Source organism: Lactuca virosa, chromosome 4 (genome assembly GCF_052849685.1).
Source record: "Lactuca virosa cultivar CGN04683 chromosome 4, Lactuca_virosa_CGN04683_v6, whole genome shotgun sequence".
Taxonomy (NCBI): Eukaryota; Viridiplantae; Streptophyta; class Magnoliopsida; order Asterales; family Asteraceae; genus Lactuca; species Lactuca virosa.
In genome coordinates, this window is record NC_136429.1 from 300,289,767 (window position 1) to 300,433,945 (window position 144,179).

The 144,179-nt window shown below is 37.8% G+C and overlaps 2 protein-coding genes across 2 annotated transcripts in view; both read right to left on the bottom strand.

The window, feature by feature from the left end:
- Positions 1-6,118: 6,118 nt before the first annotated feature.
- On the bottom strand, positions 6,119-95,862 carry LOC145106013 (demethylepipodophyllotoxin synthase-like). Its single transcript, XM_079043063.1, has 4 exons — positions 95,516-95,862; positions 7,765-8,166; positions 6,931-7,405; positions 6,119-6,816 (listed from the first exon to the last, which is right to left on the bottom strand). The coding sequence occupies exons 1-4, from the start codon at positions 95,860-95,862 to the stop codon at positions 6,184-6,186; spliced, it is 1,857 nt and encodes a 618-aa protein (XP_078899189.1). The 3' UTR covers positions 6,119-6,183.
- A 46,637-nt stretch (positions 95,863-142,499) lies between these two features.
- Positions 142,500-144,179, bottom strand: part of LOC145108431 (cytochrome P450 CYP82D47-like) — a 1,964-nt gene continuing 284 nt past the window's right edge. Inside the window, exons 1-2 of the mRNA XM_079045453.1 lie at positions 143,471-144,179; positions 142,500-143,356 (exon numbers count right to left, since the gene is read on the bottom strand). The exon at positions 143,471-144,179 is cut by the window's right edge and continues 284 nt beyond it. Coding sequence (XP_078901579.1) covers positions 142,724-143,356; positions 143,471-144,179 — 1,342 coding nt within the window. The 3' untranslated portion in view covers positions 142,500-142,723. The remainder of the gene's footprint in view (positions 143,357-143,470) is intronic.

Consider the following 144,179-nt stretch of genomic DNA (forward strand, 5'->3'; position numbering starts at 1 on the left):
TTATTTTATTTACTCATCGATTTTGGAACCAAATAAAAATGAGAATGTATTTTTTTAGCATCAATTGTACGTGATTTTCTATCCACCGTAACAATTTTGGAAGTGAGACAAAATCATAAATCATTTTTTTACGTGATTTTCTATCCACCGTAGCAATTTTGGAAGTGAATGTTACTTAGAAATAATCTTGTAAACGTGTTGGGATCTTCGGAATCCTCTTGCGCCATCTTCGTGGATTAGCTTGGGTTGGGCTCTACTCTATTAGGCTTATGGTGTTGGGCTCATAGGATGCATCAAATTCCCCCTCTTTAGCACCTAGCTCGTCCTCGAGCTCTAGTTCAGCACTTTGTTGGTACCAGAACTCAGGAAGTGGTGTGGGTTGTGGATTACCAAAGGCTTAACGAAGCAATAAGACATGGAAGACCGGATGAATCTGGGTACCCGATGGGAGTTCCACTCTGTGCGCAACTATGCCTATGTTCTTGAGTATCTTCAATGGAACATTGAAGCATTTGGTTAGCTTTTTTGAGGTGTGAAATTGGACTGAGTGTTGTTCATAATCTTTGAGCCTTAAGTAGACCATGTCACCAATGTTGAATTGTTTTGTCTGTGCGATGGGCGTTAGCAAGTGTGGTCATCCTTTGCTGTGATTTTCAAAGATTAGTCTACAACAGGGAGCGAAGGTGGTTATGTTATGTTAAGGTTATATGAATGGTGTTATTTGTAGCAGTTCCCGGGGTATATCGATGCCAATCAGGGATTGGGCGGCCGTATAACTTGGAATGGTGACATTTGGATGGCTGAGTGGTGTGAGGTACTATAACAGTACTCCGCAAGGTATAAATACTTGTGCCAAGCGCGAGGTTCCTCATTTGTAAATGATCGTAAATAGTTTTGGAGGTAGTGGTTGACAACTTCTGTCTGACCATTGGATTACGGGTGGTAGGCGGTGGAATAGTTGAGACGAGTGCCTAGTTGCTTGAAAAGTTCCCGCCAGAATTTGCTGAAGAATATTGGGTCTCTGTTCGAAATGATGGTCTTTGGAATCCCGTGCAACCTGTAAATCTGTTGAATAAATTTGTTGAAGAAAGGTTGTTGCAAGAGTCTGCGTTGTGAATGTAGAGGGCATGCTCACGAAATGTGCAAACTTAGAGAAGCGATCTACTATGACTTAGATAAATGTTTTGCATGTTTTTCCTTCTGACAAGGGAAGGTGAGTTATAAAATCCATGAAGAGGTCGCACCAAACATGTGTTGGTATTGGAACTGGTTGTAGCAACCCATAAGGTTTGTGTGTTGGGTATTTTGTTTCCTGGCAAACTTCGCACTCATGAATGAACAAACAGACTGCTACTTTGAGTTTACGCCAGCTAAAGGCGGCTGCCAGACGTTGAGTCGTGGTGAGGACTCTAGAATGTCATCCAAGTGTTGTTACGTGATATTCTGTAAGTAAATGGTGTCAGATTTGTTCATGGTCAGGTACGAAGAGTCAGTGGTGGTGATACAAGAGCCCATTGCGCATGTGAAATCAGTTGTCTTTTTATGTCTCTAGAAGTCGCTTGGTGAGTTGTAGACTTGATGGTGTTTGATAATAGGCTTATAATTCAGTCCACCAAGTTGGTTTTGTGGACGAAATTGCAAGGAGTTAAGCCTCTTCAATTCGACTAAGTGCGTCTGCGACCTTGTTCTCTTTTCCTAGCTTATAGAAAATTTCAAAGTCGAATCCAATTAGTTTTGTGACCCATTTATACTACTCTGGAGTTTCTACTACATGTGTTAACAAATGTTTGAGACTTTTTTCATCCGTAAAGATACAAAACTTTCGTCCCAATAAGTATTGTCGTCATTGTTTTTACAGATTCTGTAATTACGTACAAGTGGCGAACATATGCTGAGGCTGACTGCATATGAGGGCATCATTTCCTGCTGTAGAAGGAATTAGGCTGGTCATTTTGAGAAAGGAATGCTCCTATGACTAAGTTTGAAGCATCGTGGTGATGTCAAATGGTTTGTTTAAATCCATGAGGGTTAAGCTGATTCTCGTATCTATGGTTTTTTTTAGGTTATCAAATGCCGCTTGTGCTTCTAGTGTCCATAAAAACTGCTTGAGTTTCAATAGATCGGTAAGGGGGCAGCAATGGTGGGATAGTGTCGGACAAAACAGTGGTAGTAGTCTGTGAGGCCCAGAAAGCCTCTTAAGGTTGTGAACGACGATGGGGCTGGCCAGGCTTGGATTGCTTGAATTTGGTCTGGGCCGGCAGCGACTCCAAATGTTGAGATAATGTGACCCAAATAGTCAATTTTGGTGACACCAAATTGACATTTACAATACTTAGCGTGTAATTCTTGGTGGGCTAAGGGTTCCAAGACTTTTTGCATGTGAATGTAATGTTGTTGCAAGGAAGTGATGTATACGGGGATATCATCAAAGAAAACCAAGACATACCGTTGGAGCATTGCATCTAAAAGGTAGTTCATTGTTGCTTGGAATGTGGATGGCGCGTTTGATAGCCCGAAGGGCATAACCAATAATTCATAATGGCCATCTACCATCCAGAATGTTGTTTTGTGAATGTCGTTTGTTGCTACTCGTATTTGGTGATAGTCGGCCCTTAGGTCAATATTCGAGAAAACAGAGGCACCATAGAGTTCATCAAGGAGTTCGTCGATAGTCGGAATGGGGAAACGATCCTTGATTGTAATAGTGTTGAGAGCTCGGTAATCAACGCAAAATCGCCATGTGCCATCTGTTTTTTTACGAGGAGTACTGGTGATGAGTAGGGACTTTGGCTTAGTTGACTTACCCCGTCAGCAAGCATATCAGTGATTATCTTGTTCATAATCTGTTTTTGGTAGTGTGGGTAGTGGTATGGCTTTATGTTAATTGGAGGAGTTGTTGGGTGTGTGGGAATGCGATGGTCTTGCGACCGAAATGGGGGTAATTGGTGGGTATGTCGAAAATAGGGCTGTGGTATTGGACAAGGTGGTGTATAGTGGGGTCGGGGTGGTGGGGTAGTGTGTCTAGAGCTGGAGGTGTATTGGTCTCGAGTTGGAAGTACAGTGCGTGGAGGGATGCAACGCTGTCGGTGTGGATTAGGTTTTGGAGTTGTGGGCTAGAGACAAAGTTGGAGTTGGTTTCGCCTCCTAGGGTGATGGCCTTTGGGCCGACATTAGATGTTATTTGAGGAGTGCAAAATATGCCAAGATATGCCCCAAGGTTCAGAGCCAGGCCACCCGTAATATTAGGTATGCGCCTTCAACTAGTAATACAAACAAAGGGATCATGAAGGTACTGAGGTCGAGATGGATGCACAGGTTACGGCAGACTCCATTACAACGGATACTAGTGTCGTTTCCTACCATTACAGGGTATTATGGTATTGGGTTTTCGTTTAATTTGAAGAACGACCCAACTTTTGGTTTTATTATATTGTGAGTGCTACCATAATCTACTAAAACAGAACAGGGTGACTTCATATGTACCCAGTGGTTCGCAATGCTTGTGGGGATGCCAATCCAAAGAATGCCGCCGTCGAGAGCACGAATATTTGTGGGTCTGTAGTTGGTGTGTCCTATATTGTAAGGTCGTCGGTGGCATGTTGGTCGTCGTTGTACACAATTAAAGTAAATTGTAGTGGGTTGCACTTGTGACCAGGGGTGTACTTTTCTGGACATCTGAAACATAATCCTTCTGATCGGCGTTTTTGTAATGCTTCGGGGGTCAATCGTGTAAGGGGTAAGGTTTTATTGGTGGTTAGGGGTTTTGGAAGGACACCGGTGGATATGGTGGTGTTACTTTAAGGCGGGACTGGTTTTATGTAGGTGGTCACTTGTGGTATTGTCGGGTTGGTGATAGTGTAAGAGCGGGAATATGCTGCCACTGTTGAGGATTCCTTAGAGGAAACAGTTGAGGAGTACCTCATTATCCAATCCGTTGACACAATTAATGATTTGTTCGAATTCTGCCACATATGTTGCCACTGTTGTTGTTTGTTGGAGTTTAAAAAGAGTCGCTTCATGATTCTTGTAACCATTGACACAACTAGTAACCTCTTTGGCTGGTAGTGGAAGAGGTTACTAGTTGGGTGATGTTATCAACCATGTTGGCCATGGAATTTTCTAAAGAGGGAGGTTTGGTGTCAGCTGTGAAAGCGGATGAAGTGGAATCTGGTTTCGTAGGCATGGTGAGAATGAGAAATGAAAGCACCAAAAATGATACAACCCGTTGAGTGGGTGAATCTCTAAGGAGGAAGAAGGATTGATAAGAACACCAATTTGAAGCAATTATCTGAATATTTCATTCACCAGTCAAAAACAATATATAGATCCTAGGAATTAACTAATCCCTAAACAATAGGAACATGCTTACTTTTTATGGATGGAATTAAGATGTAGTAAAGCTATTTATTTATGAAAATTAAGGAACATGCATGCTAAAAAACATAAACGTGGATCCTAGTGGAACCACTAACTTCCTTATTCAGTCAAAGAAAGAAGAAGCCTTCTCCTAAAAAGATGCAACAAATATGAACGTTACTTAGGGGCTGTTTGGTAGCCTCTTAATTGAGAAATTAAGAGACAAACTCTTAATTTTTCAGATTCAGCATGTTTGATAGCATCTTAATAAAAACCTCTTAATTAATCAATAGGCTCTTAAAAATTCAGACTTGGAACCATGTCTGAAATAAAAAAAGACACACGTATCCCTCTTCTATTCTTTATACTCCACGACACTACTGCCCTTTCTTCCTCCCACTTCGATCTTCAACGCTCCCTCTGCCTCTCTCTATCAGCGACACCACTGCTGCCAGCCTCTCCAGCGACACTGCCACTGCCAGCCCCGCCATCGACACCGCCGCTACTACCCTAGCCACCGTCGCCTCCCTGTCTCTCCGACCTGGTGCTTCAACATCTTCGCGTCGCTTCCTATCCTAATAATACTCATACCTTCTGTTATACATCCATCTACCCTTCTACCACCGATCGGTTCCCTGTTGTCATCGTTCTCATCATTCTTGATTTTGGATTTTGGATTTTGGATTTGTAGGTTTTTATTTTCGATTTTCTTTCATTAAATAGCCCAAATAACCTGATGTAGGATTGGATTCAGATTAGCTCATTTTTGGTTTATGATTTGGTCATTGCTCATGTGATTTGTAGGTTTTGTGTATGGATTAGAGGTGGATGTTTTTTGTTTCTTATTTGGTTATTGCACTGTAATCAACTAATGATGTAGATTGATAGAAAATTGGCTGAAGCATGAACAAAGTGTTGTTGTTGTATTCTCATGGATATGTTTCAATTACCTTGAATTCTACACTTCCCATTCCTCCTCTTAATAAGAAAATGGACTCCTTTCCTTACAGGTCAATTACATTAATTTTGTGATTTTTGTGAAGTAAAGGTATGTTAGATTTTCTGATTTTGGTGAAGTAATGTAGGTTTAATTCTATGATTGTTAAGATTAAATTGAAATTAGAATGCTAGAATTGGTTATGGTTTTCCAAGTACAATGTTTTAATAAGAAAAATGTAAATGTAAATGTTGAAAAACCCTAATTTAAGTTCCAAATTCAGAGAATGCAGCTTCACATCCAGCTTAGTTGAACATCCATTCTTTCAAAAATTGAAAATTTCAAATTCGGTTAGAAGCTTAAGCAGAAGTGAACCTAACCTTGAGCCGGTAGGGCAACAAAATCATCATCATTCATTGTTAATAGAGTTTCTGATGTATTTTTAAAATTTGATTGACTTAGGTCTTTGTACTCCTGAACATCCACAATTTCCTTATTAGTTGTTAAACATATTTTCTAATACACCTTACGGTTGTTTCAATAAGGAAAACACTTCAATATTCTTCCATTATCTACCGGGGTGTCATTATTCATCATAATCATCCATTCATTTAATCTAATTGACAAATATTTTTTGTAACACTATCTTATCGGTACACAACATATATATAAACGAGATGAGTAGAATGCAACCACATGACTTCATTACATAATAATTATCAAGCTTTATTAACTATATAAGTAATAGGAGTATTCTAAAAGCATACTGAAGATCGATCATGTTCCACATTTGCTGTCCAAATTGGGTTATTTTGCTTGCCCCATCATAATTGATGGCTTTATAGAGAATGATAATGGAGTGGGTTTGTAGGCGCTTTGAAATTGGTATATCATGGACCAATATCATACATATTAGAGGATAAACGAGGGCCGAAAAGGACGTCAAGTGGTGTTGCTTTGCCGTTAGTCATACCCATGCTTTCAGTCATATCAACAGGTTCGTTTGATGGTTTCTTGAGCACAAACTGTTGTATCAAACTAGCTAGCGTTAAACCCAAAGCCTGAAGGGCAAATAAAACACTAGGGCACATTCTTCTACCACTACCAAACGGAAGCAATTCATAATGGTTTCCCTTGACATCAATATCCTTGTGACTGGTCAAGAATCTATCAGGCTTGAATTCGTTGGGATCTAACCAGATATTTGGGTCACGTTGCAACTTCCAAAGATTTACCACTAGCCGAGTTCCTTTTGGAATGTTGTAGCCACCCACAATGCAGTTCTCCACTGACTCGTGAGGAACAGAGAGAGGTCCAGCAGGGTATAATCGCAAAGTTTCTTTGATGATGGCATCGACGTAGACTAAGTTCTTCAGGTCTGACTCCTCCACCAATCTGTCCCTTCCAACATGCTCATCAATTTCATCTTGGGCAGTTTCTAACGCTTTTGGGTTGTTGAGCAACAATGCTAAAGCCCACGTTAATGTCATCGATGTCGTGTCTACGCCTGCTACCAGGACTTGCTGTGAACAGGAATTTACACCAATTAAACACTCTTGGATTAGGTTATATAGTTAAAAGACTGAAGAAATATTTAATGTAATCACGAAACAATGAGATAAAAAGGTTGAGTGTACTAGACTTGTCGCTTTGATAACTGTATCATGGTCAAAACCGAGGAAGTCCTCTTTAGAAGCACCTCGAAGAATGGAAATTAGCACATGCATAAAGTCTTGGTTCGCTTCATGTTGCTGTATAGACTTACTCTCCTGTTTGTGCTCCTTTAACCATCGATCAAAGATATTGTCCAAATCCATCCCAGTATTCTTCATCATGTTTTTGTATCCACCCACATCCAACCACTTGAGATAAGGTATAAAATCAACAACCAAAAATGCCCCAAACAACTCAAAGTATTTCCTTGCAACAGCCTGAAATCGAACCCCTTCTTCATCATTTGGTGAAAACCTCTTTCCTGAAACAATCCTAACCATAATGTTTAAAACCAAGTTCCCAAACCATTGACTCATCTCCACCTTTACCATCTGTGACTCTGAACTTTCAGTAAGTTTATTCGCTACCCACCCATCATATAACTCTTTAACGGATGCTCTTGTTAGGAATCGGACCGGGTACACGCAACGGAAACACACTGTCACACACTCTCAAATGAAACGAGAAAATAAAGCAAGAAGAACACAAGAATATTATGTGGTTCGGATTCAGTACAAATCCTACATCCACGGGCCGCAACTAGAGATTTTATTATTGCTAGAAGATTACAGTACAAGTTGGTACATCTTCAAATGAATGATGAATGTTCTATTTATAGGCAAAGAGCCGATGCTTAAGGAAATAAAGAATGGATGCATTCCTTTGCTTTTCCTCCAAATGAGGTGTTCCACATTCCTTTGTCTGCCACTTGCTTTTCCCTTTTTATTGCTTTGTGAGTTGGAAAAGACACCAACTACCCAACAGCTCTAACTTCTGAAGCTGGAGTATGTCCAAGCATCTCAACTCTTCGTTGAGAAAGAACATCCAACACGACCATCTTGCGTACTTTTCGCCAATAGTCCCCATATGGAGCCAGGCCAAACACCGCATAATTATAGGCCATGATTTTTGATGCCTCCGTTTTCGGTCGACTTGCAAAAGCCTTGTCGTTGGTAGTAAAGCAGTCCTTAGCAATCTCTGCATCACTTACCACCAAAGCTTGATGAACACCAAGCTTAATGGTGAAAATAGGGCCATGTTTTTCTGCCATGTCACCTAAAACCTTGTGAGGTAGATCAGGCCCACCTAAAAGGTATAAGTGTCCGATTATCGGCCATGCCCCTTTTGCTTGTGGTGGTTTTTGGTTCTTTAACCTCTTTCTGTGGAGGATATGAAGTAATAAACGGTGTAAAGACCCAGCCCGACTGAGAGCGAAAATTATCCCTGTCTATCAGAAACCTAGCGTCGCTATACCCCACCACTCTCAAGTCATCACTCCAAACGAGGGTAAGGACCCAGTCCTTAGTCCTCCGCAGGTACTTGAGAATGTTCTTTACCGCAGTCCAGTGAGCCTTGCTCGGATTCCCCTGATATCTGTTGACCATGCTCAAAGCAAAAGCCACATCAGGACGAGTACAAGTCATAGCATACATGATCGAGCCAACAACGGAAGCATATAGTATTCGAATTATCTTAGCTATCTCAGCCTCTGTACTCGGACTCTGAGCTTTACTCAGTTTGGCATTGCTCAGGATCGGTAAGTCACCTTTCTTGGAATCTTGCATGCTGAATCTTTTCAGCACCTTATCCAAGTAGGTACTCTGACTAAGTCCAATTAGTCTCTTACTCCTATCTCTCAATATCCTTATCCCAAGAACATAGGCAGCTTCTCCGAGGTCCTTCATAGCGAAACACTTCCCAAGTCAGGACTTAACCTCCTGCAAGGTTGGGATGTCAATTCCTATGAATAGTATGTCATCCACATACAATACCAAAAAGCTAACTATGCTCCCACTAGCTTTGACATATACACAAGAATCATCCTTGCTTCTCGAGAAGCCAAACTCTTTGGCTTTCTCATCGAAACAAAGATTCCATCTACGAGATGCTTGTTTCGATCCATAAATGGATTTCTCAAGGTTACACACTCTATTATGGTACTTTGCATCGACAAAACCCTCTGCCTGACTCATGTAAACATCCTCAGCCAACTTTCCATTAAGGAAAGCAGTTTTGACATCCATTTTCCATATTTCATAATAATGAAATGCAGCAATGGCTAGCATAACCCTAATAGACTTAATCTTCGCCACTGGTGAGAAGGTCTCATCATAGTCAACTCCAGGAGTTTGAGTAAAGCCCTTTGCAACCAGCCGCGCCTTATAAGTGTGTACTTTCCCATCCATGTCGGTCTTCTTCTTGAAGATCCATTTGCCCCCGACTGTCTTACGACCCGATACATTGTCAACCAAGTTCCAAACTTGTTTATCATACATGGACTGAATTTTGCTGTCCATAGCCTCTTTCCATTTAGCAGACTCGGGGCCTGCCATGGCTTCCTTGTAGTTGTTAGGTTCATCCAAATTTATCAGTGTGCTATCATTGATAAATGTATCACCCTCATATGTTATATGAAAACCATATAACACAGGTGGAACACTAACTCTACTGGAACGCCTCAGAGCTACAGACTCGTCAATCGGCTCAACAGGAGTTTCCTCCTCAGGTTGATCGCTAGTGTTTGAGGTTCCTTGACCGCTTGACTCTTGAAGTTCTTCAAGGTGAATTTGCCTCCCACTATCTCCTTGGCCTATGATCTATCTCTCTCGTGAAAGACACCTCTCCTTGCAATGAAGACAACATTGTCACTCGGTCTGTAGAAGAGATAACCAAAGGATTTATGCACGTAGCCGATGAAAATACACCGCTCACTCTGATGTTCGAGCTTGTCGTGAGTCTCGCTCCTCACGAAAGCCTCTCAACCCCAAACCTTGATGTGGTCTAATGTGGGATCCTTCCTAGTCCACATCTCGTGAGGTGTTTTGGCAACCTTCTTGGTAGGGACTAGATTCAGGATATGGGCGGTAGTCTCTAAGGCATACCCCCAGAATGAGATTGGTAATGAAGCTCGACTCATCATGGAACGAACCATGTACAACAAGGTTCGATTGCGCCTCTTAGCCACACCATTAGGCTGTGGTGTCCTAGGTGGCGTCAACTGTGAAACAATTCCACATTCCTTAAGATAGTCAAGGAACTCGATACTAAGATACTCACCAGCTCGATCGGATCGGAGCATCTTTATCTTCCTGCCCAATTGATTCTCCACTTCCTGTTTAAACTCTTTGAATTTCTCAAAGGTTTTTGACTTATCCTTGATTAAGTTGACTTATGCTTGATTAAGTAGACATAGCCATATCTACCGTAATCATCAGTAAAAGTCACATAGAAGCTGTTAGCATCCCTTGTGGCGGTTCTGAAGGGCCCACACACATCAGTGTGTGTGAGATCCAACAAACCCTCACCCCTCTCACAAGTACCAGTGAAGGGTGATTTAGTCATCTTTCCATGTAAGCAATATTCGCAAGTGTGATCCGACCTTAAGTCAAATGGCTCCAAAACTCCAGCCTTTTGGAGTTGGCGTATGCACTTCTTGCTGACATGTCCAAGACGACAATGCCACAAGCATGCTTTATCCAATTCATTGGAAGAATCGATATGCAACACATCATATCCTAAGTTGTCTACAACATTCACAGTTTCATATACACCATTACAAGGTAATGCTTTAAAATAAAAAACATCATTATAATAAGCATTTATTGCACCAATTTCATTATCAAACGAAAATGTGAAACCTTGTTTGTACAAACCATGAAAGGAAATAATATTTCTTGCCATATCAGACGAGTAGAAACAATTATTCAAATCTATTCCTAATCCACTACTAATGAATATAGAGTAAACTCCAATCTTGGTGATAGGTGAAACCTTCCTATTCCTCGTGATCAAGTTTATCTTCCCGTGCTCCACATCCTTACTTCCTTTTAGGCCCTGCACATCAGAACAAATGTGAAATCCACAACCTGTGTCAAGAACCCAAGAGTTAGAATGTGATGAGTGTTTAGATAGAATAGTAAAAATACATGCATGGGTGGGTTTAGCCTTCCCATCCTTAACATATTTCAAGTATTTGGGGCAACTTTGCTTTCAGTGCCCTTTTTCATGACAGTAGAAATACTCTGCTTCTTTAGGAATGGAAATGGGAGCAGCAGAACCAGCCTTGGTCCCACTTGAAGAGGATCCATCAAGAGACTTTCCCTTGCTGCTCTTTGAGGGAGCCTTCCTCTTCTTCCCTTTCCCTTGTCTGATTTCCAGAACAGGGGTGGTGGTAGGATTAGTAACAACCGATTTACCTTTGACACCACTTTCGGCAGTCCTCAAAAGCCCTTGAAGTTTGCTAAGTGTGACCTCCTCCTTGTTCATATGATAGGTCGTACGGAACTGATCATAACATGGAGGTAAGGAGAGTAAAATGATATCTATAGCCAACTCCTCAGGGAAGTTCACATTCAACTTTAGCAATCGTTCCACAAACCTTTGCATTTTCTGCAAGTGGCTTGTGATGGGTTCACCATCCTTCATCCTAGTTGTTATCATGGAAGAGATGGTTTCATACCTCTCTTGACGAGCACTCTGATGGTATCTTTCCACCAGGTCCTGGTGCATCTCAAAATGGTAGAAGTTCTTATAGGACTTTTGGAGTTCAGCTGACATAGTGGCAAGCATGATACAAGCTACCTTGGTGGCATCCTTCTCATGTGCCCTAAACTTAGAAATCTCCTCAGGAGTAGCAGAAGACTCATTGATTTCCTTTAGCTTATTTTCTAGGACATATTCCTTGTCCTTATAGCGAGTGACCATCCTGATGTTCCTTATCCAGTCATTGAAGTTGGAACCATCAATGATGACTCTCCCACAAAGGTTCATGAGAGAAAAAGAGCCGGTAGGGTTTGAGCCAGAAGCCGTGTTGGAAGACATCTGAAAAGAAAGAAAGACAAGTGTAGATTAGATAAAGAGTCCTTAATAAAACACCCAAATGAAATATTAAGTCTAGGACCCAACACAATATCTTACAAATTGGAAGAGGGATGTCGTAATTCAACTTGCAAAATATTTGAAGGTAGGTAAATGAAGATTTACCAATTTTCACCATGAAAAACGAAATTGTTATTAAGTTTTAATTGAATTGAAACTCCTAGATCCTTTGAGATTCATTGAACAATTCAATGGCATGTTTAAATCTCGGTTATGCCCTTCAGGTTTGTGACTGGGATACCGAGGATCACAAACAAGGTGTGAATAACCATGCAAAATGTGCTTGGTACTCTCGACTTTATCACCCAATCAATGTGCCGGTTAACCACACACGCTCCATTGATCTTATAATAAACATCGAAACACCCTTTTCCATCCGTACTAGTCCAAGTTAATGTGCCGGTTAACCACACATGCTCCATCAACGACTTGGTAAGGTACAAAGTGCAATTTTCATGGATTAGCATCAATTTCACATTTTCCTAAAGTAACTAAGATTGGGAATTTAATAAAACATTTAGTTACTTTATTATCATTATACTTAATGAGAATTATAGTCGTATCCTACCCGTTTGGCTAACAACCCTCCACCAGTCAAGGAAGCGGTGGGTGAGAGTGGACACCCATTAAACTACCATTTTATAGGCAGTAACCTTATACCCCCCTTATAGACCGACTTTGTGAATGAGGCCTAGTAACGGTAAGACTGACTTGATCTTATAATAATATATATATATATATATATATATATATATATATATATATATATATATATTATTAACTTATAATAATATAAAGTATAGGGGTTGAATTTGAAACATTTAAAATTCTAGGGTTTGGAATTAAAGTATTCTAAAGTGACTTTACAAATTCCAAAACTCGAGGGCAAATTTTGAAACTTGTCAAACCTTTTCAAGTTCATAACCTATGAGTTTTAATGCCTCTTAATGAAGTGACTTTTCATTTTCCATAACTTGAGGACAAGTTATGGAGCACATCAAAGGCCATTAAGATCATCAATTAAACTAACAAGCTTTTCAAGTAATGTCCATGATCTAAATTAAACCCATATCAACAAGACAATTCAAATCAAACAAATTTAATGTAATTAGCCTAACCATAAACTAATACAAAACATGAAACAATGACAATTATCTTTTAAATTGGATTAGCTTGATCATTACCACATCAAAAACAGGTTTATAATTTAAAAAATAGTTTTGGGTAATGATCCTAGTCCAATTCCAGTCTTAAAACTCGAAAATCTGCATTTTGGAGCACCAACTCGTCGAGTGCATGAACTGACTCGGCGAGTTGGTTCGTTTTTAAGGGTGACTCGTTGAGCCTGTCTGTGGACTCGGCGATTCCACTGTCCAGAAAGCAGAAAAACAATTTTTGAAGCAATTGAAACCAAGTAGCATCAAGTATAATTAAAAACAAGCCTAGTCTCTGATACCACTGATGAGTTTTTAGCATTCTAACACTCCTAAGGTGTGCATGCAACCCTAGAAACCTTGGATCTATGTTTTCTCTATTATACATGTAAACTTTCATTTTTCCAAGGTTTCATCCTAACTAGCATACCATGAAGTATATGTAATACAAAATCTAGTAGAATGACATATCTTTTCTTGTAGCTTGATTCCTTAAGCCTTTAAAAGTCTAGCACCCCAAGTGTGATGCCTCAAATGCTTCACACAACACCACCAACAATTGGAATAACTTGAGAGAAGTATAGTTGCACTTAAAAATCGGCTAGCCCTCTTTCCTTTCACTTAAGTCTGATTTTGGTAGCTATGGGGTCCTTTATATAGTGTGACACAACTAGGGTTACACCATGCAAAACCTAATGTGCATGACTTTCCACATTCCTCATACTCCGTGGGTTTTAACCTTCATCGAGTATCCATGCGTCACTACATGGGTTTAGCCCAACATAATGGATTATGGATCATAAGCCCACTATGTAAGAATGAATGATTTACACAATCAATCCCCATTTATTTAATTAGTCTCTTATGATCACAAAATTAATTCCAAACTAATTCTTGATCAATACTAATTAAATAATATGATTTCATATTAATATATTAGAACTAATAATATATTAATATATCATAAATATCCTCTTCTCAAAAGTCGATCCCTCGGATTATTCTGGTGTTATGCAACCCAAATGGACCATGCTACTCTCTGGTCAATTACATACCAATTATAGTTATGAGCTTAGACACTAAATCCAACAGTAACATGCCGTGAGGACGCTGATGCTCCGCCTTGACCTGACGACAGGTCAAGAACCTCTCGTCTACCCAAGCCACATCCCTCTTCATAAAGCGTCACAAATAATCCCTCTTCAAATCCAAATACATCTTGGTGGCTCCCGGGTGGATCAAGAATCTCGATCGATGAGCCTCCTCCATCAGAATACGTCGAGCTCCGCCTGTATAAGGCACCCAAATCCGCCCTAGAAAAGTCATAAGGCCCCGACCATTAGTATCAAACTCAGAATCGTACCCAATCACTAGCTCTCTCTTACGGTTCTCTGGTCTCATGTCCTCCACCTGGGCCTCTCCAATGGTATCTAGGACTGGAGTCATCACCGTCATCCTCATGCACACATCTCGGATTGGAGTACTCGCTGCTGTGCTACTCAGAGCATCGACTACCACATTAGCCTTGCCACGGTGATACAATATCTCACAATAATAGTTTTTCACCACATCCAACAACCTCCTCTTTCTCATATTCAGATTGGGCTGATCCATAATGTATTTCAGGCTGTTATGGTTCGTATATATGGTACGCTGGACACCATAGAGATAGTGGCGCCAGATCTTGAGGGCGGACACCACCGACCCTAACTCTAAATCGTGGGTGGGATACCTCTTCTCATGAGGCTTCAACTGCCTTGATGCATACGCTATCACATGTCCCCTCTGTTGGATTAATGTCTAAGTCCATAACTATATTTGGTATGTACTTGACCCGACCCGGCATGGTCGATTTGGGTTGCACTTCACCGGCACAATTTATATGGATAGTCTTTTGAGAATAGTATATTTATGATTTATATTAATATATTATAAGTTCTAATATATTAATATGGAATCAGATTATTTAATTAGTATTGATCAATAATTAATTTAGAATTAATTAAGTGATAAAAAAGAACTAATTAAATATGGACTCTTATATATATGGAATGGGCCAAGTTCATTTAGGTTGGGCTAAGCTTTCATGGATGGTCCATGGAGCTTTTTGTTGGATTAGTGTCTAAGTCCATAACTATTTTGGTATGTACTTGACCCGATGGTGCATGGTCCTTTTGGGTTGCCTTCACCAAAGCAACTTGATAGGATGAATTATGGAGAGAAAGGATTAATTATGATTTATTAATATATTATGAGAATAATATATTAAAGGAGAAATCATATTATTTAATTAATATTAGTCAAGAATTAATTGATAATTAATTTTGTGGCTAAAAGAGATTAATTAAACTTAAGGGACTGGAACTGTAATTATAAGATAATTGCATTTGGGCTATGGATCACCTTGGAATAATAGGTTGGACGAATTCTATGGGGAAACCCATTAGAAATCGCCCAAGGGATACTCTAAAAGGGTCCATGGGCTGCTTAGGTCTTAAGCAGTCAGATTAGGGTTTCCTAGTTGAAAACCCTAATAGCCTACATGTATATATAGTACCCTTAAGCCCCAAAAACGTGGCTAAGAGTTCCACTAGGGTTTTTGGACGTTTTGGGCAGCCTCCTCTCTCTTCATTCTTCATCCTCTTGCACTTGGTGTTTGTGAGCCAGTAGAGGAGTGACACTTGTGACTCTAAGCTTTCTAAAGCCATTACAAGGAGGATTTGAGATTGTTATTGCTATATAACAATTAAGGTATGATCTAAACCCTAATTCATATGTTAATATTGATTATCACATGCTAGATCTAGGGTTTATAGTCTTGGATGAATGCATGTACAATAGAGAAACCTAGATCCAAGCATTAGGGTTTGTATGAGCACATAGGATGTTCTTATGGCTTAAACCCATCCGTGGTATCAGAGCCTTGATTGGTTTCTATTGTATTGATGCCTTGGTTATTTGTTCAAGCTTCAAAATCGATTTTTTGGCTCCCTGACTGATGAACTCGGCGAGTTCCAATGTGGACTCGGCGAGTTGCTCCAACTCGGCGAGTCCATAGAGGAACTCGGCGAGTTCGAGCGTCAGTAAGAGCAGATTTCGGGATTTCTTGCTATTTTGCTTGAGGATACTTGCCTTAATTGTTTTGGGTCTTTAATATTCGAATTTTATCTTATATTTGAGAATATCCTTGATTAAACAAAAGATAATTACCAATTGATTAGATAATAACTTCCTTATATGATTAAAGATTAATTATTTGTATTAATTGGGTAACTTATCTTGCAAGAATTTGAAATTAGGTCAAATTTAGATAATCATTAAATTAATTGTTTAATTTAAATTATTTGCTATTTGATCCTTGTGTTTTTGAAATGTTTCAAATACTTGCCCTCAAGTTTTGGAATTTAAATTTTGATTAAAAGGTTTGATTTGAAATATTTAAATTCTAAACCCTAATGTTTTGAAATGTTTCAAAACTTGCCCTCAAGTTTTGGAATTTAAAAGTTGATTAAAAGTTTAATTCAGAAATGTTAGATTCTAAAACCCTAGTATTGTTTTTGAAAAGTTCAAATCACACCCTTATGGTTTTATTAAATTAATTAAGTGTATAATTAAAAGATAGTTAATAAATCCATAGTGATATGGTTTACATTTAATTAAATTAAAAGTATGTTTTATTAAATTAGACCACCTAGTATTTTAAAAGTGTAAAATACACCCTATACTATATATAACATTAAAAGTCTAGTATTATATATATGTATGAGTAAACAGTCAGTCTTACCGTTAGTAGGCCTCATTCACGAAGCTAATCTATAAGGGGTGTTTAAGGAAATTGCCTATAAAATGGCGATTGAATGGGTATCCACTCTTACCCACCGCACTCTTGACTAGTGGAGGGTCGTTAGCCGAACGGGTAGGATAGGGCAAACCCTTTCCATTAAAACTATAATGAAGTATTAAGTAACTAAGTGCTTATACAAAATTCCCAATCTTAGTTACTTTAGACAAAAGTGAATTGATGCAATTCCATGAAATTACACTTTGTGCCCTTGCGAAGACATTAGTGGAGCGTGCGTGGCTAACCGGCACACTAAATGGTACTAAGCAAAGGTAGAAAAGGGTGACTCATTGTTTGTCATAGTTCGGTGGAGCGTGTGTGGTTAACCGGCACATCGAATAGGTGACTGTAACATTGGGGGCACCATGTAAGTTTGCATGGTTATTCACACCCTGTTTTGTGATCCTCGACATCCCAATCACAAATCGAGGGGCATATCGAGATTTAAACATGCCATTGAAATGTTCAATGAATCTCAAAAGATCTAGGAATTTTCAATAGATTTAAAACTTAAATTTCTTTTTCGTTTTTCATGGTGGAAATTAGTGAATCGTCATTCACTTACCTTCAAACGTTCTGCAATTTGGGTTACGGCATCCCTCTCCCAAGTTGTAGAGTATTGTGTTGGGTCCTAGCCTTAATATCTCATTTGCGTGATTTATTAAGGACTCAATCAATCAACTAACTTGAATTTTTCTCCCGTTTTGTAGATGTCAAAGTATGACAACTATGGTCTTCCCAAATCCCGTGGAACAAGCTTTTCACATGAAGATGATATTCCACGATTCGATAGAGGAACACGAGATCATGCTTCACTTCCTCCACCTCCTCCTATTGTTCTCCCTAACCCACAAGTTCAAAAGGTTGAAAAGTTAAAACTCACTCAAGCCCTTTTGGCAAGTAAACATGAAGAAGGAAAGTCAGTGTGTGCACACGTCCTAGAGATGAAGTCGCACATTGATAAGTTAAGAATGTTGGGGTCTATTGTCTGTGAGGAGCTGGCTGTTGACTGGGTTCTTCAGTCACTTCCTGACTCATATAGTGAGTTCGTAAGAGAGTACTATATGATGAACCACGACGTAACCCTCATCGATCTCACCTATATGCTTATTGCTGCTGAATCAGCAATGATTTGGCGCACTGGACAAGCAAAGTTGATTGGTGGATCTGCCTTCCAGACCTCTATGGATATAGACAATGGCAACGAAAGGCATGCCATGATCGAAAAGTTTGATCATAAGAGAAAGGTAAAGTCAGAAGTAGTTCCGTGTGTTGTTCCAAAAGAGTCAATTTGCTTTTATTGCCAAGAGAAGGGGCATTGGAGACGAAGCTGCCCTATTTACCTAAGAGATCTAAGAGATGGGAGAGTCAAAACATATGGCTCTACTTTAGGTAAAATCCATTAACTAACTCTTTTAAGTTCTTATTCTAGATTCTTAATACATAATGTGATAAGATTACATTTCGATGTCTTGTAGGATCGAAGAAAAGAGAGGAATCTTAAGGGAAGAAGTGAGCGGAATCTAATCGTGAAGAAATGGATTTCGATCGCATTACTTGAAGATTAGAATCTTAAGCTACTACTTGGAGTTAGAATAGATTGCTTAGGAATATTTAACAACATAGTTTTTCAGTTGAATTGCATTGTAAGGACAAGTTTTTCCGCAATAATATAAATTTTGATTTTATATTATTTATTTATCCTTGCAATGGCGTGTATGAAAAATTGATGTAAGTTTCTATTATTAGCAATAATGGATTTGATTCTTAATTATGTTATTTGTGGAAAGGTCAAGAATTTACCAAATAGGGAAAGTTTCTCATCGCCCAAGTTTCAATTGGACAGAAACTTGGAATCATACAACTTGGTTGCATAATGAATGAGAAATTTCATATTTGGAAATTAGACTAATTCATTGACAAAGTGTCAAGTGAAGGACTAGGAGATCGAGTACACAAGGTTGTGTGTTGATCAAGTCCACCACAAGAGTAACAAAGATATTCGTCATGATTTACTAAGGTTAAGTAAATATGATTATACTTATGAGATTAAGTGTAATTCTCAATTGATTGAAAGAGTTTCAATAAATAGCAGAACGAATAAGAAGAATCTAGTAGGCAGAAAGATAAAAGTTTCTCTATTCTAAGAAGAAGGGAGAGTACCTTTTTATTATGTTTTATGATAGGTCTTAATGATTAAGAACCATATCTCAATTGATCCTCTAAGTGAGTCTTAGTGCAATTGAATGTCTGAGAAGAGGAATCAAGAATTGAAGAAATGGTTAAATCAAGAAGTCAATCATACTTCGTTCCAAAACCGAGTCTTAGAGTTAAGATTGTGAATTGAGTGACAAGTCTTAAGAAGGTTTATAACATTCATCAAATGTGAAATTTGAAAAGGTTTTCTTATTCTTGCACAATTGGAAAGTTGTGATGTCTTGGATAAGACAAAGACCAACTAGGGCCAATTTATGAAGTGTTTTGTCTTGATAAAAACTACACTAACTCTTGAATATTTGTTTGTCGAGAAATGTTTATTGACAAAAGAATCTTATATGTCAAGGAGTCAGTGGGAGTCTTAATGGTCTTGAAAAGTTTCAAGAACTAATCGAGAATAAACCTTATCGATCATCACTAGCACACGACTTGAGGTTTACAACCTATCGTGTAGACATTATTTTTTTTTCTGTGCCATTCCAATTAAGTTAATTATGCATGTGAGTTTTATGAATAATGAGTAATCAGTATGGTGATAAATAAAAGTGTTTATTTATATTCATAGGGTTTGATACCATATTTGATTCATTTATTCTTGTGTTTCACTTTGCATGTTTTGACTTCCAGAATAACTAAGTCGCTCTTCCTGAATGATTAAGTTATTCAAACCATCCACAGTCGGTCATATGTTGGAAGTAGATATGAATCAAGACTGTCATGGGTTGGTTTGTAGAGGTCCAAGTTGGTGTACAAAGTGGTGCTACAACACTCATGAGTGCTCATAAGTTCTGAGTATTGAATTCAACCCGCGCTCATTTGAATCACTTCATGGATTTTATCACGAGTGATCATGAGACGATAATATCTTATATTCTTCAAACCTAGAGATATGAGTTGTTACTATGAGTTGGTTATACATTGATTGCACGAAAAAGCATTTGGTAACTCGATGTTATAAAACGTGCCTTTGTGTATGATTCAACAAGTAGTAAAACAAGCCATATGAGTCGAAGTTTATCCATTCCTTTTACCTTCGAGATAAAAACGATATCTGTGGGCCCCTCGATGATTTAGTGATGACACATGTGAGTGCTTGGCCAAGCCAGGACTGATTTGATTTGTTCAATCAGTCAGTCATCATAAATCGAAAATCGGGAAACAACAAATGGACAGAAAGAATGATTATAATCCATGTCTCAGTCCATATGATATCTAGAATGGAGGAATATATGATCCCTTATCTAATGGACAAGTCATTGACAAGGTCAAAGTTCGACAGCGGCTTTAAGAGCTACGATTGCCAGTTAGGTTTTGAAGTCATACTCAATAATAATTTTAGACTTATCCAAGTGGGAGACTGTTGGATTAATGTCTAAGTCCATAACTATATTTGGTATGTACTTGAAACGACCCGGCATGGTCCATTTGGGTTGCACTTCACCGGCACAATTTATATGGATAGTCTTTTGAGAATAGTATATTTATGATTTATATTAATATATTATAAGTTCTAATATATTAATATGGAATCATATTATTTAATTAGTTTTGATCAAGAATTAACTTAGAATTAATTAAGTGATCAAAAAGAACTAATTAAATATGGACTCTTATATATATGGAATGGGCCAAGTTCATTTAGGTTGGGCTAAGCTTTCATGGATGGTCCATGGAGCTTTTAACCCATGGATCCTATGTAAATGAAAGGTCATGGGTATTAGGGTTTACATGGATGTAACCCTAATCCTCCATAATATATAAAAGGGGTCCTTGGCTCACAAAATTGGCACAAGTGTGTGAAAATAAGAGTGGGCCGATTTTAGTGTGCATACATATTCTCTCAAGTTCTTCCAAGGTGTTTTGGTGATTTGTGATTCCATTTGAGGCTTCTACACTATTGGGGCTAAGCTCTTAAAGCTTGAAGACATCAAGCTACATCAAAAGGTATGTCATCTAACTAGAACTTTGTAGTATAGGTGCTTCATAATATGCTAGTTAGGATGAAACCTTGGAATAGTTAATATTTGCATGTATAATAGAGAAAACATAGATCCAAGGTTTATAGGGTTACATGTAAACCATAGGAGTGTTAGAATGCTCAAAACCCAACACCCTCTGCATCAACATGGCTCCCATCCTTCATATAGATGCATCACAGTAAAATACGAAGTCCTCCACTTCCTCGGGAAGGGCAAATACTAGAGCATCGCACAATCTCTGGCGAAGAGTCTAGAATGAGGCTTGCTGCTCGGGCCCCCAGGCAAAAGTTGTTGGATTAATGTCTAAGTCCATAACTATATTTGGTATGTACTTGACCCGACCCGGCATGGTCCATTTGGGTTGCACTTCACCGGCACAATTTATATGGATAGTCTTTTGAGAATAGTATATTTATGATTTATATTAATATATTATAAGTTCTAATATATTAATATGAAATCATATTATTTAATTAGTATTGATCAAGAATTAATTTAGAATTTTATTAAGTGATAAAAAAGAACTAATTAAATATGGACTCTTATATATATGGAATGGGCCAAGTTCATTTAGGTTGGGCTAAGCTTTCATGGATGGTCCATGGAGCTTTTAACCCATGGATCCTATGTAAATGAAAGGTCATGGGTATTAGGGTTTACATGGATGTAACCCTAATCCTCCATAATATATAAAGGGGTCCTTGGCTCACAAAATTGGAACAAGTGTGTGAAAATAAGAGTGGACCGATTTTAGTGTGCATACATATTCTCTCAAGTTCTTCCAAGGTGTTTTGGTGATTTGTGATTCCATTTGAGGCTTCCACACTATTGGGGCTAAGCTCTTAAAGCTTGAAGATATCAAGCTACATCAAAAGGTGTGTCATCTAACTAGAACTTTGTAGTATAGGTGCTTCATAATATGCTAGTTAGGATGAAACCTTGGAATAGTTAATACTTGCATGTATAATAGAGAAAACATAGATCCAAGGTTTATAGGGTTGCATGTACACCATAGGAGTGTTAGAATGCTCAAAACCCAACAGTGGTATCAGAGCCAAGTTGTTTTCTGTTATATTGATGCAAATGTTTTATTTTCAAGTTGGAAAAAAAAGGAAAAAAAACATGACGTTTGTCAGATTTTAAGATAATTACTTGTTTTGTGAAAAACGAATTATTTGTAAAAATTGAATCATTTGTTATATGAGTTGAATTAGGTCAAATTTAGTAAAAGATAAAATGATATGATTATTTTATTAGTTTTAAAAGTTTGATCAAAATGTTTTAAGGAGTTACATATTTTGTCATAAAATTATGGAGCTCAAAAGTTTTTTTTTAAAGTTGTGATCTTAAGGGTTTTTGAAACTTCCATAAGTTATGGATATGAAAGTTTTTTTTTTTTTTAAAAAAAATTTGATTCAATGTTTTTATGGAGTTAAAAAATTTGGTGTTAATGTTTTAAAGAATTCCATAACCTGTTCTTAAGTTATGGAACATGGAAAGTTTCATCATAAAACACCATTAATTCCATAAGTTATGGAATCCAAAGGTTTTCAAGAATTACAAAACTTGCCTCAAGTTTTGGAATTTGAGAAAAGTTTTTTATGAAAAAAAAAGAATTGAATTCTAAAACTCTTGGGTTCATAACTTAAACAAATAATTAAATGGTTTTAATTTTGAGTTTAATAATTGGAATTATGATGTTTTGTTGAATAATTCAAATTAACTCTTATGGACTTTATTAATAGTTAATTAAAGCGTTTAATTAAAAGAGTATTATTAATCCATAAATATATGGTTTGAGTTTAATTAAATTAAAAGTCTAGTTTAATTAATAGATTAAACCACCAAGTATTTTAAATGTCTAAAATACACCCTTATACTATTATAATATTAAAAGTTTAATATATTATATGTATAAGAGCAAGTCGTCTTACCATTAGTAGGCCTCATTCACGAAGCCGGTCTATAAGGGGGGTATAAGGTTATTGCCTATAAAATGGTAGTTTAATGGGTGTCCACTCTCACTCACCGCTTCCTTGACCGGTGGAGGGTCGTTAGCCGAACAGGTAGGACAAGGACTATAATTCTCCCTTCATTAAAAGTATTAATGATAAATACTAAGTAACTAAACCTTTTATTAATTCCCAATCTTAGTTACTTAGGAAAATGTGAATAAGGTGCTAATCCATGAAATTACACTTTGCACTTTGTTTAAACCGTTAGTGGAGCGTGTGTGGTTAACCGGCACACTAACCTGGATTTAACAAAGTAGGCAAAGGGTAACTTAATATTTATCATAGTATCGGTGGAGCTCGTGTGGTTAACCGGCACATCGATTGTAGAGGAGGGTACCAATTATATTTGCATGGTTACTTCACACCTTGTTTTATGATCCTCGGCATCCCAGTCACAAAACCTGAAGGGAACACTCGAGATTGAAACATGTCATTGAAAAGTTCAATGAATCTCATAAGATCTAGGAGTTTCAAATCCAAGTAAAAAAACCTAATTAAATTATTTCGTTTTTCATGGTGGAAATTGGTAAATCGTCATTTACCTACCTTCAACTATTTTATTACTCGGATTACGGCATCCCTCTTCCAGTTATAAATAGGTTGTTGGATCCTAGCCTTAATATTTCATATTGGGTGTTATATTAAGGACTTTAAATCAACTATCTTGAATATCTCCCAAAAGATGTCGAGTTCAGACATCTATGATCTTCCCAAATCTCTTGGAACTTTACTTCCTCCACCTCCTCCAATTATTCTCCCTAACCCACAATTTCAAGGTCACTCAAGCCCTAATGGCAAGCAAGGTCTATGTGTGATCACATCTTAGAGATGAAGTCACATATTGACAAGCCGGGAGAGTTGGGTTTCAAAGTCTTGAGAAAGTTGGACGTTCAATCACTTTCTAAGTCACATAGTGAGTTCCTTTGGGACTACTATGATACAGACTATGACATGAACCTTATTGATCATATCTATTTGCTTGGTGCTGCTGAATCAACAATGATTTGGAACGATAGTGAAGCTAATTTGATTATAAGATCAACTTCCCAAAAACTTTATGGACAGTGACAATGGTGACACTGGAAATCCAAAAAAAGCATTCACTTCCCAATGGAAATGGATTGGCCATAGTCAACCCGGTTGACCAATGGTAAAGAGAAAGGCTAAGTCTGAGATAGTCCCATTACCAAAGGGTCCATATGTTTATTTGACAAAGGAAGGGGCATTGATTGCAAAGCTGCCAAATTTACCTAAGGATGTTAAAGTCAATAAGTTTGACTCTACATCAGGTAGAGCCCATTATATAACTCTGTTAAGTTCTATTCTGAGATCCTCATTACATGATGTGACTGGATCACATGTTGATGTTTTAGGAATCAAAGAATAGAGAGAAATCTTAAAGGAAGTATATGCTGATTCTGATCGCGAAGGTGGATTTCGATCGCATCAGAATTTTGAGGAGTTGCTTAAGAAGTTATGATATATTGCTAAGGAATAGATAACAACAATTTTCCATGTGGATTGTAAGGATAAGTTTTTCCGCAAAGTTTTAAAATAAAAGAAAATTGTTTAATTTTGTTTATTTGAAGTATCCTTACAATGTCATTTGTGGAAGATTGTTGCTTATATGATTCCACTGACAGCAATATTGGAAAATGGATTTGATTCTTTCATTTGTGGTAGTGTCTAAATTTACCAAATCAGGAAAGTTCCTCATCACCCAAGTTTCAATTGGACCGAAACTTGGAATCATGCAAGTTGAATAGTATGATGAATGAGAACTTTCAAGCATTGGAAAATCAAGACTAATTACTTGTTCACATGGATGTGTGAGTCAAGTGAAGGACTAAAGGGATCGAGTACACATTCATGTGCACTGTTCATGTCCACCACAAAGCTCGTTAACACTATTTGATTTACTAAAGTTTAGTAAATATGGTTATACTTTCAAGTTTCAGTATAATTCTGAAACATTGGAAAAGTCTCAATGTATGGCAGAACGAATGGGAAGAATCAAATTAGGCAGAAAGATAAAAGTTTCTCAATTCTGAAAAGATGGGAGAGTACTTTAGTATCATGTTTGTGATCATCTTAATGATTTAGAAATCATATCACAATTAGTCCTCTAAAGGTCTTCTTAGTGCATTCTTATGACTAAGAAGAGGAGTCATGAATTGTTGAAATGGTTAGATCAGGAAGATGAGTCATACTTCGTTCCAAAACAATTCTTAGAGTCATACTCCAAGATTGTAACTTGAGTGACATATCTTAAAGAAAGGTTTAAAACACTTGTCAAATGTAAGAGTAAAAGTGTCCTACTCTTGTACATTTGAAATTGGTAAGTTGTGATGTTTTGGATAAAACAAAGACCAACTAAGGCCAATTGTGTGAAGTGTTTGTCTTGATAAAGAATCCGCACTATCTCTTGAATTTTTGGCAAGATAGTCTTATATGTCAAGAGGATAGTGGGAGTCTTAAAGATCCTAAAAAGAATTTCAAGAACTAATCAAGAATAAAACCTGAGGTTCTTCACTAGCACACGACTTGAGGTTTATAACCTATCGTGTTGACATATTCTGTGCCCATTCCAGTTAAAGTTGGCTTTGCATAGGAGTTCTGAAAGTTCTCAATTGGTTGCATAACAACTTGGAAGCAATGGCAGGCCCTGTACTGCCAGGTGGCAAGAAGTTAAGATTGCATAAGTTCAGTCCATATGAGTTTGGATTTGTCATTATCCTTGTCTTGTGACTATGGTTTTGACGATTCACATGGATAAGAACACATAAACCATAAAATCTAAGGGTCATAAGGTTTCTCACCGATTCATGAAAATGATGGTGAGGAAACACTTCCACCAAGTAGATTTGAGGCAAATGGCAAAAGGTCTAAACAATTGAGACTATGATTACGACATCCCTTTTCATAGTTCTGAAATTGTTTAGACACACATGCATGCTATCTAAGGAAAGGTGTATGATTTTGATAATGTTTTATCAAAGCATCTCGTATCAGAAATCTGAACTTTGGTAAGAAAGTCAATAAAGTATTGATTTCTAGAGGTCCAGCTGATTTCTAAGTACATGTCAAAGCTAGTGGGAGCATAAGTGTTATGCTAATAATCATCATGTAAGTGGGAGCATGATAATTATTGTTAGTGTTGCAAGTTAGCAATGTTAATTATAGAAAACAAAAGTTTCAATTCGTGAGGCTGCAGGGATTGAAAAAGTTGTTTTGCTATAATTAAGGGAGAGGATATACTTCATTTCAGTTCTAAAGGCTTAGATTGAGACCATAATCATCTTTAGTCAAGAATATATATATGAATTTCATGTTGGATTGGTTCAACTTAAGGAAATTCTATATATTGCGTTCTCAAAATTCGATTATGATTACGACATCCCTCTTCATAGTCAAATTTTGAAAACATGGCAAATAAAAATATTGTAGCAAAAGACTGGTCTAGAATCATGTCTTTATGTGAGACATCATGAATCGTGTACCATTTGCTTTGGGTACAGGATCGATCTCATGTGCTATAATATGTGACAACCCGAAATTTTCATTTGTATAATTTGCACAGTCAAACACTTCAAATATTAGATAAAAACATTTCAGTACATTTTTGGCCGGATTTAAGCCCATTTGGTGTTTTAATTTATTTTTCGTCAAACGATTTAATAAAAGCAAGTGACGTAATTAGTGGCGTGTAATAAACCGGACAACCCGACACCTTAGCTAGGTGTTCACGGCCAAACATGGGGTCTTTGGGCCGTAAACACCCTTCTCTCCAAGAACTCATGCATATAGCATGAGTTTACCCCTTGTCCTCACTTTTTACCACCTTCCACTCAAGAACACAAGTTTTTCTCTCAAGTATCATCATCTTCTTCTTCCAAATCCGCCCAAAAATGTAAGTTTTCTTCCTAGATCCTTTTAAACAACACTTAATCTAGTGTTTCTTCACCTTCTCATCCAAAGGATTCCGATTTTTACATAGATCTTCAAAGAATCTTCAAATCTTCAAGAACACCGAGAATACATTTGCGTTTTTGGGTCCTAAAACACCTCTACAAGCTTCCTATTAGTAAGTATACTTCATCTCACTAGTTATTGGCTTAGTATTCATGGATTAAGCACCCAAAAACCCCAAGAACATGGGTTTACGGTTTTGGAACAATCCAAAACCGTAAACACCCCAAAGAAGGGTTTTGAAGCCCCAAACTCCTTCCAATGCTTGAGTAATGAACTAAGGACTTACAAGCATGAACTAGGAACCCAAAAAACGTGTAAGGATGAGACAAACATGAGTTTACGGTTTGGGAAGGCCTCCCAAAACCGTAAACACCTTCTAAGAATGTTTAAGTGCCTTAAAAACCTTCCTATGCTTGTGTAAGTGACTAGAATCTTGCATGCATAGCCTAGAACCACTAATACACAAGAGAAATGAACCAACATGAGTTTACGACCGTAAACTCATGTGTTTACGGTCGTAAACTCCCAAGGGAGTGGTCCAAGGACCGTAAACTCCAAGAAGTGTCCATCTCTAGCCCCAATCACTTCCTATGCCATGGATTCGAGTCTAGCATAATTCCTTGAGTAGTTTAAGACCTTTGAACACCCAATGGCACCATTACCATGAGTTTACGGCCGTAAACACATGGGGACAATGGTCCAGAAACCGTAGACACACTTAAGTGTAACCAATTGAAGTGTAAACTCCATAGTGAGGCCATACACTCCTTAGATGCAATCTTTAGCACTCCTTGCACTTGAAACAAAGTGTCTTCATACATTAGAGTGTCTTTACTTACCTAATTAGTGATTAAATAACTAATTAGATACATTTATGTAGCACTACATGTTACATAGGATCCGTGTGTGTGTTCAAGTCCTCACTTGACACCTAGCATCCTACCCGACACTTCCATCCACTTCACTCATTGCAGGTGAGTTCATACCCCTTAATTAACCTTTTAAATGTTTTTAAATGCTTTTATGGGGGGGAATACAAGTTGAATCAAATAAGTTATAGTATCAATCACATGTGATTTATAACTTGCAACCAAAAAGGATTTTCTATATTTGCAACTGCTTTGTCAACCAAACTGTTTCAAATGATTATCAAATTCATTTGTATGTTAAATTGTTATAAAACTATTTCCAAACTCTTTTAAACTCTTTTTATTCTCAAAAAATGTCTACACTAATATATTTATATAAGTAAGATTTGAAGGACTTAGGACTAATATCTCATCTTATTTCCTGTTCTTGTTTGATTGTGGGCTTAGGGTATTTTGTTATTAGTCTGACTTTCGTTGAATTCTTAAGTTATATATCTTATATATTTGTGTCAGATATAAAAAGTTTTCATATCAGTTTCAATACCTTTGTGTATCAAAGCCATGCAACCAACCTTACTATTTAACTATAATATGTATAGTTAAGGATTACTACTCGTGTAAACTATTACAATGGTACCTACCAGAGTCCGAACAGTTATGAGTCAATACATGTTAAACACTATAAAAAGAGAATACTATATACTATACAAGAGAACACTCTATACACTATACCAGAAAGTACATTATACATTATACAAAGAGAACATACTACAACAGAATGTGACATACTATCTATCGATACGACACTTCACTGTGCTATCACCGTGTAACCAGAGTCTCCTGGAGGGAGAGCGGGCATTATGTGTATAGATCTATACGGGACAGACACTCCCACATCCCGACTGCTAGCTACAGTCCGAGCCGACTAGGCCCAGGGGTGACAAAATGTCACATTTCTACAGATGACTCGGAGGGTCATCAGGGATTTGATCGTCAATCAGCATGGTTACATACAAGTTCACATTTCGACCTTTAATTAATACATTAAGAATTAAAGGCAAAACAGACTCCCCGAGGTGTATTGTACATTTAATACTACCTGGAGTCTGCATTTTCATTTCATTAGCTGGCAGTGATACTGCTGGGGTAAAACACTATTTTCCCAATTACGTTACATGAATGAAGTCTAAAACTATATTTTCCTACTAATAGTTGCTCTGGGAAAACTTTTACATTTTCAAAGGATCAAACATACATACAACCGGGTCTTGGTAGAAGACCACTTTTACTGGAAAACATAGGGTTTCCCTAGGGAGCATACTATTTTCCAACATTGAGATCAATTATTATACTACATGGTTGTAATCATTTTTATACAAGCAATGACACTAAATACTCATGAACTCACCAGCTTTATGCTGATACTCGCTTTCAAAATAACTTGTATTCTCAGGTTATCAGTAGACAGGTACAGATGCAACTTTTGAGAAGATGGAGCACATACAAGACTCCTCTTTATTTTGATTATACTTTTGGTGTCTAACAAACTGTATAGAACACACTTGTATTATAATTATTATATTAATGCAATGGATGTTGTTGCTGGTCTTTACTATTATACATCGTTATGATACTGTACATGACGTCCTCCACCCCAGAACGTATTCCGCCGTTCTCGGTTTTGGGGTGGGACAGATTGGTATCAGAGCCAGGTTTATAGTGAATCAAGTATATCAACCCATAAAAGATATACGAACTATAAACACATCCGGATTAAAACACTCTGAGCAAGAATATATACTATTAAATAAGAAAATATTTAACTAAGTATATATATACATCCATTCACACTAAGGGTCAGTATCATACTAGAACAAAACAAAAGTATTAAGATTGTTGAACAACACAATTAGGCTTAGAGACATATATTCAAATCTGGGAGGATGTAGCCTGATCAACTACATTTACCTAGGAGTGACTAGCCGGTGCCTAAGAGTGGTTGTGGTGTTGCAACAAGTCTAAAAACTTACCAACACTACTACAAGAACATTTGAACAAGAATACTATAGGAGTATTCTGCATTTCCTGTAATTTACATATGTGAGAACTAAAAAGGTCGTTACTAGTAGGGCAATAGTTGCTAAGTGGATACACTACAGTTACGTGTGACTAAGACGCTATAGACTTAGAATCTGTGATCTTTGCTTTACTTCTTGTTCCTTGTTTGGTTGTGGATTTAGAGTTAGGGTCACTTATTCGAAGGTCTATCCTGTCTCGATTACATGTAATTGGTATGCATTATGCAAGTATTGGGTCGACTAATAACGATCATCTTATAAGTATCTTAGGATTAGTACGTCTACTAACTATCTTCTCTCCATTCTCGCATAAATACAATGGCTGATTCAAGGGTAACCCAGAGAGGGGTGCCCGTCGCCAGCAGAAGATTATCTACTCATCCTCTCTCTTCCTAAGAAGAATAACCTTCCTCTTCAATACCTCTGTCTCACCTGTCTGTAAAACATTCTCGACTTTGAAAGTACTATAACTAGCCCTCTAAACTGTCAACATTCTCCTGATGGTTTGATGTAAGACCAATTGTTAGGTCGTTTTTCCTGAACTCATTTTACATCAGTAATACCAGTAATATTGGCAGTTGTCTAATCTATTTGGAAGTTCATGCTCTTGTGTTTTCTTACTCTATTGATATGCATCCATCTAATTGTTGGACTATGGCGATTTATTCCATGAGACACTCTCATCATACTTACAATTGATTCTCACTGTTGTCATCATCTTTAAAAACTTTTCAGTAAAAGATGCCTCCTCGCAAGCGTCCTACCAGACGCATGCCTGTGGATCAAACACCACCACCACCTCCCCCACCGCAGTTCGACCCGGTGATGTTTCAAGCAGCTGTGACTGCAGCTGTGACCGCCGCGCTGGCGCAAGTCAACTCTGGTGGTGTTAATGGAACGGGAACTGGCACAAACTCCAGCCATGGTGAAATCCACCCACGTGCACGAGAGTGCACCTATAAGGATTTCATCAGCTGCAAACCTACTTACTTCAATGGAACCGGAGGGATCCTTGCACTGGCCTAATGGATTGAGAGAACCGAAGCGATCTTCGAAATGTGCTCATGCCCCGAAGGAAGCAAGATAAAATTTGCTGCTTGCACCTTCACCCAAAGGGCCTTGACGTGGTGGAATGGCCATGTCAAATCACTCTCCTTGGTCGCAGCCAACGCCATGGGCTCGGACACACTGAAGGACCTCATGACGAGGGAGTACTGCCCGAGTGGCGAAATTCAGAAACTTGAGCAGGAACTCTGGAACCTCAAAATGCAGGGTTCTGACATCGTAGCCTATACGGCCAGGTTCTGCGACTGGGTTGCTCTGTGCCCAAACATGGTGCCCACCGAAAGCAAGAAAATCGAACGATACATCTGGGGATTAGTACCCCCATATCGAGGGAATGTTCTAGCATCACAACCTGCGACCTTTGACAGTGCCAAGGAATTGGCCCAGAGGTTGATTGATCATGAAGTCCCTTACACTCCATCAACAACCACTACAACTACCTCTGCACCAACCCACACATACAACAACAAAAGGAAGCGTGGGGACCGAAGGAAGGGCAAATCAAACCAATCCTTTTCCAATAACCAACAATCAGTGGCTGTCCATGCTGTCACTACTCCTGCTGCCCCTGTACCTGCCAAAACTTATGCAGGAAGCTTACCCAAGTGCAATAAGTGCTCTTTCCATCATAACGGCCCCTTCCGTGAAATGCACGACACTAACTGTGACCGGAAGGGCCATACCGCCCGGTTTTGCAGAGCACCTCCCAAACCCATTTCCCAAATCCCCAGTTCGGGAGCAAGGCAAGCCTGCTATGGCTGTGGCGAAGTCGGACATTTCAAAAGAAACTGTCCAAAGGCTGGAAACACGGGAGGAGCGGGTAGACTACTTGCTATTGGCCATAATGAGGCTGTAGCAGACACCACCGTAGTCACGGGTACGTTCCTTCTCGATAACTCTTATTCTTGTATCCTATTCGATAGTGGGGTAGAAAGAAGTTTCGTAAATCAAAACTTTAAACACTTACTCAAACAAACACCGCGATCACTGAAAGAAACATTCGTCGTAGAAATGGCTAAAGGCAAGACGGAAAGTTCTAACGAAATCTACATAGGTTGTACCCTCACGCTAGATAATCATTCGTTTCCTATCGACCTCATACCAGTAGCAATCAAGAGCTTCGATGTCATCATAGGCATCGACTGGATGAGTCTCCATCGTACCGACATCTTGTGCTTCGACAAGGCCATCCGTCTGAATCTACCCAACAACGAAACCTTGATGATCTACGGAGACAAACCCAGTACGAGCCTTCATATCATCTCGAGCATTCAAGCCCAGAAGTACCTGTGTAAGGAATATCGTGCATTCTTGGCACATGTTGTAGATACGAACCAGAAAACGAAGGACCTGAAGGATCTTCCCGTAGTACGCGATTTCCCCGACGTCTTCCCTGAAGAACTACCGGGTTTACCTCCACAACGTCAAGTCGAGTTCCGAATCGACTTAATCCCAGGAGCGACCCCCGTAGCCAAGGCGCCCTACCGTTTAGCGCCTGCTGAGATGCAAGAACTGTCCGGTCAACTTAATGAACTGCTCAGCAAGGGCTTTATAAGACCAAGCTTCTCACCCTGGGGAGCACCAGTCTTGTTCGTAAAGAAGAAAGACGGATCGTTCCGCATATGCATCGACTACAGAGAACTCAACAAGCTGACGATCAAGAATCGTTACCCTCTTCCTCGTATAGACGATTTATTTGACCAATTGCAAGGGGCGAGTTACTTTTCCAAGATTGATCTAAGGTCCGGGTATCACCAGTTACGAGTGCTAGAGGAGGATGTCCCAAAGACAGCCTTCTGAACTCGCTACGGACACTACGAGTTTGTAGTGATGCCGTTCGGACTAACCAATGCGCCCGCAGTCTTCATGGACTTGATGAATAGAGTATGTCGTCCTTACTTGGATCAGTTCGTCATCGTCTTCATTGATGATATACTTATCTACTCTAGAAGTAAGGAAGAGCATAGCGATCATCTGCGACAGGTCCTGGAAACCCTACGATCGGAGAAGCTTTACGCAAAGTTCTCTAAGTGTGAATTTTGGATCCGAAGAGTCGAATTCTTAGGACACGTGGGTAGCGAAGAAGGAATCCACGTGGACCCATCCAAGATTAAAGCTATTGAGAACTGGTCAACACCGAAGACGCCTACAGAAATTCGCCAATTTCTAGGCCTCGCTGGCTACTACCGAAGGTTCATTCAAAATTTCTCTCGGATTGCGAAGCCTCTTACGACATTGACCCAGAAAGGCGTGGCCTTTGACTGGGTAGAGAAACAAGAGAAGGCATTCCAAACCCTAAAACGAGCCTTGTGCACCGCACCGATACTGTCCCTCCCCGAAGGGATAGAAGACTTCGTAGTATATTGCGATGCATCCAATCAGGGGCTCGGCTGTGTTCTGATGCAACGAGGTAAAGTCATCACCTACGCCTCAAGACAGCTGAAGACACACGAGGTCAACTACACCACGCATGACCTTGAACTAGGAGCGGTTGTGTTCGCCCTAAAGATCTGGAGACACTATCTGTATGGTACGAAGAGCATCATCTATACCGACCACAAAAGCCTCCAACACATCTTCAACCAGAAAGAACTCAACATGAGACAACGACGGTGGATCGAGCTACTTAATGACTACGAATGTGAAATTCGTTATCATCCGGGTAAAGCCAACGTAGTAGCAGACGCTCTAAGTCAGAAAGATTATTCTGGTCTAAGAGTCAAGTCATTAACAATGAATATCCATTCGCGTCTCTCCGCACAAATAAAGGAGGCTCAGTTCGAAGCCTTGAAACCTGAAAATATAGCAGGAGAATCCCTGCGAGGAATGGATAAGAACCTACAGGTCAAGGGTAACGGAACCTTATATCTCATGGACCGGATATGGACCCCGAGACACGGTGGCTTCAGAGACTTGTTCATGAAGGAGGTGCACAACACTCGATATTCCGTCCACCCGGGTTCAGATAAAATGTATCTGGATCTCAAGAAATTATACTGGTGGCCTAATATGAAAGCGGAGATCGCTACCTTCGTAAGTAAATGCCTTACTTGCGCCAAGGTCAAGGTCGAATACCAGAAACCATCAGGTCTACTCCAACAGCCGGAGATACCTGAATGGAAGTGGGAGCGGATCACTATGAACTTCATAACCAAGCTACCCAAGACAACGGGTGGGCTTGACACCATATGGGTCATCGTCGATAGATTGACCAAGTCCGCACACTTCCTACCCATCAAAGAAACTGACAAGATGGAGAAACTCACAAGAACATACATCAGGGAGATCGTACGACTTCATGGTGTTCCTATATCTATTATCTCTGATAGGGATAGCAAATTCACTTCGAGGTTCTGGCAGTCCCTACAAAGCTCCCTGGGAACGAGGCTGGACATGAGTACAACCTACCATCCTCAGACTGACGGACAAAGTGAGAGAACCATCCAAACTCTGGAAGATATGCTGCGAGCCTGTGTGATCGAATTTGGTAAGGCTTGGGATACCCACTTACCCCTCGTCGAATTTTCCTACAACAACAGTTATCACACGAGCATCAAAGCTGCTCCATTCGAAGCCCTCTACGGCCGAAAGTGCAGGTCCCCTCTGTGCTGGGCTGAGGTGGGTGACACTCAATTAGCTAAAGGACGAGTTCCTGAAAGCACTCTCACAGGTCCAGAGATCATTCGGGAAACAACGGAGAAGATCGTTCAGATCCGTGAACGATTGAAAGCCTCCAGAGACCGACAGAAAAGCTACGCAGACAAACGAAGAAAACCTTTGGAGTTCCAGGTGGGAGACCGAGTCCTGTTGAAAGTCTCACCCTGGAAGGGCTTAATACGCTTCGGAAAGCGTGGAAAGCTAAATCCGAGATACATAGGGCCTTTTGAGATTCTCACTAGAATCGGCCCCGTAGCGTACAGACTCAATCTACCCCGCGAACTTAGTAACGTACATCCAACCTTCCACGTCTTGAACTTGAAAAAGTGTCTATCCGACGAGACTCTTGTAATCCCACTCGACGAGATCGAGATCAACGAAAGCCTCAACTACGTGGAAGAACCCGTGGAAATTATGGACCGAGAGGTCAAACGAACGAAACAAAGCCGCATCCTAATTGTGAAGGTTCGCTGGAACGCTAAGCGAGGACCGGAGTTCACTTGGGAGCGCGAGGATCAAATGAGACTTAAATATCCTCATCTTTTTACTTAGTTATTGTATAATAACTTAGTTGCTTGAACTCTAATCTCGGGACGAAATTCCCTCTAACGGGGGGATGATGTGACAACCCGAAATTTTCATTTGTATAATTTCCACTGTCAAACACTTCAAATATTAGATAAAAACATTTCAGTACATTTTTGGCCGGATTTAAGCCCATTTGGTGTTTTAATTTATTTTTCGTCAAACGATTTAATAAAAGCAAGTGACGTAATTAGTGGAGTGTAATAAACCGGACAACCCGACACCTTAGCTAGGTGTTCACAGCCAAACATGGGGTGTTTGGGCCGTAAACACCCTTCTCTCCAAGAACTCATGCATATAGCATGAGTTTACCCCTTGTCCTCACTTTTTACCACCTTCCACTCAAGAACACAAGTTTTTCTCTCAAGTATCATCATCTTCTTCTTCCAAATCCGCCCAAAAATGTAAGTTTTCTTCCTAGATCCTTTTAAACAACACTTAATCTAGTGTTTCTTCACCTTCTCATCCAAAGGATTCCGATTTTTACATAGATCTTCAAAGAATCTTCAAATCTTCAAGAACACCAAGAACACATTTGTGTTTTTGGGTCCTAAAACACCTCTACAAGCTTCCTATAAGTAAGTATACTTCATCTCACTAGTTATTGGCTTAGTATTCATGGATTAAACACCCAAAAACCCCAAGAACATGGGTTTACGGTTTTGGAACAATCCAAAACCGTAAACACCCCAAAGAAGGGTTTTGAAACCCCAAACTCCTTCCAATGCTTGAGTAATGAACTAAGGACTTACATGCATGAACTAGGAACCCCAAAAACGTGTAAGGATGAGACAAACATGAGTTTACGGTTTGGGAAGGCCTCCCAAAACTGTAAACACCTTCTAAGAATGTTTAAGTGCCTTATAAACCTTCTTATGCTTGTGTAAGTGACTAGAATCTTGCATGCATAGCCTAGAACCACCAAAACACAAGAGAAATGAACCAACATGAGTTTACGACCGTAAACTCATGTGTTTACGGCCGTAAACTCCCAAGGGAGTGGTCCAAGGACCATAAACTCCAAGAAGTGTCCATCTCTAGCCCCAATCACTTCCTATGCCATGGATTCGAGTCTAGCATAATTCCTTGAGTAGTTTAAGACCTTTGAACACCCAATGGCACCATTACCATGAGTTTACGGCCGGAAACTCATGGGGACAATGGTCCAGAAACCGTAAACACACTTAAGTGTAACCAATTGAAGTGTAAACTCCATAGTGAGGCCATACACTCCTTAGATGCAACCTTTAGCACTCCTTGCACTTGAAACAAAGTGTCTTCATACATTAGAGTGTCTTTACTTACCTAATTAGTGATTAAATAACTAATAAGATACATTTATGTATCATTACATGTTACATAGGATCCGTGTGTGTGTTCAAGTCCTCACTTGACACCTAGCATCCTACCCGACACTTCCATCCACTTCACTCATTGCAGGTGAGTTCATACCCCTTAATTAACCTTTTAAATGTTTTTAAATGCTTTTATGGGGGGGGGGAATACAAGTTGAATCAAATAAGTTATAGTATCAATCACATGTGATTTATAACTTGCAACCAAAAAGGATTTTCTATATTTGCAACTGCTTTGTCAACCAAACTGTTTCAAATGATTATCAATTTCATTTGTATGTTAAATTGTTATAAAACTATTTCCAAACTCTTTTAAACTCTTTTTATTCTCAAACAATGTCTACACTAATATATTTATATAAGTAAGATTTGAAGGACTTAGGACTAACAGGTCATCTTATTTCCTGTTCTTGTTTGATTGTGGGCTTAGGGTATTTTGTTATTAGTCCGACTCTCGTTGAATTCTTAAGTTATATATCTTATATATTTGTGTCAGATATAAAAGTTTTCATATCAGTTTCAATACCTTTGTGTATCAAAGGCATGCAACCAACCTTACTATTTAACTATAATAGGTATAGTTAAGGATTACTACTCGTGTAAACTATTACAATGGTACCTACCAGAGTCCGAATAGTTATGAGTCAATACATGTTAAACACTATAAAAAGAGAATACTATATACTATACAAGAGAACACCCTATACACTATACCAGAAAGTACATTATACATTATACAAAGAGAACATACTACAACAGAATGTGACATACTATCTATCGATACGACACTTCACTATGCTATCACCGTGTAACCAGAGTCTCCTGGAGGGAGAGCGGGCATTATGTGTATAGATCTATACGGGACAGACACTCCCACATCCCGACTGCTAGCTACAGTCGGAGCCGACTAGGCCCAGGGGTGACAAAATGTCACATTTCTACAGATGACTTGGAGGGTCATCAGGGATTCGATCGTCAATCAGCATGGTTACATACAAGTTCACATTTCGACCTTTAATTAATACATTAAGAATTAAAGGCAAAACAGACTCCCCGAGGTGTATTGTACATTTAATACTACCTGGAGTCTGCATTTTCATTTCATTAGCTGGCAGTGATACTGCTGGGGTAAAACACTATTTTCCCAATTACTTTACATGAATGAAGTCTAAAACTATATTTTCCTACTAATAGTTTCTCTGGGAAAACTTTTACATTTTCAAAGGATCAAACATACATACAACCGGGTCTTGGTAGAAGACCACTTTTACTGGAAAACATAGGGTTTTCCTAGGGAGCATACTATTTTCCAACATTGAGATCAATTATTATACTACATGGTTGTAATCATTTTTATACAAGCAATGACACTAAATACTCATGACCTCACCAGCTTTATGCTGATACTCGCTTTCAAAATAACTTGTATTCTCAGGTCATCAGTAGACTGGTACAGATGCAGCTTTTGAGAAGATGGAGCACATACAAGACTCCTCTTTATTTTGATTATACTTTTGGTGTCTAACAAACTGTACAGAACACGCTTGTATTACAATTATTATATTAATGCAATGGATGTTGTTGCTTGTCTTTACTATTATACATCGTTATCATACTGTACATGACGTCCTCCACCCCAGAACGTATTCTGCCGTTCTCGGTTTTGGGGTGTGACATAATATTTATCATTTCTAAATTTTTCCAAATGCCCAGAGGCATTAAGAAGGGAAAAGGTCTAGAATTGGATATGACTAAAATGATTAAGCAATTGTCGAGGACAATCTGAGGTTTACCAAAGATTAGTTGCTCAGGGACAGTTGGAAGTATAGTGCTAATTTTGGAAGGACCATATTGACATATTCTGAAAAGAGGCATCTCTTATTCAGAAGTGATAGTCAAAATTAGAATATGGAGTTGTCTCCATAGGTGGAAGTTATCTGTGTAAGATTAGAAAACTTAATGCAAGAAGCATGTCCAAAGCAATGTACTTTGAATATGAGACTTAGTTCCCATGGAGTTGATCTCCATTGGAATACCTTATAATGACTGTTGACAAGTCTTTGTGACTTTGTACATATTCATTACAGGAGGGTCAGTGCATATAAGTTTAAAATCTAAACAGATTTCGATAAATGATAGGAATTTGAAATTCTCACATTTTTTGATAAGGATTTGGGAGTGTGAAATTAGAATCATTGAAATTATGTTCAATTGGTTTATTTCACAAAGTAAGGATCATAGACAAACATAGAGTGCGTACTTGGTGTATGGCAAAGCTATTGTTTAAGAAAAACATAGTGTACATGCTTGGAGCATTGGACAACTAGTGTTTTTAATTCAAGTATAAAGTTGATAAAACCGAAACAATAAATAATGAGTAATCAGTATGGTGATAAATAAAAGTGTTTATTTATATTCATAGGGTTTGATACCATATTTGATTCATTTATTCTTGTATTTCACTTTGCATGTTTTGACTTCCAGAATAACTAAGTCGCTCTTCCTGAATGATTAAGTTATTCAAACCATCCACAGTCGGTCATATGTTGGAAGTAGATATGAATCAAGACTGTCATGGGTTGGTTTGTAGAGGTCCAAGTTGGTGGACAAAGTGGTGCTACAACACTCATGAGTGCTCATAAGTTCTGAGTATTGGATTCAACCCACGCTCATTTGAATCACTTCATGGATTTTATCACGAGTGATCATGAGACGATAATATCTTATATTCTTAAAACCTAGAGATATGAGTTGTTACTATGAGTTGGTTATACATTGATTGCACGAAAACGCATTAGTAACTCGATGTTATAAAACGTGCCTTTGTGTATGATTCAACAAGTAGTAGAACAAGCCATATGAGTCAAAGTTTATCCATTCCTTTTACCTTCGGTATAAAAGCGATATCTGTGGCCCCCTCGATGATTTAGCGATGACACATGTGAGTGCTTGGCCAAGCCAGGACTGATTTGATTTGTTCAATCAGTCGGTCATCATAAATCGAAAATCGGGAAACAACAAATGGACAGAGAGAATGATTATAATCCATGTCTCAGTCCATATGATATCTAGAATGGAGGAATATATGATCCCTTATCTAATGGACAAGTCATTGACAAGGTCAGAGTTCGACAGCGGCTTTAAGAGCTACGATTGCCAGTTAGGTTTTGAAGTCATACTCAGTAATAGTTTTAGACTTATCCAAGTGGGAGACTGTTGGATTAATGTCTAAGTCCATAACTATATTTGGTATGTACTTGACCCAACCCGGCATGGTCCATTTGGATTGCACTTCACCGACACAATTTATATGGATAGTCTTTTGAGAATAGTATATTTATGATTTATATTAATATATTATAAGTTCTAATATATTAATATGGAATCATATTATTTAATTAGTATTGATCAAGAATTAATTTAGAATTAATTAAGTGATCAAAAAGAACTAATTAAATATGGACTCTTATATATATGGATTGGGCCAAGTTCATTTAGGTTGGCCTAAGCTTTCATGGATGGCCCGTGGAGCTTTTAAGCCATGGATCCTATGTAAATTAAAGGTCATGGGTATTAGGGTTTACATGGATGTAACCCTAATCCTCCATAATATATAAAGGGGTCCTTGGCTCACAAAATTGGAACAAGTGTGTGAAAATAAGAGTGGGCCGATTTTAGTGTGCATACATATTCTCTCAAGTTCTTCCAAGGTGTTTTGGTGATTTGTGATTCCATTTGAGGCTTCCACACTATTGGGGCTAAGCTCTTAAAGCTTGAAGACATCAAGCTACATCAGAAGGTATGTCATCTAACTAGAACTTTGTAGTATAGGTGCTTCATAATATGCTAGTTAGGATGAAACCTTGGAATAGTTAATATTTGTACGTATAATAGAGAAAACATAGCTCCAAGGTTTATAGGGTTGCATGTACACCATAGGAGTGTTAGAATGCTCAAAACCCAACAAAAGTAACACCCTTCCGGGTCAATTTGGTAAGTGGAACAACAATCTTGGAGAAATATCTGATAAATCTCCGGTAGTAGCCGACCAAAGGCAGAAAACTCCTGATCTCGGACGGGGATCTCGGCACCTCCCATCGCATAACTGCATCAATCTTGGTTGGGTCGACCAAAATCCCATTCTGATTAACGAGGTGACCCAGGAACTGGACCTCTCGTAACAAGAAATCACACTCAGAGAATTTGGCGTAAAGCCTCTCCGTCCTCAAGACTCTAAGAATCTCCCGAAGATGCTCCTCGTGCTGCTCTCTGGACCTCGAGTATACCAGAATATCATCGATGAACACGATCACTGACCGTTCCAACATGGGCCTGCACACCCGGTTCATGAGATCCATGAACGTGGCAGGTGCGTTGGTGAGTCCGAAAGGCATCACCACAAACTCGTAGTGCCCATAACGATTCGTAAAGGCCGTCTTCTTGATATCCTACTCGTAAACTCTCATCTGATGATATCCAGATTTCAAGTCAATCTTGGAAAACCAAGATGTCCCCTGTAACTGATCGAATAAAAAGTCAATCCTCGGTAATGGATAACGGTTCTTGACCATCAGCTTGTTCAACTCCCAGTAATCGACGCACATCCGGTGTCAACCATCCTTTTTCTTGACAAAAAGGATCGGCGCTCCCCATGGTGAGCTACTCGGTCTGATAAAACCCTTCCCTAGCAGCTCTAGGAGCTGTGAGGATAACTCTTGCATCTCAGGCGGCGCAAGGCGATAAGGTGCCTTGGCAATAGGTGCCGTACCCGGGACCAAATCAATCCGGAACTCCACTTGCCTCTCGGGAGGCACAACCGGAAATTCCTCGTGGAAAATGTCCGAAAACTCGCACACTATTAGAACCTCGGAGATAAAACTTGGCCTCTCTGTAGCAAACCATGTATCCATCACGTACGACAGAAAGCCCATACAACCCTGTTGTAGACTCTGTCTCGCCTTGGCAACAGAGTAGAAAGCTGATCCAGATCTGGTACCCTCGCGATACACAGTAAGCACTCCCCCACTAGGGTCGCGTATGGTCACCACCACACGCTCACGGTCGATCACAACTCCAAACCGACTCAACCAATCCATGCCCACTATGACACAGACATCACCCATCGCTATCGGCACCAGATCTATCGGGAAATAAACACCAAAAATCTCTAGTACACATCCTCGGAATACATCAGTGGCAAAAATCGCATGCTCGTCAGCTATAGAAACCCTTAGAGGTCGACTAAAGGCCTCTCATCTGATACTGATGTGATGACTAAAAGCTAAAGACACAAAGGATCGAATCGCACCCGAGTCAAATAACAACAAAGCAGGTACAAAACTCACAAGAAAAGTACCTATATGCAACACAGTATAAGCATAGAAAAATATCAAAATAATAGGAATAAGAAAATACGTGTCAGCTGAAAAGCTCTCCCACGAGCTCTCGGTGTCTCGACCTTCGCTGGTCGACTATCAGTAGCTCGTAAAGTAGTAGGAGTGGAACCCTGGGCTAATCCCTAAATGAGCTGAGGGCACTCGGCCTTCCGATGGTCGGTCTGGTTGGAGTGAAAGCAAACTGCAAACCCCTTGGGGCAATCCTTCGCCATGTGCCCCTCTTTGCCACATTTGTAGCAAACCCCTACCCGACATGATCCCTCGTGAATCTTTTCACACTTGACACAAGTGCGGCCCTTCTGGCCCCCAGTTCTCGTATCAGCGGGCTTTGCCCGCTTCGTCGCAGACTGTGACTATATCGGTCTCCTGTCTCTACCCCATGACTCCTGCTCCTCTCTAGTTTGCAACTCTAGCTCAATCTCCCTCTTCCCGACATTGGTCTGAAGCTCAGCCAATGTCCGGTATGACGAGTTCTCCATGAAATCCCATATATCCCTCCTCAATATGCTCAGATATCGGCTCACACGTGCATGCTTAATAGAGACGTGCTTGGGGCAAAACAACGCCTTCTCATGGAACATCCTCAGGACGTCAGTCACAGTTTCTGTCTTCTGCTTGAGAGACAGAAACTCCTAGGCTAACCGTTCCCTCTCCACCAGGGAACATACACGTCTCAGAACAACTGTGTAAATCTCTCCCGTTTCACTACAGCATGATCTGCAGGAGTAAAGTTGGCTGTCACGAACTTCCATCAGTCCTTCGCTCCCAAGTGAAGTTGGTTCAGTACAAACCAAACTCTTAGGTGCTCGGGGCATGAACACGTGTAAAAACACCTCTCAATGTCGGAGATCCATCTCATAGCAGCAATTGGATCATGTGTCCCATCAAACTCTGGTGGCTTTATGTTGCTGAACTCCCGAAACAACAACGAGTCACATCCCTATGGCCTAGCAGCAGCTATGACTGCGGTGGCTGCAGCAGCAGCAACCTCAGTAACAGCAGCATAGCGCTCATCGAAAGTCTTGATCAACTTGGTCTTAATAGACCCAAACATCTCCGGTATAGCCTCCCTGCGAATGTCCTCGTCACTGGTCCCACTACTCCCGGGGTTGTGGCGTGTAACCACCATGATGTCTCTGAAACACAACACGAAAATCATAAGAGACTAACTCAAGCACACACACACATTCGATTACCCAACTCTAATTTTTTCTTAGCATCCTAAGGATTCTTATTTGGGTCGCATACGGTTCGGTGTTTTCTGTAGTACGGGCCCAATACTACCTTCCACACCAACCCGTAGTCACCCCAAATCCTTCTCCTAGGATCCTAATTCGCAAGTACTCTATCTCCTGTGAGTAGCAAACTACTCTCTCAATAGGCTCCTCACATGCTCTTCTATGTATCTCTCATACATTACTCAAAACCCTCTCTAAAGATTTCTGCTAAGTTTCTCCCTACTCAGTACACATACAGAGCAAATAGCAGATAAGATCAATCAATAGCATAACCTAGGCTAAGGCATCATGAATCAGGAAACTGTAGCCCTAATTTCTGAAGTACCTAGCCTATACTCTAGCATGCAACGCTAAGATCTCATATAAACAAATAATGGTATTTTGGGAAATCACCGTTCAGGATTTTCCTGATTGTACACACTCCTCCGTCTCGTTTTCTCTTTAAAATCTCTTACTCATTTTAGAAAAATCAGTTCTCTTAAGAAAAATTTTCTCAAATCCTCAGTTTGAGTCCGGACGTACTCGAGAGTACCTCAAACCAAAGCTCTGATACCAACTTGTAACACCGTAAATTTTCAAACAAATTTTTCATTTTAAAATCATATAAATCTCATCACCACATTTCACAAAATCCCCAAAATGTCAAATTATCAAAAACCCATATTCATAATTGTTTTAATAAAATCCAGGATCCTCAAAAACATAACTCCATCTCGTGTGTACACTCAAGCCGACGCCTTCCCGTAATCTTGAGAAGTACCTGAAACACATAACACATAACATGGTAAGCACGAAGCTTAGTGAGTTCCCCAAAATACCACACACATCTCATTAGCCTCTTATGGCTCTGTATCGAATAACACTTTCCGGTCAATGTGTCTCAGTGGAACCCTCTGGTCCCACAACTCGGGTGGACCATCCCATCCTAACTCAGTAAAGCTCAGAATAATACACACCACAAATCTCAAAGACATAATGCATGATATCACAATACTCAATAATAGCATACAAGACCCTCCGCTCAAACAAATTACCACTCAAGGTAAGTGTTGGGTTATGAGCATTCTAACACTTCCTAAGTGTACATGCAACCCTATTAAACCTTGGATCTATGTTTGTCTAAGATACATGCAAAATATTATTTTCCAAGGTTTATAACCTATCTAGCATGGCATGGGGTACTTTAAACCACAAAAGAACTAGATGAATTACATACCTTTTGTTGATTGTTGATTCCTTGGAGTTTGAGAGCCAAGCACCAATAATGTGAATGCCTCAAATGGAAATCACAAATCACCCAAACTTGGAAAATATATGAGAGAGTATTCTAACTCTTGGTTTTGGCCACCACACTTACACACACACTAGTGTCTTTTTCATGCAACATAAGCTTGTTTATATAGTGTACATAGTTAGGGTGAAACCCTAATAACCCATGTCTTTTCCTCTTCCAAGGATCCATGGGTAAAAGCTCCATGGATCATCCATGGACTTCCATATAAGCTTAGCCCATTCCAAATGAGTGTTAGCCCACACCATATAAATATAATAGCCCATGATTTAATTAATCTTCCTTTTAATCACTAAATTAATTCATAATTAATTCAAGATTAAAACTAATTAAGTAACATGACTTTATATTAATATATTATAACTTATAATATATTAATAAATCGTAAGTATACAACTCTCATAAAATTATCCATAACAAGTTCGGGTGAAGTGCAACCCAAATGGACCATGCCGGGTCGGGTCAAGTATATACCAAATAAGTTATGGACTTAGACACCTTATCCAACAGACTCCCACTTGGATAAGTCTAATAACTGTATTTGCCTATATTACTTCAGGAACCAACCGGCAATCGTAGCTCTCGAAAACTCTTGTGAACTATGAAGCGCCATTTTAGATAAGTGATCATATAATCCTCTGCTCTCATGATATCAGCCGGACAAATACATGGAACAATGTCTTACTTATTGTCTAGCAGTTGTTTCTCGATTTCCGATTTGTTTGACAAAGAACTTAACTGAACACATCAATTTAGTTCTGACCGGGCCCGGTACATGGGTCAACACAAAATCATCGAGGGGCCCTGATATCGCTTCTATTTCTAGAAGGAACAGATAAACTTCGACTCATATGCTTGTTCTACTACTTATTGAATTGCACACAAAGGCACGTTTTATAACATCAAGTTACTGATGCGTTTACGTGCAATCAATGCACAACCAACTCATAGGTAACAACTCATATCTCTAGGTTTCAAGACTTATATGATATTACCGTCTCACGATCACTCGAGATAAATTCCATGAAGTGATACAAGTGAGTGTGGGTTTATTCCAATACTCATAACTTATGAGCACACATGAACGTTGTAGCAACCATTGCTATGTCTAAACACCTTTAGGCATCTACAAACCCAATTCATGACAATCTTGATTCATACCTACTTCCGACGTATGACCGATTGTGGAGGTTTGAATAAATTGATTATTCTGGAAGTCAAAACATGCAAAACTGAAACAATAGTAAATAATTGACAATGATAGTAACACTTTACTCATAAATAAATCACACATTTTATTCATCATCAAACGTCGATTACATTTTACAAGTTTCAGAAAAGGCTATCTAATCTGTAAAACTAATATCGTCCCTCAGCCCGATACGCCTCGCATGCTGCAAATGCTTAACCCTCGTCAGTCCCTTCGTAAGGGGATCCGCAGGGTTCTCATCTGACGATACCCTCTTTGCCACGAGGAGTCCCTCTTCTATCTTGTGTCTTATGAAGTGATATTTTTTGTCAATGTGTCGGGATCTGCCTTATAAGTGTGCACCTTCCCATCCATGTCGGTCTTCTTCTTGAAGATCCATTTGCACCCGACTGTCTTACGGCCTGGTACATTGTCAACCAAGTTCCAAACCTGATTGTCATACATGGACTGTATCTCGCTGTCCATAGCCTCCTTCCATTTAGCAGACTCTGGGCCTGCCATGGCTTCCTTAACACTGTTAGGTTCATCCAGATTTACCAGTGTACTGTCACAGATAAATGTATCACCTTCCGTAGTAATATGAAATCCATAATAAAACTCAGGTGTGTTCCTAACCCTTGTGGAACGCCTCGGAAGTACAGACTCGTCAGCTGGATCAACAGGAATTTCCTCCTCAAGTTGATTGCTAGTGTTTGAGGTTCCTTCACCAATTGAGTCTTGAATTTCTTCAAGGTCAATTTGCCTCCCACTGTCTCCTTGGCTTATAAATTTTCTCTCTCGAAAGACCCCTCTCCTAGCCACAAAGACCACATTCTCACTGGGTCTGTAGAAGAGGTAACCAAAGGATTTTTGTGGGTAGCCGATGAAAATACACCTTTCACTTCGAGGTTCGAGCTTGTCATGAGTTTCGCGCCTCACGAAAGCCTCGCAACCCCAAATCTTGATATGGTCTAGATTGGGAACTTTCCCAGTCCACATTTCATGAGGTGTTTTGGCAACCTTCTTTGTAGGGACTAGATTAAGGATGTGGGCGGCAGTCTCTAAGGCATACCCCCAAAAAGAGATTAGTAGCGAAGCTCGACTCATCATAGAGCGAACCATGTCCAACAAAGTTCGATTGCGCCTCTCAGCTACACCATTCAGCTGTGGTGTCCTGGGAGGTGTCAATTGTGAGACAATCCTACACTCCTTAATATAGTCGAGGAACTCAGTACTAAGATACTCACCACCTCGATCGGATCGAAGCATCTTAATGTTCCTGCCCAATTGATTTTCTACTTCCTGTTTAAACTCTTTAAACCTTTCAAAAGTTTCTGACTTATGTTTGATTAAGTAGACATAACCATATCTACTAAAATCATCAATAAAAGTCACATAATAGCGATTAGCGTCCCTTGTGGCGGTTTTGAATGGTCCACATACATCAGTATGTATAAGGTCCAACAAACCCTCACCCCTTGCACAAGTACCAATGAAGGGTGATTTTGTCATTTTTCCAAGTAGACAAGACTCACAACTATCATCCGACTTGAGGTCGAACGACTCCAAGACTCCATCCTTTTGGAGCTGGCCTATGCGTTTCTTGCTTACATGTCCAAGACGACAATGCCACAAAGATGCTTTATCCAAGCTAGTAGAAGAATCAATACACAATACACTATTCCCTAAATTATCTACAACCAATACAGCTTCATACACACCATTACAAGGTAATGCTTTAAAATAAAGAATATTATTTAAGAAAGCATTAATACTACCAACTTCATTATCAAAAGAAAAGGTAAAACCTTGTTTGTACAAAGCATGAAAGGAAATAATATTCCTCGCCATTTCAGACGAGTACACACATTTATTCAAATCTAACTTTAACCCACTATCTAGCAACAAAGTATAAACTCCAATCTTGGTAACAGGTGCATCCTTCTTGTTCCCCATGATTAAGTTTATCTTTATGTGCTCCACATCCTCACTTCTTCTTAGGCCCTGCAAGTCACAACAGATGTGAATACCACAACCTGTATCAAGAACCCAAGAATTAGAATATGGTGAGTTATTAGACAATATAGTGTAAATACCTGCATGGGATGGTTTCACTTTCCCATCCTTGACATCTTGCAAGTACTTTGGGCAGTTTCGCTTCTAGTGCCCCTTATTTTGACAGTAGAAGCATTCAGCATCCTTAGGGATGGCAGAAGGAGTGATAGAACCACCTTTGGTTCCAGATGAGGAGCCTTCAAGGGACTTTCCCTTGGTACCCTTCGAAGGGTGCTTCCTCTTTTTCCCTTTGCCTTGCCCGATAGCCAAAACAGGGGTAGTAGTAGGAGTAGGAGTAGCAACCGACTTACTCTTAAGACCACTTTCGGCAGTCTTCAGAAGTCCTTGAAGCTTACTGAGTGTGACTTCCTCCTTGTTCATGTGGTATGTCATACGAAATTGATCATAACACGAGGGCAAGGAGTGCAAAATGATATCAATTGCCAACTCCTCAGGGAAGTTCACATTCAGTTTCATTAGACGGTCCACATACCTTTACATTTTCTACATGTGGTTCGTGATTGGTTCGCTATCCTTCATACGAGTAGTGATCATGGAGGAGATTATTTCATACCGCTCTTGACGAGCACTCTGATGGTACCTTTCCATCAGATCCTGATGCATCTCAAAAGGGTAATAGTCCTCATAGGACTTTTGGAGTTCAGCTGTCATGGTGGCCATCATGATGCATGCCACCTTGGTGGCATCTCTTTCATGTGCCTGATACTCAGCGACCTCCTCAGGAGTAGCAGTGGACTCATCAAGCTCCTTTAGCTCTTTATCGAGGACATATTCCTTGTCCTCGTAACGAGTAACCATCCTGATGTTCCGGATCCAATCCATGAAGTTGGAACCATCAAAGATGACCCTCCCACAGAGGTTCATGAGGGAAAAGGAGCTAGTAGGGTTATAGCCTGAAGCATTGTTGTTGGAAGACATCTGAAAAGAAGAAAAGAAGTTTAGATTAGATATATCGAATCCTTAATAATACACCCAAATGTAATATTAAGGCTAGGATCCAACACAATATATTATAACTTAGAAGAGGGATGTCGTAATCTAAGCTATAACATATTTGAAGGTAGGTGAATGACGATTCACCAATTTCCACCATGAAAACGAAATGAATTATTAGGTTTAATTGGTTTTGAAATTCCTAGATTCCTTTGAGATTCATTGAACTTTTCAATGGCATGTTTCAATCTCGATTGTGCAAGTTAGTGTGCCGGTTAACCCCACACGCTCCACCAACGACTTGGTAAGGTACAAAGTGTGAATTTCATGGGTTAGCACCATATTCACATTTTCCTAAAGTAACTAAGATTGGGAATTTATAAAAGGTTTAGTTACTTTATAATATTCATCATACTTTTAATGAGAATTTATAAGTCCTTGTCCTACCCGTTCGGCTAACGACCCTCCACCAGTCAAGCAAGCGGTGGGTGAGAGTGGACACCCATTAAGTTGCCATTTTATAGGCAACAACCTTATACCCATCTTATAGACTGGCTTCGTGAATGAGGCGTACTAGCGGTATGACGACTTTGATCTTATACATATATATAATAATTAAGCATTAATGTTATAAATAGTATAAGGGTTGAATTTTAACTTTTAAAACTCTAAGGGTTTGGAATTAAAGTATATTAAAGTGTGTGTAACTTTACAAATTCCAAAACTTGAGGACAAGTTTTGAAACTATTCAAAACTTTTCATTTCATAACTTATGAATTAAAGGTTCATAAAATGAAGACTCTTCATTTCCATGTAACTTATGTGTTTTAAGTGTGTGTTTAAAAGAAGTGACCTTTGGATATCCATAACTTGAGGACAAATTATGGACTCCATTAAAACACATAAATGATCAAGAATTAATCCTAAACAATTCAGCAAATAATTCCTATCATCTTCTAAATTCATAAGAACATGAACATGATCATCAAAGTTTCAAGAATTATATGAACACATACAAAGCATGAAATTTTCATATAAGCTATTGTAAATGGATTAGAACAACCATTACACCAACTAAAACAAGTTTTAAAACACCAAAACAGTTTAGGGTAATGTTTCTAGTCCATTTCCAGCAGCAAAAGTCGAAAATCTGCATTCTGAGGCTCCTACTCGCCGAGTGCACGAACCTACTCGCCGAGTAGGTTGAGTTTACACATGAACTCGGCGAGTCCCCCCATGGACTCGGCGAGTTCATCAGGCAGACAGCAAAAAACTCGACTTTTTTTCACTATTTTGCATCAAGTATCAAACAAACAAGCCTAGGCTCTGATACCACTGTTGGGTTATGAGCATTCTAACACTTCCTAAGTGTACATGCAACCCTATTAAACCTTGGATCTATGTTTGTCTAAGATACATGCAAAATATTATTTTCCAAGGTTTATAACCTATCTAGCATGGCATGGGGTACTTTAAACCACAAAAGAACTAGATGAATTACATACCTTTTGTTGATTGTTGATTCCTTGGAGTTTGAGAGCCAAGCACCAATAATGTGAATGCCTCAAATGGAAATCACAAATCACCCAAACTTGGAAAATATATGAGAGAGTATTCTAACTCTTGGTTTTGGCCACCACACTTACACACACACTAGTGTCTTTTTCATGCAACATAAGCTTGTTTATATAGTGTACATAGTTAGGGTGAAACCCTAATAACCCATGTCTTTTCCTCTTCCAAGGATCCATGGGTAAAAGCTCCATGGATCATCCATGGACTTCCATATAAGCTTAGCCCATTCCAAATGAGTGTTAGCCCACACCATATAAATATAATAGCCCATGATTTAATTAGTCTTCCTTTTAATCACTAAATTAATTCATAATTAATTCAAGATTAAAACTAATTAAGTAACATGACTTTATATTAATATATTATAACTTATAATATATTAATAAATCGTAAGTATACAACTCTCATAAAATTATCCATAACAAGTTCGGGTGAAGTGCAACCCAAATGGACCATGCCGGGTCGGGTCAAGTATATACCAAATAAGTTATGGACTTAGACACCTTATCCAACAGTAAGTATAGTGATAGCTAACCTCGTAAGTAAGCAAAGAAAGCGTGTACCCCTCGAACGGTCTAATTCCTGCCTACATGTCATAAGCATCTCTAAATAACACTTAAATCACAACTCTAAATAAACTGAGCTATTCTCTCTCTAACTCTTAGGATGGGTAAAAGATCATTTTACCCCTCCATGGTCACCATAATCCCTGTCTTGACCAAACCCTAAAGTCAACATAAGTCAACAGGCCATGTTGACCAGACTCGTCGAGTGCATCTATGTGACTCGTCAAGTTCCCTCGTTCCTTCAGCAATGTCACGAAAATCCAACTTAGCTCGTCAAGTTTTCTCATCAACTCGTCGAGTTACTCATGTCCAGACTCGACGGGGAAAACCCTAGCCGACTTGTCGAGTCCCTTCAGACCATTTCCTCATTCAGACGTTTTAAGGTAGAGTTACAACCGAAAACTCTAGATCTAGCCTCCTAAGGCTAAGATACCATGTAAAGCTGCAAGCTTTATGTCCATGCATGTCACTTAGGGCTTGAAATGCCAAAACAAGTTCCATTTAGGGTCCTAAGCATAAAAGCTCTCCTCTAGGTTTATTAAGCTTGGAATTTTGGCTTAAGGGACTTCATAAGGTCCAGATCTGAAGTCTCAATCTCTTGGCAAGCTCAAAATCCTCAAAGTCTCGAGGAAAGATGGAAAAATCCCTAAAACTTCCTAATCACGAGATCTAATCAAAGTAATGAGCAAGGTAGTGACTTTTACCTTCAAACAAAAGCTAAGTATGGATAAAACACTAGATCCAACAGTCCATTCTCATTCCAATCCTTGACACTCTCCTCTTATCTTCCAAGAGTGCACTAGAATGCCCAAAGTTAGCTCTTCTTTCTCTTTTAAATCAATTTAAACGATAAGGGTTTCGCACAGGGGAGTAAGGTGACATGGGAGGCAGAAATGAGGGATTAAGGTCCTTTAAATAGGAAACAACCCCAGAAAATTAGTGTTTCCTCCCACAGCGCCAAATCGTCGAGTTGGTCCCTGCAACTCGTCGAGTTGGTCATAAAATCCATGCGGCCAAATCCTTCTCTACTCGAGGAGTTGGGGCCTCCAACTCGTCGAGTTGCTCAATCAAAATCATGAAAATTATATAAATATTATACCTAGGAGTCGGGATGTTACACAACGGCTTAATACTAACTGAGTTAGTAAAAAAGGGTCATCCGTGCAAGTTTTGCAAACCAAAAGGACCATTTGTATTAAAAAAAATTAGCAAGGACTGACTTTGTGACTTGTGGCAAACCACAAGGATCTTTTTTGTAATTTTTTTCTTATTTTTATTATTATACTAAGAAAGGATCCCCACGTTGCGGGGGTTAGAAAGTGTTCGATTGTAAAACATGTTATTAATTAAGTATACAATAAAAAAAGTATTTTGCTAACCTAAATGCATGCACAAAAGCCAAAACTGGAAACATGTGACAACTTTGGTATAATGGACATGAGGTATTTGTTTACTGTTTAGATGATTTTGCTATTACAGTTTCCATGCGTTTACATCTTTATGTAGGAGGTGTCAAATATTGCATCCAAGAAGAGTACATTATAAAATAAGATGGATACAACTACCAAAGGAAATAAGACAAATATACCCTCATCATCCTCAAATTTTTGGCGAGTCTCAATAGTCTAAGCACCTCCATTTTTTAATACACATAAAACATTATAGCTTTCTCTGTTCTGATCAATTATTCTAGAAGGTGGGTAAAAAGCTAGATAAAAATACACATTAAAATAAATTTAATACAACTAAATGCAAACAAATTGAGTTGAATAACATTGTTTTCTTACCAGCAAATTTGTTATGAAAATTATTGGAATTTAGGTGCTCCATTGTTGGAGCATTCATAATCTACTATTGCATCTGAATTGAGCAACACAAATATAAGTTATTTTTCAGATTCAAGGGCCTGAAAAAGGAAAAGTAGTAAATAACCATTTTAACCGTAAAAAAAGTTATGTTGACAGAAAAGAAAAATTAATAATTAACCATTTTAACCTTAAAAAAACTTATGTTCACGACATAGTATCTCACAGAAACTACAAATCAATCATGTGCGAAATACAATATATAGCAACATATTTTCTTTTTTATGTCTAATATAACATCATACTTTTTATTATAAAAAATACATTTCTACATTTAAAAAATGAAAGTAATTATTACATGTTTTAAAATTACAGGAATGATCTCCCTCCTAAATATATTTAACTGAAGGTATAGTCTCTATTTAAATAAATTAACAAAAATGGTCCATATTTAAAAATATTGTATAAATCGACATTTTGAACAAAATTAACATATATGGTGCATGTATAAAAAATTCATAATTTGTCAAAATGACCCTATTGGGAACCAAGGTTTATTAGACCGTTCAAAGTTCTTCAAAGGATTGGGAACCAAGCTTAGAAGATCGAATTACCTGAAGAACTAGATAATATTCATAACACATTCCATGTGTGTTATTTGAGGAAGTTCACGGGAGAAGTTCCCGACATAATTCCAATTTCAAAGTTAAGTATGGATGAGAATAAGAGGGTAATCGAAGAGCCCAAGGCGATTGTTGACCGTATGAAGAAGAAGGTGCGACACAAGATGGTCGACTTAGTGCTTGTCCGATGGAAACATTCGAACGGGCCAAATCTCACCTGGGAAACGGAGAGTGACATGATAAGTCGCTATCCATATTTGTTTACTAATGCATGATTCCGAGGACGGAATCATCCTAAGGGGGAGAGAATTGTAACGCCCGTGTTTCTGGGTTTAGCACTAATGATGATGTAATAGTCTAGGTCAACCATTGTAACTCGTTTTAAAGTAATAAAGATGAATTATTTGAATATTATGTGAATTATGTGCTTTTGTGTGCTTATTTCTTGTTTATAATAATATAATAAATAAAGGATAAAAATAAGCGTCAAAAATATAATGTTAGATAAACCCGATATCTATGAAGAAAGTTGTAGTGGTTGTGAAAAGGATTCCAGAGATATGAAGAATGCCGAAATCCGAGTTATAACGAAGAAGTTATGGCCTGTCGATGTTTCGCGACAAAACCGGCACGATACTGCGTGATGTAAATAGTGAATTTACGATAGAGGACTTTTAGCCCGAGCGATCTAAACGAAAGTCGTAGTATTTTTTAAACCGAGAGTGTGCATCAAAAGAATGTCCAAATCTGACTTCATATGAGGAAATTATGATTTTTCTAAGTTTCGGATCGGCAGTGCACAACCCGAAGTTCGAATATTAGATCGAGCGGTTTTTACCTGACACAACCTACATGAGAATCGAAGATCTCGTCAATAGGAGCTCAACGATAAAAAGACAGACGAAAACAGTGTCCGTATGTAGAAGTTACGAGTTTTACACGGTCGTTTAACGGTGTAATCTTGTCATACTATTAAATTTAAAATCGGTCAAGAATTAACTGAAGAAGTCTAAATGAAAGCTGTAGAGTATGGTCTCACCTACGTGTGGATATAAAGAACGTTGAAAACGGAACTCGTACGCGAAAGATATGAATTTTAGAAGTCGGAGTGGGAAATTTCGAAGCTGGGTGCGAGGGATACGCCCAGCGTACCGAAGTACGCCCCGCGTGTTGACTTTTTCCTCGGTCTGTATTGAGCAACAATGACCCATCCATCTTCGCATACATGTCGTACGACCTCGGAGTACACCCAACGTACTCGGAACGACGCACAACGTAGTGCGAGCCCTCGCGACTATAAAAGGGGGCCGAGGGCAAGCCGATTTCTTCACTCTTTTCTCACATCTTTCTCCTTCTACTCTCTCTCTAGACTATACTAACTCCCCTGAAGCCTAGGAATCCTTTCGAGCTCTAGAAGGAAGCCTCGGAGAACCCGAAGGCTCCGAGTAAAAGAGTTTTTCGGTTTGAAACTCTGGCCGTGCAGAGCCCGGTTTTCAAGCAAACTTTTCGGTTTCGCCAAAGAAGATTATTTTTAGAAGCGAAGTGCTGTCCGAATCACTCTGTATCAGGTGAGTGTATAGTCACTTTCATCTTACATATAGATATGAAGTATTTCATATAAATTATGTGCTATGTGTATATATATGTTATCTGTTTACCTGAGATGTTTGCTGGATGAAAGATCTGTACTTCTTTCTTTCAGATCTGAAACTTTTCCTTCAGATCTACACTTCCTCATCTCAGATCTAAACTTTTTCTTCTGATCTAAATTTTATACTTTGATATCTCTGTTGGATGAAAGATCAGAACTTCTTTCCTTTAGATCTGAACTTTTTCTTCAGATCTAGACCGTATATGTATTTTATGCTTTGAATGTTATGTTGGATGAAAGATGTAAGCTTTGTTTTATAGTTCTGGACCATGTATGTATGTTATATCTACAAATATTTTGGGTAGAACATGGGTAGATGAAATAGTTGGTATGTGGTGAAATAAAATGATGAGAGGCCTGAATGTTGACGTTGATCCAGTCATCTCGCGGAGTATGGATGACGACCACATACTTTTCTAGGAAGTCCAGTGGAACGCTAGCTGGCTCACAACCTGTAGGTGTTTGTGAACGAAGTGTTCACGGGTGTACTCCATCCCTCCATGGTTGCATTACAGACATATATGGCTGAGGAATCCCCTTAGCAGTACTGTCCATCCCGATGAAATTGCTTAGGATAGGTCCCTTATGAGAAATGCTTTAGGGACGTAAGGTGAGGATAATGGGAACAGGTAATCGGGTTTAATAATTGTTGAAAATAATAAACTTATTTATTGTGGGTTGAAAACCTTATATTGTCACCAGGCTCCCCAGTCTGACCCACTCAGTTTCTTGTATTACAGGTAGTAGCAAAATCATAGTTGGATGACTTGACGAGAGATTATGGATTTTAGGCCAGTAGAAAATAAACGGAATGTTGTAAGGCCTATATTGTTTTAAGGCCAATTTTGTTTTATGGCCTATGATGTTTTGTTTATGCTTTTGATCTATATTGACGATGACATCTCGAGTTTTGTAATGTAATGAAGATACATTTTCTTTAAGAAATGTTTTGATAAATTTTTATCATATTGTGTTTTGGGAACAAATTCCACAACACTTTTCTTAAGAAGTTACTCTGATTTTTATTAAAAAGCATAAACGAAATTGGTCTTTCCTGGCCGTAAAAAAAATGGGGATGTCACACACTATTTGGATAAAACCGAATTGTCCAATTAGACAATTTGGATCGGACTAATTGGTTCGGATATTCGTATTTTTGGATTGGTTTTTAGCAAAACCGAATTATTATTTTGGATTTCGGATTGGTTTTGGTATACATTATAAAAACCGAATAGTACAAAAAAACCGAATTGCAATTTATTATTTTGTTCTTTCTAATATATATCTTTAATAATTTATAAATTTACTAAATTATTCTTTTAGAATATTAAAAATTTTCATCATTTATAATACTTTAATATCTACTTCTTATCAAAAAAAATTTGTCCACAAAGTAGTAATATATAATATATTTTTCTTGATAGTTATTTATAAGTTTTAATTCACAACTAATTAAACAATATTTTTTTAATTTATATTATAGACTAAGTTAATACTAAAGTTATATAATTGTTGAAATGTCTTGATTCTTGAAAACCGAATAGTAAAAAACGATCCAAATGAATTATTATTTGGTTGGATGAGATCGGATTTGAATTTAGTTTGGAGTATTTGGATCTACGTTTTGAAAACCGAAATTATTTTGGATTCACTTGATCGGATCGGATTAAACCGATCCATCCAAACGAACACCCCTACATCTCTGTATTTTGTTGATTGATTGTAGTGGAGAGAAAACCCAAAGAGATGACGAGAGAGATTGGGTATCCAGAGAGATGAAATCTTTGTTTTCTCTCTTTTCTTCTCTCTAAAACCCCCATTCTTTACCTCTATGAATTAGCTCCAAAATCCACGACATTTCCATAAAATATCCTTCATTTTACTCAAAAATCTTCATCATTTGAAGTTGATATTCAAGGAAAATTTAATTTCCATATAATTTCTGTACTTTTCTTTTAAAAATTTCACGTTTTCTTCCATTATTCTCCCTCTTCTACACCTTTTTTTTGAGATTATTCACATGCATGTTCATGCATGTCGAATTTGATGATGAAGGTGGTAGGATTTTACCAAAAAACAACATGCATGTTGTTAGAAGGTGAAATCCAATGATCAAAACCTAAATCAAATCCATAAACTTGAGTCTTACAAGTTTTAAAGATCCAAAACCACATGTATTCAAGTTTTTCATTTAGAAAAATTATTTTGAACATAATAAGTTCATTCATGGTCTTCAAATCATAATGCATGTTATGAACATCAACCTTAAAGGCTTGATTATCAAAGTACATTGTTAAGAATTCTTATAAAGAATTTATTCATAAATAAATATCTAAAACATCTTTTCTGCTCCAATCCGATTTTCCCAGAATTCAAACTACAAAATAAGATGATATGGAAATTTGCAGAAAATAACTCGTTTATCTCGATTTATTGTAGTTTTTGCAAGAAAATAGAGAAATAATTCATATAAAATACTTTTGATGGTTAATAAATTCCGGTAAAATTCATGTATCATCTATGAGCCGGGTAAAGACTTTTCATGAATTTGTATGCATTTCTAAGGCAGTTTTCTGTTGATTCCTAATTTATTTTTGTTGAAGAGAAATAAATAGAAAAATACAGTTATGAATGTCCAAAACCATATTTCATAATTGTCGCATCTTTTAGACAACATAAAGACTCCATGAAAGATTTGCCAGATTTTTCCAAGACAATTTCTTATTTTTCCCGATTTAATGAATTGTTAAGTGATTAAATTGATGAAAAATACCTAGGCTTATCCAAATATTATGAAACTTCATCCGAATATCGTATATTACATACCTAGGCTTATCCAAAAATTATGAAACTTCATCCGGATATCGTATTTTCACGTCCTTTTCTTCTGTTAACACTCAAATACAAAGTTTGTAACATTTTATAATTGTTTGACTTAGTTTTGAATATTTAACCATTTGAAACAACTTCCAAAAGGTTATAGTTACACTTCAATTGACATTTCCAAAAATATGATTTTTCACTTAAATTTGTTATTTAACAAATTAATCCATGGGAATCTAAATTTATAAAAAATGTTTGTAACTTATACAAAACCTAATTTTGACACAATATTGACATAATTCTGTTGTAGAAATTAAGTATACTAGTGTTAGATTTTTGACTAGAGACTTACTAGTGTGTAACCTTATCGTAGGAAATCAGTAGTAGGACGTGAGGGAAGTTAGCTTAAGGCATCAAAAATACCTTCACGTATCATTGTGAGTATTCACGCCTCCCCTATTTTTGGTTTTTAAGTTTTGGGTTGGAAAAGCGTGTCCTAAACTATTTATGTTCATTGTATTTATTTTTACACGTATAAACTTGGTTGCTATATTTTTCATGTATGTGTATGTTACTTTAATTCATGAGGAATGTATCGCGGTTAAGACCCTGGAATCGTTTGACACAACTCATTAACTCTTTTGAGCCCATGGTCATTATGGATAACGCTATTAGGAGGTAGACAACTTCTCACTCGCACGATTCGCTTGAGTGCATTTTACCATATTTTATACACTATGTTTGCGATACACATAGTAGTCAATAGGGCACGATTCGATCATTAGGCTTTGGTTTTGAACTCATGAATGGAAACTTGATGCACATAGGAATCTTACATCGCATATTAGCAACAAAACTTGTATACTCATTTGAGCAACGAAACTTGTATACTCATTTTAGTAACGAAAGTTGTATACTCATTTTAGCAATGAAACTTGTATACTCATTTTAGCAACGAAACTTGTATACTCATTTGAGCAACGAAACTTGTATACTTATTTTAGCAATGAAACTTGTATACTCATTTTAGCAGTGAAACTTGTATACTCATTTTAGCAAGAAAACTTGTATACTTATTCTAGCAACGAAACTTGTTTACTTGTTTTAGAAACGAACTATATTTTCCATGCGAATTTGAACTTTGCATCTCATTTTGGCAAAGTACTTTATTTCTCATGATGACAACGAACTTTGTTTATGCAAACTTATTTACTCATTTTAGCAATGTACTTTTATTTTTGGAAACTTTTATCAAAACTTTGATTACGATTCATGAAACCAATATTTTTGTAAACCTGTGAACTCACCAACGACTATTATAGTTGACGCTCGTCTTACATGCTTTTTCAGGAATCTTCTAGTAAGAGGCAGCTAAGTACACATTACTTGTAGGAGCATTCACATGTGTTGTCTTTTAAATACATTGTAATTTCTTTTAAAAAGTTGTTCAAACTCATTGTAAATTTGTAGTGCTTTTTAATACTATGGTTGGTGTTGTCTTTTAACTTTTGCTATGAGATCCTTTGTACTGCCATGCCCTGTGTTTCCGCTTTAGCGGGGTGTGACACTAAGGTGCATCGGTTACCTTTTGAATCTAATGACAAATGTGCTTTACATATAATAGACTTAGTTCATTGTGATTTATAGGGACCATCCCCTGTTGATTCGATTGATGGTTATCGTCATTATGATATTTTTGTGCATGATCACTGTTGATTTACTTGGTTCTATCCTCTCAAAACCAAGTCGGGTTTTCATGTGATTTTTGGAGCTTTTATTAAATTTGTTCAAAAAAAATTCTATAATAAAATTAAAGTTATTCAAAGTGACGGGGGCACAAAAATTTAAAATCAATATGTTCGGAAATTGCTTGAAGACAATGACACTTTTCATCGTGTCTCTTGTCCATACACCCCACAACAAAATTGTCGAGCAGAACGCAAGCACCGCCACATTGTTGAAACCGGTCTTGCTATGTTATTCCATGGGCACGTTCCATTGTCTTATTGGTTTCATGCCTTTTGCTAGCCATTGCTGCATTTCATTACTATGAAATATGGCAAATGGATGTCAAAACCGCTTTCCTTAATGGAAAGTTGGCTGAGGATGTTTACATGAGTCAGCCAGAGGGTTTTGTCAGTTCAGAGTACCCAAATAGAGTGTGTACGCTTTAGAAATCCATCTATGGATTGAAACAAGCACCTCGCAGATGGAATCTTTGTTTCGATGAGAAAGTTAAAGAGTTTGGTTTTTCGAGGAGCGAAAATGAGTCCTTTGTATATGTCAAGGCTAGTGGGAGTATAGTTACCTTTTTGGTATTGTATGTGGATGACATACTACTCATAGGAAATGACATCCCAACTCTGCAGGAGGTGAAATGCTGGCTTGGGAAGTGTTTCGCTATGAAGGACCTTGGATATGCTGCCTATATTCTAGGGATAAGGATTTTCAGAGACAGGAGTAAGAGACTAACTGGACTTTGTCAAAGTACCTACTTGGATAAGGTGCATAATATGTTCAGCATGCAGGATTCCAAGAAAGGGGAGTTACCGATATAGAGTAACGCCAGACTGAGTAAGACTCACAGCCCGAGTACAGAGGCTGAGATGAGTCGAGTACCGTATACTTCCACTGTAGGCTCGATCATGTATGCTATGAATTGTACTCGTCCTGATGTGGCCTGTGCTTTAAGCATGATCAGCAGATATCAGGGGAACCCTGGAAAGGCTCACTGGACTGCGGTAAAGAACATTCTCAAGTACCTGCGGATGACTAAGGACTGGGTCCCTACCCATGGTGGGAGTGATGACTTGAGAGTAGTAGGGTATAGTGATGCTAGCTTCTAGACTGATAGGGACAATTTCCGCTCTAAGTCAGGCTGGGTCTTTACCATAAATGGAGGAGCAATTACTTAGAAAAGTTTCATGTAGGAGACAGTGGCTGATTCAACCTGCGAATCAGAGTACATAGCAGCAAGCAAGGCAGCAAAGGAGGCGATATGGCTGAAGAACTTCATTGGAGACCTTGGAGTAGTACCAACTATAAAGGAGCCTATGGAGATTTTTTGTGATAGTGAAAGGGCAGTTGCCTTAGCCAAGGAACCAAGGGATCACGGGAGATCCAGACACATCGACAGAAAATACCATTTCATTAGACATCGAATAGAAGAAGGACTCCTCGTGGCAAAGAGGGTATCATCCGATGAGAACCCACCAGATCCCCTCACGCAAGGGACTGAGTAGGGTTAAGCATCTTCAGCACGCGAGGTGCATTGGGCTAAAGGATGATATTAGTTTTAGAAATTAAATAGCTTTTGAAATTTGTAAAGTGTAATTGACATTTGATGATAAATAAAAGTTGTTATTTATTTATAAGTAAAGTGTTACTATCTTCTGTCAATCGTTTACTATCATTTCAATTTTTGCATATTTTGACTTCCAGAATAATTATGTTATGGTATATCATATTATTCAAACCATCCACAGTCAATCATACTTTGGAAGTAGGTAATGAGGCAAGACTGTCATGAATGGGTCTGCAGTTTATCAGGGACAAAGGGCCTGCAGTGTTCATGAGTACTCCTGGAATAGTGATTCGAGTATTGGATTCAAACCACGCTCACTTGTATCACTTCATGGAATTTATCTCGAGTGATCGTGAGATGGTAATATCATATAAGTCTTCAAACCTAGAGATCTGAGTTGTTGACTATGAGTTGGTTATACATTGATTGTACGAAAACGCATTGGTAATTCAATGTTATAAAATGTGCCTTTGTGTATGATTCAACAAGTAGTAGAACAAGCATATGAGTCAAAGTTTATCTGTTCCTTTTAGTCCTTGGAGGATTAGAAGCGATATCTGGGCCCCTCGATGATTTTGTTTTGACCTATGTACCGGGTCCGGTCAGAACTAAATTGATGTGTTCGATTTAGTTCTATGTCAAACAAATCGGAAATCGGGAAAAAAACTGTTGGACAATAAGTACGACATTTTTCCATGTATTTGTTCGGCTGATATCTTGAGAGCGGAGGATTATATGATCACTTATCTTAAATGGCAGGTCATCTTAGTTTCGCGAGACTTTGAAAGAGCTATGATTGTTGATCGGTTCCTGAATTCATACTTGCAGTTATAGTTATTAGACTTATCCATGTGGGAGACTGTTGGATAAGGTGTCTAAGTCCATAACTATTTCTGGTATGTACTTGACCCGGTTTGGCATGGTTCATTTGGGTTGCATGGCATCATGATAATTGGATAGACAAAATGAGAAGAAGGACACTTATGATTTTTTAATATATTATAAGTTATAATATATTAATATGAAATCATATTATTTAATTAGCATTGATCAAGAATTAAGTTGGAATTAATTTTGTGATAAAAAAGATACTAATTAAATATATGGGGTTGATTGTGTAAATCAACCATTCTTATATAGTGGGCTAATGATCCATGGTTTACTGGATTAGGCTAAAACCCATAGGGTGCTCCATGGATGTTAAAACCCATGGATCATGGAGGAAATGAAAACCCATTAGGTGACACACTATATAAAGACCCCATAGGCTGGCAAAATCGGCACTAAGACTAGAACAAGGAGGGCTAGCCGATTTTGAGTGATAGTGTACTTGTTTCAAAGTTATTACAAGAGTTGTGGTGTTGTGTGAAACATTTGAGGCATCACATTTGGGGTTCTAGGCTAACAAAGTTCGTAAGGAATCCAAGCAACAAGAAAGTTATGTTCTTCTACTAGCTTTTATGTTTCAAGTTCCCCATGCCATGCTAGTTAGGTTAAGAACCTTGGAAAACTCAAATTTGCATGTATCATAGTAAAACATAGATCCAAGGTTTCTAGGGTTGCATGTACACCATAGGAGTGTTAGAATGCTCAAAAACCATCAAGAACTTCACCCACGACTATTGTTTCATTGATCTCAGCCTCATCATCGACTCTCGTAACACCGACCACACCTATACCAACAGATCTTGCTCTGACAGCCACGGTTCCACCAATTACTTATGTTCAATTAGTTGTATCTATTCGTAGTCACCCCATTCTTACACGGGCCCAAGCTGGTGTTTTTAAACTAAAACATTATGCAGACCTTGCTCACACTTCTAAACATCGACTATATGCTGCTCTGTTTGCTCAATGTGACCCGACTACCTTTGACTCTATGTCTCCTCATTCCCAATGGCAGAATGCGATGGATGTTGAATTATCTGCCCTTCGTCTCAATCATACTTGCTCATTAGTACCAAGAACCATAGATCACAATGTGGTAGGTTGCAAGTGGGTTTTCGGACCAAGTATCGTTCTGATGGCACGATAGATTGTCATAAAGCCCTTATCGTTGCACAAGGGTTTAGTCAAATTTCGGGTTTTGATTATTCTCATACTTTTAGTCCCGTTGTGATGGTTGCCACAGTCCGTACTGTTTTGTATTTAGTTTTTATCAATGGATGGTCTCTCCATCAACTTGATGTTAACAATGCCTTTATGCATGGTGACTTACGTGAAACCATCTATATGGAGCAACCTGCAGGCTTTCTTGATGTTCGGTTTCCTGATCACGTGTGTCACCTTAACAAGGCTCTTTATGGTCTCAAACAGGATCCACAAGTTTGGTTTCATCGATTGAGCTCTTTTTTGATTACCAGTAGGTTTCAATGTAGTCGCGCTGACCCGTTTTTGTTTGTGTTTAAGCGCGATTCATGTGTGCTCTATTTATTGGTTTATGTTGATGATTTAATTCTAACCATAAATGATGACAATTTTATTCATTTTATCATCACTCGCTTACACAATGAGTTTGCAATCAAAGATCTCGGTCGTCTAAGCTACATTCTTGGGATTGAGGTTGCTTACACGTCAAGTGGCTTATTTCTTAGTCAATCCAAGTATGCTCATGACATTCTTTCTCGGGCTACCCTTCTCGATGCCTCTAACATGACTTTTCATAAAAGTGGTGATCCTTACTTTGATCCCTCACATTATCGGTCTCTTGTTGGTGCTCTTCAGTATTTGACGATCACTCGTCTGGATACTCCGTATGTCGTCAATCAAGTCAGTCAATTCCTTCAAGCTCCTACTATTTCTCATTATCACTCTATCGAACGACTTCTCCGATATGTTAAGGGCACACTCTCTTTTAGACTTTCATTTTCTAGGCCACCTTACACCACTCTTGTGCGGTATTCTGATGTTGATTGTCCTCGTTGTCTTGAGACCCGTCGGTCTACCTATGAGTACTCGATCTTCTTCGGGAGCAATCTTGTATCTTGGAGTGCCATGAAACTTAGGTGTCTAAGCCCATAACTATAATTGGTATGTACTTGAATTGATAGTAGCACACTGATTTTGGGTTGCCTTCATACTAGCAACCAGACAGGATCACCTATTGAGAAAAAGGAAGAATTTATTATGTGATTAATAAATTTTAATAAATGATTTATTAAAATGTTATGGAAATAATATTTTAATTAGAAATCATATTGTTTAATTAATATTTAATCATAACTTAATTTGGAATTAATTTTAGGATTAAAAGAATTAATTAAACGTGCAGGGGGCTATTTAGCGATTTATTAATAGTTGTGGATTTGGGCTATTGGACCACCCTAGAAGGGTTGGACGAAAACTTGTAGGTAGGCGCTAGAATTTTCGTCTTTTGGATAGGGAGTCCATGGGCTGCTTAGGCCTTAAGCTAAGGGATTAGGGTTTCCTCCAGCGAACCCTAGCTTTGGATCTAAGCAACCACATCTATATAAGGAGCTACACCCCCTCTTGATTTCGGCCATACTCTAAACCCTAAGAAGAGTCGAAATTTTGAAGCTTCCTCCTCCTCCTCCTTCTCTCTCATATCATCCTCTTGCTAAGGTGTTGTTTGTTTTTTGTAAAAAAACCTCTTCAGGCCTCTTATTGCTACGCGACGCAGCACACACACAACACTTTTAATCTCGCAGTTGTTTGTTTTTTAAAAGTCTTCAGAGTCAAAACCTCTGCGGGTGTTCTGTTTGGCGCAACACTTGTATTGCCTCTTCGAACCTTTTCCAACCTCTTCTTCTTCTTTTTTCTTGCTGAAATCTTGATTATGTGTTGCTGAAATCTTATTTTACCTTATTTTTGTTTTTTTTTTGTTTTTTCTTGTTGAATTTTTATTTTATTTTTTTATAGTGAATAATGATAACTTCTTGATGAAATATCATTATTTTTTGCTAAAATATCTTTTTTTTTTAAATATCATTATTGTTTGCTGAAATATCATAAATTCTTGCTGAAATGTTATAAATTTTTATTTTTCGGTATTAAAAAACTATTTCCGGTTTATAAAATCAGTTTATTTTAACTTTTTAATATCTGCAGTAGCATGCAGATGTTAAAAAAACAAACATGCTTCTAATTACAGTCTGCAGTCATTTGGTCCACCTCTTCTACTGTAGAGGGTTGCAGAGGTGGTCCACAGACTTCATGAATTTTTGCTTCAAAAAATCAAACAACACCTAAGTGTGTTTGTGAGCCATTAGAGGTGTTACACTTGTGACACTAGTTCTCAAGCTTCTAGAACAACAAGGAATTGTTTGTTATTACTACATAACATTCAACGGTTAGTCTTCTTTTTGTTCTTGTTAATTTCGAAAATAATTGATGCATCCTAGGGTTTCTCCTTTTGTGTTCAATGCTTGTATGTTCAATTAGGGTTGCATGAACATATATGGATTGTTTGTTATGCTCAAAACCCATCAGTCGTATCAAAGCCTTGGTTTGCTTTTTTTTTTCTATTGAATATGATGCAATTGGTTGAACTTGACAATTAGGGTGTATGGCAAGTAAACCCTTTGTGTCACACCCCGCTAAAGCGGAAACGCAAGATATGACAACGATAAAGGTTTCATTAAAAAAGGTAAAGATACATATTAAATGTTTACAACCCATAATTTAAACAAAAAAAAATACAAGTTTCCCAAAATAACATTGTTCAAAAGTTAACTTCATTAAATAACTTCCACATGATGCAGCATGCTCTATGATGATGAATCTTTATATCCACTTACTAATTATTTCCTGAAAAATCATGTCAAACGAGCGTCAACTATGAAAATAGTTGGTAAGCTCACAGGTTTATTAAATAAAGGTTTGATATAAAAGTTTCCATAGATAAAAGTACATTGCTATAATGAGAAACAAAGTTTGTTGCTATAATAAGTAAGCTAGTTTGTATCTATATGAGCAAACAATGAGTTCAAAACCAAGCCTATGACTGATGCCCTATCTGTTGGATTGGTGTCTAAGCCCATAACTATAACTGGTATGTACTTGACCCGATAGTAGCATGGTCCTTTTGGGTTGCCTTCACCAGTGCAATTTGATATGATGGTTTTATGAGAATAAGGTTATTTATGATTTATTAATATATTATAAGTATAATATATTAATATGGTTATTTAATTAGTATTGTCCAAGAATTAATTTGGAATTAATTTTGTGGTCAAAAGAGACTAACTAAATATGGAGGGATTGATTATATAAATCAATGATACTTATAGTATGGGCTAAGTGATCCATGATTATGTAAGTGGGCTAAACCAATAATATAACCCATGGATAGTCCATGGAGGTTAAACCCATGGATCATAGGAATTTGGAAAGTCATGGATCATTAGGGTTTGCAAAGTGTAACCCTAGCACTTGCCACAACTATAAATAGCCCCCTCCATGCTCCAAAATCGGTTGCACCTTCAATAGAGTCAAATAGCTTATTCTCTTAGAACCTCCTTTTGCATATTGGTGTTTTTGAACCATTAGAGGCATCACACTTGAGGTGCTCAAGCTTTCAAAGGTCAAGAACTCTACCCTACTCAAGAGGTAAGCATCCAAAACAAAGTTTTGGTATATAGCTTCAATTATATGCTAGTTAGGGTGAATGCTTTGGAAATAGAAAATGCATGTATAATTAGAGAAAACATAGATACAAAGCATTTAGGGTTGCATGTGCACTTAGGAAGTGTTACAGTGCTCAAAACCCAACAGTTGTATCAGAGACGAGGATTGTTTTCTATTATATTTGATACTTACATGTTTTCAAAGTTGAAAAAATCGAGTTTTCTGCATTCTGACTGATGAACTCACCGAGTCCACTAGGGAACTCGATGAGTCCATGCAAAAATACAGCTACTCGACGAGTCCAGTTGATGCACTCGTAGAGTTGGCTGTTCAGAGTGCAGAAATTCGTGTTTTTGGCCAATATTGGATATGATCATTACCCCAAACTGTTTTGAATCATAAAAATATGTTTTTAAGATATGGTAGTGATCATACTCATCTAATTGAAAGATAATTATCAAAGTTTTAAATAGTTGTTGTTTTATATGATAAACCAAATTGTTTTTAAAATTGTTCATATAGAATTGCCTTGCATATGAGTTTAGTTAGATCAAGAATTATATGACAATTTAGTTGTTACAAATATGATCTAATTGATGTTTAATGACCCCCATAGCTTGTCCTCAAGTTATGGAAAATGAACGGTCTCATCATTAAAACCAAATTAAACTTATAGGTTATGAATGTGAAGAATTTTGACAAGTTTCAAAACTTGCTCTAAAGTTTTGGAATTTGCAAAGTCCCATTACATGAAACTTTAATTTCGAACCCTAGAGTTTTAAAAGTTAAAATTCAACCCTTATACTTTATAATATTATAAGTTTAATAATATATATATATATATATATATATATATATATATATATATATATATATAAGGTTACTACCTATAAAATGGTGGTTTAATGGGTGTCGACTCTCACCCACCGCTTCCTTGACTAATGGAGGGTCGTTAGCCGAACGGCTAGGATAGGACATTAATTTTCCCTCATTAAAAGTATAATGATAAATATAAAGTAACTAAAATTTTATTTAATTCCCAATCTTAGTTACTTTAGGAAAAATGTGAAAATTGTGCTAATCAATGAAATTACGCTTTGCACCTTGTTAAGTCGTTAGTGGAGTGTGTGTGGTTAACCAGCACACTAATCTGAGGCTGACAATGTGTGAAAAAGGATAGATTGAGGTTAATCATAGATCAATGGAGCGCGTGTGGTTAACCGGCACATTGATTAGGTGATTTGTAACATTGGGTGTACCATGTTAATTTTCATGGTTATTGACACCTTGTTTGTGATCCTCGGCATCCCAGTCACAAACTTGAAGGGCACAATCGAGATTTAAACATGCCTTTGAAAAGTTCAATGAATCTCAAAGATCTAGGAATTTCAAACCAATTAAAACCTAATAATCTATTTCGTTTTTCATGGTGGAAATTGGTAAATCGTCATTTACCTACCTTCAAATATTCTTCAATTGGATTACAGCATCCATCTTCGTAGTTGTAGAATATTGTGTTGGATCCTAGCCTTAATATTTGATATTGGGTGTAATATTAAGGATTCTCATCTAATCTAAACTTTTTTCTTCTTCCTTTTCAGATGTCTACCCCAAACAATGCTTCAACACCAACTCCTTCAGGCTCTTTCTCCTTCATGAACCTATGTGGGAGGATCATTTTTGATGGCTCGAATTTCAATGACTGGATTCGAAACATTAGAATGACTATTCGTTATGAGGACAAAGAATATGTCCTTGATAAAGAGCTAAAGGAGATTGATGTCATCACTGCTACTCCTGAACAAATCGCTGAACACACTACTCATGAGAGGGATGCGATAAAGGTGTCATGTCTTATGATTGCAACCATGACTGTTGAGCTGCAAAAGTCCTATGAGGACTACTATCCCTATAAAATGTATCATGATTTGATGGAAAGATACCATCAAAGTGCTCAGCAGGAGAGGTATGAGATCATTGCCTCCATGATCACAACCAAAATGAAGGATGGTGAACCCATCACGGCCTACTTGCACAAGATGCAGAGATATGTGGACTGCTTGCTAAAATTGAATGTCAATTTTGATGAAGAGGTGGCCATAGATATAATTATACACTCTTTACCTTCTTCTTATGATTAGTTTCGTATGAATTATCATATGAACAAGGATGAGGTCACTCTTAGAAAGCTTACAGGGCTTTTAAGGACTGCAGAAAGCAACCTTAAAGGGAAATCGGTTGTGTCTACTCCTACTACTACTTCTTCCCCTGTTCTGGCAATAGGACATGGAAAGGGAATGAAGAGGAAGGCTCCCTCCAAGAACCACAAGGGGAAAGTCCCTTGATGGGTCCTCTTCAAGTGGGACCAAAGTTGGTTCCGTTAATCCCTCTTCCAAACCGAAGGATGACGACTGCCTCCATTCTCATGAAAAAGGGAACTGGAAATGGAATTGCCCCAAGTACTTGCAGGATATAAAGGATGGGAAGATCAAACCATCATTTGCAGGTATTTACACTATTCAATCTAATAACTCATCACATGCTAATTCTTGTATCCTTGAGACAGGTTGTGGATTTCACATTTGTTCTGATTTGCAGGCACTAAAAAGAAGTAGGGAGGTGGAGCACGGGAAGATAAACTTAATCATGGGAAATAAGAAAATGTTGCCTGTGACCAAGATTGGAGTTTATTCTTTATCCCTTAGAAATGGTTTAAAATTATATTTGAATAATTGTTGTTATTCAGCCGATATGGTGAGAAATATTATTTCTTTTCATAGTTTGTACAAACAAGGTTTTAGATATTCGTTTAATAATGAAGTTGGTGCAACTTATGCTTATTATAATGGTATATTTTATTTTGAAGCATTACCTTGCAATGGTGTATATGAAACTATGAATGTTGTAGATAAGTTAAGAAATAATGTGTTGAATATTGATTCGTCCAATGCTTTGGACAAGGCATGCTTGTGGCATTGTCGTCTTGGACATCTCAACAAGAAGCTCATAGCCCAACTCCAAAAGGATGATGTGACAACCCGAAATTTCTATCTTGTAAAGCCAATCAATTCAATCAAAAGTCAGACTTGTTTCTGTCAACTTTTAGCTTTGTTACGGTTTGTTTGAGAGTTCTAAGCTTAATAAACTCAAGGATTAGGTGTTAGGAGGTATTTACTTGAGTTCATTGACTTGCAATTGAGCCGTAAGCCCCTTCACAAGGAGTTTACGGCCGCAAACTAGGGTTTACGACCGTAAACCCATGTTAGTCGTGAACCCATATTCATATGAATGGTTTCCTTCATTATTAATTCATTTCTCACATCTTCAAGTCAAGAATTCTCCTTTCTCTCTCAAGTATCATCAAGGATATCCTCCTTGATCTTCAAAAGTGTAAGTGGTTCTTCCATTCTTACTTGATATCCTTCTTATTCAAGTGAAACCCTTTGATTTCATCCACGAATTCAACTCTTTTGGGTTTAGATCTTCAAATCATCATCTTTTCACCAAGAACACACACTTGTTCTTGGGGCCGTAAACACCTTCAAGACTTCCATTAAGTAAGTATCCCTTCCATACTCTTGTTAGCCATTAGAAACTCTTGATTTCCAACCACGAAACAAACACCCAAAAGCATGATCTTCAAGAGTTCATGGCCGTAAACCCTTCTTTAGGTCGTGAACTCTTCATAAGATCTTGGGGTGGCCGTGAACCCTTCAACCCATGGTTGTAAACCCTTCATAGGATCAAGCGTAGGGCCGTAAACACTTAATGTGTGGCCGTAAACTCTCCTATGGCCGTAAACAGTTATAGTGTGGCCTTGAACAGCCATTTCATACAATAATATGTGATTGTAAAACTTCATTACAAGTGTTTCCTAGTACCTAAGGTTGTTCTGTTACATGATTATTTGTTATATACACTAATTATATACATATATGTGTCATTATATGCTTAATAGGATCTGTTTGTGCTCGAGACTTCACTTGGCATACTTAGCATCCTATATCGATCGTTCATTCGAATCACTCACTGCAGGTGAGTTCATACCCCTAAACTTATATTTTAATGATTTTAAATTCTTTTATGGGGGGGGGGGGATACAAGTAGAACACATTATAGTTATAATATCAATCACATGTGATTTATAACTATCAAACAAAAGGATTTCCTACACTTCAAAACTGTGTTATCAAACAAATTGTTTCAAATCAATTTATAAACTAACATCAAGTCATTAATAACCATTCAAATGGTTAAAACTCTTTTTATATGATAAACTCTTTATCGTTTTACAAAACTCTTTTGAACTTATATATGGTCAAAATCATGTCTATATAGATATAGTTATATAAATAAGGTTGAAAGGGCTTACGACTGATAACTCACTTTATTTCCTGTACCTTGTTTGGTTGTGGACTTAGGGTATCGGTTGTTTGTCCGAGTGTCGTTTAAATCTTAGTTATATATTATGTATATGTATGTAGATATAAAAGTTCTTCCATTCAGTTCAATACCTTCGGGTAGCAAAGGTGTACAAACATGATCAGTCATTCAACTGCATAACTTACTAGTAAACTATAATAGGTATAGTTTATAGGATTACTATTTACTATTTCTAGAACAATGAAACTTACAAGAGTCAGTTCAATAATGAGTCAGTTCAAACATACAATAACAAGAACAGAAAGGAACATACAATAACTAGAACATAAAGGAACATACAATAACAAGAACAGAAAGGAACACACATCCTCTTACAAGAACAAGATAACATTAATGTGAAACCACTACTTAATGGCATAGCAAAATAGTTGTTAAGTCGCGTTTTGTAACCAGAGTCTCCTGGAGGGAGAGCGGGCATTGTGTGTATAGATCTATACATGACTGACAATCCCACATCCCAACTGTTAGCTACAGTCTGGAAGACAAGCCAAGGGGTGACAAATGTCACATCAGTTTCGACGCCAGCAGGTCATCGTGTTAAACACTCGTCAATTAGTATGGTTATAACCTCATCACATTTTAACCTTAATTAAAAAAATTGGTTTTAAGGTAGTTAGTGCTTCAGTAGTTACTTATTACAACATTACTGTACACTGTCATTTTTCCCATTACATTCATATAGTGATCTTCTCACATAAATGGTAATGTAAACTATTTTATGGTAATAATACTCATATTTGGGAAAACACTCACTTTTACAAAAGAACAAACATACAGAACAGTCGGGTCTTGGTAGAAGACTACTCTCCATTTTAGTAAAATATAGGATTTTCTAAGAAGTATATAAACATTTACATCAAACACTTACAAACTTTCATCAAACTTATACAAACATTTGGACCTAAAATACTTATGAACTCACCAGCTTAGATGTTGATCTACTCTTTCAAAATAACTTGTATTCTCAGGTCACCAGTAGACAGGTACACTGGACCAGGTTTTGAGAAGACGGAGCATGTTCAAGACTCGTCTTTTATTTTGATATATATATTTTTGGTGTCTTTCGAAGTTTACCCAGAACACACTTGTATTAAGTTATATTATTAATGCAATGGATGATGTTGTTGCTTGTTTTACTATTTTGCATTGTTATGATATTGAACATGACGTCTTCCGCCCCCGAACGTTTCTGGCGTTCTGGTTTGGGGGTGAGACAGATTGGTATCAGAGCTTTGTTTATATTGAATTTAGTATATCAACCCATAAAAGATATACAAGTATAAACACATCCGGATTAAAAATACTATGACCAAGAGTTTATACTTTTTAAATAATAAATTATTTAACTAAAGTATACATACATGCATTCATACTAGGATCAGTGTTATACTAGAACAAAACAAAAGTATTGCGGTTGTTGGACAGCACAAGTAGGCTTGGGGACATATAATCTGATCTAGGAGTGATATTGCCTGATCAACTATATCTTTCCGAGAAGTGATTAGCATGTGCCTAGGAATGGTTGTGGTGTTGCAGCAAGTCTAAAAACTTACCAGCACTACTACAATGAGAACTTTAGAACAGAACATAAACTTAAAATACTATAGGAGTATGTTGTGTTACTATAAATTACTTATTTGAGAACACAAAGGTCTTTATTAGTAGGTCAATAGTTGCGGAGTGGATACGCTAAGGTTATATGTGACTAGGGTGTCATAGACTTAGAATCTATGATCTTTTCTTTATTTCTTGTTCCTTGTTTGGTTGTGGAATTAGAGTTAGGGTCACTTATTCGAAGGTCTATTCTGTTTTGGCTAAATATGACTTGTATGCACTATGCAAATATTGAAGTAACTGATAAGGATCATCTTATAATTATCTTAAGTAGTACGTCTATTAACTATCTCTTTTACCCCTATTCTCGCATATATAACATGGTTGGATTCCATCTCCCCGGCGACCAGTACCTCCCCGACCAAGGAAATGGTGGATGGCTCGATGCAGAGCCAGAAGAGAATCATGAAATTCCCTTAGATTACGATTTTGCAGAAAATTTCCCAGAGGATTCTGACTCCGAGCCAGAAGTCAATGATCTACCCCTAGTGGCTCCAATCCCAAATCCTAACACTCGTCCGGCTTTTCAAGGACCGACGCCTTTGTGGGCTGAGAACTTGGGTAGGTGGAGCCGTGAGCAGGGTCAACCCTTACCCTAAAATGGAGACCGAAGCTTCTACAACCTAATTAAGGGAGGATCTGCAGACAGAATTCTTCCAATATTGGTTCGTCGATTGGCTCGCAATGTTGAACTAGTAATGACAGCCATTGAACAAACCGTGGAGCTCGATGTGGAAACAAACGCCAATACGGTTCGTATTCACAATCTTGAATTTGCTCATAGGACAGCTATGATAGACAATGAGACTCTGCAGCAAGAGCTAGTTGCGACTCGAGATGAAGTCATAGAGCTTCGAGCACGCCAGATAGTGTATGAAAGACACCTTCTTGAGGTGGGGCGTCAGCTGGCCGAATTAAGGGTTCATCCGAGAGGTACTCGTCGCCAGTAAGAGCTGCTTTACTCATCCTTTCTGTTGGTTTAAGTAATAGCCTTCTTATCTATGCTCTAAGTAGCACTTTTCCCTGTAAATATTCATGTTTTGCAAGTACTATTTCGCTAAGTTATTATGGTAATAACTAATAAACTAATGCAACCACGCGTGTCCAGTCGATGTGTTAGGGTGCCTTTTTCATCATAGTAATAACTAATAAACTAATGCAACCTAGTGAATTAGCGATTACATTACTACCATTAGGTTTTAAGCTTATCGTCTTTTCTGTCATGACTAACAACAATAAATCGGATCACGAAATCTTAATTGAGAGTGATTATTTCTAAAAATTCATAAGTCTATTTTTTGTAGACTCTATTATGAGCTACTTTCAAATCTTTTCGAAAGTTGGAACACGATATCCTCCAACAAAAGATAACTTAGTTCGAATGACACCCACCTTGTGACCATAATCGAAATATACTTCTACTCCTTACCAGGACTGCATCATAGGGACGTAGGTCGAATCATCGAGAACAGTATAACAAAACGAAAAAGTTACATTCACGTAAATGATTAGAATACATCTAGAGCCAACCATAAATGCTCACGAAGTCATTTCCTTATCATGTAACCGAATCATGCCTCCGAAGAAACGTAACCAACCCGTTGGCAGAACACCAATCCTTCAGATGGATATGGCTACTTTTCAAGTTGCGGTCACAGCTGCCGTAACAGCTGTCGTGACTCACCTTAACGCTAACAACGCAAATGGTAGTGGAATTGTTATCGACAATCCCAATAAAGGTGATAATCAAGTGCAAAAACGAGTGCCTACTTGCGAAGATACTCCGAACTTCAAATCTAAGAACAAGAAACTGAAATTTTGGGATAGAAAGAAGGGCAAATCACCTCAAAAGTTAGCTAAGAGACAACAACCAGTGGCAGCCGTTGCGGCCACGACATCTATTACTCCTACTTTCGTTTCTACTAGTATCCCGGTTACCCCTATCCCAGCAAGGCAGTATGCGGGAAATCTACCCAAGTGCAAAGCGTGCAACTTCCATCACATGGGAGTCTGCCGAGTGATGCATTGCATGAACTGCAACATGAACGGGCATGCTACCCGTTTCTGCAGAATTCCGATCCGACACATTACTTCAACCACTAATGCTGGAACCAGTCCAATATGCCACCTTTGTGGTGAAATAGGACATTTGAAAAGGGACTGTCCAACAAAGATGAATAGCGGGGGAGCAGGAGGAGTTTGACCCTAGAATATGGGGAAGCATCAAAGAACCCTGCTATAATTTTGGTACGCTTCCAAAACCCCATTAATTATTTATACAGGACTAGTGTACACCAAACGGTTATAGAGAGACCTAGTAGACTTCATTTCTTGAAAGTTCATTGTTTCAAATTATCAGAACCCTTGTTTAGTTGTATTTATTAATTTTGATAAAATAGGGTTTGTAGTAATCATACCAAGGTTAGTTCATCGTCCTAGTAATCATTTCTTCTTCCAATTAACATAATATCTGATTCATCAAGAAGTTTCGACATCATCATCCGACATGGTTTGGTTTGGTCCTTACCATTCAAAATTTATGTGTTGTGTAAAAAGAACTCATCCTTTAATCAACCGTCAGATGAAATTCTTCCGATCCATAACGCAAACCCTTATATCATCTCTCACTTCAGAACTTCAGAAGTACCCATGCGAGGGGTACCCCGCCATTCTAACCTACCCATTAGTTAATAGACTTGAAGCGAAAAACACCAAAGAAGTCTCATAAGTCAGTAACCACCCGAAGTATACCAAGTAGATCTATGAGAAAGACTACTCGTACCGCAAGCCAAGTTCAAGAATAGAAACTAAGAACCCATTAGATTAATCAATCGCTGCTAAGTGTATACGCAAGAGTGGTATACAATTTAGACTCAACAAGATGTAGGATGTGTGACTCCGCCCTATCTCCTGTTCCTTGTCTGGTTGGGGTATTGGGGCAGAGCCAGCCATCCGAACATTTTGTCAATCCAAATTATATACAACTAGTATACACGAGGAGATGGTGGATGACCTAAGAATGAGTCTTATCAAGAATTTCAGGGCAAAAGCCCGCAGGATTACTACAAACAACTGGAGATACCTGAGTGGAAGTGGTAGCGGATTACAAAGAATTTCATAATCAAGTTAACCAAGGCAACAGGTGGACTTGGTTGCCATTTTGGGTGATCGTCGTCAGATTAGCCAAACACGCACCCTTCCTACAATTTTAAGGGATCAGGCAAAATAGAGAAGTTAACTAGGACGTGAGTCCGAGAAGTTAGTTAGACTGCACGGTGTTCCAATATTTGTTATCTCCGTTTGAGATAGTAGAATCATCTCCCAGTTCAGGCAGTCACTTCATAAACGTTTGGAAACTAGGACAGTCATGATGCATAGCCTACCATCCTTAAACCAACACACAGAATGAGAGAACTATTCCATCATTAGAAGTTGTGCGACGAGCATATGTGATAGATTTTCGTAGAACAAGAATACCCACTTGCCAACTAGTCGAGTCCTTGACCATGCTAGCATTTAAAGTTGCTCCGTTCGAAACCCTCTTTAGTCGCAAGTACAGATTCTCTCTTCACTGGATTAAAGTAGAGGACATGCAAGTAGCTAGAGGTCCGATTTCCAGACGTCACCTTCGTTGGTCCGGAATTCATCCGAGAAACTACCGAGAAGAGAGTACAAATCCAGGAGCGACGTGAAGCTCCCAGGGTCAGGCAGAAAAGCTAACGCCTTTGATAAGAGAAAACCCATGGAAATTCCAGGTTGGTGACCTCGTTAGGTGAAGGTCTCATCCGGAGGGGCAGAATATGATTCGGAAAGCATGGAATGCTAAATCCAAGGTACGTAAGATCATTTGAGATTCATACTAGAGTCGATCCAGTAGCTTATAGACCTCGACTACTTCGGAAATCCAATAACATGGACCCTACTTTCCACGTCTCTAACTTGAAAACTGTTCATCCGACGATACTTTTGTTATCTCACTCGCTTTGATCATGGTAAGCGAGAACCTCAACCTTGTCGAAGAATCCGTAGAAATCCTAGACGGCGAAGTCATTAGGACTAATCAGATCCCTATCCCGAAAGTGAAAGTCAACTTAAAATGCATAGCGAGGACCTGAATTCACTTAGGAGCGAGAGTATCAAACGAAACTGAACTATTCTCATTTTTTCCTTTAGTTTATCTATAATTGCTTAAACTCTAATTTCAGGACGAAATTCCCTTTAACGGGGGGATGATGTGACAACCCAAAATTTCTATCTTGAAAAGCCAATCAATTCAACCAAAAGTCAGACTTGTTTCTGTCAACTTTTAGCTTTGTTAAGGTCTGTTTGAGAGTTCTAAGCCCAGTACACCCAAATGCATGATCTTCAAGAGTTCACGGCCGTAAACCCTTCTTTGGGCCGTGAACCCTTCATAAGATCTTGGGGTGGACGTGAACCCTTCAACCCATGGCCGTAAACCCTTCATAGGATCAAGCCTAGGGCCATAAACACTTCATGTGTGGCCGTAAACTCTCCTATGGCCGTAAACACTTATAGTGTGGCCTTGAACAGCCCTTTCATATAATCATATGTGATTGTAACACTTCATTACAAGTGTTTCCTAGTACCTAAGGTTGTTCCTTTACATGATTAGTTGTTATATACTGTAATTATATACATATATGTGTCATTATATTCTTAGTAGGATCTGTTTGTGCTCGAGACTTCACTTGGCATACTTAGCATCCTATATCGATCGTTCATTCGAATCACTCACTGCAGGTGAGTTCATACCCCTAAACTTATCTTTTAATGATTTTAAATGCTTTTATGGGGGGAATACAAGTAGAAAACATTATACTTATAATATCAATCACATGTGATTTATAACTATCAAACAAAAGGATTTCCTAGACTTCAAAAATGTGTTATCAAACAAACTGTTTCAAATAATTTTATAAACTAACATCAAGTCATCAATAACCATTCAAATGGTTAAAACTCTTTTTATATGATAAACTCTTTATCATTTTACAAAACTCTTTTGAACTTATATATGGTCAAAATCATGTCTATATAGATATAGTTATATAAATAAGGTTGAAAGAGTTTATTTCATGTTCCTTGTTTGGTTGTGGACTTAGGGTATCGGTTGTTTGTCCGAGTTTCGTTTAAATCTTAGATATATATTATGTATATGTATGTAGATATAAAAGTTCTTCCAATCAGTTCAATACCATTGGGTAGCAAAGGTGTACAAACATGATCACTCATTCAACTATATAGCTTACCAGTAAACTATAATAGGTATAGTTTAGAGGATTACTATTTACTATTTCTAGAACAATGAAACTTACAAGAGTCAGTTCATTCATGAGTTAGTTCAAGCATACAATAACAAGAACAGAAAGGAACATGCAATAACTAGAACCGAAAGGCACATACAATAACAAGAACCGAAAGGAACATACATCCTCTTACAAGAACAAGATAACATTAATGTGAAACCACTACTTCACGACATAGCAAAATACTTGTTAGGTCACGTTTTGTAACCAGAGTCTCCTGGAGGGAGAGCGGGCATTGTGTGTACAGATCTATACGTGACTGACAATCCCACATCCCAACTATTAGCTACAGTCTGGCAGACAAGCGAAGGGGTGACAAATGTCACATCAGTTTCGACGCCAACAGGTCGTCGTGTTAAACAGTCGTCAATCAGTTTGGTTATAACCTCATCACATTTTAACCTTAATTAAACAAATTGGTTTTAAGGTAGTTAGTTCTTTAGTAGTTACTTATTACAACATTAATGTACACTGTAATTTTTCCCATTACATTCATATAGTGATCTTCTCACATAAATGGTAATGTAAACTATTTTCTAGTAATAATAGTCATATTTGGGAAAAACACTCACTTTTACAAAAGAACAAACATACAGAACAGTCGGGTCTTGGTAGAAAACTACTCTCCATTTTAGTAAAATATAGGATTTTTTAGGAAGTATACAAACATTTACATCAAACACTTACAAACTTTCGTCAAACTTATACAAACATTTGGCACTAAAATACTTATCAACTCACCAGCTTAAATGCTGATCTACTCTTTCAAAATAACTTGTATTCTCAGGTCACCAGTTGACAGGTACACTGGACCAGCTTTTGAGAAGACGGAGCATGTTCAAGACTCTTTTTTTATTTTGATATATATATTTTTGGTGTCTTTAAAAGTTTACCCAGAACACACTTGTATTAAGTTATATTATTAATGCAATGGATGATGTTGTTTCTTGTTTTACTATTTTGCATTGTTATGATACTAAACATGACGTCCTCTGCCCCCGAACGTTTCCGCTGTTCTGGTTTGGGGGTGTGACATATGGAGTTTTGGAGTCATTCGACTTAAAGTCGGATAACAGTTTCGAATCTGGTTTACTTGGAAAGATGACCAAGTCACCCTTTAGTGGTACTTGTGAAGGGGGTAAAGGTTTGTCGGACCTCATACATATCGATGTGTGTGGACCATTCAGAACCGCCACAATGGATTCTAGCCGCTTCTATGTGACTTTTACTGATGATTACAGTAGGTATGGCTACATCTACTTAATCAAGCATATGTCAGATCCTTTGAAAGGTTCAAAGAGTTTAAGCAAGAAGTGGAGAATCAATCAGGCAGGAAGATAAAGATGTTACGATCTGATCGTGGAGGAGAGTATCTTAGTATCGAGTATCGTAGTATCTTAAGGAATGTGGAATTGTTTCCCTACCAAAGTGGAGAATCAATGGATTCTGCCGTTTATATCCTTAGTCTAGTCCCTACCAAAATGGTTTCCAAAAAACCTCACGAGATGTGTACTGGGAAGGTTCGCACACTAGACCACATCAAAGTTTGGGGTTGCGAGGATTTTATGAGAAAAGAAACTCACGACAAGCTCGAACCTCGGAGTGAGCGATGTATTTTCATCGGCTACCCGCATAAGTCCTTTAGATATCTCTACTATAGACCGGGTGACAATGGTGTCTTCGTTGCGAGGAGAGGAGTCTTTCGAGATAGAGAAATCATATGCCAAGAGGACAGTGGGAGGCAAATTAACCTTGAAGAGCTTCAAGAGTTAAGTAACGAAGGAACCTCAAACACTAGCACTCATGTAACGCCCGCATATTCGGAATAATCTTAACCGAGTGGTAGTATATGTTACAAGGGTTTCGTACATATAAAGAACGCCGAAATCCGAGTTATAACGAAGAAGTTATGGCCCGTCAAAGTTTTACGGCAAAACTGGCACGGCACCGGGAGACGTAAATAGTGAAATTATGACGGAGGACTTTTTGGCCTTAGTGATCTAAACAAAAGTTGTAGTATACGCTAAACCGAGAGTGTGCATAAAAAGAACGCCCAAATATGACTTCGTATAAGGATGTTATGAATTTTCTAAGATTTGGCATGGCAGTGCACGACCCGAAACTCGAATTTTAGATCGAGCGGTTTTTGGCTTACGTGATCTAAATGAGAGTTGAAGGTCTCATTAATAGGAATTCAATGATAAAAAGACAGACGAAAACGGAGTCCGTATGAAAGAGTTACGAATTTTTCGCGGTCATTTAACAGTATAATCTCCTCCTACTGTTAAATTTAAGATCGGTCGAGAATTAGCCGACGGAGTCAAAATGAAATTTGTACATCTTATTTTTACGTATGCGTGGATATAAATAACGTCAAAGTTACGGGGTTTAGAAGTCAGCAGGGTGCTGCTGCAAAAGGGGTGACGTGGCACAATCTTGGCCATTGCTTTCTCCCCAAGGCTTGCCACTAGATGGTGACATGTGGCACCAATTTCAGCCATATTTCACCCTATAAATACAACCCCTTCCACCCTCATTTTCTTCACACCTTTCCCATTCTTTCTTCTCTCTACACTCTCTCTAAACCTCCCAAAAACTCCCCTAGCGCTAGAAGAAAGCCCAGAGCGCTCGACGGCTCCGAGAAGAAGAGCTTTCGGCTCGGAAGTTCTTCCCCTACAGATACCAGCTTCTAGCCAAACCCCCTCGTAGGTAAGATACGCCTACCTAATTTTTAATATAGCTTTTATTTAAATATAGTAACGTTATTAGGACCTTATAATAATTATTTGAACTATTATTATGGGTTATATAAGTGTCGTTATAATATCTTTTTAACCACTCGCGGTATGGGGAATCCGGTTTGAAGGGCCACCTGGGTTGTTGGATTTCAGAGGTGCTATATGCCAAAATGATCCTGCCCTCCGGTGTTTCATGTCTGACCCCTATCTGTACATAGTGAGTGAAGAGTATTGTTTGACGTTTATATAATACTAATAATAGCTAGACTACTAATTAGTCTCGTTGAACATTAGACTAAATTCTAGTGGAAATGATACAAGGTTTTGTCAACGGAAATTTGTTTTAAAGTAAACGAAGTACTGTCCGAGTACCGACTCACCACCTTTGCAGGTGAGTGCGTAGTTCCTTTCATGAACATGATTTTAATACAAGTATTGATTGAAGTATTAATTATATGTTTATGTGCGAGTTAATTGATGTTGCCTGAAATACGTGTTAAAGAACATACCTGATTATATATGATGATTTAGGATAAAGAGTAAACCTAAATTAATTATGAGGAATATTGGGTAGTATTTTCTTACGAGTACGAGTGACTTATACTCAGAGAATAGAACTTTAGTATATGTCATTGATCCGGGAGCATGGATTAGACATATTAATTGTCCCTAGTCCGAGAGTACGGATTGGATATAATCAGCTGTCATTAATCCGGGAGTATGGATTAAGACATAGTCAGTTGTCCTTAATCCGGGAGTATGGATTAAGACATAGTTAGTCGTCCTCAGTCCGGGAGTATGGATAGGACATAGTCATTCGTCGTTAATCCGGGAGAATGGATTTACACATAGACACTTGTCCCTAATCCGAGAGTATGGAATGGGCACAATTACTGATCCGAGAGCATGAATTAGATCCGAGAGTATGGGTTAAGTAAGAGGTAAAATTTAAGGTCCGAGAGTATGGACAGTCTCGTTGTAAGGATTAACAGGGTGGGGTAAGAGTTTCTTTTATATATATATATATATATATATATATATATATATATATATATACATATATATATATATATATATATATATATATATATATATATATATATGGTGAAAATGTATATTTTGTAAGTTCTAAATCATATATATGATATAACATTGTGGGGTTGAAATCTCTGTGTACTCACCAGGTTTCCCAACCTGACCCACTCAAGCTTATTTTTATCACAGGTGTCGATACGAAGTTACATTACACTGAGAGATTAAAGAGATGTAGATCACTAGTGTAAATGAATGTAAGTTCTGTTTATGCTCATGTTTCTGTATTGACGATGACATCCCAAATGTTTTAAAATGAATAAGAATACATTTCTTCGAAAATGTTTTGATAACGTATTTATCATGTTTTACTGGGAACAAATTCCGCAACATTTTCACTAAAAGAGGTACTCTGATTTTTATAAAGCATAAACAAAATCGGTATTTTCTGGCCGTGAAAATGGGGATGTCACTGTTGGTATCAGAGCATTAGTTTAAGCGAACTAGGAATAAAGATTTATTTCTAGACTTAAACTTAGAATGCCACGCAATGATTGTGAGGAGTGTGTCTAATAAAATTTAGGTAATACACCTGAATAGATACAAGCACTAGCTTATTTAGGGAAAACACCTAACATGCTTTTATGTGCTAAATGATTTATGATATGCATTATATGATCGGATCTATGGTTTGTTGCCGACCAGATCTGGAAACTTTATGTGTTCAGGTTTCGAAACGTTTAATTACGTTATTAGAACTGGCATATAACTTTTCGGAGGGATAGGCAGATTTACACATTGATCGTAAATAAAATCTTTCCTATCTTAATTCTCGTCATTACACACCGAACGTCTGAATTGGTGTATAGATCGAAATGGCAAGAACCCGAAGTCGAGTCGGGAACGTGAACAGAAACAGGAATCAACCTCCAATGATTGAGCAAATATCTGTTGTGGTAGCCACTCCTGAGCCCATCACGACGGCCAGAGTATAGGCGATGATCCAAATGATGTTGGATCGTTAAATGGAGGAAACCAGACGTTTGCTTCAGCAGAATCGAGAGGAAGCTACAATACCAATCCAACAACCCGAACTGAATGATGGGCAGTGGGAAGGAGGGAACTACGGTGGGACCGTTGGTCAAGCCAACCCACCAATAGTTCGACAAAACAACCAAGATGACGGAGACGAGAGGAACGGATTCAAGTACAAGGATTTTGTAACTTGCAAGCCATCGACTTTAACTGGAAAGGAAGATCCGATCGGAGTTATGGATTGGATATCGGAGATGGAGTTGGCCTTCATGATGTGTGGATGCAGAGGCAAGTTACAGACCACATTTGCAGTACGTCGGTTCCAGGGAGGTGCTGTGCGCTGGTGGAACACCCTGGGGAAGACTCTAAGCCCCAATGAGCCCCTATAACTGACTTGGGCAGAGTTTTTGGTGCATTTCAAGCGCAAGTATTTTTCAGCCCAAAACCTGCTCGAGCTAGAGAACCAATTCCTAACTTTGAAGAAAGGGAGCATGTCCATCGATGAATACACTAACAACTTCACGAACAAAATGGAGTTTGCTTTGCGCCTTGTCCCAGACGAGCTGACGAAAGTCCACAAATACGCAAAGAGACTTCCCTGGGAGTATGCGGTGCCGGTACGTCAGACACCTACTCTAGAGGCAGCTATCTGGGTTGCCAAGTCTGTTGAATATATGATTAAGGAAAGAGACGCCAGCAAGGTTGAAGTTGGTAATAAGAGAAAGTTTGAAGGATCCACAAGGTCCGACGAGAAGAGAAAATTCTCAAAGTCTGGAGAAGGAGCATAATGGTGTGACAAGTGCAGAAGGAGGCACATTAGGAGATGCTCTAAAGAGATGACCTGCTTCAAATGCGGGAAGACTGGTCATTAAGCCAGCGAATTCACAAACAAGAGAGAAGTTTGCTTTAGGTATGGTGAAGAAGGACACTACAAGCAACACTGCCCAAGGAGAGAAGAAGCTGCAAAGCCAAATGTGCCGCCAAAACCGAATGCAAGAGCATTCCATATGATCCTAGACGAAGCAACTGACAATGCAAGGAACTAGGAGTGAGGATGGATATCCGAAGATCAAGTTATAGTATCTTAAGGTGTAGCCTATTAGAGGCATAGTCTAGGATGAACTTGAACAGCCATGTAATCGTTTCAAGGAATAATATAAAACCTTCGTTTTACTATCTGATGTGTTAAGCTGTTGTGTGATTTTCTTGTATGATGACTTGGAAAACTGCGAGACAATACTTGGGACGAGTATGAGTAGGTGTGAATGGTAGAAGAGGCATATGCTACCGGAAGTACAGGACTCGCACTTGGATCAGGGAAAGTCACAAGGTTACCAAGAAGCTAGTAATTGATTTCGTTTTATTCAAGTATGTCGTTACCATCGTTTCGGTAATGATTAAGAAGATGATTGTTGTTTCGACCCTAGTGTTCATATCAAATTGAGTCCGACTAAGATGAGTATGTTACGTGGTTAAGAGAACCAAGTTCGATGTAGCATCTAACTTAATCCAGAAGATTGAAGTGAAAGATAATCGAAGCGGTCAATAGAAGTATCGCGCTAGTTAAAGAAGTTGGTAGCTAGAAATGCTACATGTTAAAATATGATTATATCACACTAGAACATGAAGGAAAGTATAATCCATTCCAGAATTTGACTCTAAGAGACCTGAGTCTGAGCGTTGCAACATACGATGAGAGTTCATTAGAACGTGACCCATCAGTCTATCGTGGAAATAAAATAAATTTATCTTAAGTTTGTTAAGAAGAAGAAGGAGTATCTGATAAAGAGCGAGTTTGTCACATGAAGGTCATGATTGAAAGTGTAACAAGAAATAGAGAACGGGTGCAAGATCAAGCACCGCTTGCAGTCAAGAAGACCAGGAGTTAGATATGCATTCAAAGAAACATAGAAGCTACAATTATTACCTAGGATGAAGAGATAACGAATGGAGTCATTATACAGTCGTGTTTCGTTGATGATTCCGGGACGTAATCATCCTAAGGGGGAGACAATTGTAACGCCCGCAGATTCGGGCTAGTCAATTTAGAGACAATAAGCATAAAAAATGAGTTATTGATGGAATATTATTTAGAAGGAGTAATCTTAACCAAGTGGTAGTATATGTTATAAGGGTTCCGTACATATAAAGAACGCCGAAATCCGAGTTATAACAAAGAAGTTATGGCACGTCGAAGTTTTATGGCAAAACCGGCACGGCACCGGGAAACGTAAATAGTAAAATTACAATGGAGGACTTTTTGGCCTTAGTGATCTAAACAAAAGTTGTAGTATACATTAAACCGAGAGCGTGCATAAAAAGAATGCCCAAATCTTACTTCGTATGAGGATGTTATGAATTTTCTAAGATTTGGCATGGCAGTGCACGACCCGAAACTCGAATTTTAGATCGAGCGGTTTTTGGCTTACGTGATCTAAATGAGAGTTGAAGGTCTCATTAATAGGAATTCAATGATAAAAAGACAGACGAAAACGGAGTCCGTATGAAAAAGTTACGCATTTTTCGCGGTCATTTAACAGTATAATCTCCTCCTGCTATTAAATTTAAGATCGGTCGAGAATTAGCCGACGACTCAAAATGAAAGTTGTAGATCTTATTTTTACCTACACGTGGATATAAAGAACGTCAAAAACAGAGCTTGTATGCGAAAGTTACGGGGTTTAGAAGTCGGCAGGGTGCTGCTGCAAAAGGGGTGACGTGGCACAATCTTGGCCATTGCTTTCTCCCCAAGGCTTGCCACTAGATGGTGACATGTGGCACCAATTTCAGCCATATTTCACCCTATAAATACAACCCCTTCCACCCTCATTTTCTTCACACCTTTCCCATTCTTTCTTCTCTCTACACTCTCTCTAAACCTCCCAAAAACTCCCCTATCGCTAGAAGAAAGCCCCAGAACGCTCGACGGCTCCGAGAAGAAGAGCTTTCGGCTCGGAAGTTCTGCCCCTGCAGCGCCCGACTTCTAGCCAAACCCCCTCGTAGGCAAGATACGCCTACCTAATTTTTAATATAGCTTTTATTTAAATATAGTAACGTTATTAGGACCTTATAATAATTATTTGAACTATTATTATGGGTTATATAAGTGTCGTTATAATATCTTTTTAACCACTCGCGGTATGGGGAATCCGGTTTGAAGGGCCGCCTGGGTTGTTGGATTTCAGAGGTGCTATATGCCAAAATGATCCTGCCCTCCGGTGTTTCATGTCTAACCCCTGTCTGTACATAGTGAGTGAAGAGTATTGTTTAACGTTTATATAATAGTAATAATAGCTAGACTACTAATTAGTCTCGTTGAACATTAGACTAAATTCTAGTGGAAATGATACAAGGTTTTGTCAACGGAAATTTTTTTTAAAATAAACGAAGTGCTGTCCGAGTACCGACTCACCACCTTTGCAGGTGAGTGCGTAGTTCCTTTCATGAACATGATTTTAATACAAGTATTGATTGAAGTATTAATTATATGTTTATGTGCGAGTTAATTGATGTTGCCTCAAATACGTGTTAAAGAACATACCTGATTATATATGATGATTTAGGATAAAGAGTAAACCTAAATTAATTATGAGGAATATTGGGTAGTATTTTCTTACGAGTACGAGTGAGTTATACTCAGAGAATAGAACTTTAGTATATGTCATTGATCCGGGAGCATGGATTAGACATAGTCATTGTCTCTAGTCCGAGAGTATGGATTGGACATAATCAACTGTCATTAATCTGGGAGTATGGATTAAGACATAGTCAGTTGTCCTTAGTCTGGGAGTATGGATTAAGACACAGTCAGTCGTCCTCAGTCTGGGAGTATGGATAGGACATAGTCATTCGTCGTGAATCCGGCATAATGGTTTTACACATAGACACTTGTCCCTAATCCGAGAGTATGGAATGGGCACAATTATTGATCCGAGAGCACGAATTAGATCCGAGAGTATGGGTTAATTAACAAATAAAATTAAAGGTCCGAGAGTATGGATAGTCTCATTGTAAGGATTAACGGGGTGGGGTAAGAGTTTCTTATATATATATATATATATATATATATATATATATATATATATATATATATATATATATATATATATATATATATATATATATATATATATATGGTGAAAATGTATATTTTGTGAGTTCTAAATTATATATATGATATAACATTGTGGGATTGAAATCTCTGTGTACTCACCAGGTTTCCCAAGGAACCGAGAGATCATGGAAGATCCAGACATATTGACACAAAGTACTATTTCATAAGACATCAAGTAGAAGAAGGGCACCTCGTGGTGAAGAGGATATCGCAAGAGGACAACCGAACAGATCCCCTTATAAAGGGACTAACTAGGGTTAAGCACTTGCAGCATACGAGGGGCATTGGGCTAAAGGACGATATTAGTTTTAGTGATTAGATAAACCGAAACTTGTAATAGCTAAATTGTAATTGACATTTGATGATGAATAAAATGAGTTTTATTTATAAGTAAAGTTACTGTCTTCTGTCAATTATTTATTATTGTTTCATTTTGCATGTTTTGACTTCCAGAATAAATAAGATTTATTCAAACTATCCACATTCGTTCATACTTTGGAAGTAGGTATGAAAGAAGACTATCATAAGTTGGCTTGTAGGATTGACTATGGAGTTAGGCATTGCAACATGTTTGCTACACTATTCATGAGTACTTCTGAAATAAGATTTGAGTATTGGATCAACCCGCGCTCACTTGAATCACTTCATGGAACTTATCACGAGTGATCATGAGACGATAATATCATATATATGTTTTTAAACCTAGATATATGAGTTGTTGAGTATGAGTTATTCATGAATTGATGGCACAAAAACGCATCAGTAACTTGATGTTATAAAATGTGTCGTTGTGCATGGTTTAATGAGTAGTCAGTACAAGTATATAATGTCGAAGTTTATCTGTTCCTTTTATCCTAAGAGGATTAAAAGCAATATCTTGGGCCCCTCGATGATTTTTTTTTGACCTATGTGTCGGGCCCGTTTAGAACTAAATTTATTTGTTTAGTTCTGTTCTATGTCAGACAAATCGGAATCGGGAAACAAACTGCTGGACAATAAGTATGACATCGTTCCATGTATTTGTCCAGCTGATATCTTGAGAACAGAGGAGTATATGATCCCTTATCTAAAGGATGTGTCATTGACTGGGTCAGAGTTGACAGCGGCTTTTGGAAGCTTACGATTCCTAAGTCGGATCCTGAAGTCACATAGGCAGCTATAGTTATTATACTTATCCAACTGGGAGACTGTTGAATTTGGTGTCTAAGCCCATAACTATAACTGTTATGTACTTGACCCGATAGTATCATGGTCCTCTTGGGTTGCCTTCAGCAGTGAAATTTGATAGGATGGTTTTATGAGAATAAGGTTATTTACGATTTATTAATATATTATAAGTATAATATATTAATATGGTTATTTAATTAGTATTGTCCAAGAATTAATTTGGAATTAATTTTGTGCTTAAAAGAGACTAATTAAATATGAAGGGATTGATTATAAAAATCAATGATACTTATAGTATGGGCTAAGTGATCCATGATTATGTAAGTGGGCTAAACCAAAAATATAACCCATGGATAGTCCATGGAGGTTAATCCCATGCATCATAGGAATGTGGAAAGTCATTGATCATTAGGGTTTGAAAAGTGTAACCCTAGCACTTTCCACAACTACAAAGAGCCCCCTCCATGCTCTAAAATTGGTTGCACCTTCAATAGAGACAAATAACTTATTCTCTTAGAACCTCCTTTTGTATATTGGTGTTTGTGAGCCATTATAGGCATCACACTTGAGGTTCTCAAGCTTTCAAAGTTAAAGAACTCTACCCTACTCAAGAGGTAAGCATCCAAACCAAAGTTTTGTTATATATCTTCAATTGTATGCTAGTTAGGGTGAATGCTTTGGAAATAGAAAATGCATGTATAATTAAAGAAAACATAGATCCAAAGAATTTAGGGTTGAATGTGCACTTAGGAAGTGTTATAGTGCTCAAAACCCAACACTATCAAGATCTATTCTTATCGCTCCATAGATTACATGGTATCATGCACTCCAGCCATCGGGCTAGTGAGGAGTTGTCAATTCCTAATAGCACTATCCATAATGACCATTGGCTCAAAGATTTAATGGTTGGAGTAAAGTGTAAGGGAAGGGACTTAAGACGAGAAGGCCTCATTTTTCAAATTGCATATACATATATAGTGAAATATAGCAAAATATAGCAATCAAGTTTGATACAAATGAATTTAAATACAATGAATAATAAATAACTTTTCAGACATGCTTTTCCACCCCAAAACATAAAAACTGAAAATAAGGGGAATCGTGAATACTCACAATGTTTCAAGTTCCAACAAGTGGTGCCTCGGAATACACCAACGCCTTGCTACTGGGATCCTACGACATCAAACACACGCTAGTGAGTTTCTATGTCGAAATCTAATGCTAATATACTAAATTCTACATATAGAGAAATGCCAAAAAAAATTCTAATATTGGTTTTATATTAAATGGGTAACAATTTTTCTGAAATGGTGATATTGTATAACTCATGTGATTAAGGCAATTTTGGATATTATTTTCCAGATTTTTGTAAAATTAATTGAGGGTATTTCAACACATTTAAAGGTGTTTTAAAATCCTAAAATCCAAAAGTGTGATCAAACAGTTTCCAAAAATTTTCAAACTTTACATTTTCATTCCAAATACAGTAGAGGTCTTCCAGAAAATTTCCCTTGAATTTTTGATGTTATTAGCTATTTTTCCAAATATCTAACCCTTCATAACAACATAAATTCGTGAAAAATAGCATTCAGATGATACAAATTCCCAACCATTTTGTACAACTGCTATGAAATATACTTAAGCTGGTAAAAATATAAAAATGGATTTTTAAACGGTTTAACCCGATTTCATGATTTTTGTGCATTTATTCTAACAAAAATGAAGAAAAATAGAAACCAGTTTCCAAAATTACTCAAACTTTTGAAACACTTTTATTAGATATACTTAATCTAGGAAAAATAAAAAAAAAATAGATTTCTAAACTGTTTAACCCAATTTTATGATTTTTGTGCATTTATTCTAACAAAAATGGAGAAAAATAGAAAACAGATTCCAAAAACTACACAAACTTTTTGTAACACTGTTATTATACATATAGAAGCAGTGAAAAATATAAAGGATATTTTTCAACTAGTTTGGATATTTTTCTTTGTTTTATTCCCTTAAATAATCATTAATTGGTGAATAAATATTAAACAGTTAAAGTAAATTACCAAAAATTTTGTAAACTTCATTTACAGTATAATTTGGAAAAAATACCAAAGGTGATTTTTATATAGTGGAGTCTGATTTTGTGGATTTAAATGTATTTAATCTTAGAAAAATAGAAGAAAAATAGCGTATAGAAGAAAAAACTCATCCAAATTTTTATTTAACATACTAGTATGGTAATTATACTTGTGCTTCTACGTCTTGGAGCATTTAAGACTACAAATCGACTTTATAGAAAATATAGGATTTTCTATGGTTTACATCTTTATTTTGGAAGATAAACAGTTTTCGGTAGAATTTTCCGAAATCATTATTTCACAATAGAGTTAGTGAAACTAGAAACTTATTTACAAAAGGTTTAATACTTCTTATTAAACAAATATTACATAAAGCACCTTTATGGTTAATTCTATAATTCCTTAGTTTATACATTCAAATTATATATAAATAATATCCAATAGACAGTGGAATGTGTGGCTTCCACACATTCAACTGTCCGTTCAATATTAGGTTATATATAGTTAGTATAAACTAATAAATTATAGAAGGAACTATTGTGGTTACCATTTTACCGGAGATTCATAATTGTTAATTATGTAATTACTTGATGAATACATTAGGATTATATATAATAAAGATCCGGTAGACAGTGGAATGTGTGATTTCCGCCTCATTTCCTGTTGTTTGTTTGGTTGTGGGCTTAGGGCAGATTCACTAATTCAACTGTCTAATCGATCTGTATTATATATAATCAGTATTCACCGAATGATTACAAAAGGATTAACTACAGTCATATTACTTATTAACAAATATAGGATTTTCTTAAGGGAACGTTTTTCAAATTAAAGGATCATTAAACTTAACGTACTTAGTAAATACATCAGGGTTAGATACATAAAGATCGGACAGATAGTGGGATGTGTGGATTCCGCCTCATTTTCTGTTCCTTTTTTGGTTGTGGGCTTAGGTCAGAACCACACAATCAACTATCTGTTCGATCTAAATGTATATGACTTGTATTCACTAAGTACTCGTAGAAGGGAAAATCACGAGTTGTTTTACTTATCATTCATATACAGCAGAAAATATAGGATTTTCTGGAGGAACTGACGAACTTTTCAAAAGAATAAAGGATATACTTTCTATAACAAAAATACTTATGAACTCACCAACTTTAATGTTGACACTTTTTCAAACCACTTGTATTCTCGGGGTCGTAAGTGGACAGGTACTCTCTCCCAGGAGTTGCGAAGATGGAGCTTTACGTCTTATCTTTTGTTATACTTATCATGTATTTCAAGTAATGTTTTTAAACATAATCTAAATATTATATTATCAATACAATGGTTGTTGTTACTTTGATTACTATAATGCATGTCTTGTGATACTTGACATGACGTCTTCCACCCCCGAATGATTTCGCCGTTCCGGTTTGGGGGTGTGACAGAGAGAGGCTCCCTCTCTCTCTCTTAAAATTTCAATTTATAAACTTCTTATTTCAATCTTTTTATAAACTTCTAATTTTTTTAAAAATGTCCCTTTATTTAAATCTTGATACATTAAAAATCATTGTTTTTAGCGCATAAAATATGATTAATGTTTGATAATTAAATCTTTATATCTAAGATTATATCCTATAACTTAATTATTTTAATTTAATATAATGAGGTTCATAAAAAATCTTATAGAGTTTTTAGGTTTTAACGTTTATAAATTTGGATTTTTGGGCTTTTGGAACATTGTTAGATATTTACCATCATATGGAAGTGAAATTAGAAGATTTTAATTTATTTCAAGGGTTTTATACCCTTTTTCAATTGTAAAAAATGTTTGGAGTTGTTTCTAATTCGGGTATTGGCATTTCCTACAGTAGCTAGACAACTTACTAAAATCGTAAGAGTCAAGTATCTTAGTCCTAGATTTTAGTTGGATCCTAGTTTCTACAAGATTGTGACCTAATTTATACTACTAGGCCATGGCATGATGTGCATATATGGTTTATAAAAAGATGCATGAGTCCGAGAATGACCTCAATTTAACAGTTTTCATAGTATCCCCCACTCAAAAAGAATTTCGTCCCGAAATTCAATTTATGTCATCATTTGTCATCGCATGGAAAAAGTTGCGGATATTTTTCCTTCATGAAGTCATCATGCTCCCAGGTGTACTCCGGCCCGCATTTTAAGTTACATCGAACTTTCATAATCGGAATCTTACTCCGCTTGAGTTGTTTCACCTCTCTATCAAGGATTTCTATCGGCTCCTTAACGAAATTCAGCTTATCATTGATCTTGATTTCCTCTAGAGGTACTATCGATGCTTTGTCGGCTAAACATTTCTTACGATTGGAGACATGGAATGTGTTGTGAATAGCGCTTAACTCTTGGGGTAATTGGAGTTTTTATGCCACCGGACTGATCCTTTCAATGATTTCAAAGGGTCCAACATATCTTGGGCTTAGTTTTCCTTTCTTACCAAAATGTACAAGCCCTTTCCAAGGCGACACCTTTAGAAGTACCTTGTCTCTGACTTGGAATTCTAATGTTTTTCGACGATTGTCCGCATAACTTTTTTGAAGATCTCTAGCGGATTTAAGCTTATCTCTAATGATAGCAATCTTGTCAGTTGTTTCCTGGATAAGGTCTATTCTAGACAATTGTCTATCTCCGATTTCTGCCAAACACAATGGAGAACGACACTTGGGTCCATACAATGCTTCATATGGAGCATATCGGATACTCGTGTGGGAAATGTTATTGTAGGAAAACTCGATTAAAGGCAAATAAGTATCTCGATTTCCTTTGAATTCAATGTCACACACCCGTAGAATATCTTCCAATGTTTGTATTGTTCTCTCTGTCTGCCCATCTGACTGAGGGTGGTAAGATGTGTTCAAATTTATTTGGGTTCCTAGAGCCTTTTGTAACATACACCAAAATCATGATGTGAAACGACTATCTCTATCAGAAATGATAGATAGAGGTACACCATGCAGAGCAACAATTTTGTCGATGTAGACTTCGCCCAATTTTTCCATCTTGAAGTCTTCTCGAATAAGGAGAAAGTGAGCAGATTTCTTCAATCGATCCACTATCACCCTAATCGAATCATGACCTTTAGAAGTTCTAGGAAGTTTGGTAATGAAATCCATAGATATTTGCTCCCATTTCCATTGTGGAATTTCATTCTGTTACAGTAAGCCAGATGGTTTTTGATGTTCAGCTTTTACTATTGGGCTTGTCAAACACTTCCCAACATGCAAGGCGATATCCTTTTTCATTCCAGTCCACAAATAGTACTCTTTAAGATCTTTGTACACCTTATCCGCTCCAGGGTGGATTTAGTATTTAGATCGATGAGACTCCTCTAGTACTATGTCTCTCAAATTGTTAACCCTTGGAATCCAAACTCTGTCCTTAAAATAACGTACTCTATCGGGTTTGGTTTCAAATCTCACCTCTAAACCATGTAAAGTGTCACCTGGAAGATTTTCCATGATCAAGGCTTTCTCCTGGGCATCAATGATTTGATATTTCAAGCTTGTCTGTATTACCATTCCCAAAGCTCTTACACGGGAAGGTTTCACTCTTTCTTTTCTGCTAAGAGCGTCGGCTACTACGTTAGCCTTGCCTAAGTGATATCGTATCTCACAGTCATAATCACTAAACAACTCTACCCATCTCCTCTGCCGCATGTTTAACATTTTATGATGTAGGATATGCTGACGGCTTTTGTGGTCGGTATAAATGTTGCACTTGGTTCCGTGAAAATAATGCCACCATATCAAAAGAGCGAAAACTATTGCTCCTAGTTCTAGATCGTGGGTTATATAATTCTTCTCATGCGGTTTGAGTTGTCTGGAAGCATACGCAATAACCTTATCATTTTGCATTAATACACATCCTAAACCTTGATGAGACGCCTCACAATACACTACAAAATTCTCTTATCCATCTGATAAGGCAAGAATTAGTGCATTGGATAGTTTGTTTTTGCAGGATTTGGAAATATTCTTCTTGTTTCTCTTCCCAGAGAAATTTTCTTTCCTTTTAGGTCAAAGATGTTAATGGTTGAGCAATCCTTAAGAAATTCTTAATGAAGCGTCTGTAGTACACAACTAATCCTAGAAACTGTCATATTTCTGTCGGGGTGTTGGGGGTTCCCACTTCTTAATTGCCTCAATCTTAGCTGGATCTACAGGAATTCCTTTTTCGCCCACCCCATGACCAAGGAAATGTACTTCCTGAATCCAAAATTGACAAGTAACTTGGCATACACTTTTTGCTCCTTCAGTAGCTCCAACATTAGCTTCAAATGTCGTTCATGATCATCTTTGGTTCGCGAGTAAACAAGTATGTCATCAATAAATACGATTACGAACTTGTCTAGGTATGGTCTCCAGACCGTGTTCATCAAATCCATGAAAAAAGTGGGCGCTTTCGTTAGTTCAAAAGGCATGACTAAGAACTCATAATCTCCATAACGGGTTCTAAATGTTGTTTTATAAATGTCTCCTTCTTGAAATCTTAGTTGATGATATCCTGATCGGAGATCGATCTTTGAGAAGTATGAAGCACCCTGCAACTGATGGAACAAGTCATCAATTCGAGGAAGAGGATATCGATTCTTGATTGTCAACTTGTTCAGTTCTCTACAATCAATACACATTCGGAATGACTAGTCTTTCTTTTTGACGAACAACACCGGGGCTCCCTAAGATGAAGAACTTGGTCGTATAAACCCCTTGTCTAGAAGTTCTTGAAGTTTTCTGGACAATTCTTGCATCTCGGATGGCGCGAGGCGATATGGTGCTTTTGCTACTGGTGTCGCTCTGGGAATTAAGTCGATTAGAAATTCGACTTGTTTGTGTGGGGGTAGACCGGGTAATTCCTCTGGAATCATTTCGGGATAGTCTTGAACCACCGGGATCTCTTTGATTTGCTTAGCTCCGGGTTCTCTTTCTACCACGTGGGCCATGAATGCAATACAATCCTTCTTCAGGGACGTGTTTATCTTCATGCTTGACACAATGTTTAAACTTCTTCCCGACTTCTCACCGTGTTTGATAAGGGTTTTGTCTTTGGGGAGAGGTATTCTAATGACTTTATCATAACAACTAATGTCCGCCCTATTCTTGGATTACCAATCCATTCCTACTATTACATCAAAACTATCTAACTCTATGGGAATTAGGTCAATCCTAAAGAGTCCATCAGCTAAGTTCAAAGTACAACCTGAAATTATTTTATTAGCCCTAATGTCATACCCATCAAGAAGTTCAATAGCATAAGTATTCCTCATCTTTCTTGATTTCAAGTTAATTAATGGTGTAAATGATAAAGAAATGAAACTCTTATATTCTCCCGCATCGACTATGACTGATGCAAAGTGATTGTTTAGGAGGAACGTACCTGTAATCACTTCAGGGTTTTGACGAGCTTCTTCTGCATCAATCACAATGGCTACACCTCCTGCCCGCCCACCTTGATTACCTTGGAAATTTTGCCTAGTCTGGCCCTTGCCCTTGTTACTAGCCCCCCTGATTAGTTTGGCGCAAGCATCACGAAGGTGATCAGTACTCCCGCACTCGTAACATGTCCTTTTTCTATCCATATTCAGCTTACAACACTTCGGGTAAGGGCATGTCTGGTTACATATTCGGCACACAGGGCAAGCTCCTTCGTGATGGAAGTTACACTTGTTTCACTTCGGATGCGGTCATGTGTACTACTTTACCTCCTAAGTTTCCACGACTCTCTGTTACTGAGTTTTCATGACTCTTTGTTCCTGAGTTTTCACCGGTTCTTGCTCCTGGGCTCTTACCATAATGTTCCTCTTGCTACTAGAGTTTTCCTTTTTCGAGGCTCCCGTTCGAATCACATCATTGGTGAGTCGATTTTCTAGACTTACTGCACTTTGAATGGTGGTTGGGTTAGCTGCAATAACCATTCCTCAAATCAGGCGCCAAACCTCAAAGGTAGCGGTCAATCCGCTTCTCCTCAGGAGTGACCATGCGAGGTACCAGTTTTGCTAGGTCATGGAATCAGACTGTGTACTTCTATATTTATGTTCCAACCATATAATGGTTCCAGAACTCAGATCCAAGCTTCTGAATTTCATCCTTGGGACAATAGTCCTCTATCAGTGGCTTCTTCAGGTCTTCCCAAGTTATCTAATATGCCGCTGCACAGCCTCGGTTTTGCACTAGGGTATTCCACCAGGTCAATGCCCTATCCTGGAGTAGACAAGTTGCATACTCCACTTTGTTGTGTTCGAGGCATTTGATAATGTGAAGGACCGACTCTATGTTGTCAATCCATTTCAGCAACCCGACCGCACCTTCCTTTCCATGCAATTCCTTAGGTTTGGAAACAATAAAAGACTTGTAGTTGCATTCTCTTTCATTGCCTCCCTGATTTCCTCATCTAGTTCCTTGGTTAACATTAAGATCCGCAGTTACTTGAGTAACAATTTTTGGGATTGCTGCCATGAGTTGTTGTGCTACCAATTGAGCAACATCGGGTGTTTCGTTCTGTGGGCGCACGCGAGTTGGCCTTCCTGACAGGGTTCTAAGACACAAGTGAAGAAATATGTATAACTATATAAAATAATGTATAATATTTGGTTCACTACCATTTTGAAAACCATATGTGTTGTTAAATTCACGGTTTGCATTATTACTCTGCATATAGATTTCAGAAAAGAAAGAAAAAAAAAACTTTTTTTATTCAACCACTGACTAAATAAAATCTAGGTTTTGATCTCATAGTAAAAATTTTCAAGAATAAAATAATATTTTTCATGACCATTTGAAATAGTTTTCATACCAAAACAATACATCATTCCAAAAAGAAAGTTTTAATGTTTCTTCCAAAAGACACCCCACATGGGTTTTCAATACATTATAAAATAAAATATTGAAAATAGAACCAAATACGAATCGCTATCCCAACAAGAAACATCCACACCATAATCAGTAACAGCCCTCCGAACACATAACATGTTGTCACTGCACGACCTGCCACTCGCTTGGCAGCTCTTGCAATATAGGTAGCCTCCATCGCATGCCGAAATAGGATTCCCATTCCTGTCATCACCTCATCCAAAACCTCTTGATACCCAGCTATCACTACAAGACTATGTCATAGATCCGCTTCCATCCACTGCATTCTTCGGGACTCCTCATCGGTCATACATGCCTGCCTGACAGATATCCCTATAACTTGATGTGTTGGGGTGCTCTCGGTCCTGCCATGTTGGGTCCTACTCTATCGTATGATATCCGCACGGGCCTAGAGATGTTCTTCCTTGCAATGTGTCGGATACGAGGCCCAGAGGGTGGTGGCTGTGGCAATACTGATGCAGGCGATACCTCACATTGCTGACCCAGGGCGCTGTCGCTACTAATCTCCACCGAGTCTCCTCTGTCTTCTAAGGGGTCTTCTTCCATAAAGGCGAGGGGATCATTTCGAGGGACAACGGTGACATAGCCGGACTCATCAGCCAAGGGGGTAGCACAAGAGGATGACGATGTCGACATAGTGGACTGAGACATAGTTTTAATGAGTCATGAAATAAATTACAATGAATTCCTATAATATGCAATGCTTACACACACCAAAATTCATCTTTTAATTTTTGAAATAAAGTTTTCACAAAATTTTGGTTGAACATATTCCCATTGTAATTAGCTCAAGCTTTGTATAAATTTTTCATTAATTAAACGTAGGTGATCATGATATGTCTAATTGAGGTCCAATAATACAACTTCCGACCTAATTACATTTTTAGTATGTTCGATTTAAAATAAAATTTATAGATTTTGGTTATAGGTTGTGTTTTCTTAAAAGAAAACTGATGTTCTCTTTAACTTTAGCTCTGATACCATTTATGTCACACCGCGCTAAAGTGGAAACGCAAGATATAACAGTGATAAAGGTTTCATTGCAAAAGATAAATATACATCACCATAGTAGTAGTTACAAGTTTACAACCCATAATTTAAACAAAACAAAATACAAGTTTCCCAAAATAACATTGTTCAAAAGTTAACTTCATAAAATAACTTCCACATGATGCAGGTGTACTATGAAAATAACATGTAAACGAGCGTCAACTATGAAGTTAACTTCATAAAGTTAAATTCATAAAATAACTTCCACAAAATAACAATCTTTTTATCCAATTACTAATTATTTCTTGAAAAAACATGTAAAACGAGCGTCAACTATGAAAATAGTTGGTGAGTTCACAGGTGTACTAAATCAAGGTTTGATAAAAAAAAAAAGTTTCCATAGATACAAGTACATTGCTATAATGAGAAACAAAGTTTGTTGCTATAATAAGAAACAAAGTTCGTTGCTATAATAAGAAACAAAGTTTGTTGCTATAATAAGTAAGTTAGTTTGAATGTATATGAGCAAAAAATGAATTCACAACCAAGCCTATGACTGATGCCCTATCAAGATCTATGCTTATCGTTCCATAGATTACATGGTATCATGCACTCCAGCAATCGGGCGAGTGAGGAATTTTCAATTCCTAATAGCGCTATCCATAATGACCATTGGCTCAAAGAGTTAATGGTTGGAGTAAAGTGTAAGGGAATGGACTTAAGACGATAAGGCCTCATGTTTCAAATTGTATACACATACATAGCGAAATATAGCAAAATATAGCAATCAAGTTTGATACAATTCAATTTAAATACAATAAATAATAAATAGCTTTTCGGACAGGCTTTTCCACCCCAAAACATAAAAACCGAATATAAGGGGAGTCTTGAATACTCACAATGTTTCAAATTGCTACAAGCGGTGCATCAAAATACACCAACACCTTACTACCGGGATCCTACGACATCAAACACACGCTAGTGAGTTTCTATGTTGAAATCTAATGCAGATAGAGAAATGCCAAATTTTTGTTCTAATATTAGTTTTATATTAACTGGGTAACAATTTTTCTAAAATTGCGATATTTTATAACTCATGTGATTAAGACAATTTTGGATATTAATTTCCAGATTTTTGTAATATTAATTGAGGGTATTTCAACACATTTAATGATGTTTTAAAATCCTAAAATCCAAAAATGTTATAAAACAGTTCCCAAAATTTTTTAAACTTTACATTTTCATTCCAAATACAGTAAACGTATTCCAGAAAATTTCCCTTGAATTTGTGATGTTATTAGCTATTTTTCCAAATGTCTAAGCCTTTATATCAGCATAAATTCGTGAAAAATAGAATTTGGATGATAAAAATTCCCAAATTTTTTGTACTACTACTATTAAATGTACTTAAGCTGGGAAAAATATAAAAATGGATTTCTAAACGGTTTAACCCGATTTTATGATTTTTGTGCATTTATTCTAAAAAAATGGAGAAAAATAGAAAACAGTTTCCAAAATTACCAAAACCTTTTGTAACAATGTTATAAAACATACTAAGACTGGGAAAATATAAAAACGGATTTCTAAACAGTTTAACCCGATTTTATGATTTTTGTGCATTTATTCTAACGAAAATGGAGAAAAATAGAAAACAGTTTCCAAAAATTACACAACCCTTTTTTAACACTAGTATTGTAAATATAGAGGCTGTTAAAAATATAAAAGGTATTTTTCAATTAGTTTGGCTATTTTTCTTTGTTTTATTCTCTTAAATAATCATTAATTGGTGAATAATTATTAAACTGTTAAAGTAAATTACCAAAAATTTTGTAAACTTCATTTATAGTGTACATAATCTAGGAAAAATACCAAAGGTGGTTTTTATATAATGGAATCTGATTTTGTGAATTTAAGTGTATTTAATCTTAGAAAAATAGAAGAAAAATAGCATATAGAAGAGAAAAATCATCCAAATTTTTAGTTAACATCCTAATATGATATACGGTTTTCAGGTAAACTTTCATGAGTTTTGGATGAGTAGAACTAGTTTTCCTATCTTTAGTCCATTATAAATGCAAAAATCAAGAAAAAATAGGTATGCATTATGCAAAATTACCAAAATATTTTTATGAGTATTCCACATGAGGTAGGAACTACGAAAAACCATAGTTAAGAATTTTGCATTCCCCAAAGTGGTTTTTTGATTTATTGGAACTAAACAATGTACATAATCTGGGAAAAATACCAAAGGTGGTTTTTATATAATCGAGTCTGATTTTGTGAATTTAAGTGTATTTAATCTTAGAAAAATAGAAGAAAAGTAGCATATAGAAGAGAAAATTCATCCAAATTTTTAGTTAACATCCTAATATTATATACGGTTTTCAGGTAAACTTTCATGAATTTTCGATGAGTAGAACTAGTTTTTCTATCTTTAGTCCATTATAAATGCAAAAATCGAGGAAAAATAGGTATGCATTATGCAAAATTACCAAAATATTTTTATGAGTATTCCATATGAGGAAGGATCTGCGAAAAACCATAGTTAAGCATTTCGCATTCCGTAAAGTGGTTTTCTGATTTATTGGAACTAAACAAAAAGAAAATTCAAAACCAGAATAAACAGTAACAAAAATCGATGAATCTTATGGAGAGATAATTTTTTACTTGAGGGATCATCCACGAATCTATCTAGGATTTATAGACGTTAGAAAGTATTTTAAATGATGTATGACTGTGTTTCCTTGTAACAATTTTAATAAATCAAGGAAATGATAAAACTTGTAAAAATCTGTATTTTAGGGTTTGACATAGGTTTTGGTCCTTGGATTTCACCATCAAACAACATGCATGTTGTTCATGGGTGAAACCTACCACCATCATTATCATACTCGAAATTCATGGCTATTCTCAATATTCTCATGAATTTTCATAAAGAAGGGTGTAGGCGAAGGAGAAGTGTAAGAAAAACCTTCAAACCTAAAATGAAAAGTGAAGGAGAATGAAGGATTTTCGTGTTTACCTTGAAGAACAACTCTAGAAGATGAAGATTTGAAGTTTGGGAGATGTTCTTGGCTGGAGAATTTTGTGGGTTTAGAGAGAGAAAGAGAGAGTTTGAGTGTTGTAAATGATAGAGTGAGAGAGAAAGTGAAGAGGAAGTTGAAGTGTAAGGGAAATGGGGTGTCTTGAAGAGGGTGGCCGAATTTATGAGTGAGAGAGGCTCCATCTCCCTTAAAATTAAAATTTATAAACTTCTTATTTCAATCTTTAGTGGTGTTGATTATGATGGCATGTGCGGAATAAGAAAAGATCTAGTGAATCATCATGTAAACTCAAGAACTCAAGGAGTAAATAAATCTTTTTAAGCTCATATTAGATCTAGAAAACATATACAAATGGGTTTTGTACAAATTCTCTCTGTAGTCTAACACTCCAAAATGATCATTACTAAATATGAGTGTCACTCACTTCCTACCTATAGGAAAGACAACTTATTTACACATCAATAAGGGTAAGCCACATGCAACGGTGACTTTGCACCCTAACATTCTCCCCCTCTAAGTTAGGATTGGATGTCCAACTTTAGTATCCAACGAGCTCGCGCGACCAATACCAAACTCCCCCTGGAAGTAACATCGGTCTTCAAATCCGCAAATGAATACCCGAAAAACCCGCTTCGAATACCCATCATTCTCCCCCTTTTTATAATAAAAAAATGATTAAAAAACCCATTAAGGGTGAGAAGCGCCCGAGGAATGCACTTCACAATACTCCCCTTTGATGTGTACCAAAAATGAATCAGCAAAAATCTTGCACGGAAAAACAATCACGAAGAAGCCTAAAAAAATTTCCAATTTGTGAAATTTTTTGACTTTTTGAGTGAAAGTTGCAAGATTTTCCAAAAATCCGAGTAAAAATTGTCAATAACAGAATTCTGCAGGGACCCGTTGCGCCAAAAACAGCCAAATATGTGAAATTCTCCCCCATTTGCGAAACTGGGTAGAAAATGTTAATTCGCACAAACTACAGGGACCAGAAATGAACATTCTTCAATTTCTCAGAAAATTAACCCAATTTCGAAGTTGGGTATTTGTTGCCAACTTTTTGAAACTTCAGGGACTCATTTCGAAACTTCTGCATTCTTCACTTCCAAACTTTCGAAAATCAGTCCAACTTTCGAATATGGGTTTAAACTATCAAACTTTCGAAAGTTGCAGGGACCAAGTCGAGAATTCTGCCTTAATTTTTCAAAACTGTCGGAAAATTCTCCAAATGTCGACAGTGAGTAAAATATGTCAAACTTTCAAAATATTAAGGACTGATTTCGCAATTTTTATTTCTTCCTCTCCAATTTGTGAACCAGTCGCAAATGTCGACGCTTGATAAAAACCTTCGACAGTCGACTTCACTCCATTGTCACCCTTGATAACGAAACTTTTTCTTAATCAACGAAATATTGAAAACGAAGCATGTCGAACGCTTAAATCGTAAACAGTAACCTCTTAATCATTCAGGTTCCCTTTTCATTACAGTTTCCCCAAAAACCAAATTCCATTGCATACTTTCGAAATCAGATCCTCAACTCCAACTTTCATTTTTCGCTTTACAGTCATGAACAATTCGATTTCAATTCCACAATCAGTCGACCTTACGACCATCAACCAAACAAGTCAATTAGAAACCTTCGCGTTTTGAGTTTCATTCCAAGCCAAATCATCGATTTCTCAAAATCGACTCCAAATACACTTGATTTCAACCCAAAGCAGTCGACATTAACGATTCCACTGTCGATACCAAAACGAATCCAACATTCAACTTCTACAATTTTCGAAATCAACAATCAAATTGCTTCATCTGTTCGTTATCAAGCCATGTATTAACCAACATCAATTTCTTGACTCCATTCGTTCATCAATCGACTCGAACCTACTCCAAAGCTTCGAAATAAATAAACAGCTCTTTGATGTCAGTTATCAGCCCAAAACACCGATATCAAACTATCGACTCTTCTAAATCTTGATATCACTATTCCAATCCTTCGCTTTCCACATAGATGACCTTTTGCAGATTAGACACAAGATTCATACATCGAAATCATGTTTAACATCTCAAGCAATCATCCGAAAATGAAATCAACATCAACTTTGTTTTTCATCAAAGCGACTCGATATCAAACCATCAACCTTCAAAAACGAATTTATAATCATCGACCATCGAACCTTCATTCTCTTTTTGGTGTTAACCCAAAAACAGTTTCTCCTCAATATCGACTTCAATCCCTTGAATCAATACTTCAAAGTATGAGTTGACTTTTTCAAGTTTGACTTCCCTTTTGAATCGATTCCAAGAGAACAATCACAGATCGATCCTAACGTGAACAAGTATTATCATTCAAAACTCAATAGTCGAATTGAACTCAATACCATTGATAACAGCTTCAATTTTGACTTAGACTCAAATTAAGATTCAACGATAATCCAAGCAATACGAACTTTCAAAATCGAAATCGACATCAGTCAAATTAGTTCGACTCAAAAATGTCAATCAAACACGTGAGACTCAAATCAAACGATTGAGAAGAGAATAGAATCGATTTTGAATTTCAACTGTGAGATTTGAAGAACAAAGTAAGAAGTTGAGTATCGGGAAGACAATAACGATCCATATAAAAAAAATGATGAACAGTAACAGATCATACCAATTGGACTGAATTAATTCAATGAACAGTGAGATTTGAAGAACAAAGTAAGAAGTTGAGTATCGGGAAGACAATAACGATCCATATAAAAAAAATGATGAACAGTAACAGATCATACCAATTGGACTGAATTAATTCAATGAACAGTGATTTTATCACAATTGGATTTCGAATTATTGGGCTGAAACAATGATGAATAGTAAATGAATTTAGAAAATGATTTTAATTTTGATGTTTTGATCTTAAAAAAAAATATTTGGATCAATCAATGGGGTTAAAACGGATTTGATCCAATGAAGCAAATCGATCAAAAATTGAAAAACGAAAAATACGAATCGAAATCATGGACGTTTTGTAATCCATTTGAGAATTTCTGATACATTTTTGACGAATCGAGTTCCATTTTCAACGAAAGAATCAAATCAACAAGATCTTGGTTCTTTTGTTAGAATGAGAAAATCTCCAATTTGAACATCGTATGCGTGATGTACAACTTGTTCTTCGTGTTCTTCATCGATCCAAGAACATCTTCAAAAGAACCACCAACACTTTTGGGTTTTGACTTCAAATTCAATGCAACCTTTGGAGATTATTGTTGCTTTGGAACCCAAATTTGTTTCACGGATTTCGGCTTCACAACATTTAACGATTATTGTTAATAAACCCACTTGACAACTTCATTCTTGACAACTTCAACTTTGCAAGTTTCAATCAAATCTTTTGGAGTTTGATACTTGTGAATTTCTTGGATCACCGGCTTCCGATAAGGAATCATTCCTTCAAACGAATCACAAGAACACACAATATCATCGGCTTGAACTCCAATTGAGCAAAAAACTTTTTCATCTTCATGAGAATCAACTTGAATCTTCTTATCATGAACTTCAAGAACATCTTCAACAAACTTAAGAGCATGAAGATCACTTGGGTTTTCAACATGAGAAATGTATATTTTATTAAACAAATCTCTTTCATCTCCTTCTTTTCGTTTATCACTACGAACTAACATCATTATGGAAAGATCATACAAGCATTCAATTTTTGAAAGTGGTTGAAATACCAATCTTCCATGAACATCCTTCAAACCTCCATAAGAAACCACAAAATCCCATGAAATCAACTCACTTAACAATAACCCATAAAATTGATATTCGTTGACCTTGTATTTCACACCTTTAATGATTACAACCCAAGAATCATACTCCAAACGCACCATGATCACAAAAACTTGAAGATTTCTAGAGAGAGAAAGTTATTTTAAATGGGTTTTCTAGAAAGAGAAAGCAAAAATCACTTGAATTCTAGTGAAGAAAATCGAATTATGAATAGAATCAAAGATGAATTCGATTTCTAGAATCCAAAAAAAAACTCTCTAAAACACGAAGATCAAAGATAAAAAAGATTCAACAAATCAAGAATGCCACCATGGATCAATTCTTGAACCAATCAAGAACACCCGCTTTGATACCAATTGTAGTGGTGTTGATTATGATGGCATGTGCGGAATAAGAAAAGATCTAGTAAATCATCATGTAAACTTAAGAACTCAAGGAGTAAATAAATCTGTTTAAGCTCATATTAGATCTAGAAAACATATACAAATGGGTTTTGTACAAATTCTCTCTCTAGTCTAACACTCCAAAATGATCATTACTAAATATGAGTGTCACTCACTTCCTATTTATAGGAAAGACAACTCATTTACACATCAATAAGGGTAAGCCACATCCAAGCGTGACTTTGCACCCTAAAACAATCTTTTAATAAACTTCTAATTTTTATAAAAATGCCCCTTTATTTCAATCTTGATACATTAAAAATCATTGTTTTTAGCTTATAAAATATGATTAATAGTTGATAATTAAATCTTTATATCTTTAATTATAACCTATAACTTAATTATTTAAATTTGATACAATGTGGTTCATAACAAATCTTATAGAGTTTTTAGGTTTTAACGTTTATAAATTTTGATTTTTGGGCTTTTGGAACATTGTTAGATATTTAACATCATATGGAAGTGAAATTAGAATATTTTAAATTGTTTCAAGGGTTTTATACCCTTTTTCAATTGTAACAAATGTTTGGAGTTTGTTCTAATTCGGGTATTGACATTTCCTACAGTAGCTAGACAACTTACTAAAATTGTAAGAGTCAAGTATATTAGTCCTAGATTTTAGTTGGATCCTAATTTCTACAAGATTGTTAACTAATTTATACTACTAGTCCATGGCATGATGTGCATATAAGGTTTATAAAAAGAGGCATGAGTCCGAGAATTACCTGAATTTGACAGTTGTCACACTTTGGCCTTGTGATTTTCGCAAATTAGGGTTTCCTAACCCTAGTATTCGAAAATTTGGATTACGATTTTAAATATTTCCTTTGGCCTACCAATTTCGAAATTTAGGTTTTCCTAACGCTAAGGTTTTTAAAAAAAATAAGGCAATGATTGAAAACATTGCCTTCCTCCCCATGATATGATAATTTCGAAAATTAGGGTTATGGGTAGGGTTCTTTTTTTTGGTAATTATCTTCTTATGTAATTAACTAGATAATTATAGATTTTGATAATATCTCTCCCATATTTTCGAAATTTAGGGATATGGTATTAGGTTAAATTATTTAATCCTTAATTGGTTTAATAATTTAATTAAAGGTTTAACTAAGATAATTATTAAATCAATGTTTTTGAATATTAAATTTAAATTAGAATTGTATTTAATTTCGAAATTTAAGGATTTAAAAACCCTAGTATTTTGAAAATTTTAAAATACACCTTACACTATATGTAAAATTAAAAGTTTAATATTTACTATATGTATAAGACAATTCAGTCGAACCGCTAGTACGTCTCATTCATGAAACCGATCTATATGGGGGATGTAAGGAAACTGCCTATAAAATGGTAGTTGAATGGGTGTCCACTCTCACCCACCGCTTTCTTGATTGGTGGAGGGTCGTTAGCCGAATGAGTATGATAGGAAACTTAATTCTCATTAATAAGTATAATGAAATTAATAAAGTAACTAAATGTTTTCAATAAATGTGAATATGATGTTAATCCATGAAATTGAACATTGCACTTTCTATAAGTCGTTAGTGGAGCGTGTGTGGTTAACCGACACACTAATATGGACTAATAAAGGGTGGCAATGGGTGTCTCGTAAATTATCATAGATTAATGGAGCGTATGTGGCTAACTGACACATTAATTAGATGATAAATGACATCGATACTACGAAGCTAATTTGCATGGTTATTCACATCTTGTTTGTGATCCTCGGTATCCCAGTCACAAATGGAAGAGCATCATCGAGATTCAACATGCCATTGAATAGTTCAATGAATCTCAAAAGATCTAGGAATTTCATTTAAAACCTAATTCGTTCAAATTTCGTTTTTCAAGGTGAAATTGGTAAATCGTCATTTACCTATCTTTAAATAATTTACAAATAGATTATGACATCCCTTTTCTGAATTGTGAATTATTTTAGTTGGATCCTAGCCTTAAAGTTTCATTTGGTGTTATATTAAGGAGTACTCTTATCTAATCAAAACTTGTCCTACTTCTTTTTCAGATGTCAATTTCAAATAATGCTTTTAGTTCTTCCAACAACAACAACCCCTCCAACAACTTCTCGCTCTTGAGCATCTCCTCGAAAGTCATCTTTGATGGCACCAATTATAATGATTGGATGTGAAACATCAAGATGGCTCTATGCTTCGACGACAAAGAGTATGTGCTCGAAAAATAACTCATCGAGATTGATGAAACAAAAGCTACTCCTTAATAGCTACCTGAGTATAGGAAACATTGCAATGATGCTACCAAAGTGGCGTGCATCATGGTGGGTACTATGACTCCTGAGCTACAAAGGTTCTATGAGGATTACTCCCGTATGAGATGAACAAGGACTTGATGAAAAGTACCATCAAGAATCTCCTCAAGAGAAATACGAGGTAGTGAAGTCCCTCATTACAAGCAAGATGAAGGATGGAGAGTCTGTCACAAGCCACTTGCAACGTATGCAACGATATGTTGAACGCTTGCCAAAGATTAATCTGAACTTTGATGAGGAATTGGCTATTGATATAGTCTTGCACTTATTGCCCAATTATTAAGATCAGTTCATCATGACTTATCATTTGAACAACCAAGAGACCACATTGGCTCAACTTCAGAGTTTGCTGAGAACTGATGAAACTGGAATGAAGGGAAATAATATTTCCTCCACTCCTACTAAAGTTGCTCCTGTCTTGGCTATTGGGCAAGGAAAGGGGAAGAAGAGGAAAGCTCCTCACAAATAGAATTGGAAGGGAAAGTCCCAAGCAGGGTTCTCAAGCAATGGACCTAAAGGAAAGTCCAGTTCTGATGCTCCTCCTGCCTCTGATGGTAAGGAGGCTACTTGCTTTTACCTACATGAAAAGGGGAATTGGAAACGAAGCTGCCCCAAATACTTGCAAGACATAAAGGATGGCAAGGTGAAGCCAACCTCGACAGGTATTTACACTATCTCATCCAAAAAATCATTATATTCTCATTCTTAGGTCCTTAGTACAGGATGTGGTTTTCACATTTGTTCTGACTTGCAGGGGATAAACAGAAGTGAGGATGTGGAGAATGGGAAGATGAACCTGATTATAGGAATAGGAGATCACCACCTATTACCAAGATTGGTGTTTATTGTTTAGTTCTTAGTAGTGGGTTATGTTTGGATTTAAAAAATTGTTGTTATTCATCAGAAATGATGAGAAACATCATTTCATTTCATGGTTTATATAGACAAGGTTTTAGATATTCCTTTAATAATGAGAATGGTTCTATATATCCTTACAAAAATGGTGTATTTTATTTTGAAGCATTACCTTTTGATAACGTGTATGAAACTGTGAGGGTTGTAGACAACTTAGGTAATAGTGTTTTTCAAATTTATTCGTCTAATGGTTTAGACAACCATGCTTGTGGCATTGTAGTCTTAGACATGTCAACAAGAAACGCATTGCCCAACTCCAAAAGGATGGAGTGCTGGAATCATTTGACTTAAGGTCAGATGATAGATGCAAGTCTTGTTTACTTGGAAAGATGACTATATCACCTTTCACTAGTTCTTTTGAAAGAGGTGAAGGGTTGTTGGATCTCATACACACAGATGAGTGTGGGCCCATCAGATCCATCACAAGGGATGCAAATCGATTCTATGTGACTTCTACTAATGATTATAGCAAATATGGCTATATCTACTTAGTCAAGCATAAGTCAGAAACCTTTAAAAAGTTCAAAGAGTTCAAACAAGAAGTCGAGAATCAATTGGACAGGAAGATGAAGATGCTCAGATCTAACAGGGGTGGTGGGTATCTTAGTATCGATTTCCACGACTACCTCAAGGAATGTGGAATTGTTTCACAATTAACACCTCCTAGGACACCACAACTTAACGGTGTGGCTGAGAGGCGTAATCGAACCTTGTTAGATGTGGTTCGTTACATGATGAGTCGAGCTTCACTTCCAATCTCATTCTGGGGGTATGCCTTAGAGACTTCCCCCCAAATTCTTAATCTTGTCCCAACAAAGAAGGTTTCCAAAACACCTCACGAGATATGGATAGGGAAGGTTCCCTCGTTGGCACATATCAAGGTTTGGGGTTGTGAAGCTTTCGTTAGGCGAAAGACTCACGACAAGCTTGAAGCTCGAAGTGAGAGATCTATTTTCATCGGCTACCCGCAAATGTCCTTTGGATATTTGTTCTACAGACCTAGTGAAAATGTGGTCTTTGTTGCACTAAGGGGAGTCTTTCGCGAGAAAGAGCTCATATGCAAAGAGGACAGTAGGAGTACAATCGATCTTGAAGAAATTTGTGACAACCCGAAAATTTTTAAATTTTTGCCTTGCAAAGCTCAGCCAGTCGCGTCAACTCGATGTCACACTCATTTCTGCTATCATTTAGCCTTGTTTGGAGTCCGTTTAAAGGTCCAAAGGTCAGTACATTCAAGCATTGAGCATAGAACTGGATCGCGTACACTTTTAGCATCAAATCCGGGCCTTACACTCCAACATCAGGAGCGTACGGCTGCACACTGGGTGTGCGGCCGCACACCCCTCTCTTGGCCGTACACCCACCTCCATATATAGGAGGAGACCCCTCAGTCTCTCTAAAAACTTCATCCAAGAACATTCTAAGGGCCTCAAAAACGTGAATCACTCCATCATTTAGCTTGTTATACTGGTAAACCACCTTGATCTAATCTTAAAGCTCTTCATGTTCTTCATGTTCTTCATCACTTGAAGGTGTACGACCGCACACCTTCATAAGGTGGCCGTACACACCTTAAACACTCTCCAAGGTGAGAGTTTGGCCTTCAATTGCTAGTTGGACTTGGTATTGGCCTTAAAACACCTGAAAATCGGCATTTTGGGCATGAATGAAGAGTGTACGGCCGCACACCCCGGTGTACGACCGCCCACGCCCTCTGTACGGCCGCACACCCCTGTGTACGACCGCACACGCCCTCTGTACGGCCACACACTCCTGTGTGCAACCGCACACAGATGCTGGCCGCACACCCATGGCCGCACACCCATCAATATGTCCATACACTCCCAATTAGTGAATCACATGTGATTCCAACACTTGGAATATATGACAATGTATATCATTTAGGACTTGTTGTGTCTCGGGACTTCATTCGTGGAACTTCTCATCCTTACACGCATATTCGTTGAATCACCCACATCAGGTGAGTTCATACCCCGTAATGAATCTTTTAACTGTTTTCAATGTTTTAAGGGGGGGGATACAAGTTGAACACAATGATAATTGTGTAATTGTTTGTTTCAAACATCTTTCAAAATATTGTTTATGCCTTTTATAAGTGATCAAAACATTTCAAAAACTCTTTTAAAGTTATGTTACTTTATAGTTTCACAAAACTCCGTTTTTAAAGTACTGGCATAACTTGGTAGATAAAAGAGACTTTTCAATATCAGTTCAAGGAAAACATTAGTAAACTATAATAGGTATAGTTTAGGAAAAACACTATTCATTTCCTTCTAATACAATAAAGCATGCAAGGGGTCAGTTCAAGTACATTAAAAGTAAACTATAATAGGTATAGTCTAGAAATCCAGTTGATGCTAGATACAATACACGATAATATAAAGAGAACCCACTATGAAGAGAAACATGGAGGAATACACCATACTAAGTACTGGGAAAAATCACATTAATACATCTTGCCGGGTTTGCATTGACACTGGTACGATTTCACGTACCAGGACCAGCAGGCGCGAGATGATAAACCTAATAATATATCTTGTCGGGTTTGCATTGACACTGGTACGATTTCACGTACCAGGACTAGCAGACGCGAGATGATAAACCTAATAATATATCTTGTCGGGTTTGCATTGACACTGGTACGAGTTCACGTACCAGGACTAGCAGGCACGAGGTGAAAAACCTAATAATATATCTTGCCGGGTTTGCATTGACACTGGTACGATTTCATGTACCAGGACTAGCAGGCACGAGGTGATAAAACTATCATAATATATCTTCCTAGTTATATACTAGTTCACATTTAAACCTTTAATTTACCGACTTAGGACTAAAGGCTACTTTAGACTCCCCGAGGTGTATCGTTCATTTAATACTACCTGGAGTCTGTATTTTACTACTTTAGACTCCCTTAGGTGTATCGTTCATTTAATACTACCTGGAGTCTGTATTTTATTACTTTATAACCAGCGGTGTCATTGCTGAGGTAAAACATTATTTTCCCTATTACATTTACTTGTGATCTTCTCACATATTCATTAATGTATAAACTATATTTAGTTAAAGATAGTCTCACTTGGGAAAATACCTACTAATACAAGGAAAGAACACCATAACATTTGATGCCTTAGTGGAAGGCTACGTTTAGTAGAAAGGACCATAATGCTAACCTTATGATTCCCTAATGTATACATCAAAGGATACATATATATCAGTAGGATCCGATGGGTAATAGGATGTGTGCTTTCCGCTTCATTTCCTGTTCCTTGTTTGGTTGTGGGATTGGAACAGATTCACCCAGTGTACTATCTATCCGATTCTAGATATATATGTACAGTATACATTGAGTCATCATGAGGGTACCAGGTGTGGGTCAAGTCATAGGACACAGAGTCAATGCACAGTTTTCTAGTTCAGAATATACTTTCCAAATCAGAACTTTGGGTATGCAAAGCTAGAAACTTACCAGTTAAAGGTTTAATCCATTTTATTAAACCAGTATAAACTTAAAGGACCTTATGTGATTAACTTTATAATACTTTAGTTTATACATCACGGATATATATATCATTAATATCCAATATGTAGTTGGATGTGTGCTTTCCGCCTTACTTCCTGTTCCTTGTTTGGTTGTGGGCTTAGGGCAGATTCACCCAACTAAGTGATTATAGGAGTAATCACTGTGGTCACCATTTTATTATAGGAAATAAGATTTTTCCTTAAAGAATCTATTCATTAAATATAAAGGCACCATTACAATTAACTCCATGAGTAATAAGTGAATACACCGGGGTTATATACTACAATGATCAAACAAACAATGGGATGTGTGCTTTCCGCATTAGAGCAGATGTGCTCAATCGATTGTTTGTTTACTCTGAGTTGTATATCACTTGTATATATTTAGTACTCATAGAAAGGATTGTAGAATCATTTTACGTATCTTTCACCAAAGTAGAAAATATAGGATTTTCTAAGAGGAACTGGCGAACTTTTCTAAACAGAATTTACGATTTATTTATATCACTAAAATCTTATGAACTCACCAGCTTAATTGCTGATCAACTCTTTCAAATAACTTGTATTCTCAGGAGCCTAGTAGACAGGTACTCGCACTGGGATTCAGAAGATGGAGCAGTACAGTTTCAAATCTTGCTTGTTATTTGCTTATGTATTTTATGTTGTGTGATCACACACTTTGTAAACGCTTTCTTTCTAATGAAATGCTTGTTCATTACTTTTCTTACTATAATGCATGCCTTGTGATACTAATCATGACGTCCTCCACCCCAGAACGTTTCCGCCGTTCCGATTTTTGGGGTGTGAAAGATTGGTATCAGAGCATTGTTTATAGTGAACTAAGTATATCAACCGATAAAAGATATACAACTATAAATACAATGGGGCTTAAGTGCTCTGGATAATGGTATAGTTTAAAAGTATAACGATAAGTTATAAAAATATACCTACTTGCTTATACATGTACATACTAGACCGAGTATCACAAGAAGAAACGAAACTAAAGTATTTAAAGGCTGAACATTGTCGTCAAACCTAAATAGTTATGTAATCATAGCTAGGATCAATATAGCCTGATCAACTATATTCATTCGAGATGTGACCGACATGTGTTTGGCAGTGATGTGGTGTTGCAACGGTCTTAAAACTTACCTAGACATCAGTCGAGAGAATACTAGATCAAGTACATTAGAGCTAGAATACTATGGGTGTATTCTATGATACTATAACGCGATAACAAGTTTGAAACATCTCAGGAAGATTACATTAAAATAATATAGGAGTATTTTAGGCACTATACAAATAACTTCTGTGATAACTTAAAAGACCCTTACGGATAGGTCTATAATCTTGCAATGTATACTTCCAAGGTTATATATAATTGAGAATTTATAGACTTAGAATTTGTGATCTACGCTCCACTACCTGTTCCTTGTTTGGTTGTGGTTTTGGAGTAGGATCACTTATTCGAAGGTCTATTTAATCTTAAGTTATATACAACTTGTATACACTGTGCAATTATAGGAGGACTCTGTGAGGATCACCCCATAAAGTTACCTTAAATCTCATAGATTCTTTAGTCACTTCCATTCTCGCACGAACAGCCTAGATAGATTTAACCACTTCCTCATAGTAGACAACAGAAGAATCCAGGAGGAACAAGAGCAAATTCAGGAGAAGTTTTCAAAGAAGGAGCAACCGAATTAACCAAAACGTCTTATGTGTCACACTAATAAATAGTAATCTTGTTAACTTAATGAGCGAGTGGAAACACTGCTCACATTATGTGTTAGGATTATTTTCTTACATGCAACTGGTATCAGTTATTCAGGTAAAATATATTCATTCGAGGATAGTCATTTCAAATTCATAGAGTTTATTTAGGTATAGACTCTTTTATGAATTGTTTCTAGAACCCTGTGGAAGTCAGGACTGGATACACTCAGAACTGGGATAACCTTGTCTTTTCAGCTTTTGGTTTGTGTCCACTGCTATAGACTTATTCCATCTCATCTTTGTATGCTTTTAGCAAAGAGGCCTCCTCGCAAATCGAATAGACTCACTATTCCGATAACTCCAACTTAACCGCCACTACCCCCTCCATAGTTCGACCTAGCTGCTTTTCAGGCAGCGGTAACAGCAGCCACGACAGCCACCCTAACCCAAATTCGCGCAAGTGGTAACAGTGGATCTGGTAGCGGTGCTCACCTAACCGACCACGAAGATACCCACGAACACCCAAGGGAGTGTTCATATAAATACTTCATGAAATGCAAACCCAATTCCTTTGATGGAAATGGTGGAATCATCACTCTGAGGCAATGGTTCGAGAGAACGGAGTCGATTTTCGAGATCTGTTCGTGCCCCGAAGGGAGCAAAGTGAAGTTTGCTGCTTGCACCTTCTTCGTAAGAGCCCTAACATGGTGGAATGGCCATGTTAAGTCACTGACTCTAACAGTGGCAAACTCTATGGGCTGGGAAAACTTGAAGGAGATGATGATGAGAGAGTACTGCCCAATGGGCGAAGTACAAAAACTGGAACAAGAACTATGGGAGCAAAAGATGGTCGGCTCAGACATAGTGGCCTATACTGACAGGTTTAGCGACTTGGCAGCACTATGCCCCGGGATGGTTACCAGGGAGAGCAAGAAGATAGAAAGATACATCTTGGGTCTGACTGCCCCGACCCGAGGTAATGTGTTGTCTTCTAACCCAGCCACATTCGATAGTGCCAAATGCCTGGCCCAGCTACTCATCGACCATGAAGTCTTCCATGACATAGAAGTCCCGATTCCCGAGCCATCGAGGGAAGAGGACTATGGACAGAAGTCGGGGAACAAGGAGAAGAAGAAGCGAACAACACAGAACACCCCGCGGGAGGAACGAACGAGTACTATGTACACCGCCACAAAACCTGCTACTCCAGCACCTGCCAGTCGATATGTTGGAACTCTTCCGAAGTGTGGGAAGTGCAACTATCACCACACCGGAGTATGCCGGAAAATGCAGTGTCTGAACTGCCACAGACTAGGACACACAGTCCGTTTCTGCAGGGCACCGGCTCAACCGATCTCCCAAATCCCCGGAGTTGAAGAAAACCAGGCCTGCTATGGCTGTGGCGAGACTGGACACTACCAGAGGGACTGCCCGATAACAAAGAACTCAGGCACGGATGGAAGAATTCTGATGATCACCGCAGGATAATCGACCTCGGAGTCGCCTTCGAGCAGCGATACGTTTTCGACCTAGTAATTGCTTTGAAAATTATTTTATATTTATATATAAGATTTAAAACTTGGGGATAACATTTAAAAGTAATTATTATAACTCGCTTATTGAAATAAGTCACAACATTCAAAAGAACTAAAGGATCCGTTTAGAGAAGCTATGATGGTTGAACATATACATCAGGGTTGTGCATAACTAAGATGTTGCAGACTTGGAGTGAGTAATTCTACCTTAATTCCTGTTCCTTGTTTGGTTGTGGATTTGAGGCAGAGTTACTCAGTCGACCGTCTTAGTCATCTTAATTATTCATAACTTGTATATGACAGGCGATCGTAGTGGTACCGAGGAGGATCATGATATAGAGTATCATCACCAGTTATCAAAAACACTTTCATTTGTATGTATGCGCACATCGCGGTACGATACGTAGAAGTGTTAACATCTAAGGGGAAACAAAAAGAACTAGAGCACACACTAAGAGTACACTATCGAACACACTAAGAGTACATAGTCGAGCTCACTAAGAGTACATTTTCGAGCACGCCAGGGATACATCATCGTATAATAGACATTTCTTTCCAATCGGCAAGACTTTGTCCGGTAAAGAGTCCGCTACTATCTTTCGTCATGAGTTGGCATGGTCCTCACCATACTAATTTTATATGTTTCTAATCGCCTCGATCGTCAAGCCCTCGAAACTCCCGTCATTGGTATCAATAGTCCGACCTAAACCTCAGTTTTGTCTTTCGTATTTTAAACCTCGAAGTACTCGTGCGAAGAGTACTTTGTCTTCTGAAACCTTGCCGCCGTATGTTCCACAGACCTTTTCGAAATACCACTCGTCCAGCAGACCAAGTTCAAGCACAGAGGCTAAGGACGAATACAACCCACCTATCACTATTCAGTGTATACGCGAGGGTGGTATATGATTATGATCACGCAGATCTAGTATGTGAGTTTCCGCCCTATCTCCTGTTCCTTGTCTGGTTGTGGACCTGGGGCAAGTCACACATCCGACCGTCTAACTAATTTTAATTATATACGACTCGTATATATGAGATAACGATAGATGGACTGAGTATGAATCCTATCATGAACAGTAGGCTAAAGTTGCCAGGTCTACGAGTGAGTATTCTGCCAAACAAAGAAGCGCACCCCTAGTAGTACGGCTAAGAAAGCTAATTTCGGGACGAAATTCCATCTAACGGGGGGATGATGTGACAACCCGAAAATTTTTAAATTTTTGCCATGCAAAGCTCAGCCAGTCACGTCAACTGGATGTCAGACTCATTTCTGCTATCATTTAGCCTCGTTTGGAGTCCGTTTAAAGGTCAAAAGGTCAGTACATTCAAGCATTGAGCATAGAAATGGATCGCGTACACTTTTAGCATCAAATCTAGGCCTTACACTCCAACATCAGGAGTGTCGGGCTGCACACTGGGTGTGCGGCCGCACACCCCTCTCCTGGCCGTACACCCACCCCATATATAGGAGGAGACCCCTCATTCATTCTTTTTCCATTTTCGGCTACACACTACTTTCTCTGTCTAAAAACTTCATCGAAGAACACTCTAAGGGCCTCAAAAACGTGAATCACTCCATCATTTAGCTTGTTATACTGGTAAACCACGTTGATCTAAGCTTAAATCTTTTCATGTTCTTCATGTTCTTCATCACTTGAAGGTGTACGACCGCACACCTTCATAAGGTGGCCGTACACACCTTAAACACTCTCCAAGGTGAGAGTTTGGCCTTCAATAGCTAGTTGGACTTGGTATTGGCCTTGAAACACCTGAAAATCGGCATTTTGGGCATGAATGAAGAGTGTACGGCCGCACACCCCTGTGTACGACCGCACACGCCCTCTGTACGGCCGCACACCCTTGTGTACGACCGCACACGCCCTCTGTACGGCCGCACACTCCTGTGTGCAACCGCACACACATGTTGGCCGCACACCCATCAATATGGTATTACACTCCCATTTAGTGAATCACATGTGATTCCAACACTTGGACTAAGAGTTTCCTAGTCCCGTAAGGTATTTCTTGCATTTGGTTGCTTCTAAGCACTATGTTTATGTCAATATATGACAATGTATATCATTTAGGACTTGTTGTGACTCGGGACTTCATTCGTGGAACTTCTCATCCTTACACACATATTCGTTGAATCACCCACATCAGGTGAGTTCATACCCCATAATAAATCTTTTAATTGTTTTCAATGTTTTAAGGGGGGGGATACAAGTTGAACACAATGATAATTGTGTAATTGTTTGTTTCAAACATCTTTCAAAATATTGTTTATGCCTTTTATAAGTGATCAAAACATTTCAAAAACTCTTTTAAAGTTATGTTACTTTATAGTTTCACAGAACTCCATTTTTAAAGTACTGGAATAACTTGGTAGATAAAAGAGTCTTTTCAATATCAGTTCAAGGAAAACATTAGTAAACTATAATAGGTATAGTTTAGGAAAAAAACTATTCATTTCCTTCTAATACAATAAAGCATGCAAGGAGTCAGTTCAAGTACATTAAAAGTAAACTATAATAGGTATAGTTTAGAAATCCAGTTCATGCTAGATACAATACACGATAATATAAAGAGAACCCACTATGAAGAGAAACAGGGAGGAATACACCATACTAAGTACCGGGAAAAATCACGTTAATACATCTTGCCGGGTTTGCATTGACACTGGTACAATTTCACGTACCAGGACTAGCAGGCGTGAGATGATAAACCTAATAATATATCTTGTCGGGTTTGCATTGACATTGGTACGATTTCACGTACCAGGACTAGCAGAGGCGAGATGCTAAACCTAATAATATATCTTGTCGGGTTTGCATTGACACTGGTACGATTTCATGTACCAGGACTAGCAGGCACGAGGTGATAAACCTAATAATATATCTTGCCGGGTTTGCATTGACACTGGTACGATTTCACGTACCAGGACTAGCAGGCACGAGGTGATAAAACTATCATAATATATCTTCCTAGTTATATACTAGTTCACATTTAAACCTTTAATTTACCGACTTAGGACTAAAGGCTACTTTAGACTCCCCGAGGTGTATCGTTCATTTAATACTACCTGGAGTCTCTATTTTACTACTTTAGACTCCCCGAGGTGTATCGTTCATTTAATACTACCTGGAGTCTGTATTTTATTACTTTATAACCAGCGGTGTCATTGCTGAGGTAAAACATTATTTTCCCTATTACATTTACTTGTGATGTTCTCACATATTCATTAATGTATAAACTATATTTAGTTAAAGATACTCTCACTTGGGAAAATACCTACTAATACAAGGAAATAACACCCATAGCATTTGATGCCTTGGTGGAAGGCTACGTTTAGTAGAAAGGAGCATAATGCTAACCTTATGATTCCCTAATGTATACATCAAAGGATACATATATATCAAGAGGATCCGACGGGTAATAGGATGTGTGCTTTCCGCTTCATTTCCTGTTCCTTGTTTGGTTGTGGGATTGGAACAGATTCACCCAGTCTACTATTTATCCGATTCTATATATATATGTCCAGTATACATTGAGTAATCATGAGGGTACCAGGTATGGGTCAAGTCATAGGATACAGAGTCAATGCACAGTTTTCTAGTTCGGAATATACTTTCCAAATCAGAACTTTAGGTATGCAAAGCTAGAAACTTACCAGTTAAAGGTTTAATCCATTTTATTAAACCAGCATAAACTTAAAGGACCTTATGTGATTAACTCTATAATACTTTATTTTATAGATCACGGATATATATATATATATATATATATATATATATATATATATATATATATATATCATTAATATCCAATAGGTAGTTGGATGTGTGCTTTCCGCCTTACTTCCTGTTCCTTGTTTGGTTGTGGGCTTAGGGCAGATTCACCCAACTAACTCTCTATTCGATATTAGATCATATATAGCCAGTATAAACTAAGTGATTATAGGAGTAATCACTGTGGTCACCATTTTATTATAGGAAATAAGAGTTTTCCTTAAATAATCTTTTCATTAAATATAAAGAAACCATTACAATTAACTCCATCAGTAACAAGTGAATACACCGGGGTTATATACTACAATGATCAAACAAACAATGGAATGTGTGCTTTCCGCATTAGAGCAGATGCGCTCAATCGATTGTTTGTTTACTCGGAGTTGTATATCACTTGTATACATTTAGTACTCATAGAAAGGATTGTAGAATCATTTTACGTATCTTTCACCAAAGTAGAAAATATAGGATTTTCTAAGAGGAACTGGCAAACTTTTCTAGACAGAATTTACGATTTATTTATATCACTAAAATCTTATGAACTCACCAACTTAATTGCTGATCAACTCTTTCAAATAACTTGTATTCTCAGGAGCCTAGTAGACAGGTACTCGCACTGGGATTCAGAAGATGGAGTAGTATAATTTCAAGTCTTGCTTGTTATTTGCTTATGTATTTTATGTTGTGTGATCACACACTTTGTAAACGCTTTCTTTCTAATGAAATGGTTGTTCATTACTTTGCTTACTATAATGCATGCCTTGTGATACTAAACATGATGTCCTCCACCTCAGAACGTTTCCACCGTTCCGATTTTGGGGTGTGACAAAATTCAAGAGTTAAACGATGAAGGAAACTCTAATGCTAGCGCTCAACTCGAGGAAGAAATTCTAGTTGAACCTATTGATGAGTCGTTACCTTTTAGATGTTCCAACAGAGTTAGAATGGCACTAGAGTTTTATGGTTTCCATATTACTACAGATGGCGATATGTTTATCAGTGATAATACACTTATAAATTTTGATGAGCCTTCTAACGACAAGGAAACCATGGCAGGCCCTGAGTCTGCCAAGTGGAAAGAGGCAATGGACAGCGAGATCAAGTCCATGTATGACAAACAAGTTTGGAATTTGGTTGCCAATGTACCAGGTCGTAAGAAAGTTGGGTGCAAATGGATCTTCAAGAAGAAGACCGACATAGATGGAAAGGTACACACTTTCAAGGCTCGACTAGTTGCGAAGGGCTTTACTCAAACCCTAGGGGTTGACTATGATGAGACCTTCTCACCAGTAGCTACGATTAATCTATTAGGTTAACGTTAGCCATAGCTGCATTTCACTATTATGAAATTTGGCATACGGATGTCAAAACTGCTTTCCTAAATGGGATGTTGGCTGAGGATGTTTACATGAGTCAGCCAGAGGTTTTTGTGGATGTTAACTACCCCAATAGAGTGTGTAAGCTTGATAAATCAATCTATGGATTGAAACCAGCTTCTCGCAGATGGAATCTTTGCTTTGACGAGAAAGTTAAAGAGTTTGGCTTCTATAGAAGTGAAGATGAATCTTGTGTATATGTCAAAGCTACTGGGTGTATAGTCACCTTCCTGTTATTGTATGTTCATGATATACTACTCAAAGGAAACAATATTGCAACGTTGCAATAGGTTAAATCTTGGCTTGGAAAGTGTTTCGCTATGAAGGATCTGGGAGAGGCTGCTTATATTTTAGGAATAAGGATTTTGAGAAACAGGAGTAAAAGACTAATTGGACTTAGTCAAAGCACACATTTGGATATGGTGCTAAAGCCTTTTAACATGAAAAATTTGAAGAAAGGAGAGTTGTCTATCCAGAGTAATACCAAACTGAGTATGACTCAAAGTCCGAGTACTGATGCAGAGATAACAGAAATGAGTCGAGTTCCATGTGCTTCAGCTGTTGGATCGATCATGTATGCTATAACATGTACTCGCGCTGATGTGGATTTTGCATTGAGCATGGTTAGTCGATATCAGGTAAATCCAGGTAAAGCTCATTGGATAACGGTGAACAACATTCTTAATTATCTATGAAGATCTAAGGACTGGGTCCTTGTGCTTGGTGGCAGTGATGATTTAAGAGTTACTGGGTATAGTGACGCCAACTTTCAGACAGATATAGACAACATCCCTTCACAATATGGTTGGGTGTTTACCCTAAATGGAAGAGCGGTAACTTGGAAAAGTTCCAAGAAGGAAATCGTGGCTGATTCTACCTGTGAATCAGTGTACATTACTGTCACACCCCCAAACCGGAACGGCGGAAACGTTCGGGGGCGGAAGACGTCATGCTTAGTATCACAACACATGCATCATAGTAATCAAAGTAACAAACAACCATTGCATTAATATTAAAGTGTTTACAATGTATTAGATTCACAAAAGGTTGACTCCAAAAGTAATAACAAAACAAAGACATGAAGCTACTATGCTCCATATTCTGAATCCCGATGCGCATACCTGTCTACTAGTTTCCTGAGAATACAAGTTATTTTGAAAGAGTAGATCAACATTTAAGCTGGTGAGTTCATAAGTATTTTAGTTGTAAAAAGTATACTCTAAGATCTTTAGAATAGTTCGCCAGTTCCTCCAGAAAATCCTATATTTTATGATGTGATATCATGATAAGTAAAAATGACTCTACAATTCCATCTATGAGTACTAAATGGATACAAGTTATAGACAATCCAGAGTAAATAGATAATCGATTGTGTGAATCTGCCCTAAGCCCACAACCCAACAAGGAATAAGAAATAAGGCGGAAGTCACACATGTCATGGTTTGTTAGATCTTCATTGTATATAACCCTGGCATATTCATTTGGTGCTTACGGAGTAAACTGTAATAGTCCTTTTATATTTGATGAAAATATTCTTTAAGGAAATCATATATTTCCTTTAGTAAAAGTGGTAATCACAATAGTTCATTCTATAATCACTTAGTTTGTACTAGCTATATATAATCTAATATTGAACGGACAATTAAATGTATGAATCTGCCCTAAGCCCACAACCAAACAAGGAACAGGAACGAAAGCGGAAGTCACACATTCCACTGCCTATCAGATATTCATTATATATAACCCTCATATATAAACTAAGGAATTATAGAATTAACCATTTAAGGTCCTTTATGTTATACTAGTTTATTAATGCGTATTAAACATTTTATGGATAAGTTTCTAGTTTCACTAACTCAATTGTGAAACATTGATTTCGGTAAAAATGTTATTATTTTCATAAAGTTCCATCGAAAGCTGTTTATCTTAAAAGAATGATCTTTACCATAGAAAATCCTATATTTTCTATAAGACCGACTGGTTTTCTATGTTGTTCCATGATTGAAAAGTACAAGTATACTCAGTATACTTACTCAAATGATATCTAGTATTGTTGATATGTTAATACTGAATAAAGTCTTGGTTGTTCTGGAAAACCTGATATGACGATACTACCCTCCTATGATCACTTAATACATACGAGTTGTATATAACCGAGATCGAACAGACAGTTGAATGGGTGAATCTGCCCCAAGCCCACAACCAAACAAGGAACAGGAAATGAGGCGGAAGTCACACATTCCACTATCTATCGGATTTCAGTTTTATCTAACCCTATGGTATATACCGAGTAATCACATAGTTATTATACTTTGAGATTGTTAAGGAAAGTATATTTCTACGTAAATATATCGTTGTTATCTATTGTGAGTTTTATGACCATACTAACAGCGAGGTGCGGGATTGTCAATCCCGTTTAGATCTATACACAAATTCACGGTCTCCCACCAGGAGACTCTGTTCGTAAAGGTAGACTTTCACTGGTACTTATATGAGTACTCGAAGATGTGTCTCACAAGCTAGATTAACGACTTTACAAGTAATAATGTGGAAAACCCTTTTTATAATTTACAGATAAGTTTATAAAAAGATCCTTTTGTTCCTTAAGTTAAACTTATTAAAGTTTATAAGCTTATTTCTACGATCTATTCAAAGTTTCATATTCTAAATACAGTTCATTGGTACAAAGACATAATAAGCAATTTATATTTTAAAACACAACATTTCTTGTATTATACTTGTATTCCCCCCCCCCCCCCCCGTAAAACATTTAAAAAGTTGGAAATAGACATGGGGGGTATGAAGTCACCTTATGTGGTGATTCAATAGAAGGTTCGATATAGGATGATAGGTTCCACGAACGAAGTCTCGAGACACAATTGAGTCCTAATTAGCATATTATTACCCATATATGTATATAGTTAGTGAAAATAACTACAAAGGTGCTTAGGAAACAACTAAAGATGCAAGAATAACTCACCAAAAGAGTGCTAGAAGCATGTTAGGAGGCTGAAATGGTGTTCACGGCCCTAAGGAGGGGTCACGGCCCAAGAACACATCAATGTTCACGGCCCATGTTGAAGGGTTCACGACCCTATGAGTAGTTCACGGCCCAAAGATGTGAGAACACTTGAAGATCTTGTGGATTGGTGAGAAGAAAAGAGTGACACTCACCAAAAGAGTGCTAGAAGCACCAAAGTTGACTTTTATAAGAATAAAATTTTCGGGTTGTGACATCATCCCCCCGTTAGATGGAATTTTGTCCTGTAATTATCTTTCTTAGTAGTACTCTTGGGGTCGTGCTCCTCTGAATGGCAGAATACCCACTCGTAGAACTGGGCAACTTTTCCGTGAACTTCATGATAGGATTCATACCTGGTCCATCTATTATCACCTCATGTATACAAGTCGCTCAGATTAGTATGACGGTCTGATGTGTGACTCTGCCCCAGGTCCACAACCAAACAAGGAACATGAGATAGGGCGGAAACACACATTCTCAGGCTACAGAATCTTAATTATATACTGCTCTCTCGTATACATTTAGTAGTGATAGATTAACCGTATTTGTCCTTAGCCTCTGTGCTTGAACTTGACCTGTTGGACGAGTGGTAGTTCTGGAAGGTTTGTTGAGTATAAATCGGAAAGGTTTCAGAGGGCAAGGTACTCCTCGCATGAGTACTTCGGGGTTTGGAATATGAGGGAGACGATTCTGAAGTCTGAGTCGGGTTGTCGTTACGAGTGACGAGGGTTTCGTTAGTCTGTTGGTTACGGCGAAAGGTTTTCAGAGCACATGAAATTGGTATGGTGAGGACCACGCCAATCCATGAGGAATGACAACGTTGGAACTCCTTATAGAGGCAAATGTTAGGCCGATTTGAAGGAAACGTTTGTTATACGATGGTGTATCCCTAGTGTGCTCGACAATGTATTCTGTGTAGGCTTTCAAGTGCTTTCTCAATATTACCACTGCCATAAAAATTACCGCAATAAGCGAGTACTAGCAGTGAAAGTGCTTTGATAACTAGTGACGATACTTTATATTATGACCCTTCTTGGTACCTTTATGATCGCTTGGCACATACAAGTTATGTATAATTAAGATGAATAAGACGGTCGACTTAGTGACTCTGCCCTAAGGCCACAACCAGACAAGGAACAGGAATTAAGGCGGAATCACTCACTCTTAGTCTGCAAAATCTTAGCTATGCACAACCCTGATGTACATACTAAGCCATCATAGCTCACCTGTACAGATCTTTAGCGTTCTTATGAATGTTGGAACTCGTTTCGGATGAATTAATAATTTATAATTACTTTTAAATTTTCCCCATGTTTTAATATTAATATTAATATAAACTTAAATCTTTAAAGTAATTTTATTTAGAAGACGTATCGCTGTTCGCTGGTTGTTCTGGGGCAGTCTCTCCTGCGGTGATCATCAGTTTTTGCCCTTCCCCGCCCAAGTTCTTCGTTATTGGGCAGTCCCTCTTGTAGTGCCCAATCTCACCACAACCATAGCAGGCCTGGTTTACTTCTACTCCTGGGACTTGGGAGATTGGTTGTGCCGGCGCCCTGCAAAAACGAGCAGTGTGCCCTTCCTGCGGCAATTCAGGCACTGTATTTCCCGGCATACTCCGGTGTGGTGGTAGTTACACTTACCACACTTCGAGAGAGTTCCAGCATATCGACTGACATGTGCTGGAATGGCAGGTGTTGTGGCGGCGTGTACAACAACTACTTGATGCTCCTACGGGGGTTTTTGTGCAGTTTGTTCTTTCCTCTTGTTCCCCGACTTTCGTTTATAGTCCCCTCCCTTTGATGGCTCGGGAACAGGGACCACCCCGCCATGGCGGACTCCATGGTCAATGATTCGCTGGGCCAGGCGTTTGGCGCTATCGAAGGTAATTGGATTAGAAGACAGTACATCCTCCTGAATCGGGGTAGATAAGCCCCATATGTACTTTTCTATCTTCTTACTCTCCGGGGTAACCATCTTGGGGCACAGTGCTGCCAGGTCGCTAAACCTGTCAGTGTAGGACACTATGTCTGAGTCGACCATGGTATGCTCCCATAGCTCTTGCTCCAGCTTTTGAACTTCGTCTCTTGGGCAGTATTCTTCCAACATCATCTCTTCCAGGTTCTTCCAACCCATAGAGTTAGCCACTGATAGGATCAGTGACTTAACATGGCTATTCCTCCATGTTAGGGCTCTGTCGGAGAAGGTGCATGCGGCAAACTTCACTTTTCTCCCTTCTGGGCACAGACAAATTTTGAAAACTGAATCTGTTTTCTCGAACCGTCGCATTAGAGCAATGACTCCCCCATTTCCATTAAAGGATTTGGGTTTACACTTCATGAAGTCCTTGTACGAACACTCCCGTGGGTTCCCGTAGGTAACTCCGGGGTTAGATAGGTGGGTACCGCTACCAGATCCACTGGTACCACTCGCGCAGATTTGATTTATAGCAGTTGTTACTGCGGCTGTTACTGCTACTTAGAGAGCAGCAGGGTCGTCTTGTGGTGGTGGGTTCCCTGTTGTGTTATTCACTACGCGCCTTACACGTCTACCACGAGGCATCTTTTGCTAAAATGAATACAAATGGAAGCGGAAATAAGTCTATAGCAGTGGTAATAAGTCGAATGTTGAATAATTAAGTTATCCTAGTTCTGAGTGAATCCTGTTCTGACTTTCATAGGGTTCTGAAAAACAATCCATAAAGGGATTCTATATAAAATAAACATTATGAATCAGAAGTGGCTATCCTCGAATGAATTTCTGTGAATTGAATAACTGTTACCAGCTGTACGAAAAGGAAATAAGCCTAACACATAGTGTGATTAGTGTGTTCACTAGCTCACTAAGTCATTTTAGGTTATTATTTATTGGTGTGACGCATAGGACATTTGGTTTCTTCGGTTGATCCCTCTTTGGAAAACTCCTTATGAACCTAGTTACATCTATCTAGGTTTGTTGTGCAAGAATGGAACTGCCTAAAGAATCTATGAGATCAAGTGAAACATTATGGGGTGATCCTTACTGGGTCCTCCTATAATTGCGCAGTGTATACAAGTTGTATATAACTTAAGATTAAATAGACCTTCGAATAAGTGAATCTACTCTAAAACAACAACCAAACAAGGAACAGGAAGTAGAGCATAGATCACAAATTCTAAGTCTATATAATCGGAATTATGTAAAACATTGGGAGTATACACTCCGGAATTATAGACCTACCAGTAAGGTTATTTTTAAATTTTCACATAAGTTATTTATAGTGCCTAAAATACTCCTATAGCATTTTAATGGTATGAACTTGGTATGTTTTAAACTTGTTGTTATCTTATAGTATCATAAAATACTCCTATAGTATTTTAACTTTATGTTTTGATCTAGAAATCCCCTAGCATAAAGAGTTAGGTAAGATTTAAGTCTGTTGCAACACCACATCACTCCCAAACACATGTTGGTCATATCTCAAATAAATATAGTTGATCAGGCTGTATTGATCCCATATATGATTACATAACTGTCCCAGTTTGACCGCATTGTCCAACCATTAAATACTTCTATTTTGTTATTCTTGTGATACTTGTTCTAGTATGTATATATATCTGAAGGTATGTATACTTTTATAAAAATATTGTTATATTTTAAAAATATACTTTTAGACAGAGCACTTCGGCCCCATTGTATTTATAGTTGTATATCTTTTATAGGTTGATATACTTAGTTCACTATAAACAATGCTCTAATACCAATCTGTCACACCCCCAAACCGGAACGGCGGAAACATTCGGGGGGCGGAGGACGTCATGCTTAGTATCACAACACATGCATCATAGTAATCAAAGTAACAAACAACCATTTCATTAATATGAAAGTGTTTACAAAGTATGTGATTCACATAAGATTGACTCCAAAAGTAAATAACAAAACAAGACATGAAGCTACTATGCTCCATCTTCTAAATCCCGGTGCGCATACCTGTCTACTAGTTTCCAGAGAATACAAGTTATTTTGAAAGAATAGATCAGCATTTAAGCTGGTGAGTTCATAAGTATTTTAGTTGTAAAAAGTATACTCTAAGTTCTTTAAAAAAAGTTCGCCAGTTCCTCCAGAAAATCCTATATTTTCTGATGTGATATCATGATAAGTAAAAATGACTCCACAATTCCTTCTATGAGTAATAAATGGATACAAGTTATATACAATCCAGAGTAAACAGAAAATCGATTGTGTGAATCTGCCCTAAGCCCACAAATAAACAAGGAACAAGAAATGAGGCGGAAGTCACACATCCCATTGTTTGTTAGATCTTCATTGTATATAACCCTGGCGTATTCATTTGGTGCTTACGAAGTTAACTGTACTAGTTCTTTTGTATTTGATGAAAATATTATTTAAGGAAATCATATATTTCCTTTAGTAAAAATGGTAACCACAATAGTTCCTTCTATAATCACTTAGTTTGTGCTAGCTTTATATAATCTAATATCGAACGAATAGTTAAATGTATGAGTCTGCCCTAAGCCCACAACCAAACAGGGAACAGGAAGTAAGGTTGAAGTCACACATTCCACTGCCTATTAGATATTAATTACATATAACCATGATGTATAAACTAAGGAATTATAGAATTAACCATTTATGGTATTTTATGTTACAGTAGTTTAATAATGTGTATTAAACCTTTTATGGATAAGTTTCTAGTTTCACTAACTCAATTGTGAAACATTGATTTCGGTAAAAATGCTATTGTTTTCAGAAAGTTCCATCGAAATCTATTTATCTTAAAAGAATGATGTTTACCATAGAAAATCTTATATGTTCTATAAAACTGACTGGTTGTCTATGTTGTTCCAAGATTGAAAAGTACAAGTATACTCAATATACTTACTCAAATGATATCTAGTTTTGTTGATATGTTAATACTGAATAAAGTCTTGGTGTTTCTGGAAAACCAAATATGACGATACCACCCTCCTATGATCACTTAATACATACAAGTTGTATATAACCGAGATCGAACAGACAGTTGAGTGGGTGAATCTGCCCCAAGCCCACAACCAAACAAGGAACAGGAAATGAGGCGGAAGTCATACATTCCGCTGTCTATCGGATTTCAGTTTTATCTAACCCTATGGTATATACCGAGTAATCACATGGTTATTATCCCTTGCTATTGTTCATGTAAAGTATATTACTACGTAAATATATCGTTGTTATCTATTGTGAGTTTTATGACCATACTAATTTGACTAGTATAAAACACGACGTGTTGTAGACGTCGAAAAATATGACATTTGTCACCCGCAGACCTACCGGTCCGGTTGTAGCTAACAACGAGGCGTGGTATTGTCAATCCCGTATAGATCTATACACAAATTCACGCTCTCCCTCCAGGAAACTCTGGTCGTAAGGGTAGACTCTCACTAGTAATTATATGAGTACTCGAAGATGTGCCACATAAGCAAGATTAACAACTTTACATGTAATAGTGTGGAAAACCCTTTTTATAATTAACAGATAAGTTTATAAAAAGATCCTTTTGTTCCTTAAGTTAAACTTATTAAATTTTATAAACTTATTTCTACGATTTATTCAAAGTTTCATGTTCTAAATACAGTTCATTGGTACAAAGACATAAAAAGCAATTTATATTTTAAAACACAACATTTCTTGTGTTATACTTGTATCCCCCCCAAACATTTAAAAAGTTGGAAAAAGACATGGGGGTATGAACTCACCTTATGTGGTGATTCAACAGAAGGTTCGATATAGGAAGATAGGTTCCACGAACGAAGTCACGAGACACAATTGAGTCCTAATTAGCATATTATTATCCATTTATGTATATAGTTAGTGAAAATAACTACAAAGGTGCTTAGGAAAAAACTAAGAATGCAATAATAACTCACCAAAAGAGTGCTAGAAGCAAGTTAGGAGGCTGAAATGGTGTTCACGGCCCTAAGGAGGGTTCACGGCCCAAGAACACATGAGTGTTCACGGCCCATGTTGAAGGGTTCACGGCCCTATGAGTGGTTCACGGCCGAAAGATGTGAGAACACTTAAAGATCTTGTGGATTGGTGAGTGTTTGAAGGCCCTTTTGTGGTATACCAAAGAGATATAAAAGAAAAGGGGTGTTTAAGGGAAGAAGAGGATGTTCTTGAGGATGATACTTGAGAGAGAATGGAAGAGATCACGACAAGAAGTAAAGAAATAAAGATAAAATCGATCAAGCACTTATATATAGGGAGGTGATTGCGGCCGAGGAGTTCACGGCCGTGAACTGAGGTTTCACGGTCCGAAGCTTGATCACGGTCTGAAGAGGTTCACAGCTTCGTAGGTTCACGGCTCGGTGGTTCACGGCTGCGAGGGTTCTCGATTCATAAGGCTTTTCCCTTCCAAACTATAACACACTTAGTTACTAGGCTTCAAAACTCATAAACCAATAATCCATCTCATTTAAGATAATGAAAGAAATAAGTTTGACCAAAGTTGACTTTTATAAGAATAAAAGTTTCGGGTTATGACAATTACAGCAAGCGAAGCATCAAAGGAGCCTATATGGTAGAAGAGCATCATCGGAGACCTTGGAGTTGTGACAGCCAAAAACGAGCCAATAGAGATTTTCTGCGATAATGAGGAGTAGTTTCCTTGACAAAGGAACCAAGAGATCATGGTAAATCTAGACATATCGATAGAAAATACCACTTTATCATACATAGAGTAGAAGAAGGACACCTCGTTGTGAAGAGGGTATCATCTAAAGAGAATCCTGCCGATCCACTCACAAAGGGTCTGAGTAGGGTTAAGCACGTTCAGCATGCCAGGAGCATTGGTCTGAAAGATGATATTAGTTTAGGTGATTAGATAGATATTTAGAAACTTGCAACAAAGTAAATGTAATTGACTTTTGATGATTAAATAATACAGAATTATTTACGAGTATTGTTTACTGTAATTTGTCAATTGTTTATTATTGTGTTTCATTTTGCATGTTTTTCCTTCCCTAATAAATAGATTATTCAAACTTCCACAATCGTTCATACTCTTGGAAGTAGGTAATGAATTAAGGTTGTCATGAATTGGGTTGTAGATTGTCTAAGGGTTTAGACATAGCAATGGTTTGCTGCAACATTTATGAGTACTTGAAAATATGGATTTTAAGTATTGGATTAACCCATGCTCAGAGAATTACTTCGTGGAATATATCACGAGTAATCCTGAGACAATAATATCGTATAATATTTAAACGAAGACATATGAGTTGTTGTTTATGAGTTTGTTTTACATTGATGATATGTAAACGCATTAGTAACTTGATGTTATAAAATGTATTGTTGTGCATGAATTGATGAGTAAATAGTGTAAGCATATAAGTCAAAGTTTATCTATTCCATTTGCCCTAACAGGAAAAGCGATATCTTGGGCCCCTCGATGATTGGGTATTGACTTATAATGTTGGGCCCGACAAGGACTAAATTGATGTGTTAAATTAGTAGTTCTTTGTCATTACAAATCTAAAATTGGGAAATAAAGTATTGGACAATCAAATTGATTATGTTCCATGTCACTTTTCTACATGATATCTTGAAGAACGGAGGATTATATGATCACTTATCTTAGGACACACAACTGACTAGGTCAGAGTTCGACAGCGGCTTTGAGAACTATAATTTGCTTGTCAATTTTTGAAGTTATTCTTGCAACTATATTTATTAGACTTATACAAGTGGGAGACTGTTGGATTAGGTGTCTAAGCCCATAACTATAATTGGTATGTACTTGAATTGATAGTAGCACAATCCTTTTGGGTTACCTTCATACTAGCAACCAGACAGGATGACCTATTAAGAAAGAGGAAGAATTTATTATTTGATTAATAAATTGTAATAAATGATTTATTAATATGTTATGGAAATAATATATTAATTAGAAATCATATTGTTTAATTAATATTTAATCAGAAATTAATTTGGATTTAATTTTGGGATTAAAGGAATTAATTAAAAGTGCAGGGGTTATTTAGTAATTTATTAATAGTTTTGGATTTGGGCTCTTGGACCACCCTAGAAAGGTTGGATGAAAACTTCTAGGGAGGCCCTAGAATTTTCGTCCAAAGCCTTGGATGGGGAACGCATGGGCTGCTTAGGCCCTAAGCTAAGGAATTAGGGTTTCCTCCAGCAAACCCTAGCTTTGGCTCTAAGTAACAACAACTATATAAGGAGCTACACCCCCTATTGATTTTGGCCACACTCTAAACCCTAAGAAGAGCCGAAATTTTGAAGCTTCCTCATCCTCCTTCTCTCTCATATCATCCTCTTGCTAAGTGTGTTTGTGAGCCATTAGACATGTTACCCTTGTGACACTAGTTCTCAAGCTTCTACAACAACAAGGAATTGTTTGTTATTACTACATAACATTCGAAGGTTAGTTTTCTTTCTCTTGTTGTTAATTTCGAAAATAATAAATGCCTCCTAGGGTTTCTTTTTTTGTGTTCAATTCTTGTATGTTCAATTAGAAAAACATAGATCCAAGAATTAGGGTTGCATGTACACATATGGATTGTTTGTTATGCTAAAAACCCATCAGAAACAACCAACTGTCTTTTGCTCTAGTTGTGAGTCTGAATGTAATGCCCGAGTCCTGGTACTCATTTAAATCATAAAAGTATTCATTTTGTAAGATGTACTCGACGAGTTTATATCCCTAACTCGTCGAGTAGAAGCCAGATTGGACGTGGGATTTAAGTGATCTACTTCACGAGTCGAGTGCCTCGACTCGACGAGTAGGGCCGTCAGGAAGAAACCCTATTTTCGGGGTTTTCACCCTATTTAAGCCGCTTAATCCGACTTTAGGGCCTCATTTGCCAGCTTCCTTGTCACTGAAAACCCTAAATCATTTTGTGAGCCCTCTTGTGAGAAACTTGAAGTTTTGGGTGTGTTTTTGTGCTTGGTAAAGGAGTTGGAAGAGCTAGAAGCCATCAAGCTTGAAGAGAAGCTTTAGATCCGGGATCTCATCCATTTTTGGCATCCTTCTAAGGTAAAAAGTCCCTAACTTGAGGATTCATAGCTTAGATCTCTTCTAGTTTTGATTTATGGGTCTTTTTGACCCTTTCTGGAGAATATGTTACCCTTCATCGATTGTATGTCAAACATTCCCATTACAAGTAATATTTGTCCCTTAGAATCATGAAAAGGGTCTTAGACCCGTTCTTGTCCAAGAAATGGCCATGTTCATGGAAGTAGATTGTTATAACTTGAATTTGGGTCCATTTGAGGTGTGCAAAGCCATCAAGTCACCAACACTATAGAAATGGGCGATCGAAACGATCTGGATCTGTATTTTGGAACCCTAGATCTGAGGAATCAGCTGTATAGGTTAGATCTGTAAGGGACTCAGCGAGTTCATATAGGAACTCGACGAGTCCGACCGAGGATCCCCGTTTTGTTCATGGAACTCGGCGAGTTGGCAAGGAACTCAACGAGTTAGATTATCTTGTCCCATTTCAGATTACGGTGGAACTCGACGAGTCTGAGGATGTCTCGATGAGTTAGTTTGTCTAATCGCGATGATGAGTAGCCAGGAAACTCGGTAAGTCATAGGGTGACTCGGCGAGTTGAGTCGCGATGTTAGGGTTTCAGAGTTTTAGAACTCGGTGAGTCGATATGCTGACTCAGCGAGTTAGGTCAACCTAGAAGGTTGACTTTGACCAAAGTGTTAACTTTGACCAGGGGTAAAATGGTCATTTTACCCTAAGGAGGATTAGTAGATTTTGACTAAGTTTTATTCTGTTATGATTAGCCGGGGAGTTGTTGGAGAAACCATCGGAGATACCTCACTCAGGATTTCAGCAATCAGCATTGCGAGGTGAGTTTCCTTCAGTAGGAATGGGTCTACGACACCAAGGCCGACCCGCATGTATGATATGTTAGCAGCAGAGTGCGGGCAGGGCCCGAATCTCATAGTAGCCGAGAGTGTGCGGGGCCCGAATCTCATAGTATTGTTTGAGTAGAGATATGTAATTGTTTGATAGAGTTAGATATACTTGTTGTCTGTGTGATACTTGTATGCATGCTAGACAACGGAGTCTGTGCGGGCCCCGAATCTCCTAGAAAGCGGAGTGTGGTGGGGCCCGAATCTCCTAGGCAGTGGAGTGTCGGCGGGGCCCGAATCTCCTAGGCAGCGGAGTGTGGGTGGGGCCCGAATCTACTAGACAGCGGAGTGTGGGCGGGGTCCAAATCTCCTCGTTAACGTAGTATGGGCGGGCTTGAATCTCCATGAGAGTGGGCGGGGCCCGTATCTCCTAGTTGCATGTTATGTGTATGGTATGTGGTAGTTTGGGGAGACTCACTAAGCTTTGTTCTTACAGTTTTCAGTTTTTGTTTAAGGTACTTTCGGTAGCAAGGGGAATAGTTCGGGATGATTGCAGTACACACACCCTTAGTTCAGCCTAGGATATTTAGACTCTGATATTTTGTCACATGATTTGGATACAGCATTTGATACGATGTTTTGAGATACATAACTTATGATTTTCATTATGATGATTGATGAATTATGGTTTTCTTAAATGATTTAAAAATGAAATTTTCAGACTGTATTTTTGGGATGTTTCACTGAATATCGAGCAATGGCCAACACTACTGCAGAGATCATTTGGATCACTCATTTATTGAGAGAGCTTCATGTGCTTTCACCAGATCGACTGACTTTGTTGTGTGATAATCAAAGTGCTATCTTTCTTACTCATAATCCAGTTTCTCACAAACATGCTATGCTCATTGACCTTAACTATCACTTCATTCGCGAGTTTGTGTTATGTGGCAAGCTTCACACCGAGTTTGTTCCTTCTAAGCTTCAAGTGGCTGATATTTTCACTAAAAGTCTGTCACGCCATCAATTTGAGTTCTTTCCAGAAAAGCTTCGTATTGGTCCGCTACCCTTTCGCTAGAAAGGGGATATTAGACAATAATAGTTTTGTACTTATTTGTATATTTGTTTATTGTTCAAGGTTGTAAAGTGTAACTTTTATAATTTATATATTCTCAGCCTCTCCATTTGGTGCCATTTGGTGTGAAGAGTTTTCAATTCTCTATTGGTTAGCGACAAATATATAATTGCTGTTGTGATCCATAAAAAAATTTGTTGGATCAGCAATATATTTTAGTAAGTTTAAATATGTATGAATTTGTGGGTAAATTTAAAGTTTTCTATTAAATTATTTAGACGATTATCGACGGAGTATAATAATTCAAAAAATCCATTGGCAATGCATAAATTATGAATATTTTAAATTTTTTTTTTTAATTTATATACATTAAATGAAATTTTGTTATTATTATAATTATTAATGTTAATTAATAATAATATTTATTACTATTGAGATTTTCTAAAATCCCGTATAAAAAGCATTAACTATGGAAAATATTACTATAAATTCATTAATTATAGAGAATATTTGTCATTAACAAAATACGAAATACATCAATTAAGGAAATATTTGATATAACTAATGAGCTTTACATTTAATTATGATATTATTTCACATAATTAATGTTTTTTTATAAGTGGACTCATGGAACATTTTAGAAATCTCATTATTATTATTATTATTATTACTATTATTATTATTATATATAATCTAAATTTCTCTAGCCTTTTATGGACAACGTATTTTTGTTGCTTCAGAAAATTGCCACTATTTTGTGGCGATTGTCAATTTTGGTTTCCCATTTCCAATGCTTTTCGTTCTCCAATGAAATCAAGCGAACCCAGCAATATTCAACAAATAGATTACACATATACAATTGATTGTGTGTCTTTTGAGTGACAGGGTATTTAAGCCCTTAATCCATTCAACCCTTTAATCACACTTCTTCTTCCTCATCGATTAGAAGTCGTCAATTGTTTGTATGTGTTTTTAGTGACCGTAAAAGAACTATTCATTGTCGTCTATATCTCTAAACAATCGGGGACGAAAGAGACACATAAAGAGAGCGAAGGTGAGTACAACATGTGCTCTTATATTTCGGCTACTAGGTAAACTTCGCTCTGTCGATTTTCTGCTTTTTTTTCTAGTACGAACTGATTATTGACAAGAGGTTAAACCACTGTTGTAAAAATCGGCCAAGTCGGCTGGCTAGGCGCTAAGCGGCCTCTTACTATTCACAATTAATGCTAGTCGGTTGAGTTAGGCGGAGTCGGTGGGGCGGGTGTAGGCGGTCTAGACAGTCTAAGCCGATAATAAAGTCATAAAGTCAGACGTCAAAATTTTCAAAAACAAATCCCGATTACTCAAATTTATGATAATGAGTGACTAAATTATGATGATTGATGACTAAAACTGTTAAAAAGATCTCCAATTAGTTTAATATTATTATATACAATGATTTAAATATTTAAACGACTAAATATGCCAAAATTTTATGGTTTTTCACCTATTTTGTTAGGATATAGGTAATATATATTAAGTTTTTTTATAGATAAATTATGTTACAATTAAGTGTCTTCGCCTAGACGCCGATTAATCCTTTCCTAGACCAATTAGTCCTTTAACCCCAGTCGACGTAGAGACTATTACAAACTTGGGGTAAACATGGTTTTTTTTTCTAATATTGAAGGATGGAGTAGGCAGTGGCTAAATTGAACACCAAAACCTTGAAAGTCGAAGGGCGGGCAGAAGAAAGGTAATCGTGAATCCAGCTCCATCGCTTCCAAAAATAAAGTGGAGAATGAAACCAAAGGCGTGTATATCTCTCTATTCACAATCACGTTTTGAGTTCGAAACTTGCTCCATAATCCTTGAGATCTCTCAGTGATTTCTTCGGTGCATACCCCACCGGCTTTGGTGAATATTGCTTGTACACAAACATAGTTTTTGTTCATGCCAGCGATTTTGGCTTGCCACTCTGATTAAGGTTAGTAAAACTCATTAATTAAACTCCATTATTTTATTTACTCATCGATTTTGGAAGCAAATAAAAATGAGAATGTATTTTTTTAGCATCAATTGTACGTGATTTTCTATCCACCGTATCAATTTTGGAAGTGAGACAAAATCATAAATCATTTTTTTATGTGAGACAAAATCATAAATCATTTTTTACGTGATTTTCTATCCACCGTAGCAATTTTGGAAGTGAATGTTACTTAGAATTAATCTTGTAGACGTGTTGGGATCTTCGTAATCCTCTTGCGCCATCTTCGTGGATTAGCTTGGGTTGGGCTCTACTCTATTGGGCTTATAGTGTTGGGCTCATAGGATGCATCAAATTCCCCCTCTTTAGCACCTAGCTCGTCCTCGAGCTCTAGTTCAACACTTTGTTGGTACCAGAACTCAGGAAGTGGTGTGGGTTGTGGATTACCAAAGGCTTGACGAAGCAATAAGACATAGAAGACCGGATGAATCTGGGTATCCGATGGGAGTTCCACTATGTGCGCAACTATGCCTATCTTCTCGAGTATCTTCAATGGAACATTGAAGCATTTGGTTAGCTTTTTTTAGGTGTGAAATTGGACTGAGTGTTGTTCATAATCTTTGAGCCTTAAGTAGACCATGTCACCAATGTTGAATTGTTTTGTCTGTGCGATGGGCGTTAGCAAGTGTGGTCATCCTTTGCTGTGATTTTCAAAGATTGGTCTACAACAGGGAGCGAAGGTGGTTATGTTATGTTAAGGTTATATGAATGGTGTTATTTGTAGCAGTTCCCGGGGTATATCGATGCCAATCAGGGATTGGGCGGCCATATAACTTGGAATGGTGACATTTGGATGGCTGAGTGGTGTGAGGTACTATAACAGTACTCCGCAAGGTATAAATACTTGTGCCAAGCGCGATGTTCCTCATTTGTAAATGATCGTAAATAGTTTTGGAGGTAGTGGTTGACAACTTCTGTCTGACCATTGGATTACGGGTGGTAGGCGGTGGAATAGTTGAGATGAGTGCCTAGTTGCTTGAAAAGTTCCCGCCAGAATTTGCTCAAGAATATTGGGTCTCTGTTCGAAATGATGGTCTTTGGAATCCCGTGTAACCTGTAAATCTGTTGAATAAATCTGTTGAAGAAAGGTTGTTGCAAGAGTCTGCGCTGTGAATGTAGAGGGCATGCTCACGAAATGTGCAAACTTAGAGAAGCGATCTACTATGACTTAGATAAATGTTTTGCATGTTTTTCCTTCTGACAAGGGAAGGTGAGTTATAAAATCCATGAAGAGGTCGCACCAAACATGTGTTGGTATTGGAACTGGTTGTAGCAACCCATAAGGTTTGTGTGTTGGGTATTTTGTTTCCTGGCAAACTTCGCACTCATGAATGAACAAACAGACTGCTACTTTGACTTTACGCCAGCTAAAAGCGGCTGCCAGACGTTGAGTCGTGGTGAGGACTCTAGAATGTCCTCCAAGTGTTGTTGCATGATATTCTATCAGTAAATGGTGTCAGATTTGTTCATGGTCAGGTACGAAGAGTCAGTGGTGGTGATACAAGAGCCCATTGCGCATGTGAAATCAGTTGTCTTTTTATGTCTCTAGAAGTCGCTTGGTGAGTTGTAGACTTGATGGTGTTTGATAATAGGCTTATAATTCAGTCCACCAAGTTGGTTTTGTGGACGAAAATGCAAGGAGTTAAGCCTCTTCAATTCGACTAAGTGCATCTGCGACCTTGTTCTCTTTTCCTAGCTTATAGAAAATTTCAAAGTCGAATCCAATTAGTTTTGTGACCCATTTATACTGCTCTGGAGTTTGTACTACATGTGTTAACAAATGTTTGATACTTTTTTCATCCGTAAAGATACAAAACTTTCGTCCCAATAAGTATTGTCGTCATATGAGGGCATAATTTCCTGCTGTAGAAGGAATTAGGCTGAGGCTGACTGCATATGAGGGCATAATTTCCTGCTGTAGAAGGAATTAGGCTGGTCATTTTGAGAAAGGAATGCTCCGATGACTAAGTTTGAAGAATCGTGGTGATGTCAAATGGTTTGTTTAAATCGAGGAGGGTTAAGTTGATTCTCGTATCCATGGTTTTTTTGAGGTTATCATATGCCACTTGTGCTTCTGGTGTCCATAAAAACTGCTTGAGTTTCAATAGATCGGTAAGGAGGCAGCAATGGTGGGATAGTGTCGGACAAAACAGTGGTAGTAGCCTGTGAGGCCCAGAAAGCCTCTTAAGGTTGTAAACGACGATGGGGCTGGCCAGGCTTGGATTGCTTGAATTTTGTCTGGGCCGGCAGCCACTCCAAATGCTGAGATAATGTGACCCAAATAGTCAATTTTGGTGACACCAAATTGACATTTACAATACTTAGCGTGTAATTCTTGGTGGGCTAAGGGTTCCAAAACTTTTTGCAGGTGAATGTAATGTTGTTGCAAGGAAGTGATGTATACGGGGATATCATCAAAGAAAACCAAGACATACCGTTGGAGCATTGCATCTAAAAGGTCGTTCATTGTTGCTTCGAATGTGGATGGCGCGTTTGATAGCCCGAAGGGCATAACCAATAATTCGTAATGGCCATCTACCATCCAGAATGCTGTTTTGTGAATGTCGTTTGTTGCTACTCGTATTTGGTGATAGTCGGCCCTTAGGTCAATATTCGAGAAAACAGAGGCACCATAGAGTTCATCAAGGAGTTCGTCGATAGTTGGGATGGGGAAACGATCCTTGATTGTAATGGTGTTGAGAGCTCGGTAATCAACGCAAAATCGCCATGTGCTATCTTTTTTTTTACGAGGAGTACTGGTGATGAGTAGGGACTTTGGCTTGGTTGACTTACCCCGTCAGCAAACATATCAGTGACTATCTTGTTCATAATCTGTTTTTGGCAGTGTGGGTAGTGATATGGCTTTATGTTAATTGGAGGAGTTGTTGGGTGTGTGGGAATGCGATGGTCTTGCGACCGAAATGGGGGTAATTGGTGGGTATGTCGAAAATAGGGCTGTGGTATTGGATAAGGTGGTGTATAGTGGGGTCGGGGTGGTGGGGTAGTGTGTCTAGAGCTGGAGGTGTATTGGTCTCGAGTTGGAAGTACAGTGCGTGGAGGAATGCAACGCTGTCGGTGTGGATTAGGTTTTGGAGTTGTGGGCTAGAGACAAAGTTGGACTGGTTTCGCCTCCTAGGGTGATGGCCTTTGGGCCGACATTAGATGTTATTTGAGGAGTGCAAAATCTGCCATTATATGCCCCAAGGTTCAGCCAGGCCACCCGTAATATTAGGTATGCGCCTTCAACTAGTAATACAAACTAAAGGATCGTGAAGGTACTGAGGTCGAGATGGATGCACAGGTTAGGGCAGACTCCATTACAACGGATACTAGTGCCGTTTCTTACCATTACATGGTATTATGGTATTGGGTTTTCGTTTAATTTGAAGAATGACCCAACTTTTGGTTGTATTATATTATGAGTGTTACCACAATCTACTAAAACAGAATAGGGTGACTTCATATGTACCCAGTGGTTCGCAATGCTTGTGGGGATGCCAATCCAAAGAATGCCACCGTCGAGAGCACGAATATTTGTGGGTCTGTAGTTGGTGTGTCCTGTATTGTAAGGTCGTCGGTGGCATGTTGGTCGTCGTTGTACACAATTAACGTAAATTGTAGTGGGTTGCACTTGTGACCAGGGGTGTACTTTTCTGGACATCTGAAACATAATCCTTCTGATCGGCGTTTTTGTAATGCTTCGGGGGTCAATCGTGTAAGGGGTAAGGTTTTATTGGTGGTTAGGGGTTTTGGAAGGACACCGGTGGATATGGTGGTGTTACTTTTGGGCGGGACTGGTTTTATGTAGGTGGTCACTAGTGGTATTGTCGGGTTGGTGATAGTGTAAGAGCGGGAATATGCTGCCACTGTTGAGGATTCCTTAGAGGAAACAGTTGAGGAGTACCTCATTATCCAATCCGTTGACACAATTAATGATTTGTTCGAATTCTGCCTCACATGTTGCCACTGTTGTTGTTTGTTGGAGTTTAAAAAGAGTCGCTTCATGATTCTTGTAACTGTTGACACAACTAGTAACCTCTTTGGCTGGTAGTGGAAGAGGTTACTAGTTGGGTGATGTTATCAACCATGTTGGCCATGGAAGTTTCTAAAGAGGGAGGTTTGGTGTCAGCTGTGAAAGCGGATGAAGTGGAATCTGGTTTCGTAGGCATGATGAGAATGAGAAATGAAAGCACCAAAAATGATACAACCCGTTGAGTGGGTGAATCTCTAAGGAGGAAGAAGGATTGATAAGAACACCAATTTGAAGCAATTATCTGAATATTTCATTCACCAGTCAAAAACAATATATAGATCCTAGGAATTAACTAATCCCTAAACAAAAGGAACATGCTTACTTTTTATGGATGGAATTAAGATGTAGTAAAGCTATTTATTTATGAAAATTAAGGAACATGCATGCTAAAAAAACATAAACGTGGATCCTAGTGGAACCACTAACTTCCTTATTCAGTCAAAGAAAGAAGAAGCCTTCTCCTAAAAAGATGCAACAAATATGAACGTTACTTAGGGGTTGTTTGGGAGCCTCTTAATTGAGAAATTAAGTGACAAACTCTTAATTTTTCAGATTCAGCATGTTTGATAGCATCTTAATAAAAACCTCTTAATTAATCAATAGGCTCTTAAAAATTCAGACTTGGAACCATGTCTCAAAATAAAAAAAGACACACGTATCCCTCTTCTATTCTTTATACTCCACGACACTACTGCCCTTTCTTCCTCCCACTCCGATCTTCAACGCTCCCTCTGCCTCCCTCTATCAGCGACACCACTGCTGCCAGCCTCTCCAGCGACACTGCCGCTGCCAGCCCCGCCATCGACATCGCCGCTGCTACCCTAGCCACCGTCGCCTCCCTGTCTCTCCGACCTGGTGCTTCAACATCTTCCCGTCGCTTCCTATCCCAATAATACTCATACCTTCTGTTATACATCCATCTGCCCCTCTACCACCGATCGGTTCCCTGTTGTCATCGTTCTCATCATTCTTGATTTTCAATTTTGGATTTTGGATTTGTAGGTTTTTATTTTCGATTTTCTTTCATTAAATAGCCTAAATAACCTGATGTAGGATTGGATTCAGATTAGCTCATTTTTGGTTTATGATTTTGTCATTGCTCATGTGATTTGTAGGTTTTGTGTATGGATTAGAGGTGGATGTTTTTTGTTTCTTATTTGGTTATTGCACTGTAATCAACTAATGATGTAGATTGATAGAAAATTGGCTGAAGCATGAACAAAGTGTTGTTGTTGTATTCTCATGGATCTGTTTCAATTACCTTGAATTCTACACTTCCCATTCCTCCCCTTAATAAGAAAATGGACTCCTTTCCTTACAGGTCAATTACCTTAATTTTGTGATTTTTGTGAAGTAAAGGTATGTTAGATTTTCTGATTTTGGTGAAGTAATGTACGTTTAATTCTATGATTGTTAAGATTAAATTGAAATTAGAATGCTAGAATTGGTTATGGTTTTCCAAGTACAATGTTTTAATAAGAAAAATGTAAATGTAAATGTTGAAAAACCCTAATGTAAGTTCCAAATTTTAGAGAATGCAGCTTCACATCCAGCTTAGTTAAACATCCATTCTTTCAAAAATTGAAAATTTCAAATTCGGTTAGAAGCTTAAGCAGAAGTGAACCTAACCTTGAGCCGGTAGGGCAACAAAATCATCATCATTCATTGTTAATGGAGTTTCTGATGTATTTTTAAAATTTGATTGACTTAGGTCTTTGTACTCCTGAACATCCACATTTTCCTTATTAGTTGTTAAACATATTTTCTAATATACCTTACGGTTGTTTCAATAAGGAAAACACTTCAATATTCTTCCATTATCTACCGGGGTGCCATTATTCATCATAATCATCCATTCATTTAATCTAATTGACAAATATTTTTTGTAACACTCTCTTATGAAAATGATCGGTACACAACACATATATAAACGAGATGAGTAGAATGCAACCACATGACTTCATTACATAATAATTATCAAGCTTTATTAACTATATAAGTAATAGGAGTATTCTAAAAGCATACTGAAGATCGATCATGTTCCACATTTGCTGTCCAAATTGGGTTATTTTGCTTGCCCCCATCATAATTGATGGCTTTATAGAGAATGATAATGGAGTAGGTTTGTAGGCGCTTTGAAATTGGTATATCATGGACCAATATCATACATATTAGAGGATAAACGAGGGCCGAAAAGGACGTCAAGTGGTGTTGCTTTGCCGTTAGTCATACCCATGCTTTCAGTCATATCAACAGGTTCGTTTGATGGTTTCTTGAGCACAAACTGTTGTATCAAACTAGCTAGCGTTAAACCCAAAGCCTGAAGGGCAAATAAAACACCAGGGCACATTCTTCTACCACTACCAAAAGGAAGCAATTCATAATGGTTTCCCTTGACATCAATATCCTTGTGACTGGTCAAGAATCTCTCAGGCTTGAATTCGTTGGGATCTAACCAGATATTTGGGTCACGTTGCAACTTCCAAAGATTTACCACTAGCCGAGTTCCTTTTGGAATGTTGTAGCCACCCACAATGCAGTTCTCCACTGACTCGTGAGGAACAGAGAGAGGTCCAGCAGGGTATAATCGCAAAGTTTCTTTGATGATGGCATCGACGTAGACTAAGTTCTTCAGGTCTGACTCCTCCACCAATCTGTCCCTTCCAACATGCTCATCAATTTCATCTTGGGCAGTTTCTAACGCTTTTGGGTTGTTGAGCAACAATGTTAAAGCCCACGTTAATGTCACCGATGTCGTGTCTACGCCTGCTACCAGGACTTGCTGTGAACAGGAATTTACACCAATTAAACACTCTTGGATTAGGTTATATAGTTTAAAGACTGAAGAAATATTTAATGTAATCACGAAACAATGAGATAAAAAGGTTGAGTGTACTAGACTTGTCGCTTTGATAATTGTATCATGGTCAAAACCCAGGAAGTCCTCTTTAGAAGCACCTCGAAGAATGGAAATTAGCACATGCATAAAGTCTTGGTTCGCTTCATGTTGCTGTATAGACTTACTCTCCTGTTTGTGCTCCTTTAACCATCGATCAAAGATATTGTCCAAATCCTTCCCAGTATTCTTCATCATGTTTTTGTATCCACCCACATCCAACCAGTTGAGATAAGGTATAAAATCAGCAACCAAAAATGCCCCAAACAACTCAAAGAATTTCCTTACAACAGCCTGAAATCGAACCCCTTCTTCATCATTTGACGAAAACCTCTTTCCTGAAACAATCCTAACCATAATGTTTAAAACCAAGTTCCCAAACCATTGACTCATCTCCACCTTTACCATCTGTGACTCTGAACTTTCAGTAAGTTTATTCGCTACCCACCCATCATATAACTCTTTAACGGATGCTCTAACTTCTGAAGCTCGAGTATGTCCAAGCATCTCAACTCTTCGTTGAGAAAGAACCTCCAACACGACCATCTTGCGCACTTTTCGCCAATAGTCCCCATATGGAGCCAGGCCAAACACCGCATAATTATAGGCCATGATTTTTGATGCCTCCGTTTTCGGTCGACTTGCAAAAGCCTTGTCGTTGGTAGTAAAGCAGTCCTTAGCAATCTCTGCATCACTTACCACCAAAGCT

Coding starts and splice junctions, on each gene's coding strand:
- LOC145106013 (XM_079043063.1), bottom strand. CDS start 95,862: ATGGATAGAAAAAGGACATGTTACGAGTGCGGGAGTACTGATCACCTT. Junction 7,406..7,764: donor TCAGAAGTTAGAGCTGTTGG/GTAGTTGGTGTC, acceptor ATTCCTAACAAG/AGCATCCGTTAAAGAGTTAT. Junction 6,817..6,930: donor TTATCAAAGCGACAAGTCTA/GTACACTCAACC, acceptor TCCTGTTCACAG/CAAGTCCTGGTAGCAGGCGT.